Below are 120,693 nucleotides of genomic sequence, written 5' to 3' on the forward strand. Positions count from 1 at the left end.
GCATTCAGAGTTCTCATTTGAGTGTTATGTGCAAACCATTCCAAAACAGCAATTCCAGTATAATCAAATCTACGGGGCTCCAAATTGTACATATGGGCTACCAGACGTGGAATTTTCTCTTTATTCTAACTATGTCAGCTCTGAGTCAGAGATGAGTCCCACTCCCACACATACTCTAAACTGAGCAAAAACAAAGTTGCTGGAAAAGCTCAGCAGGTCTGGCAGCATCTGTGGAGGAGAAAACAGAGTTAACGTTTTGAATCTCGTGACCCTTCCTCAGAACCTTCCTTAGTTCTGAGGAAGGGTCACGAGACTCGAAACGTTAACTCTGTTTTCTCCTCCACATATGCTGCCAGACCTGCTGAGCTCTTCCAGCAACTTTGTTTTTGTTCCTGATTTACAGCATCCGCATTTCTTTTAGTTTTTATAATCTAAACTGAAATTTAGTAAATATCACAATGCCCATTCCTTGGAGTTTTATCTGCTACAAATCAGGCAAGAGGTATGTTGGTCAAAGTTCTGGCTGACACTAACTGGGTATAGTATACAAAAAGAACTGATAAGCAAAGTGACTTTTGGCTAATTCCTGGACATTTAAATCTCTACTAACCCAGTGATACAATCCTGGCAGCCCAATGGCATTAATGTAGGAGACAACACTGGTCAAAAGACCAAATCAACACTTGTGATTTGTTGTTCTTTCAGATGCAGCTTTTAGTTTGGAGCATCTAAACTTTTTTTATTTCTAGAAATCATACAAAATATACTGGAAGATCCATTAAAAAGGCCTATATTTAATATGTGTTAGTACTTTGCAGAGTACTATTAAAATAAATAACATAAAATCCTGCCTGGAATAGCAGCAATTGTTAACTACTATAAAAAGATAATAGATGACAGATCTATATGAGGTAAGCCAAATAATGAATCCGTCTACAAAGTCAGACTTGTTTTGGAGATGAGGGTTTTATATTGGAGATTTTTGTTTGTAAAATAGCACTTTATATGCCTTTTGGATATCCCTAGTCAAGCCTGTCTATTGACCATCTCAAACTGTAAAGCATGCAATTAATTCACTTGCAGGTCCTGTACTTGTAATTTATCTCAAAAAAATGAAAATCATTTAAATGACTTATCAACTTGCATGGAGTTGAATACTGCAGACAATTTGGTTCTTAGATATTGTGCAATGGAAATTGATCACATCGCTGCAGTAAAGCAAGTCCTAAAATATGTTTTAGTTTGTGGCTAACTAAATAACCTTTTAGTGAAACATGATCTGACAGAGCTGGGTGAGTTATTCAGCATGCCAATACAACACAAGTATCTTTTATACATGGTTTTACAATCAAATTGTTGTCAGAGTAATCAAAGCATTTCAATAGCCAACAGACAGTTTCGGTTACCAAAATATTAATTATAGTAAAGACTAATTTCAATCCGGTTCAAACGCAGAAAATCAAGTTTGTGATTCTATGTAGTCCGTCAATGCACATTTCTAATGACTCAGTGGTAAAATCCCAAAATCATGACATTTTACGGCACAATGAAGCCACAGTGATGTAATTCTATCAATAATCACCATCTCACAGAGATGTAAATATCACCTGCTAAATTAAAGGAGAAGGCATATCTAAAGAACGCGTAGGATTGACTGTCTATAACTGTATAACAACCAGCTAATGTAATATTGCTAGAACTGAATTGCACACATCAAACTCATTTATACCAAATATACAGAGAGGACTCCAAGTTTACAATTCTGTAGGATGGCACCATCCTAAAACCATCCATCAGCTTTTTGCCAAGGTTAATTGTATATATAGGAAATAAATGTATGAGAAATGTTACATGACCCCGAGTCTCTGCTTGCACAAAGCCAACTTACCGTTTAACTTACCAGCCCAAAAGCAGAAGAGAAGGTTAAATTTAGAAGAGGTAATTTTGGAACTTTGGCACGCAGCTTTGACACAACTTGACTGCGGACCCACTTCAGTGAATCCTGTTTTAACAAGTAGACCCAAGATGATGGATCAGAACATGAAAGTGAGTTCATGTCAGACTTGAGAATTTTCACTCGGGCAGTTAAAGAGTTGCTTTTTGCTTCCTTTTGCAGAATATTTGTAGTTGTTTTAGACCCATCTATAAAAAAATGACATACAGTTGTGTAGCAATGTGTTTTGGAGCATCATAGTTTTACTCATCCTCATTACCATAAAGGTCCTTTCTCACTCACAAAGTTCTTCAAAACGATCATAGCTGATGGAGGAAGGGTTCAGAACGGTTTTCATGCTCAGTACCTGTCTTTGACAGGACACCAGACATCATGGTAGAGGAGACAATGTATAGACTTGAATCTGCAGGAAAACAAGATGTGAAAATATAATTGAATTCAGACCATTCTATTTGTTTATTTAGAAAATATGAGTTGAAAGACAGAAGATACGGTGGAGCATACACCCAAATAGTTTGAAATGCTAGCCAACAGAAGTTCCTTCTGCATTCAAGTTTCCATGGCCAGTTGATCATAATTATGCCTAGCTTCAAGTGCTGATTTAGCACAAGGATAACTCCTTGTATCATCTTCCATTAAAACAATCTCAGTTCCATTTAATTTTTAAGTGATCTAACTATCCAGGTTTGATGTTATGCAAATATCAGAGCAGATCACAAGCATCCCCCTTTCATTTTACCTTTATTTAAAGTCACGGTACTAAAACATTTAAATCAGATATTTACAAGTTCATAAGGAAGAGCTACTATCAACATTAGGCAAGAATACTTTCATGTCAAAATTTATTTTTAAATTATTTCTGCAATGTATTACATTTAAAATATCTAGTTGTGTCACTTTATAGATTCATGGCATTTGTACTCAAAGCGATATTTTAAAATCAATTTGTTCAGACATTTTACAGCATATGTCTGGAGCAGATGAGTCTTGAATTATAAAAACCCCTAGGGTGTGGAAGCAGGCTCTTTGGCCCATCGAGTCCATGTCAGTCCACCAAAAAGCAACTCGCCCCTATACCCCATTCCTGTATCCCCATGGCCAATCCACCTAACCTGCACATCTTTGGATGTGGGAGGAAACTGGTACACCTGGAGGAAACCCCACAGACACTGGGAGAATGTGCAAACTCCACACACTCAGTCGCCCAAGGGTGGAATCGAACCCAGGCACTGGTTCTGTGAGGCAACAGTGCTAACCACTGAGCCACTGTGTCCTGAACCCAGGTCTCCTGGCGCAGAGCTAGGGACATTGCCAATGTGCAGAGCCATATTTGACTTAAGTATGCTTACAGCAAACTTTGAAATCCTATTGTATAAATAGCAGCTCTTATGTACACCAGTTGGTTGACTATAATTCATTTGTAGTACTGACAAATAATATGGTAGAATTGTCTCTAGAATGTAAAATTGAAAGATCAGTCACTGTACCTTGAAGGATCATCTGCCAAACTGAAAGGCCCTTGGACTCTCAGTACATTCCGTTTCGTTTCTGAACTTCCATAACTTAAGGTGACCTAAAATAATTGCATTGAATAGTTCAGTTACTACATTCAGGGACCTCAAAACCTGTTCACTATGATTGCAGCAAGAAAGCACACAAAATAAATAGTTTAGTTCTGAAATATATACTACTTAAGAGACAGCAATTCTTCAAATTGGCCACCATGTGGCCTCACTCCTGAGTATCTGGATTTGAGGCAGGGCGACCAGCTGTTAACTCTCATGAATGAGGAGGATAACCATCAAAATCAAAACGTGTGGCCAAATTTTCTGGTCTCTTGGATCATCAGAGAGCAGACATATGATCAAATACTCAGAAATTATAAAAGAACTGCGGATGCTAGAAATCAGAAACAAAAACAGAAATCACCAGAAATAGTCAGCACGTCTGGCAGCATCTACGGAGAGAAAACAGAGCAAAGTGAAGTGAGAACAAGTGATTCTGCTTTCTTTCCACAGGTGCTGCCAGACTTGCTAAGTTCTTCCAGCGATTTCTGTTTTGGTTTGTGATACAGTAGCTATGGAAGTGACAACACACTGGACTATGTAAGAATTGCTCAGGATGTTTCAACATCTCATGGATATTTCCCATTCTCTTTGGGACCTTCGTTAGAGACTTTGAACTGTTCTGCAGCATGTATTAGAGTAGTTACCCAGGAGATGTTAAACAGATTAAACCCAATTCATAAACTCCCCAAATCCATCCCAATCACAATCCTTGCCCCTCCCCACCACCACCACCCCAAGGCAACTATCCTCCAGCAACAACCAGACCCCAACAACTACGTCTGCGCACATCACCACTTCAAGAAATTCCTACAAATTGGTTAAACGTGATCTCCCTTCAACAAAACCATGCTGATTCTGCCCAATTCCTTCGTGCTTTTCTTAATGTCCAGTCACAATCTCTTTAGTGATCAAGTCTAACATATTTCCCATGTCAGAAATCAAGTTAATTGGCAAATAGTTTCTTGCTTTCTTCCTCCCTCCCTCACTTGAGTAAAGAGACTATTGTTGCAGAATAGAGGGTATTTTGGAAAATTAACACCAATGTATGCACTAACCCATTAGTCACCTCTTTAAAAAATTGGCCCATCTGGACCTGAAAACTGGTCAGTCTGATGTTCCACTTTGCTTAGTACCTCTTCCCTCGCCATTATAATTTCATGAAATTCCTTTCTCCTTTCCACCTCCTGGTTTGTAGTTATTACTGGAATGTGTTCTGTATCCTCTATTTGAAGTCAGAAGCAAAGTATTTGTTCACTTCATCCACTGTTTCCTCATCATCCATTATTAATTCCCCATTTTCTCTTTCTCGCGGGCTTTAATCCTTGGATTGTTGGAAGCTGAGGAATGACCTTATAGAAGTTCACAAAATCATGAGGGGCATGGGTAGGGCTGAATAGCCAAGGTCTTTTTCCTATGGCAGAGCAGTCAAAACTAGAGGGCATAGGTTTAAGGTGAGAGGAGAAAGATTTATGAAGGAGTTAAGGGGCAACATTTTCATGCATATATGGAATGAGTCTCCACAGGAAGTAGTGGAGGCAAGTACAATTACAATATTTAAAGTTATTTACTTTGGTTGCTTTAATTTACACATTTTATGAGCTTTAATTTGCACACTATGTTAAAACTTAAGAACAGAACAACCCTTAATCACTTAACAGAGACTAACCAAACAACTTGCTATTTTCCCTGTGGTAGAGAATGAACCAGTTCTAATCTCCGTTCCAAAGAATCTAGCTCCACCTCTGGCTACCTGTTTTGCCTGTTCCACTAGGTGATGCTGTCTGTCACTAGATCCCCACCCCAAGCAGGTCCTTACTCAAATTAGCAGTCAATAAATGGATTATTGTAACTGGGCTTGACCAATTATCACTGGTCTGGTTGACAAAGCACAAGACGGAACCAACATCCTAAAGAAACTAAGAACACCTATGAAGCTGATTTTTTTTTTTCTGTAAGCAAGTCTGGTTGGTTGTGCCAGGAATACATTTGCTGATGCTTCTACAGTGGTAACCCTGTGCTTGTGTCACTGGTGTCACATCTAAGTTTGATGGGCATAACTTCCTGTTGGATGCTGGTCAAAACAATGTGCATGAAACTAAGGTCTTCACCGTCCTGGGAGGTGTATATTCTTCATTATCCTTCTGAGTATATGCATCACATGCATGCACTAGGTCACAGAAACCAGAACGTCCAAGTTTGATTCCTGGACTGTATCAAGTTATCCGGAAGCAACAAGAAGTGGTGAAGAGAGGGCTGAGGCAAGTGGTCACTATCCCTAGATGTAATACATTTTGATCAGGGATAGCAGAAACAATGTCGATTATAACCTGTGGCCCTACTTTACTGAAAAAGCATGGATGCTGGTCAAGTAGGGATATCATTATCAGCTTGTGAGAAATCAAACAACCTGTTATCTTTGACAGTTGACACTCATGGGATAATTTAATGCAATGGAGGTGGTAATGGAATACTGCTGGTACAAGCTGAACTATTCCATCAGACAATTGGCTGCTTTTAGAGAAAAATGAAGGAAAAAAGAAGAAAAGTTCAGGTAATTCTGAAAGTCTGACCTGTCCAGGGATAATAGGTGGTGGGATCTGCTGCAGGTTCTCTAGGTGCGAGTGGAACAGATCACTGTGAATCATCTTCACTTCCAGCAGACCTTCAATGATATAGCCAATTGTACAATCATCAGGCAGACGGATCTTCTCTGCTGTACTTATAAAGTTTCCAAAACTGTTAAAAAAATTAAAAAGTGATATTTATACAAATGGGATATACAAAAGTGTACCATTCTTATAATGATATTTTACTTGAGAGAAGAGGTAATCTGATATAACATTGATCCTTCACTCAGCGTGGAGTTATTAAGCAGTATAAGAAGTACAATGCAAGGAGCAAGGCAAATTAATCAAGAGTAAGAAGAATGATATCTATTTCTGAGGCATAAAATTAACTTCCAGCAAAATGTAATCTTCTAGAATTTAAATCAAGCAAGCAAAATAAATAACAGGACCATAAAGAACTGAAGGATTAAGAGGGTGAAAAGAAACAAATACTGTAGCAAAGGATAGATTGGAAGGATTGAAAGGGTTGAAACAATCTGAGCACACAGATTGTAAACTACACCATAGCCCCATATTAAAAAAATCCATGCAGTGAAAAAAATGAAAAGTACAATAACACTTTAATTGCTATGGCGTAAGTTAAAGTATTAACTTAAAAATTCTGTCCAGGATGTTATAATACTGAACACAGAATGTGAAAAGATTAACAGCCTTCTAATATGTTTTGATTATTGGAGTGTTGTAATGAATTCAAGGTTGGGAATGCAACGTTGAAGAACAAGCCCTATACAAGGGTATCTACAAGAAATTAGTCTACCTACTTAAAATGGTATTAGGTGCTTCTATGGAAAAATAAAATATTTAGCTGAAGATATTAAAATTCAGAATAGCATTGAAAATAATACCAGGCAAAAATCCAGACTACAGAGCTTGCTCAGGGCTCAATGAAAGTTTGGTTTAGAAAGTAATAAAATTACAGTTCTCTGAAGGACAAAAGATATTGCACCTATTTTGACCCCAGACAGAATTGTGCTTTTAAATCAATGTCAGAAGCAGACTACTTAGGTTCTAGGAAGTCTCATTAAAGCTGACTCCACTTTGTCTACCAAAGTACTAAAAAGATGTCACATGTTGGTCATCTGAATATTAATAAGAAATTGTGACATCTTCAAGGAGAAAAGATAACTTCTATGGATCTCATGGTCTTTGGCCTCCTACTTTGCCCAATGATTACAATGATTATGGATAGAAACTGAGTGATTATGAGTGACTGAGAGATGCAGATTTTACAGGTAGCAGCAAATTAAATGCACTTTGCAGCTGAGCTTGAAGAAAGTTGTGCTCAAAGACCTAATGAATGAACAGACATTTTAACATGCTGCAACAATGATCTCAGCCTGCGATTAAGCAGCCTGTAACATCAAAGTATTCATACACAGCAAACAAGGAAGTTAAAAGCAATTAAAATTGTTACTGCTAATTAATAAATGAATGATTAATAATGAATAATTATTTGAGCTTCCACCATGAACCAAAGATGAAGGAAATGTTTATAAAAGTACATATTTTTAAACAATATGTGGAATTTATCATTGTTTTAAATCTGTGGAACGAAAGTTGCTCAATCAGCTTCTCCAGGCCATTGAGAGTGTTCAGCAGCACTTCTGAAGTTACTACACTGTTAAAATTCAGTCAGAATTCATTCAACAAGTGAACAATTTTCCAAACATTGTGACTGAGAGACAAACAGTAAAGAGTAGAAATTTTTGTCAATTTAATTAATTTTCCATTGATTGCAGTCTGGTTCAGATACCTCAACAGTGCAGCCTATGGGGAAAACACAGAATCACCGACAGCACCTTCTGTTTTTCCATGTTTCATACTCCTCACCAACAAAATATCTAGGACATGAAATGCTCACAGGGAGAATGAGTAGAATTTTCACACTTATCTTTTCTTGTTTAAAAGCAGACAGAGCAGTAAGATTTTTATAAAGTCAGCTGAATTGCACTGATTCACGATTCCATTTGTAAATAATTTAGACATAGTGGTTTACCATGTTCTGTTGTTAATTGTCTAAAAACTGGGTCACCTCCATCCCTGGGCAATAATAAACTTTTGAAGAAACAGCATGATTGACAGGAAATTCAGTTTGCTTGAGGTCAGCTGTTGGTCAGTCCGAGCAGCAACAGAACAAAGAACAGCAAACCTGGAGGTAAAGAGCAGGATAAATACCTGAGGAGCGGGGTCAGTTACCACGACCCTGAGGGTGAAGGGCAGGATAAATACCTGAGGAGCGGGGTCAATCAGAGCGAACCTCTGGCTGAGTCTAAGGGAGATGCACTCGAGGTTATGTCACAACTCAATATGTAATTTAGGTTTGGCTGCTCAGGAACCAGGTTTGCAGATTGAGTGAGTAGTGTAAGGAGAAAGATAAAGTATATGTATTTTGTAGTTGTAGTCCGTTATGAATAGAGAGGAGAGAGAGAGACCCAGCTGCTCAGGAACCAGGTTTGCAGATTGAGTGAGTAGTGTACGGAGAAAGATAAAGTATATGTATTTTGTAGTTGTAGTCCGTTATGAATAGAGAGGAGAGAGAGAGACCCAAGTTTGGTGACGAGTGGGTCAGGCTGAGCAATCAGCTCCTGGATTGTTGTGTGTTGAGGTGGAGTTAGTTGCTAAGATCGAAATGGTCCCACAGAATTCTCCTCCCGCAAAATGGAAACTTCCAGTCCCCATGGTGACCAGGTACACAGGAAATGTGTTCAGCTGCAGCTTCTCATTTGCCACATGGAGTGCCTGGAGTGGCAGATGGATTCACTATGGAGCACCCAAGAGGCTGAGAATATTGTGCATAGGATGGTTAGCAAGCTGGTCACATCACTAGTAAGGGCGACACAGACAGAGAAGACGAGTTAACGTGGGCAGGTAGTGCAGGAGTCCCTCGTGGCCATTCCCCTCTCAAATAGGTATACTGTTCTGGATACTGCTGGGGGAGATGACATCTCGGGAAAACAACAGCAACGGGTTGTGACAGGGGACTCTACAGCCATGGGCACAAATAGGTGTTTCTGTGACCTCAGGCAAGACTCCAGGACAGGGTATTGCCTCCCTGGTGCAAGGACCAAGGATGTCCCTGAGCAGACATCTTGAAGGGAGATGGTGAGTAGCCAGAGAGCGTGGTCTATATTGGTACTAATGACATAGGCAGAAAGAGAGAGAGGAGTTTTTTGCAAGTGAAGTTCAGGGAGTTAGGTAAAAAGTTGAAAAGCAGGACGTCTAGGGTTGTAATCTCAGGATTGCGCCCTCTGTCATGTGCCAGTGACTAGAAATGGGAAGATAGTACCGTTAAAGACCTAACTAATCAGCTGGTGTACGAGGGTGGGTTTCAGGTATAGAACATTACAGGGCAGTACAGGCCCTTTGGCCCTCGATGTTGCGCCAACCTGTGTAACCAATCTTAAGCCCATCTAACCTACACTATTCCATTATCATCCACATGTTTATCCAATGACCATTTAAATGCCCTTAAAGTTGGTGAGTCTACTACTGTTACAGGCAGGGCATTCCACGCCCTTACTACTCTCTGAGTAGAGAACCTACCTTACTGGAGAGGCTTCTTAGGGATAGGATTTACTCACATTTGTAAAAATATGGGCTTGTTAGTAATAGGCAAGATGGCTTTGGGCATGGAAGGTCATATCTCACAAACTTGAGTTGAGTTTTTTGGGAAGTGACAAGGATGATTGATGAGGGTAAGGCATTAGATGTTGTCCATATGGAATTTAGCAAGTCCTTTGACAAAGCCCCTCACGAGAAGCTGATAGAGAACATGAAGTCACATGGGATCCATAGTCACCTGATGAGACGGATACCGAACAGGCTTAATCATTGTAGGCAATCAATAGTGGTGAAAAAGTGTATTTCAGATTAGAGATCTGTCATTAGTGGTGTTCCACAGGGGTCAGTGTTGGGACTTTGACTATGTACAAATGATTTGGAAAAGAATGTAAGTGGTCTGATTAGTAAGTTTATAGACGCCACAAAGACTGGGGGAGCTGTAGATAGGTAGGAGGATTTCCAGATGATATAGATAGGTTAGAAAGTTGGGTGGAGAAGCAGCAGATGGAGTTTAATTCGGACAAACATGAGATGCTGCATTTTGGAAGATCTAATGCATTTTGGAAGATCTAATGCAGGAAGGAAGCGTACAGTAAATGGCAGAGCCCTTACTAGCATCAAGATACAGAGGGATCTCAGTATACGGGTTCACAGTTTCTTGAAACTAGCAATACAAGTGGATAAAGTGGTCAAGGACACATATGACATGCGTGCCTTCACTGGCCAGGGCGTAGAATATAAAAATTAACAGGTCATGTTGCAATCATATAGAACTTTAGATGGGCCACGTTTGGAATATGTCCAGTTTCAGAAAGATGTGAAGGCTTTGGGAAGGGTACAGAAAAGGCTCACTAGGATGTTGCCTGGTTTGGGGGATATTAGCTTTGAGGAGAGACTGAGAAAACTTGGTTTGTTTTCACGTGAATGTCCAAAGATGATGGGGAAACTTGACAGAAGTTTACAAATGAATAACAGGCATGGATAGAATGGATAGTCAGGGACTTTATTCCAGGGTAGAAATATCAATTATTAGGGGACATAGATTAAGGTAAACGGAAAGATCCTAAAGGAAATGGGAGAGGCATTTTTTTTAAACAACAAGGGTGGCTAAGTGCCTGGAATGTGCTACCAGAGAAGATGGAGGCAGTGATACAATAGCAGTGTTTTAGAGGTATCTTGACAGAGATATAAATAGGCAGGGATTAGTGGGATGTGAGCCACATATAGTCAAGAAGTTTTCAGTTTATAAAGTATGTAAAGGAGTAGCGTATCAGCACATACTCGTTGGCACTGTCCTGTGCTGCACTGTTCTTTGTAAATTAATTTAACTGCAAATATCGAAGTTTTGGGGAAAACAACCAGACAGTAACTGACCCACTTGAATGGGATGCAAACCAATAGTATAAAAACCTTTAAGAAATGTGGAGGAGCAAGGTTCAATGGTAGAGACCAAAAGAAATTCTTGGACACGGTAACCAGTTGCAACCTGCAAGGAAATAGCTGCAGCCAATAGGTTCTTTTGGGGGTGGGGGGAGTGGGAGGGGGTTGGAGATGACAGAAAGGCCTGGTGCAGTTTGCTTTAATAACACACACAGTCTAAAAGCTGAGTGAATGCAAACAAGCTGTGTATATGTGGGTGGCACTCGTCGGTTTATCAGTTTTCAGTGGCTTTGGTCTTACAAAGATTTTGGGCAGTTTGTGAATATGAACTCTCTATTCTACTAAGACCTCCTTTAGTTTTCTAAGGAGTGATTGAGGCAGGGTGTTTGATATAATTCAAGAAATACAAACAGAGACCAAATAGTAAGTAATGAGTAAGTGTTTACGGAAATTATTTACTGCATTCAAGATCCAAAAATGTTGGCCAATGTCAGTGATTTTCAATGTAATAATTGAACACACAGTAATTGAACTAAAGCAGACAGAGACCTTTCAAACAATTTTGTTAATTAATTTGTTTAAATTTTATCTTGATTTCCTGAGAAAGCCATATCCTAGGCCAAATTATCTTCAACTGCTTCAAAATCATCTCCTCCTTAATAAGATCAGAAGTGGGAATGTTTGGTGGTGACTATACCATTCAAAATTCTAGATATTGATCTGTGTCCATAATTAAACAAGACCTGGATAATATTTAAGTTTCATAGTATCCCTACATGAGGGAGCTGGCCATTCAGCCCATCGAGGCCAAACCAACCCTCTGAAGAACATTCCACCCAGACCCACCCCCCTTTCGCTATTCCTGTAACCCCGCATTTCCCATCACTAATCCACATAACCTTCACATTCCTGGACACTACAGGCAATTCCACTTAATCTGCATGTTTTTGGGCTGTGGGAGGAAACTGGAGCATCCAGAGGAAACTCACGTAGACACTGGGAGAATGTGCAGACTCCACACAGACAGTCGCCCGAGGTTGGAATCAAACACAAACCTGTGTCCTTGGTACTGTGGGGCAGCCGTGCTAACCACTGAGCCACCGTGCTGGCCGTGGTTTGGGTGGATAAGTAATTTTTTAAAAAATCTGTGCCACATGATCATCTCCCAAATACAATTTATCTAAGAATCTACCCTTGAAATTTACCTGTATTACAATCATTGAATCTCTCACTGAATCTCTCATCAGTGTCCTTGGGATTACTATTGACCAGAAATTTAACTGGATAAGCAACATAGTTGCTATGGCTACAAGGGAAAGTCAGAGGCTGGGAATTCTGCAGTGAATAACTCACATCCTGATCTCTTAAATCTACAAGCCACAAAACAGAAGTGCAGTGGAATACTCTTTACATTCTCACATCAGTGCGTATCTGAGAATGCTCAATCTCAGCACTCTCCAGGGCAAACATCCTGGTTAATTTGGTACACCATCCACCACATTAAATCATTGACACCAATCTCCACTGGTGTAGAGGCAATAATGTGTAAAATCACATAGGATTTGCAGGAAATTTCCTTCAACAGCAAATTACAAAACCATACAAAGGCAACGGCAATGGCAGTAGATAGATGGAAACACTACCAAGTCTGCTGTTGGGTAAAAATCCTGGAACATCCTGCCCTGTGGGTTTCCCTATGTCAATGGATTACAGTGGTACAAGAGAAGGTGACTCAGCATCTTCTCAAACACAGCTTTAAATGTATTATAAACACCAGTCCTACCAGCAACAGTCACATTCAATAAACAAGTGAAAAAGCTTGAAGCCTGTGCATGGAATATGTGGAAATTCAGTTGTCATAGTAACCAATTCCTATTGTGTGCACCTTGTACCCACCATCAACACAAATGCAATTTTATTCCCAGCAATTCTACAAAACCCTTGACAGAATGACAGGATTTAACACAAAGCACTTGAAGTAAATATACTGATGCCAGTGCTAGCTACAGAGTATGCCAGTGCTAGCTACAGAGTATATAAAACATCCGAGAATTCAAAAATGCTTTTCAGCCCATTAAGCTACTTCCATTCTGAAGACCAAGATTTAACTGTGTTTTAACCTACAGTGAATCACTCCTCCAGGACTGCTAAATGGATATGATCCAGAACAAATGTTCAAATTTTCATGTAGGCGTAGTTTTCAGCTTTAAAGCTGTGAGAGTGGCAACAACTGAGCCGACCAGACATGAACATCAGAGACCACAACCCTGGCACGGTAGACTTTGTCTGCTTCACCTGTCAACTAAGTAGGTATATTCCCTAAGGAGAATTTTCAAACACAAGTGAAGTATTCACCCAGACTGCGGAGAAGCATATCAGCAAAAGTATCAATCGGCAATCTACATCACTACAATAATCAACATCTATGAGAAAAAAAGTACCTGGCCCACGGACTCATCTTTAGCGCCAGTCCACGGCTGATACAGAACCCAGCTCCGCCAGTGGCGAACCAGAACTTCACGGTAGACTGAGGGACACAATGAGATCATTTTTCTACAGTGTTGTTGGTAATAAAAACAGGACTAAGCTGGTATAACTTGTCTAGTCAGTCAATTGTGTGTTACATTTCACTCTTGAGAACTTCATTTGTTTGGAGTCAAAATTCCAGGTGAAACAACGACCGAATTACCCCAGGTTGTCAGAACCCGTGGTCAGAAAATGACAAGCAGTAGTTGGACCATCTAGACACAGCAATACATAGTTTAATGTCTTACCACCAACAAAATGTAACAGTATAACTGACATTGACATATAGATTCTTCTGCTGAATCCTTACATTACATACATACTGCACTTACCGACCCATCACTCTTCACCCTCTCCACAGCCTCCACTGGATGATCAAGACTTGGTCTACCAATGTAAACATCTTGTGTGTGTGAGTATGCGGATAACAAGTAGACTAAGCTGCGAATATTTACATAATTATCGTCATCAACATGGCAAAACCATCTGGAAAACAATGTTAAAATAGAAAGGACTTGTAATTCAGACAATACATTGCTATAGCCATGCATTTCTGACAATAGGGAATATACTTTCTTCTTAATATATTAAGAAATAACTGGATATGTCTGTAAAATTTGAGGCCCAGATTGAGAAGGTAATGAGGATGCTAGCAAAACCTTCTGGTTGGTATGGGAGAAACGTGTTCAGTTTGTAGCTGGCTGCATTTTACTTTGAGTAATTCAAGTGTGTTAGGTGAGTTGTAATACGATTGTAAATTATACTCGCAGCAGATTTATGTGTGGCCATTAAGTTCTATTCAAGTTTATCAGAAAGAATGTACTTTTTGTAACTTATATTTTCTCTTTCAGTGTGAGAGGGAAATATTTAAAAGGGGTCCAAGGGGCAACTTTTTCATGCAAAGTGGTGCGTGTATGGCATGAGCTGCCAGAGTGGGTGGAGGAGGCTGGTACAATTACAACATTTAAAAGGCATCTGGACAGGTATATGAATAGGAAGGATTTAGATGGTTATGTGGCAAATGGCACTAAATTTATTTAGGATATCTGATTGGCATGGACGAGTCGGACCAAAGGGTCTGTTTCCATGCTGTACAGTTCTATGACTCCATTTTTGGCTTTTCCTGTGCCATGCACTATATCCTGGCTGAGAATGGCAGCAAGTGATTTGCCACTGAATCTCTGATACTGACTGTCAGCAAAAAATCGTTTTTAACCAATTAAGTAGATGACTTTGAAGGTGTAATGTGCACGACAGCCATGGGGAGCCAGATGACATACTGTGCTTGGATTTCAAGAAGGTATTTGACCAGGTGCCACTTCAAAAGAATATGTATGAAGTAGAAGTAAACGATGTAAATGGCAACATACTAGCAGAGAAAGAAGATTGGCTGGCTGGTAGAAAACAGACTGTGTGCATAAATGGGTCTTTTACTGATTGACAGCATGTGTAAAGTGCGATCCCACAGGGGTTTGTGCTGGGGCCTCAACATTTTACAATTTATATCATGACTGAAATGAGGTCAACAAAGGCATGTTAGTTAAATTTGCTGAAGACACAAAAATTGGAAGAAAACTACATTGTGAAGAAGACATCACGAGGTTGCAAACCATTTGGTAGGTTCGCTGAGTGGGCAAACATCTGGCAGATGGAATATAATGTGTATAAATGTAAAATTATTCCCCAAGGCATGAAGAGTACAAATGGAAAATGACAGCAGATTTCAGAGGTTCACAGGGATATAGTGTTCCAGTGCAAGAGTTACAAGAAGGTTGGTATGCACATACTCAAAGTTGTTACCCTTTATCCTGAGAAGAATTGAATATAAAAACAAGGGTGTTACGCTTTATTTATACAGGGCATGGGTGAGACCATTTTTTGATTACTTTGTGCAGTTTTGGTCTTAAGGGCGTGAATGCATCGAAAGTAGTTCAGCAGAGGTTTCCTCGAACAATACCCGGAATGAGCAGGTTGTCTTATTATGAAAGGTTGGACAGACTGGGCTTGTTTACCCTGGAGTTTAGAAAAATGAGGAGTGACTTGATTGAAGTATATAATACCTGAATGGTGTCATGTTTTAAAATCAGAGGTCACCCTTTTAGGACAGAGGGGGAGGAGAATTATTTTTCTCAGAGAGGTCTGTGAGATTTTAGAACCTTCCGCCTCAGAATGCAGTGGACGTGAGGTGTGGGGGGTCGGGGGGGGGGTGGGGGGTCGGGGGGGGGGGGGGGGGGGGCGTCATTGAATATTTTTAACGTGGAGATGGATAAGGTTTTCATTAAGTCATGGAATCAAAAGGTCATCAGGAATTGACGGGAATGTATCCCTGCATCCTCAGGAAATGATGAAGCTTGCTTCATAAAGGCTGCAATTGGTTATTCTTTGTGGGGTTGATACACGAAGAATAGCTTATTTCTAGAATCCATGTACACACTGGACCAAATAAGGACAATGAGTCTCCTTCACTACAGTGTGTTAGGTAATCAAGTGGAGTTGAGTTTTTACTAGAATTTAACAGCTTCAGTTATTATTCTTACTCATACCAGACTTTTCCATTAATTTCTCGGTGTCTTTTAAATTCTTAAATGGCCATAGTGCCATTCAAATTTGTGATCACCAGGTTATTAGTCCAAGGTCTGAGTAACATAGCCACTAAACTGACAATTTTTGGAAGGACTCCACTTTCTGATTTTTTTTTGTAGAATGGCATATTGTTGTTTCAAACATTGCACTTCTGTATCTCTTTGCTGAGGATTGTTAAATGAAAAAAAGGAACAGACTGGCTTTCCTAACTGAGTTATACCAAACTAACTTTGAGATTACCAGCCTTTAGAATGATTTTCTTTAAAAAAATAACTGACTCTCATCAACCATAATTCGATTATAGTTATTCCACAATAATCCACCTGAGCTAAGGAAAATCCTTAAAAAAAAATTGCTTGCAATTTTATTTCTGAAATTGGAAATTATTGGATTCCTAAAATTTGCACAATGCAGTTTCATGATCAAACAGCCTTTTCAGTTACTCCTTTCCAATGACAGAGCATTGTGCCACCGAGAAAGCCACCTAAATTTATTTCTTTAATGTTATTATTGTTATAAAAGCTTTCACTTCTGTAGAACAGATATACTTCATTCTGCCAATGATGGTTGATAAAAGATCCCCGAATAAAACATTAGTTTGTCTCAATTCTTTACAGCTAATTTAAGTAAGTCCAGAAAACATGTCATTGTGTCCACTCCACACTCCCCTCCAGCCCCACCACTCCCGGCATTTTTCCCTGCAACCGCAGGAACTGCTATACCTGTCCCTACACTTTTCCCCCTCTCCCCCAACCCAGGCCCCAAGAAGACTTCCCACATCAAACAGATGTTCATATGCACATCTGCTAATGTGGTATACTGTATCCACTGTTCCAGATGTGGCCTCCTCTACATCGGGGAACCAAGCAGAGGCTTGGGGACCGGTCTGCAGAACACCTATGCTAGATATGCAACAAACAATTGTACCTCCCAGTCGCGAACCATTTCCACTCCCCCTCCCATTCTTTAGATGACATGTCCATCCTGGGCCTCCTGCAGCGCCACAATGCTGCCACCCGAAGGTTGCAGGAACAGCAACTCATATTCTGCTTGGGAACCTGCAGCCCAATGGTATCAATGTGGACTTCACAAGCTTCAAAATCTCCTCTCCCACAACCGCATCCCAAAACCGACCCAGCTTGTCCCCGCCTCCCTAACCTGTCCTTCCTCCCACCTATCCACTCCTCCCACCTCAAGCCCCACCCCATCTCCTACCTACTAGCCTCATCCCACCTCTTTGACCTGTCTGTCCTCCCTGGGCTGACCCATCCCCTCCCTCACTCCCCATTTACACTCACTTTTACTGGCTCCAACCCCACCTCTTTGACCTAACTTCTCCTTTATCCATCTTCTATCTGCCTCCACTTCCCCTCCCCCATTTCTGAAGAAGGGTCTTGACCCGAAATATCGGCTTTCCTACTCCTCTGATGCTGCTTGGCCTGCTGTGCTCATCCAGCTCTACACCTTGTTATCTCTTACCTTATCCAGTTAAATAGCTTTAGACAGTCATAGCTCACAAACTGAACATGCATGTGAAACTCCCTCAGTCACTTTTTTTTTCATGAGCTTAGTTTGCAGGTATTTATTTCAGTGCTTTTCAAACCTTCCCTACTTCACAGCACAGGAAAATGTAGAGTGGAGGGGTGGCATTGGGGAAAAGGTGAACCAGTGGCACACTCCTGGAAGACCCCAACTTCAAACTGGATAAGTATCTGCTACTAAAAAAAAATGCAAGAAATGTTTTTGTTTATAAACATCTAGCAACAGACAAAAATATATCAGTGAAAATCACAGAGTGAAACAACAAAATCAAATACAGCTAAAGCCAGGGTCCCCTGGAAACTATGCACTCCAGCAGACAAACTGATAGTGTAGCCAATTGGACAGACACATTTTCTAAGTATGCTTACTTCTTTTTGGATTCAATAAATTTATCATATTCCACAGACATCTTACAACAAAGCGCTTGACGCGTATGTGCAGCAGAGCAATTGGTGTTAATCATGCGATCTCCTAAACAAAGAGAAAACATAAAGTGATTAGATCATAATTTGAACAATAGCCAAAATATTCAATTACTCTCATCTGGCTAAATCTCTTTTTAGTTGAACTCTTTGGATCAAATAAGACTTTCCCCTATTTCAAAAATAAATACTTAACATTTAGTCATATACCACGGCATATTTGTCTTTGAAAAATAAAAAACTTGCTTTTGGAAAACCAGCAGTGACTGTCTCTCCACAGATTTAAAGGTCTTCCCCTTCACTTCCAAGATTGTCTTGAACACAATGAATATTCCCCAGTCTAAAAGGTTCCAACACTCTATGACCTCTGATCCAAAACGCACATTCTTTAAGGTGTCTTTGGCTATAAAAAATTTACATTAAACTGCGTCGTCTTTTTACCTTTCAAAAGAACTCCAAAGATAGCTTTGCAAGAAAGAAAAAAAAACTTGCATTAATATAACGCTATTGCATCTACAGGCCAATCCTGAAGTGTTTACAGTCGAGAAAGCACATTGAAACATATTCATGGCTGTTACATACGCAGGGTCAAATATTTAAATTTGTATCAAATTTATGTTGAAAGCAAACTGCTTTTCTAAATATTGCAATATCAAAGAGCTCCTAGTACTGTGTATAATTTTATAGAGTAATCACATCTCAGCAAGTTCTCTGGTTGTTTTACCCCTTCATAAGATAATCTGCAATTTTCTCACACGAAGAACCTACATGGGTTAGTGTAAGTACAGTAATCAATTTCTCTATAGTTGCCACTAGTATCACAAATAATCACCGTGGTTGTTGAGTTATGGACCCAAAGTATTCATCTTTGGATCTTTTACTGACTATTCCATAGGATGAGACAAGACATGTTGAAACAGGAAGTTCCCTTCTTTGATGATGACTCTCAATGAGTTAACAAACACATAGAAACATAGTTTCTGATCACTGTCTTACTGTGTCTTTCTTTGTCGCTGTGTATTATATATCCAAATAATGCATTTAATTGTCTTTAACAGTCCAGTGATTTGGCTTGTTCCTTAGCAACCAGGAAGCAGAGGCACATTCACTTCATTGTGACTGCTTTGCGAGCATTTCTTTCTTTTGTAGCATTAAATTCAAAGAATCCCTACAGTGTGGAAATGGGCCAGTCAGTCCAACAAGTCCACACTGACCCTCCCAACCTATTCCCATAACCCTGCATTGCCTATGGCTAATCCACATAGCCTGCACATCCCTGGATAGTACAGTAATTTAGCATGGCCAATCCACCTAACCTACACATCTTTGGATTGTGGGAGGAAACTGGAGCACCCGGAGAACCCACGCAGACATGGAGACAATGTGCAAATGCCACACAGACAGACACCCGAGGCTGGAATTGAACCCGGGTCCCTGGGAGCTGTGAGGCAGCAGTGCTATCCACTGAGCAACCATGCATGGATTCCTCTCAGCAGTGTATTTGTATGTGCGGGTGCATGTTTGTGCCATGCACATGTGTGAGTGTGTGTGCGCGCACACGCACAGCATCAGGTGGACTGAATGAGATGTGTTTGGCTAGATGGGGATCCAGGTCTGCAAGTATTGAGTAAACAATTAATATCCCCATCCTCAAATATACACTTCAGCCATGAAGGACATCGCTCATGGCCTCTTGCTGAAATAAGGAAGTCCATCACTATGGAACTTGGGCATGAACGCCTGTTAAATTCAAAATTATGACTTACCAACATATCATGTGGAGATTTATTGATTTTGGAAAATCTGTTTGATGGTTATGAAGTCACTAATTCTCAGACTACTCCACAGTGCTCAGCAAGGAAAGATGTCTATGCTGAGGTATCACACAACTATCCAGTTAAAACTCCATAAGAGAACTGACCTTTGTCAGCTCTAATCAGAATAAATAAAATCACATGCAAAACACAGCTCCCTCTTCCCATCAGCAAAACAAAGAATGCAAGGATAATTAAACAAACAGTTTTAAAAAAGTAACATCTCTCCAAACTATTTTACAACCAGTGATTCTAGAAAGTTCTAGGATTTCTTTATATTATTTCAAAACGCAATTAGAACGTCTAATGCTTTCACATTGCCAGATATTTCATAAATGCTGACAGCAGATGTAATGGAAATTAATTTCTTATTTCTGCATCAGCAGCACTTGCAGGATGTAAAGTGTTTTTCTTTAGAGAGTTTCTGGAGAATTCCAACTTATCTGCGAAAAAAGAAGTCAATGCATGGCGCTACTGGAATACTCAGAAAACTAGGTTATACAGCTGAACAGTAGCCAATGAGCTTCCCAGTGGAGTGAGGACAGCAAGCTCCTTCTCCACTTGGTAAAGTTCCAGGATAAATTCTTGTCTCTATACTTACCAGCCTTAGCACGTAACTCTTTGTCCTCTCCATCTGTGAATATGAATGTCTAGAAAAGAGAGAAAAAAAAGTAACATTGGAAAAAACTATATGGTTTGAATTACTTAGCATTATCAAAGCCTATGTGATTTGAATGTTAGGAGTTAAACTCAAGATATGCCCATCACAAGTCAACTTCAATTACGGGTGAAAACTGAAAGAACTGCGGCTGCTGTAAATCAGTTCAGAGGAGGGTCTCCGGACCCGAAACGTTAACTCTGATTTCTCTTCACAGATGCTGCCAGACCTGCTGAGCTTTTCCAGTTTTTGTTTCAATTTAAGGGTATCAGTTTCTGTTAATGCAATTGATAGATCAAACTGCAACTGGAAGCAAGTCAAACCAAAAATATTGACAGGGAACTGTCACCACACATTGGCATTAATTCCTGAAACTGACCAAAACTTCAGCACAGAAATCCTGAAGATGCTGTCAATCACACAAGCCCACTTTGACCATACCGAGAAATAACTTACTCATGCGAGAGAACTTTTTTCATTCTCCTATGACTGTTAGAAGCTGTACAAATACTCAGACCTTGTTCAATCAAGTAACAATAGGTTTTAACAGTAACCAGCATTAAAACTGATCTGAACAACAAGTCTAACCCCAAAGTTATTATTTGTACAGTGCTATGTTTCACCAGTAAAATAAGTTACAAAATCTTAAAACCATTTTTTTGAAAGATTTTTCTCTGGCTGTTTCAGCTTCTACCTTTGCCCCCTTGCACGGCCCAATCTTTATCTTGTGGCATTTACAAATTTTATTTTAAAAGGTGAGTTAATTTTTGGATTTCCCTTTTGCTGTCAGTGACAATTTTTTAACGTTATTGGCTCCTTGGGCAATGGGATGACACCATTGCAGCTCCAAGCTGGTGACCCCAAGAAAGAACACCTCACCATGTAATGGATTACAAAGAGCTAAAATTTTCATCACAATAGATTGCTTGTCCCCCAGTGATGCTTTCTTTGAGGTCAGCATTAACAGGCTTTGCTTTGCAAAGCTGTATTATAGTTTTTCTTGCCTATCAATGTTAGCTATGATTTTGTGAAATAGATAATATAGAAGTTGATTTCCAGCTCTGATCAGCATATTTAAGGAACAGTGGAAACAGGATTGAGATGCTTTTTAACAAAGTAAATCTGATTGGCTTTGCACAACAATCGATTGTTTTCCAACAACAACTTCCCTTTCCTCCATCGTACCATGAGTAATAAAAGGAAACATTCTGAAGACCACCACTTGAACATTAACCTCTGGCAATTTAACTTTTGTCACCAAAAGAATTATTTTTCTTTTCTTCGATTTCACAATTACCAAATATTCATCTTAAAATGCATGCAATATCATATTGAAACATGGGTAGAAGCTATAACCAATTTCAGTTGGAAGACAACACATAGTTTTACACAACACACACTAAGTATCAATTACTGCATATTGCAAAACTTGCTGTAGATATAAATGGTAAAGTTTTTCATCCTTTTTACGGGAGGAACAACATTTTCCACCAATGCAGCTTCTCACCATCGTTCTAGTGTTTTGTTTCATATGAAGTAATGTTGCATTGCTCAGACAACAGGAGAGGTGTTTGGTATTTTTGGAATTAACTATTAAAAAGATCTAAGTTCTTCTTAAAAATAAATATCCTTGCAAATCTATGCAATCATACAAAGTTATTTTTAAGACATAGATTACCAGAAGTTCAGTGAGTGGCTACCCTTCGTAGTCTGTCTTTGCTAAACCTGAACCAATCTAATCCCCAATCTTAAGGGAGCTGAAAATTTATGAGTTACAGATAAATCAATTATGCATGTTATTCTTAAAAGAAAGATGTCTGGATTGGGAGCTATTGAGGACAAAACTTTTATTTTAAATGTGACTTCTAGTTATTTTTTAAATTTGGCAACCAACAAATCTTAACTTATAGAGTATTGTTTAAAGTTAAATCAGAGATACACAAGCTCTAAGCAGAGCTGTAGCTAATTAATCTGTGGTTGGCTTAAATAGTTTTCTAAAGCTTGAGTCAGCTTTCTTCAGGAAGCATAAATTGCACGCTGCTTTGATTGTGCAGGAGTATAAAATGAGATCTTTCTTCTTCTATCATTTTTCTGTAGTTGGCGCTTACTTCAGTTCAGCATAAGAAGGTGATTGGTGACGACTGTTCTAATAGTAATAAATAGATTTTAAGGTTGCAGAATGGCAGGCCAGCTTGGCCGGTTGGAGTGTACATTTGTAGTATGTGTGAACTGATGGACACATCATGTATCCCAGATGAACATATCTATGGGAATGGTCACTGCCTACATAAACTTGAACTCCGGGTTTCAGAACTGGAGCCATGGCTGGATCATGATTGTGCAAAGTAGGGGACCAAATGGACAGCTCATTTAGGAAAGTGATCACACTCCAGTTTAGAATCATGGAGGCAGAGAGGGAATGGGTCACTGTCAAGCAGTTTGAGAAAATGAAACAGGTATTGTAAGAAGCCTAAGTCTTATCTTACTTGCTAATGGATATTCCAACATGGATATTAGTGAGGGCAATCGTTCTTGGGGAAGATTTAAAATAGATTGACGGGAGGTTGGGATCCTTTGGGCAACTTCAAAGCAGGAAATAGAAGACAGAAATTCAGTGAGTGTCTCTGAAAGATAGAAAAAGACAGGTTAAAAAGTGCACAAAACAGGAATTTAACGATATTTAAAAAGGTAGAAATATAAACACAAGGATACAGCAGCTAAAGTTAGTGAGCGAGGGCAGAGACAGATACTTGGCAGCATGATATAAGTCCTGCAATTCAAGACTTGGTATAAAAAGGGGCAAGGACAGCAGCTCAATATCACTAGGTGTAGAGAAAGGGATAAAAACACACAGCCATAGCATTACTAGTGAAAGAATCGATTACAGCTGTGAGAAGAGATGATATACTAAATGAAACATCAATAAAAGGTCATGTGGGTGGACCTCAGAAACAAGGGCAGCCATATTGCTAGGCATAGACATTGACCCCAAATAATGGGCTATTATTAGAAAAACAAATATGTAGGCAAATTCCTAAGTGTAAAAGGAGGGCAATAATCTTTGGAGGCTTCGACAAATATCAACTGGGATACAAACAGTATCAACAGCATTGAAGGCGCAAAAATTCTTGAAACTGCATTCAAGAAAACTTTTTTAACCAAACACTGTGCGAGAGGCTGCAATTCCACATTTAGCCTTAGGAAATGAAACTAGGCAGTTAGTTAAAGGTGCAATGTGTGGTCATTTTAGAGATCATGATCATTATACAGTTAGATTTTGCATCATTGCGGAAAGGGACAAAGATAAAACAGGGCTAAAAAGTTCTAAATTGGGTGACAGTGAATTTTAGAAAAAACTGAGAAATAATCTGGCAAACCTGGGCATGATACAGCTACTTAAGGAAAGTCAGTGGTAAATCAGTGGGAGGCATTCAGAAGTTAAGTTCTGAGGTCACAATGCACACATGTCCCCACAAAAGGAAAGTAGTTCTCCCAAATCGCCAGTCATCCAGACATATACAAGTAAGATAAAGTTTAAAAACAAGGTCAATCTCACAAAAAATAATACTTTACAAAGCTTAGCAGAATATAGAAGTTACAGGAGGACGTGAAAATGGGAATCCGGAAGTAAAATGAGAGGATAAAAATTGTTGGCTGGTGAAATCTTGAAAAATCCAAATCATGTTTTGTATCACTGTATTGATAGAAAGACGATGAAGGAGGATAGGATCTATCAGAAATGCACGTGGTAACTTGCAGGTGGATGCAGAAGATGTGGGCAGTGTTCTTATGAGTACTTCATCTCTGTCCACACAAGTGAGAGGGATAGTGCAGATATTCCAGCTAAAGAGTGGGATCAGGCTGCTAAAGGAAGTTAGGGAGGAAATAGTAGATGCTCTGAGGATCATTTTCCAATCTTTACTAGATATAGGCAAGGTACCAGAGCATTGGTGTTCTGTAAATACCATGCCATTGTTCAAAAAGGGTGCAAAGGAAATGCCAAATAATTACAGATCGGTCAATCTGATCTCAGTGATGGACAAATTATGAGAATCAATACTGAAAGAGACAGCGATAGGATTAACTGTTCCTTAGAAAGGCACCGATTAAACAGGGATTAACAACATGGCTCTGTTAAGGAAGAGTCACGTTTTACAAACATAATTGAACTTTTTGAGGAAGTATCAAGGAAGGTAGTGCAGAGGACGGATTTTAGTACTTGGATCTCAGAAAGGCAATTGAAGCAGTGTCAATCTGGTCAGATAACATAGTTAATGGGAAACAGGCGAATAAAACGATTTGAATCCAAAATTAATTCCGTGACAGGAGACAAAGGGAAATGGCTGAGGGACGGTATTGCAAATAGAAAGTGGTTCCCAGTGGTGTTTCACAGTATTAGGTCCCTTGCAGTTTGTTATTTGTATTAATGACTTAAACTTTAATGGGGAAGGCATAGTTGTGTAATTAGCAGATGACAAAAATTGGCTGTGTAGCTGATGGCAAAGAGGATAGCTGTTGACTGCAGAATGGTACCTTTGGTTTGGTTAAGTAGGCAGAAAAATGGCAAATGGAATTCATCAACAGAAAATAAAAGTGCGTGGTAAGGGCATTTGGAGAGGGCAAAGAAAGCATCAGAATACATGGTAAAAATAATATTGAGAGGGAAAGAAGAAGTACAAAACCTGGAGTGCACATCCATAAGTCCCTGAAGGTGTAGGACAGAGGAAGAAGGCTTGTATAGGATGTTTTCCTTTATAGGGCTAGATAGTAAATGCAGATTGGGGCGGCATGGTGACTCAGCGGTTAGATTTGGTTACCTACAGTGTGGAAACAGGCCCTTCAGCCCAACAAGTCCACACTGCCCCTTGGAGCATCCCACCCAGACCCATCTCTCTATAACCCAAACACCCCTGAACACTACGGGCAATTTAATATGCCCGATCTACCTAGCCTGCACATCTTTGGACTGTGGGAGGAAACCGGAGCACCCGGAGGAAACCCACGCAGTCACGGGAAGAACATGCAAACTCCACACAGACAGTTACCGAAGGCTGGAATCGAATCCGGGTCCCTGGCGATGTGATGCTGCAGTGCTAACCACTGAGCCACCGTGCCGCCCTCACATTAGCATTCACATTGCCAGGGACCCAAGTTCAATTCCAGCCTCAGGCTGTGTGCAATTTGCACATTCTCCCTATGTCTGCAAGGATTTCCTCTGGGTGCTCCGGTTTTCTCCCACAGTCCAACAATATGCAGGCTATGTGGACTGGCCATGCTACATTGCCCATAGTGTCCAGAGATGCGCAGGCTAGGTAGATTAGCCATGGGAAAAACAGGGTTATTGGATTGGAGGGTGTGGGGTCTGGGTGGCATGGTCTTTAGAGGGTCAGAGTAGACTCAATTGGCCAAATGGCCTGTTTCCATACCGTAGTGATTCTGTAAAAATGAGTGAAGTAATGCTGGAACCATGTAAGACACTGGCTAAGCCACAGTTGGAGTTTTGCATGCAATACGTTACTGGATGAGGCTCTAGACAGTGTACGGAGAAGATTTCCAAGAATGTCGCCACAGCTTGAAATCTGCAGTGTTGAGGATAGATTACATAGTCTAGGGTCATTTTCTTTGCAACAGAGGTGGTGGTGGGGTGATTTAAAAGAATTGTACAAAATAACAATGGGCTTTAATAGTGGACAGGAAATACCTGTTTCAACTATTGCAGAAGTCTCTTAGCAGGTGCAGTGATTTAAAGTGATTGCTAGAAGCACAGGAGGAAAATCGTTTTTACCCAGAGAATGAGTGTCTGAAACCTACTGCCCACTTTGATAGTTAAAGTGGAAGCCCCCAACTCTTTCAAAAAGGAACTTGGTTCTGCGCCTGAAGCACTGTGACCTGCAAGGCTACAGACCAGTTGCTGAAAAATGGGATTAGAATCGACCGCTAGTTTATTCATCTGACACTGACACGGTAAGTTGAATGCTCTCTTTATCATAAAGTTTCAATGGTTTTAAAATGATTGCCCAAGACAACCCTGAACAGCAAATATTGAATTTAATGATATTAATACTCAGTCATACATCATTTGCTTCTTTATTTACCCCTCCTGCTGCTTTGGCCCCAAGTCAAATAATTAAAGTTTGAGGTTGGATGTAGGGACAGTATTGTATGTCTTCAACATTACACACTTAAAGGAACCCAACTTGGAATACAAGCCTGAAGGAAACATAAATCATTGTGATCAAATGCAGACGCTAAAGAATCATATTATACTGCACAACAGTTCCTCAGCACCATGCTATATAAAGATCAGTAATGGTCACACTCCCACAATACTTTGCACAGATAAATATTGTACTTGGCAGCAAAAAGCAAACATCTGCATCAAAAAGAGCATATCTGTGCCATGTTTTCACTTGCAAATTCTTAGCAGATGTAAAACAAGCTGCCCACTGGCTTCCACGTGGAGCACTGAACAAACAGTAACACATATTAACCCATGCTGACTTCTTTCGCAGCTCTAAAAGCTGCATGTTTGCTGAATGGTACAATGGCACAGGACAACTAATGCACCAACTCACAATGTTACAAAACAGCAGAGTGTGAGGCTTTATTTACTGTGATCTCCTGTTCTTTGCTGCTGTGGTCTGATATAGGCAGACGACAGTTAGAAAGGAAACGGGGGGATGTTTTCATCAGGTCATTTCTGTACAAATCCTGGCACTTGGTCTAGTGTACCACTGGCAAGGGCCTAGGAGGAAGTAATAGGCCTGTCTTAACTTGAAGATCGGTTGCCCAAGAGGTACCAAAGTAAAAGAATAATATTTAAGAAAACGTGATAAAAGCTCAAAAAAGTTATTTTCTTTTGAAAAAAATTTCAATTTGATTTAGAAACTCAGCTTTTAAATGTCTCTTCTAATAAGCTTGACCCTCACTGTTTTCCAGTCAAGCTTCTTGGAAGTATTCTGGTTTTTCTTTAATGGAATGTGGATATTGCTGTCTAGGCCAGAATTCATTATCCATCCCTAATTGCCCAGTGGGTTGTTACACATTGCTGTGCATTTGGAGTCATAGGTACGACAAACCAGGTACGCCCGGCATCTTTCCTTCCCAGAAGGATGTCAGTGGATCAGATAGGATTTTACAAAAATCAACAGTGGTTACAAGGCCACCATTCAGCTGGACTTTTATTCCAAATTTTTACTGAATTCAAATTTCATCATTTGCCATAGTCGAATTGAAACATATGTCCCAAAATATTGTACAAAAGGAAAAAGAAAGCAGATACTGGAAATTTGTAACAAACATAGAACATAGAACATTACAGCACAGTACAGACCCTCTGGCCCTCGATGTTGTGCCGACCTGTCATACCAATCTGAAGCCCATCTAACCTACACTATTCCATGTATGTCCATATGCTTGTCCAATGACAACTTAAATGTACCTAAAGTTGGCGAATCTACTACCGTTGCAGGCAAAGCGTTCCATACCCTTACTACTCTCTGAGTAAAGAAACTACCTCTGACATCTGTCCTATATCTCTCACCCCTCAATTTAAAGCTATGCCCCCTCGTGCTCGCTGTCACCATCCTAGGAAAAAGGCTCTCCCTATCCACCCTATCTAACCCTCTGATTATTTTATATGTCTCAATTAAGTCACCTCTCAACCTTCTTCTCTCTAACGAAAACAGCCTCAAGTCCCTCAGCCTTTCCTGGGAAGACCTTCCCTCCATACCAGGCAACATCCTAGTAAAGATAACAAAGTGTGGGGCTGGATGAACACAGCAGGCCAAGCAGCAACTCAGGAGCACAAAAGCTGACGTTTCAGGCCTAGACCCCTCCCTCTCCAAAGCTTCCACATCCTTCTTATGATGTGGTGACCACAACTGTACGCAATACTCCAAGTGCAGCCGCACCAGAGTTTTGTACAGCTATTAATAAAAGCTAAAACACTGTATGCCTTCTTAACAAGCCTGCACAGAATACTGGAGAAACTCAGTAGGTCTGAAGAAAAGACAAAATTTCTACTGTTTCTCTCTCCACAGATGCTACCAGACCCGCTGAATTTCTCCAGCATTCTGTGTTGTCCTGCCACACATTAGCCCAGTGTCTGGATTACTAGTCCAGTGACATTACAACTATGTCACCGTCGCCCCCAATCTTTATATGAACGTAAGCTGTCTTCTAAAATTCAGTGGAAAGAATCCCAACATTTCCTCTTTCAACTCAGTTTTATCTTATGCTAATTACATTTTCTGTTCATATTTTTGCTTACTTTCACTTGTGACACAATTTGGCCGTTTTATCCTATTTTTAAAGAGACCTCAGTGCACTCACTATGCAAAAGTTTGATTCCCTTAAGATGCATAGACTGAAAATCATGCCCGTACGTCCATTTATAATATATCATATCAATATTGTTTGGTTGATTAACTCAAATGTTATTCATTGTTTATTTCCCATTAGTAGGCATTGTAGCCAACATGATTCCATACAGTTCACATACAGTGCCCTCCTCATTAATAAGTGCTGATTTAATGAAGTACCACAGAGGATTGCAGATGCCTGTGTAATTATAACCGACATGAACCACCTGCCTCAAGGACAAGAGGAAATCAGCAGAAACAAAAAATAAAATCCAATGAGTTGTTCATAAAGCAGTCTAGTGTGCAGCCTGCATGCTCACTTGTTCGGCCAATTCAAAAACACACTGGGTCAGAAAGGAGCTTCCTGAATATTGCACAGTCTAACAGGCAGCCCTTAACAAGAATTTTCAGATTCTTTTCAAACCAAAATTGAGTTTAACAGGAGTGAGCCATCATTAGTTCTACAAATACACGAACGACCATGAAAGCAAACCTTTACGATGCATCCATATATTACATTTATATTCATATGGTAAAGACTGGTTTCACATTTTTCCTTCTGGTTTAACTCTTCTTTTTTTGTTTATTTAATGGGTTTACTGAATGTGGATAATAATCAGCAAGAGTAGTATGTGCTGACCATCCCTAATTGCCCTCAGGAAGATGGTGGTGAGCTGCTTTCTTGAACTACTCAGTCCATATGCATGGATACTCACAGTTTTGTTTCTAGGGGAGTTCTTGGATTTTGACCCATCTAGTTCACTAATGCCCTTTACGAAAGGAAACTGCTGTCCTTACCTGGTCTGGCCTACATGTGACTTCTGACCCACAGCAACATGAGTGACTTTTAATTGCCCTCCAGCCAATTAGGGATGAGCAATAAATGCTGCCTAACCAGCGACATGCTCATCCCATTGATGAATAAAAAAAAACTCGATGTTGAAACCTCTATCAGATCTCTTAGACTTATTTTCTCCAAAGGAAACAGGCCTAACCTTTTCAATCTACCCTCAAAACTGAAAAGTCCTCGTTCCTGGAACCATTCTTGTATACCACTTCTGCACTCCATCAATGCATTCATGTCCTTCCTATAACATGGCACACAGAACTGTACATAATACTCAAGCTGACGTCTTTGTTTTCCTTTGGCTTCATCTAAAATATTTCTGGTCTAGAAAACAAAAGGGAACTGCTTCGTAAAGGCAACATTGGTAATCCTGAATTGGCAGGTGCACTTGAGGCCAGAGAAGGCAATAAAGTTTAGAATGTCAATAGAAGGAGCAGAGTGTGGGTCATAGCCATTCAGCAAAAAGAAGATTGGAGTATTTTAGATTTTGTCTTGAAAATGTCCAATGAAGACACAGCGTAGAGATTCAGCCATGGCATTGCATAAACAATTGATAGAAAAGTCCTTGTTAGGATGGAATGTAGCGAGAAGGACACAAGAATCCTGTGAAAGCTCTATAAGTTAATGGAGAATAAGAGTATAATAATCAATAAATGAACACACACCTTCAGGATAGATAGATAGATAGACAGATAGATAGATAGATAGATCGATAAAACAAGGCAGCTGGACATAGTGGTCTAGAAGAAATGAGCAAGTCTGTGGAAGCAGTTTTGCAAGAACAGTAACTTATTCAGAAGTGCATAATAGCAGCCCCTGTTCAAACTCTTTGAACATGTCAGAAGTGAAGATATATGATTTCATAACATGAACCACAAAAATCATGAGGAGGAAAAAAGGGCAAGTATGATAAATATATTTATCTGATTACATGAACATTTTTGCAGCTCTGCCCAATTAAATCATCAAAAACAATTAGTCATTCAGATACAACTATCCCGTTGAAATAGGTGATTTGTCTTCATTAGTATTCCTGATCCGTCATTGTCAAGTCATATTTTTAATCTGAATATCCCCATTCACTGTTTCAAATGCATTACCATCGCAACTTATCCATCTGCTTCAAAAAGGCATCTTGCAAAACTGTACCAGATTCAATCTTGAATTCCACTCTGAATGTGGCAGAGCCCCACAGCGTACTGTTGGACACACTGGATTTTCAAGACTCCATCTTTCACAGTGCAGTTTGTTTTATTGGTTTGTTAATTTGCAATTACCTTGTGTCAATGAAAGTTGAGACATGCAAAGTTGATGACGATAGCAAATGCTTCCTTCCCAAAGGAGTGCACATTTCTTTTTCAGTACTTTTAACAAGACTTGTAGTTACTGAATTGACTTTGTATTACACTAGCAATAACTGCCAATAATGGATGACACTTGATCATAGTGACTCAAAAATAGTCCAGCTAACATAGTAAGATACTGAATGACTGTGAATTTGAAGCTTGTGATGAATACTAACTAAGGTACAGGTGAATACTATCATTTTCTTAAAATGACATGGATCATTTAACAACTCAGCAAGATGCATCAAGATGTAGTTATATTGGTGAGTACTGGGCTTAATGTACTTAAAGTTGGATTATTGTCCACTTTTACATGGCAATGAGTTGACACTTTCAGTAGATCCTGACATGAATTGTGAAGACAGGAACATGCAATCCAAAAAAATTTAACTCTGCTTAATTTATCCACTAGAAAAAGTCTGCTTAGTTTTGTTTTTGTATTTGGTTTATATTTTCCAGCAGTGGGCATATTGGCAATCCTAACTCTCCAAACTGCACTTCCTTGATATTTTCTTCATCAGTGATTGCTGTTGTGCTAAGGCAATGCAGACTCCTGTGGTTGCCCCAAGGACAGGAGAAAATTGGCAGAAAAGAAAACCCATCTCCTAAGTTACGCATAAAGAATCTGCTGTGCAGCCACAGTTCAGACTGAATTGCTCATTCCAAACAGTTCAGGTGGGAGACACTTTGACTATTGCAATTTATATCAAAATGTCAGACATGTAAGTTATTTAAATGTTTGCCAGTGAGAGTTAAGTGATTATTGCATGTTTAAAAGACATTTATTTCTAATTTTGACAGTTCAATTTTTATTCATGATGGCCCACTTGTATTGCTATTAACGCACACAGACATCAACACACACAGCAGCAGGGTCTTTGAGCCTCATTAAAAATCCTGACGTTTTGAATGAACAACCAAGAAGAAGATGCAAAAGAAACATTAAGAAAAAATGTACTAGTTGGTTGTTGGTTCAGAGTAAATATCTCAATCATCCTGTACAATAGAAGTCTACTTTTTCTCTTCCTCAATTTTTACTGGACAAAGAAGCACTCAAAATCTACTGGAAGACGAGACAATCTGCAGTATTCAGCCACGGAAATTCAGAAGTAAACAGTGAAGTGCGCTGATTTTGAAAATGGGTGAGAAAATAATCCAGAGGTTCATTTATAGGATAATTTTCTTTTGGCTAATTGATGCAAGTACTAGTATTGCTACTTGGATAGTTTAACATTAAATATGCCAGGTCCTCTGTTTCATAAACTTTACACATTCCAGACATGCCCAGAGAAACTCAGCTAAGCCTAATCAACCCAAGTACAAGCTGTGCAATACACAAAAAACAAATGAAGAGCAGCAACATATTTCACCAGAGGTTAAGATTTTGTACTTTTTCTGCGATGTCTCTTAAATTGCTATAGACACATAAAATATGCACCGTCCTTTCCTCTACTGATTTTTCTGATTCTCCAAGAAAGTTGGAGAGTTTCTCTTTTACAGTGGAAACAGGACCAACAGACCTTTCCTTTACGGTGTTACCCATGGTAGTCCCTGTGAGAGTTCTCGGATCAGACCATTTTTTTGGTGCTCATATATTTCTCTTCTCTCCCCTTCTCTCCATTGCATTCAAAAATAAGCAGTTCCAAAAATTGACTGAGCTGTCAAAGTTTGAGTGTAAAAATCCCTGTCAATTGTAATTTGTTGGTTAACCAAAAGTAGATGATTGGGTATGACTCTCTCCCAATGGTTCTCATTCGTTTCCACCTCAATTTCAATAAGCTATCATGATATATGCAGAGCATCAAGGACGAGGATCATGTCCTGTCACTCTGTGATGTAATGCACCGATATACCAATATGCTGCATCTCTGGCCTACACAGTGTTCAAAGTTCCGAAGAATAAATTCATAAAAACAATATAATTGAAAGGAAATTGTCTTTCACTCCAGTCATGGTTGGCTCAGGGATCATGAAAATGAGTTTTTTTTTGAGTTGTGGGGTTTTGGTTATGAAGTAAACTCTGGAAAAAAGAATATTTAAGTAGAGGTAACAAGGTATAGAACTGGATGAAGACAGCAAGCCAAGCATCATCAGAGGAGCAGGAAAGCTGACGTTTCGGGTTTAGACTGTTCTTCAGAAGGATCCAGACCTGAAACGTCACCTTTCCTTCTCCTCTAATGCTGCTTGGCCTGCAGTGTTCATCCAGCTCTACACCTTGTTATCTCAGATTCTCCAGCATCAGCAGTTCCTACTATCCCTGTAACATATTTAAGTAGAGAGTTTTTTTTCAAAGACCTGATGTACATTGATGTGATAAACTTACACTAAAAATATCTGCAATATATTCTGATAAGAGGTTTCTCAGTATCCGTCTCTCACCTTTTTTTGCTGTGTAACGAGTTAGATGCTAAAACAATGCCAGGAGAGGAAATAGTTCTTTCAAAATAAAAATTAATTCACAATACAGAAGGGGTCCATTTGACCTTGTACCAAATGGTTTGATTTCTGGTTTATCTCTAATGCATCACAGATATAAACTAGCACTCATGGTCAACTGCAGCTATCTTTTTATTCCAATTTCTCTCTTCTTTCACCACATCCTTTTAATATATTTTCCTAATTCCTTTTTGTACAAAGTTAGTAATTTCCTCAAAAGTCGCTTGTGTGAAAGTTCTATGTACTTTTTTTTACAACAACCTGGCAGCTCCATCATCAATTTTCTGGTGCTAGCACATGTTACTGATCTGAATTAATTTTCATGATTTACTATGATTGATTGATTTTATTGTCATCTGTACCAAAATACAGTGAAAAGCTTTGTTTATAAGTGGTACAGGCAGATCACAGCAAGAAAAGAATGTACAGATCAAAGAGACTAAGAGGCATGCAGGTTACAATACTTGAGGCTAGAGTCCATTCAACAGTCTGATAATGGCAGGAAAGAAGCAGTTCCCGATGAGTTTTAAACTCCTAAAGTTCTCGAATCATAAAATGGTTAGAGTACAAAAGGATAATTAGCCTGTTGTATTTGTGCTGCCTTTCTGAAGGAGCAATTTGCCATTTCCCCTAGCTCTCCACTCACTTCCTTTTCGAATAACAACCCAATATTCTTTTCAATGCATCAATTAAACTTGCCTCCATCACACTTTTGGAACACACATTTCAGATCCTCACCAATTGCTGTGTAAAAGATTTTTGTCATGTTACAAATGCTTCTTTTGCCAATTGCATAAATCTATGCCTTCTGCAACTTAATCTTTTACCAACGGTACCAGTTTCTTCTTATCTACTCTAACCAAACCCCTCACAATTCTGAATACCTCTATCAAATGTCCTCTCAACCAAGGCAAATGGTCCGAAACTTCTCAAGAGAAGCACAGAAAATAGGAGCAAGAAGAGGTAATTGGGCCATTTGAGCCTGCATTGCAATTCAATATGTTCATGGCTGATCATCCAATTCATCACTCTGTTCCTGCTTTCTCACCAAACCCTTTGACTCCCATTAGCCCCAAGAACTATCTCCAACTTTTTCTTGAAAACATTCAATATTTTGGCCCCTACCACATTCTGTGGAACAGAATTCCACAGGCTCACCACTCTTTTGGGTGAAGAAATTTCTCCTCATCTCATTCTTAAATGGTCTAGCCCATGTCCTTATGCTGCAATTCCTAGTCTGGATTCCCCAGACATCAGGAATATCATTCTATCCTTTACTCTATGCAATTGGGTTAGAATTTGATAGGTTTCTATGAGACCAACCCCATTCTTCCAAACCGCAGTTAATGTAGTCCAATCTGATCCAGTATCTCTTCATACATTAGTTCTGCCATCCTAGTAATCGATCTGGTAAACCTCTGCTGCACTTCCTCCATACGTAGAATCTCTCCTCAGTCTGTTTTCTTCTATATTAGCTTATGCATATCTATTGTATACTTGTTTAAATGTACTTTTTGCTCTTTGAACCAGCAAATAGTCGTCATCTATTTTGTTGGATTGAAACAGGTGCAGTGTGTATATCTGCTCTGTCTGCAAAGAACAGGGCTATGTGTACTAACATGCAGCTTCTACATATTCTACCGCAGACAGGTGCGCTGCACCGTGCTCCTGACTGACAACACTAAGTTGTTTTCCACTCTAAGTGCACTCAGGGTTATTTAGCAAGTGTTGTCCAATTGCATGATTATATCCAAGAATGATAGATGTCCAAAAGACTAGCAGATCACACCAAACAGCACATTTCTTCAGCTGTTTGCAATGAGATGGTACCTAACCAGCCTGTGTTTACGTTGTGATTATAAACTTCAGAACTTTAATAGCTGCTTGCGGATTGAAAAAAAAGCACAAAGGATAAACTGTTGTACACAAAAAAAGTCAGCAATAACACTGCCTGGAATAAAATTGCTAAGGGATGAAGACAAGCTGTTACATAGAGATTGAAAGCAATTAGCCATGTCTGGCTGAAGGAGTAGTCAAGGCCACATAAACAAAACTGTTTTGACATCTGCTTGATACCTGGCTGCTTTATGCCACAAGGGCAAATGATTGCTCTGCAAAAGAATTTAAAGAGTGAATATGAATATGAATATCCTTTATTGTCACTTGTACTCCAGTAAAGTAGGGGAATACAATGAAAAGTTTTTACAATGGCTGCCTTTTAAAAGGGCCACCTTGGGTACAAGTCTTAAAAAAAAGTATTATTGTACAAAAGAGGATTAAAAGGAAAGCAGTAGCATTACATAGTGTTCAAGAATAAGGTAGAAATGAGGTGGTTATAACATTGTGAACAGGATTTACATTACAATCCAGTAAAGAATTACCAACCACAGTCATAGGAAACTGTGTCTTCAAACAGACAGTTAAGGTCAAATGTAACAAAGAAGTCATGTCTGATGAGGAAGCAAGCTGCAGACTCAAGGGCTCCAGAAGAGAAATCATTATTTTGGATGAAAGAAATCGAAAAGATCATCAATAACATCACACCGTAGACCTGATGGATGAGCAACTATATAAGAATGCAACACCAGGCCTTTTCTTCAGCACAACCTCAAAAGAACAACACTGCATAAGGATCAAAATCTGGACATCTGAGTCAGACACTGTTGGTTGGAATCGTAGCTAAAGTCCACCATTAAACTGGGTAATGGCCAGGTTCCATTGTGAGGTTGCTGCATGCAATAAAATTCAAATCATTATTTCAGGACTTGGTTCTCTGAGAAATTTCTTAATTAGTAACCAAATAAAAGGTAGATTATGGTGAGTTACCCACAACAATGTCCAACATTACATATTACTTCATGATTTCTCAGGGCACTGCCTTCACCAAGTCTGAGTTAATATGCCCAGTTTAAAATTTAAACTGGCTTGGCAGTTAATGGTTAGACGTCATTAACTAGTGCATGGCAATGCCTCTACCAATGACTTGCCAACCAATCAGCACTCTCCTGCTACACAGTACTGATGTGGTTTTCCCTTTATACTGGTATTTCCTACTGAGTACAATTCTTGATGAGTACAAATAAAAAGCTTCAACAAAATGTCTTTTTTTCCTAGTGATGCACACTTTCTGTGCTACAAAATTAATAGTTTCATACCTCTTGATTTTCTGTTTAAATATATTCATTTTTTGATCTGCATCTTTTAGCAAGCAATTAAACTGGGTTAAGTCAGTTCTCATATGTTTGAAATTAATTACTTTTTTTGTATTTTAACAATTAACCTAATTGGGTTATGATCATAAGACAAAAACATAAGCTGCTGGTAACACTTAGCAGGTCTGGCAGTATTTATGGACCAACAGTTAACATTTTACATCCGCAACCTTTCATCAGAACTTTATGCTTCCATCCCTGCAAGGATATCAGCATCGGTTCTGTTGAAGTAAAATTCATCTAGTCTTGAAGTCTCAGCAACCCAAAATTTGTACAATGTCCTTGAAATCTGGAACATTCCTTTCTGCACTCTCTTTCCTGGAATGCATGATATAATCTACATGTTACCATGTGGTTAGGATGTGCCAGCAGGGGGCCATGCTTTTTAATCTAATATCCTACTCCTCAAAATCCTTTCATAAAATCAAAATCAATGCTCTTCTCTACATCATTGCTTCCAAAAGTAGAAAACAAAACTTTAATCTTTCATTTCAGTTTCTCAGGTAAAGAATATTGAGGACTCCTTGTCAATGTTGCAAAAAAGGCTTTTTATCTATTCTTCTACTTCTTGAAGATTTTATCATCGCTCCCACTTTCTCCAGGTTATTATGCGTTACATGATGCTTTATTTTACCCATGACTTTTCTGGAATCACAGCTGTAAAAGCTTCAAATTATGGGCAAAGCCAAATAACTTAATCGCACAACAGATTTTTCTTCAAGATCACTGCATAGGATTTAGATAGTGATACACAAAAATTGAAGAGCATATCAATTGATTTGATTTATTGTTGTCACATATACCAAGATACACAGTGAAAAGTGTTGTTTTGCATGCTAAGACAAGGCAGATCGTACCATGCAAAATGCATTAGGGCAGCAGAACAGAGCACAGAAAACAGTGTTTCAGCCACAGAAGGGGCCAAAGAGAGAGACAGGTAGAGAGAGGAGAGAGAGAGAGAGAGAGAGAGAGAGAGAGAGAGAAAGAGAGAGGAGAAAGAGAAAAGAGAGAAAGAGAAAGAGAGAGAGAGAGAGATCAAAATTAACATTTGAGAGGTTCATTTAAAAAAGTCTTACAATAGCGGGGAAGAAGCTGGTCCTGAATCTGTTCGTGTGTGTATTCAAACTTTTATATCTTCTGCCCGACAGAAGATGATGGAACAGTGTATAACCGGGATGGGGTGGGGTCCTAGATTATGTTGGTTGATTTCCCAAGACAGCAGGAAGGCCAGATAGAGTCAATGAATGGAAGGCTGGTTTGTGTGACAGACTGAGCTGTGTTCACGGCTCTCTGTTGTTTCTTGCAGTCTTGGGATGAGCAGTTGCCATATCACACTATGATGCATCCAGTTAGGATGCTTTCTACTATATGCATCTATAAAAATTGGTAAGAGTCTTTGTGCGTAACATTGCACATACAAATTCAAAACCAACCTAGGCTCTATTTGGAACAGTTATTTTCTCATTTCTGTTTGCAGTCACCATGATGCAATCTTTCCTTCTTGTTTTTGAAAATTTGGAAGTTCCACTGCATGCAATCAGAATACACCACCCAGCCATAAATTAGTGACTACTTATTGACTCTGTTCTTATGGATACCCAATGCTGGAAAGAGCATCTAGAGTGTTTTTCAGAACAAAAAACTTTACCCTGTGTGGATTGTCAAATTCAATGAACACACTTTTTCTGCTCGACATTAAACATGTTTCCTTTCTGGATTGGCGAACTAACAAAAACAAATTACAGGTTCAAAAATATTTCTTTTCTTTAGAAACGTTATTTGAACATTCAGACATGTGACAAATGCATCCACTCTCTTTCTGAAAGAGATTTGAAGGCATCTGATTAAATTAGGATGGTGTTCATCTTCCTGCAAGGATGAATCAATAGCTTGTGAGTACGTAGCTGCCTCATTGTGGTTATGAGGAAGATCTCACAGAAACGACACAAAAGTTTAATATGCCTCTTTATACAGAACTTGTGCAATCTGACAATTCTCAGCATTAACTAACATCTGGCATGCATTTAAAAAAAGGAAACAGCAGGGGAGAGGGAAAAAGGAGATAGAGGAAGGTATAGAAACTGAACAAAGAAAAACAAATTTAAAACAATGAGGCATTTTAAAAATCATTTCTCACACAGACTAAGACTTTAGATTAAGTTCAATAAAACAGTGAGTGATTGATAACAATCCAAGGGGCTCAGGAGGTTCCATATTAAAAATAATAGAGCACCTCCTGTGAAGCAACAGCTTTAATTTTATATGCATTTTATTCTCATTTATTGCCTGAGAGCACGGAACTATTTTAATTTCTTATTTTATTCTCCTTCTTTCGTTTGAGTACAATGATTGCTACATTTTGCTAATGCACCAATGGATTTTGATAAAAATCCAAATATATAATGCAACAGTTTATTTGATTTGGAGATATTTATAGAAAGCAAATAAAAATAAAACCAGAGAGTTGAGAGTACCTGAGAAAGAAGTAGCTCATTATTCAATTTACTACTGTTTACTTACACTGTAGGGAATCTAAAAAAAATCCAAAACATAACTAACCTTAAAACACTAGGGCATAAAACAATACCTGAAATCAATTGAACACTCAGGTTGAGTGATATTAAATCATCAGGCTATTCTTGCTCAAGAAGTGGCAAGATTAGTCCCAGTCGAAAATGAGAATTCTAATGGGTTATCCAGCCTTTAAGGCCAGTGCTAAACTGACTTTTGCTCCAAGTTGTGGCAGTGAGGGGCAATCCTGGCTGTCAGCTTGTGGCTGCTGTATATAAATGTTAACCTAATTATGTTCTAAAATATTGAATTGTATTTTCTCCCTATCTCCTTTATATTTCTACCAAGCTGCAAATAGATGGAGTCACCATGAGGTAACCTGAACATAAACAGACACTACATAAATACCATCATTTGTTCAATGTCGTTCATGCCTAAACACCATCAGATGGATCTGATCAAATTATCTTCTGAATATATTCTGGTTGCAAGTTATCCCCTTGATGATTAAATTACCAAACATTAAAAGGAAGAGGAGCTCCTTTTTCCTTGCTTAAAGTTTTTGACTAGTCAGCAACCAGTAACATTTCAGACCAAACACAGCAAGAGGCAGCTGCTGCCTATGATGTCAAGAATCCTGGCTCCAAGTCAGATCTTTAAAAAGCTGCTTAAAAGTCTTTATGAGAGTTGCACAGATTTTTAGTATCTGCAAATCACACGTTAGAGACTGCTTATTAAAATTGATCTTCTCACCAAGGGTGGAACAAATAGTTTCTGTCTCAGCCTTTAGGAAAACAAAATGAAACAAGTACAAAAAGCCAAGTGCCATAAAAATTAGGTGATCAGCTGACTGAAACCAAAATAAAAACACAGGAACAGGAATAGGCCATTCAGCCTCTTGAGCCTGTTCTGCCATTTAATGAGATCATGGTTGATTTGTGACCTAACTCCACATTCCTGCCTTTGGCCCACATCCCTTAAAACCTTAGATAAATTTTTGTTAAATAATCTCAGATTGAAGATTAACAACTGATTTAGCATCAACTGCCATTTCTGGAACAGACTTCCACCTTTTGTGTGTAGAAGTGCTACTTGACATCTCTCCTGAACGATCGGGCACTAATTTCTAGACTAAGTCCCCTAGTTCTAGAATCTCAAACTGGCAGAAATAATTTATGCTTAACTATTGAGTCTTTTCCTATTAATATCTTGAAGAATCCGGTCAGAATAACGCTTAACCTTATGAATTCTAGACAAAATAGACATAATTTGTGTAATCCCTTCATAACTAAACCTTCAAAGTCCATGTGTCACCCTTGTAAACCTATGCTGTACTCCTTCCAATACATCATTCCTAAGGTGTGTTGCCCAGATGAGCTCACAGTATTTCAAGTGGGATCTAACCAACTGGTATAACTGCAGCATAATTCTACATCCTTTCCCTACAATCCTCGAGATATAGGGGGCAGCATGGTGGCTCAGTGGTTAGCACTACAGCCTCACAGCACCAGGGACCTGGGTTCGATTCCAGCCTCGGATAACTGTCCGTGCAGAGTCTGCACATTCTCCCTGTGGGTTTCCTCCGGGTGCTCCGGTTTCCTCCCACAGTCCAAAGATGTGCGGACTAGATGGATTGGCCATGCTAAATTGCCCGTGGTGTTCAGGGGTGTGTAGGTTATAGGGGGATGGGTCTGGTTGGGATGTTTCAAGGGGTGGTGTGGACTTGTTGGGCCAAAGGGCCTGTTTCCACACTGTTGGGAATCTAATTTAATCTAAAGGCCAGCATTCCATTAGCCTTCTTGTGCAATGAATTAACTTATTGTTAAAGCAGTTAGTGTTTTTTTAAAAACCTGCTAATTGCTTCTTGCCAAAAACATTTTACACCATATAAATGTTTTGGCTAAGTCACAATATATAAACACCATGGTACAAATTTAGCATAGATGAACAATAGAGATTAGATTTAAGAGGTCCTATTTCAAGGATTTTGCTCATCTCATATCAAAAGCATTAAAACTGTCAATACTTCAGTTTTGTCCATTACCTTTCCTGAACAATGAAAATGTACTTTTAAAAAGTTCCTTACAAGCAATTACTTCCTGGAGAAAAACGGTGACACACTTAGGAAACAAACAGCATTACTAAAAAATTCCACAGTGCCAACTAAAATTGTCTTAGTAATTCTGAAAACAGAACAGACACCTCAACGGAGAGTGCATGCCAGTACGGACATATAAATGGGGTTAGAAGACAGGCAACGAAAGTTGATTTCCTATGAAAAAGAGACTATTTTCGAAGCACCTCTCTGTTCATTGGGCATGTCTTTTACAATCTGTAGAAGTGTTTGATTTAACAAGCAGTGGTAACTATAAAAGATCACAGTTTGCTAAAACAAACATTAAGATGGAGGTTAGAAGCAGAGGTTTTTGTATTTTACCCAATGGCATCGTGTAGGCTGCCAATTTCCTTCCAACTTGACACTGAAGTAAGATTTAACTATTCACTTTGACTTGACTGGATTAAATGGAAAGCTGCTGCAAACTGTATTTGAAATAAAGTTTCTTAACTTTCGCATGGAACAGAATGGACTTAAGGCTATAAGTCCAGGCTGATTTAGCAGAGGCAAACAAGGATGCCAGCGGAATAATGTTAAGTGGTCTCAGCATCCTCAAGCTGGGAAGAGAAAAACCAATGAGGATACCCACTTCGCCATTCAATGATTCCTGCTGGGATCTGTATGTATGGGGATATTGGATGTCGATCGGATCAGGGTCAACAATCCTGCACAAATACCTTGCTGGATTTCACAGTTTCGATCACATCAAAAAAAATTTAATGAGAAATGGAAAACCAGCACATCAGCAGCTTCAGGGTTTGGAGTTGGGCGGGGGGAGAGACTGGTGAGTTTTTGCAAAAAAAGTAAAATAAAACTTGAACTGTATCTGAGCAGTTTCGAAACAGCACTCACCTGTTCCTTTACTAGTGAGATCCAGGTCTGAAAAAGCAGATCCAGTCTGGCTTTGTGATACTTTCGAGTAGTTTTTACTGCAATAAAAATGTCACTGAGTTGCATTTTATGCTTGCTGTGCGGTGCGATGTCCCAGGGTAGCGCTGCAGCTTTCTCCCAGGGTCCAGGACCTCGCTGATCTTTCACTGTTGAGTTCTTCACAAAATCCTGCAGCCCTTTCGCTTTGGCGTAAGTCCGAAGAAGTTTTTCTGGTTTTGCAAATCGCTGGTAGTTGTGCTCTCTTTTAAATGCACTGCTGGAGTCGGTGATGGAGCTCCCCGATGAAGCGGCTCCTCTTCGTTTCTCCTGTTTAGAAAGGCTTCTGTCCAAGGTTGCATTTCCAAGTGTTTGGGGGGACTGCCTGAAGGGCTGCAGGGATCGAGAGAGCTGCAGATCCGAGGGTGCCCACTGCTGGAGTCCCATCAAGAGCAGCAGAGAGGCGCAGAGAGTCAGGGAGAGCAGGAAGCAGAGTTTACTGTTTGCGCTCCCCCGTAAACGCATCGTCTGTGCTCAGCCTCAGCCCCCAGGGGCAGAGGAGCTGCGCTGCTGGGGCCGGGGCACGTCCAGAATCGCTCCCATGTCTGATGGGTAGCCCGCAGGACCTTCTTACACTGGCAAGTGTCACAACGACACACTCTCCACCCAGTTCGTTTGTCTGCTGTGTTTGTTTCTAATTCCGAGGAACAACAAGCAGACAGTGAACATGAAAGAGCTCACTCCAGCTGAGCAACTCCTTTCCCTTTGAATTGGATCGCCACCTCACGTGGAGGACCACACTGCTACCAAATCTAACTTACACAGAATAAAGTTGGTCTTTCCCACAGTCCACGGCAGAACTTTGACTCACATTAGGCAGCTGTTCACCCCACCTCCTCCCCCTTGTGTTTCTGATCATAATTTTTTTAAAAATCGAAATGGACATATTGAAAAATTAAAAAGAAATGTTAAATTGTAGGGGGAAATCAGCTGCACCTATATCGGACTGATTTTTGTTCAGGGCTGATGGGAATACCATCAAGTAAGCAAGGTATTCCTAACAAAGTTGCTGAAAAAGTTCAGCAGGTCTGGCAGCATCTGTGAAGGGGTAAAAAACACAGTAAATGTTTCTGGTCCGGTGACGCTTCCTCAGAACCAGACTTAAAATGTTAAATGGACTTCACAAGTTTCAAAATCTCCCCATCCTCGACTGCATCCCAAAACCAGCCCAGTTCATTCCCCAGCCTCCTTAACCTGTCCATCCCTTCTCCCAACTCTCCACTCCTCCCACCGACCACTGACCACCAACCACTGACCATCTACCAGCCTCATCCCCACCTCATTGAACTGTCTGTCCTTCCTTGACTGACCAACCCCTACCCTAACTCCCAACCTATACTCACCTTTACCGGCTCCATCCCTGCCTCCTTGACCTGTCCGTCTTCTCTCCACCTATCTGCTCCTTTATCCATCTTCCATCCGCCTCCCCCTCTCTCCCTATTTATTTCAGAATTCCTTTCCCCTCCCCCATAGACTTTCCACATCAAGCTATGTTCACTTTCACATCCGCCAATGTGGTATACTGCACCCGCTGTACATGGTGTGGCCTCCTCTACATTGGAGAAACCAAGCAGAGGCTTGGGGACTGCTTTGCAGAAGACGTACGCTCGGTTCGCAGTAAACAACTGCACCTCCCAGTCGCGAACCATTTCAACTCCCCCTCCCATTCCTTAGATGACATGTCCATCCTGGGCCTCCTGCAGTGCCATAATGATGCCACCCATAGGTTGCAGGAACAGCAACTCATATTCCACTTGGGAACCCTGCAGCCCAATGGTATCAATGTGGATTTCACCAGCTTCAAAATCTCCCCTTCCCCCACTGCATCCCAAAACCAGCCCAGCTCGTCCCCACCTGCCTAACCTGTTCTTCTTCTCACCTATCCCCTCCTCCCATCTCAAGCTGCACCTCCATTTCCCACCTACTAACCTCATCCCGCCCCCTTGATCTGTCCGTCCTCCCCGGACTGACCTATCCCCTCCCTACTTCCTCACCTGTACTCTCCTCTGCACCTATCTTCTCCTCTATCTATCTTCAGTCCGCCTCCCCCTCTCTTTCCTATTTATTCCAGAACCCTCTCCCCATCCCCCTCTCTGATGAAGGGTCTCGGCCCGAAACCTCAGCTTTTGTCTCCTGAGATGCTGGTTGGCCTGCTGTGTCCATCCAGCTCCACACTTTGTTATCTTGGATTCTCCAGCATCTGCAGTTCCCATTGTTTCTAGACTCGAAACGTCAGCTTTCCTGCTCCTCTGATGCTGCTCGTCCTGCTGTGTTCATCCAGCTCCATACCTTGTTGTCTCGAAACGTTAACTGTTTTTTCCTTCATGGATGCTGCCAGACCTGCTGGGCTTTTCCAGCAACTTTGTTTTTGTTCCTGATTTACAGCATTTGCAATTTGTTCGGTTTTTATGAGGGTATTCTTAAGCTCATTAAAGAAAGAAAATGTCCAGAATAAAACGAATGTGATGAGTTCAGTCTTTAAGGTTGGTCCTATGAAGGTAATTTTTGCTTGGGAAGTACTCCTTGTGGTGTTGTTAATATTAAATCATGCCTCTAACAGTGTTGGAGCAGTTCTGCTTGGGAACCCTGCAGCTCAATGGTATCAATGTGGATTTCACAGGCTTCATATCTCCCCTCCCCTTACCATATCCCAAAACCAGCCCAGCTCATTCCCGCCTCCCTAACCTGTCCTTCCTCCCACCATCCCCTCCTCCCACCTCAGGTCCCACCCCCATCTCCTACCTACTAACCTCATCCTGCCACCTTTACCTATCCATCCTCCCTTTACTGGCTCCATCCCCACCTCTTTGACCAGTCTATCTCACCTCCACCTATCTTCTCCTTCATCCAATTTCTAGGCGCCTCCCCCTCTCTCCCTATTTATTTCAGAATCCCTTTCCCCTCCCCCATTTCTGAAGAAGGGTTTAAGCCCAAAATGTCAGCTTTCCTGCTCCTATGATGCTGCTTGGCCTGCTGTGTTTATCCAGCTCTACAACTTGTCACCTCAAAGTAAATTGAAGTAGTTCTTTCAAATTAATGTGTAACTTTATCTGCAAGACAGGGAATACACTTTTTAGCATTAATTTAAACGATTAATGTTTAATCTAAAAGAGATGATCTCTTGGTTACAATGGCTGTGGATTGATTTCTGGAAAACCTATATGAATGTAGCCTTCAGGGGTCAACAAATTGACGTACCATTACAAAACGTTTGAATGCAGTTTTCATGCAGGATACAGAGAATAACTCCACTAAAAGTCTGTAGCTGGCATACACTTACTGCTTTAAACTTGGAGTGTCTCTTTTTCCATATGTTAGTGTCACACCTTTTGGCATGCTATAAACACTTCTAAGCAACTGCAAACATAACTTTGACTGGTTGCTTTTTTTCCAGAATGATCTCAGTTCCTTTCAGCTATATTTTCACTGTAATGTTTTTATCAGCTGCATCTTCCCAGTTTTCAGTCAGGCATTTGTTTTACAGCTATAAGTTGACCTTGCCTCCAGGTCCAAAGAATGTTCACACAGTTTTCATTTGGCTGATCAAGCAGAACTTGCCCCTAGATCCCAGATCACAATTATGATTTTATGTCATGCTCATATTTCACATGTTTAGCACAGGTACGGAACCTTAAATATCAATTAGAATGAAAGTCATAACTGAATCCAAAGCATGATACTATCTCCTTTCGGCTATCTTATTGCAAAAGTACACATTTATTCAGGCATACTTTCCTCTTTATTTAACATTTCCCCCCGTGAAGGCCAAACAAAAACACATTAAATTGTATTGGCTTATATACCTGAATTTTTGCCCCCAGCCTACCTAATCTTGCAGTACATTTTACTTAATTAGTCATGCCTGGAGCTGCATCTGATGTGCTCTTTTGCACTCGTCATTGAGCAGGGTTGGTCCCCTTGTTTGTTACTGATGGTAGAATTGAGGTATGTGAGGCTGTGAAGTTACAGATTATTGTTAAAAACAATTTTGCTGCTGCTAAAGGCTGTCAAAACCTTGGATGTCCAATTTGAACAAGCAGTATCTATTCTGAATCTATCCGATTTAGCATGATGGTGGTACCACAAAGAACAATGCAGGATTTCCTTTGACTCCATAAGGACTGTAGGATGGTAACATTCCTCGTAGTCATACAAACATGAGTTAAGCCAGTCGAGAAATATCATTTTCAATTGTAAGCTAATACTGATTCCCAAAATCTTGCATGAAGTGATGTTGAACCATCATCACAGTGGTCAAATGGGCAGAGACTAAAGATTGGCATACAAATCTGGCACCAACAGGACATGCATCAATTGAAAAAATCCTGTGAGGAATGCCAGCTTTATCATTCTGAGCAGTATAGAGAACTAAAACAAGCACAGAGAATATTGGGGAAATTCAGCAGGTCTGGCAGCAGGTGTCAATTTCAAATCAAGCTAATGTTTTGTGTTTAGTATGGCTCTTTGTTAACACTTTTTTCTCTATCAACAAATGCTGCCACACCTGTTGGGTTTCTCCAACATTCTGTGTGTTTGTTACAGATATCCAGCATCCACAGCATTTTGCCATTATTTGAGGAGAAAAACGTATTTATGCTGTAGATTACCTCTAAACCATGGTACAAGGTTCAACAGACATACGTAAAAGTCTATGTATTACTGACAGATTTCCCAGTTTCCTTTCATCCAGCAAGTTAATATTACTACCAGTTCTACAGTTACTAATACATTAACAGCTGTCTTCCGCACATTTGGTGTCCTACAACACATATGTCAGACAACTATCCTCAATATGTTGCAAGCATTCCAGGACATGTAAAGCAAGTGAGGAATCCAGCATATTACATCCACTCCATACTATCCACAGGCAAATACATTATCTGTTCTTTTCGATTTGTGATCTTGAATATGTTTCTGATGGGGAATGTTATAATATTGTCTGTATCTATGATCAGACAAGCACATGTCTTTAAGAGATCTAAGTGATGATATTTGTGTGACATCATGCCATGTAATAGTCTTGTATAAAGGTACTAGCTCCATATTGAATAACTGCTACTGTCCTTTTAATGTGTCAGAAAAGTCAGTTAGTCAATCATCCTGCTAAGCAATAGAGCCCGGACCATATTGATATGTGTGGTAGAATTGTAATGGATATAGTTGCACAATGAATATATTTTCTGAAATTTGTTTTCAATGAGAACGCCGCTTCAATGTTCATTGTACAAGAGTTAGCATAATACTAGAGAACACATCACAAAACACTTGAAAAATGATTCATCTGCTGCAAAATGCTTTGATGTGGAGGTGCGGGTGTTGGACTGGCGTGGACAAGGTCAAAAATCACACAACACCAGGTTATAGTCCAACAGGTTTATTTTAAGACACAAGCTTTCGGAGGCTCACTCCTTCTTCAGACGTCGGTGAGAGAAGCGCTTTGAGACATCTCGATAGTTGTCCCGACTTCTTATAAATGTCAGTCAACCAAAGGAAAACCAGTTGTATTGTTGCAGAAATTGAAGTATAGGTCAAGAAATACAAAAATTAATTTAATGACAGATTGGAAGGCCTGATCATTCCAGTCTCCTTGGGATCGCCTCACATGCCCATATACAGTTTATATATTGATATGTAAATATATAATGTTAGTGAACGAAAAACCTTTCACAATTTGCAAACTGGTGAGATTTTTTTTAAAAAATCATTTTAAAATTATCGTGCAACTGTCTTATATACAAGATGCTGCGTCCGCTAAATTAAGGAAGCAGACTGACCAACCTGGAACACTGGACAGATTGAATGAATGGGGGGTTGTACCGCCACGTTTATGCGGGGCATCTTCCCAAATCCAAGCAAACGTTTCGGGCGCAGGTTACGTCACGACGCAGGACGTGGCTGCGCTGACCTTTCGCCCCAGTGATGAGAGTGCCCGGATGCGGAGCTGCTCTGTGGCTGCTGAGAGTTGCTGAATGAGGGAGAAGATGCCACTTCCCGTTCAAGTATTAAATTTTCAGGTAAAAAGTGCCGCTGGCGTCCGATTGAAGAGTAGGTGTACTGTGATGGGGATTGGAAAGGAGAATGTCCATGTGGAGTAATGAGAAGGGATTGACCGTGGCGAATGGAGCTGAACTGAGGAGAACATGACAGTTGGTTGCTGGTTGATGGAGCCAGAATGAACCTGTTACTAAGGCACCTCTTGCAGTTTCTGCGCTCTGGAAGCTCCTGGGTTTGCTCCGAGCCCCGAACTTCAGGGTTTCAGAATCCCAAAATTCAGCTTTAGTTTCTCTTCTCCAGATAGAGCCTGGGGAAACTGATACCTGAGAATGGGCCTAAAAGTACAGGCTTCCTGGCTGGGCTCCTGCCTTCTGGAATAGTGTTTTTAAGCTGCAGGATTTCTTGTCCACTGCTTTATATGACTTTAATGTTCGATTTAATTCAAGGAATAATGGGAGGGATAATGGAAATGACACTCCATTAGGAAACCAGAAGGTCAGGCTACTGCTCTGAGGGTAAGATTCAAATCCCACCAGTAAATTTGGTTAATAATGATTTAGGTTGAATAATAATATGGAATTGAATAAACAGTCTTTTAGGGAGACCATGAAACTATCACTGGTGTTAAAATCTACTTGGTGCATAAAGCTCCGATAAGGACAGTAATTTGCCATCTTGCCTGGTCTGGCCTATGTATTTGACTCTTATCTTCTCCAGCAGGCCACTCAGTTCAAGACTGTTAAGGATGGTTTGCTGTTTTTGCCAATGACACCCACATCACAAGAATGAATTTATAAAAAAAACTATTCCTATTCCTTATTTTCTCTGTTTAACTATCACTAACTGTGGTGGCTCATTTTATCGTATTGTTTGGTCTTCTGCCCTTATGAAAGCATGTCAATGCTGAAAATTTCATGTAATTTCAAAGCCTCCTTTCTTTTATAATGTGAATCATGTAGATTGTGGTCAATGTGAAATGCAAAAATTATTTTAGTTATGTATTTAAAATTTGAACAATGAATATTTTTATATTTAATGATACTGCCATATTTTTACCTAATTTTGGCTAAGTTAATAGCCTAGTTACCAAATTTAGTTTTCTTAAAGAAGGATAACCGCTTGCTTTGGTGTTGAATTTACAAAAGAGCAAGTGGGTAGTTGACAAAAGGATCTTGCTAGTCAGAATGAAGCAACCTATTCAAAGTTTGAATGTAACTTTTTAGTCAAGCTTCATGCTAACAATTTATTGTGAATATCCTGTTGTTCTGCTGAGAAGAAAACAAAGTTTATTTGTCTAGGTCTTGTTGGATAAATGGTTATTTCTGATGTTTAATCATTTGCACAGATTGGACAGTGCTGGAAGGAATTGTTTTTTTAAAATACGTTCTCTCTTGTCATATGTGTAGAAATAAAAGCAGCATTAAAGTATTGTGTAGGGATTGATAGCTGTTTTACATCTCATTATTTCTAATCGATTTCTGCCACTTCAATATGCTATTGTCTCTCAACACCATGTCCATTTCTGCCAAACTCCCCATCAAATGCTTCCTTGCCAAAGTCACCAATGATATCCTCAGTGACTGAGATACCTGTTCTTCAGGGTTAAAAATGCCGGCTTTAACATGTCTCAGATCTAGCTGCATAGAATTATCGTGGTTCAGTTCATATAAATCGAACTACTAGTCAATATGTTTCCAGCAAGCACCTTTCCTTCCACTTCTCTTTTTTTATGTCTGAGGGCTCCAAGGATCCATTTTTGCTTCTGTTTTCCTTATTTAAATTTCAGGCCTTGGAAATATCATCCATAGGCACGGTATCAGCTTTTTCATAGAGGTTTGATATTGGCAAGCTCTGTCTGTAGCTCACAACTTCTTCTTCTAGGCTATCTGACATCCTGGATGAATTGTTACCTCCTTTAACTCAATGTCCAGAAGATCTTTTGGCCTCCAATTCTACTTGTTTGCCATTGATTCCATCCCAGTCATGGTCACCTTCTCAGGCTATATTATCTGAAAAAGATGTGGGATTTTTTTCACATTAACAGGCTATTGTGGTTATTCAGATGCAAATTAAGTTAAAATTACAAAAGGAAAGCAGGGTATAAGGAAAGTATTCCAAAGCTTGGGACACAGATAACTGAAGGCATTGCCGTCAATGGTAGATTATAACTGGGAATGTTCAAGAAGCCAGCAGTAGAGCAGTGCAGACATCTTAGTAGGTTATGAGACCAGAGGAAATTAGAGGTAAAACGTGTGTGGTCTTGAAAGATTTGGAAATAAGTGCAGGAATTTTAAAATCGTGACACTGACCGGAAGCCACTGTGGGTCAGCAAGCACAGGGATGATTGGAGAACAGGGTTAGAGCTAAGACATGGGAAGGAGTTTTAGATGACCACTGTTTGTGAAGGACGAATTGGAGAAACTTGTAAGGAGTACATTAGAAAAGTCAAGTTTGGAAGTCATGAAATTTTGGAAGACTTTCAGTAGGAATTGAATTAAGACACGAGTGAATTTTGATCTATGCAAATAGAAGAGATGACACAATTATGATGTTGCAAGCTCATCTTGAGATCAAGGCAGTGAACAAACTGGTTTAATCTTGGATTGTTGTCAGGGAATCAGTGGAATGGTGTTTGGAGTGGGAGCTGAGAACAGTGGCTCCAATCATTCAATATTGTAGGAAGTTTCTACCTATAGAGCATTGTTTGATTTAACAATGGTGGAGAAAGGCTGTGAATATTTAAGGTTGAGCTTGTTGTGGTTATTGTGCATTTGAAAACTAACTCTGTCTTCAAATGATGCTTCATGGGACAGAATGTAAAGTAGAGATTATATTTGGTATTGAGGAAGATTTCATTCACTTCTAATTTAATTCTGGAGCATTTTTGTTTCCCTGATTGTTTGCGACTTGATGTCTTAATTAAACATTTCCTCCTTATCTCCATTGTAGTGTGATTGAAATTTGACCTTGATCTTTTTGATTATTTTGATAACTGTTAAATATTCAAATCGAGGGCTATGCTGACAGTTAACAGTTGAATGAATCTGGTTGTTTGGTGACCCCCATCTTTATAAATTGTTCATGCGATTTGTTGGACTTGTGTTGAAAATTCAGCAACAGCCAACAACTCTGGCAAATGTTCAGAGTTTAATAAACATGCAGGGTTTGAAAATAGTACTGGCCAATGAGACCAAGATCAAAATTTATTTAACATCAGACTAATGATTTTTTATTCTTGCTGAAAGTTTATTGTTTGCCAATGAATGGTTTGTATAAGAGGTACAATAAATACTTTTTAGCATTTTATTTCATTAGAAGAGCAAAATTGGAGAGATTTTTCACAATCTTTCTGCATTTTGTTTTGAAGCTCAAGGTTAGCCCATATTGAATAGAATAGTGGAACAGGATTGGACTGTAGTAAAAAATTCACTCTTGCTCTTACTTTGTGTTAGTTTTCTAGTGGTTCCCTGGGTTTTAAATTCCTACCCATTTACAGAGCTTGACGTCGAGGTTTCGTACATTGGTGTACATTATTATGGAGCTACAAACAATAGTGCAAGCTATGTTGAAATAGCAAGAGATTAGATTTTAAATCATTTTAATATGCAGTATAAGCAAAGGACAAAGGTCCCTGAATTTTTTTCTGTCAAGATGTGTAAGCTAATAAATTAAATAATATTATTACAAACATTGTGGTAAAATTGACACACTAATTTCTGAGTGACATTTAGCTAATGAATATTAGGTGCATCTTTGTCTATTTAAAGCATTATTGTTTAATATTTTTGCAAAACAATTTTTCAAATGTTACGTAGAACCAAATGACTCACTTATTTCTTATCAAATAGTTCACAAGTGCATAGCAGAATGGATCCGTTCAGTTTTGATATTCATGCTGCTGACTTCTGTTTTTTCTCCTGAATTTTTTTACAATATGATTGACAATTGCTTGAATATGTTCAATAGAAGTTAGTTATCTCCACTACTCACACCTTTTTGATCTTTTTTTAAAATAGATTTCATATTGTTTGAAGGCTAAATTGTTTTGTAGCAATAAAAATGTGATGGCAATAGTTACTTTGGGCCAGGATGACATTTGCACAAAGTGCATTCTGTATGCAAATTCTTAATACATTAATAAATGATGGATTTTATATGTAGTGAAAACACTAATTGCAATTGTATACATTGTAGCTTTAAATTGCTGGATAACTTGAATTTTGAATAATTATAGTTGGATTGTATCTTAACTCTAAGCACCAGCTTAGAAATGTAGTAACTGCTAATTTCATTCCTCTTTCCCAGGCAAGCACTGTTGCAGGGGCAGGGAATGCAGATAGTCAGGAAGGGTGTCGAGATAGCTCCACTCCCAGCTCAGCCACCTCTTCGCTCTCAGACCTTTATCTGACACCTCACAGCAGTAGATCAGACTTGTTTCTACATAGCACGGCAGGAGATTTCAGCCTTAGCGCCAGCTTGTCAGCCTGCACTCTGCTCTATGAGGTACCTCGATCACCAGGAAAGTTGATAAAGGAAGCACACAGCTCATGCGTGGTTTCATTTTAGTTTGCTATAGGAGAGCATACTGTCTAAATGAAAATGTTTGAGTGTCAATGTTGTTTATATTATTCGTCTGTTAATGCCAGAGAAGCAACTTATATGCTATTCTAATCTTTGGTAATTGATAAAGCTTTGGATCCCTTCTAAGATATAAGATGGCAGCAGTTCCTGATAATTATTGTCGGTTTGCCTCTCAGCATGCCGGAGGGAAGTGAGACAAGGTCCTAGAAGAAGCTGAAAACTTGAACAATGAAGATGAACAGAAATCCAGCCCGAACCTAAAATCCAGCTGTAAACCTTGGGACTCAAAGTTCAAATAACTTTGACAAAATGATTAAATATTAGTTTTAAAAATAGCAATTATATGATCAATACTCAATGTGGCATGAGTGTTATAAAAGGTGGAAGATCCTTGAAGCAGAATGTCCCAATGCTGTTAAAATTTTACTTAAGTTAAAATATCATTATCCGATGAATTCTTCTGTACACTGCCACTTATTTGTAATGTATTAACAATGTGCTTATTTATTTGCAGTGATACTGTTAGACTTTGTTAGTAGTTGAATTGGAATAGAGTTGAGAATAACCAAGTGAAGGGCTATTTAGGTCTAGAAAGAAACTTTGTCTAATAGATGAAGTGCAACTATTCATCCATTTTTCATTGGATACCAGTTTGAAATTATTGAAGTGTTGAAAATAGCCATCTAGAATTTATATGAGCTTTTTGCTAGCTCAAGGAAGCAATGCTTAAAATTCAGGAAAAATCCCTGAAAGTCGCAAAAATAAAAAAACCCTGTCGAAGCAAAGCTGATAAATTTGAATCCTAGAGAAAACTTTGGAATAGTAAAGTTACTTTTTTTTTAATCACTTTACAATGTGGGCTATATGAAGGAGACTTGAAGTGATCATTTACGAGAATACAATGAAAGTGAAATGCTGTGAATGCTGAAACTCAAATTAAAAATAGCTAATGCTGTAAAAACTGAATGGGTTTGATGGCGTCTCTGGAGAAGTATATTTTGAGTTTAAGGTGACTCCAGATAAAGTGGCATATTGAGATCAATGTTAGCCCTTCACTCGCTGTAGATGCTGCTGGACCTGCTGAGTTTTTCAAAGCTTCCTACTTTTATTTAGTAGGGTGCAGTCTTGGCAGATTAACAAGAACTTAATGATGCATCCCTTGTAATTCTGTTCCATAAAACTTTGAATGAAATCTCATTGATGACTTTGACTAATATAGTTGATCTAGTTACCTCATCTTTCTCTCTTTTTCTGGAATGATTAATGAACTCTTTGTAACATTTCTATCCAGTTAGTAAACCTTATTTGTGCCTTTAGCTGATGACAGAGTTAGTTTCATTTTTCCTCAGTACACTTGAATTGTGATCCGAGTCCTATTATAATTCTGGAAGTTGAAGGGCTGTTGAGCTACTAAAACATTTTTTGGTAACATTGTTCTGTGATGTGAATTTGCAGGATTTGGTTTGTTCCCCAAAATGAATTGCTTTTGTTAATGCCAAAATTACAGGAGTCAAATGGAAGCAGAGATGTATAGGTTTCAAAACTTTCTGATCACAGTATTACCCCAAATTGTTTACAATGATGTGATGAAACAATCCAGGCCAATAAAAATTTCAGGACATTTTTCTTTATAGGCAGCTTTTTGATAGAACTGATCATTTTGATCCAAAAGCATTCGTTTTCTCATGTAAATCTAACCAGTTTTTCTACTTTGCAGAGCAGCCAAAACAGTTAATGTGACTGTAGAGCTCTAACTGATGTTTACTAATTGTTCCAACATTCTTTCAAGAGGGCCTTCATGTCAAAATCAAGTAAACAATTGTTTGCTGACACCAAAAGGAACAGGGTGTTGTCTGCAAAATTGTGTGGGAAATATATTTTCCTTTGTAGTTGTAAGGTTTACATCCACGAGTGGAGTAAAACAAATACTTTACACGTATTGAGCATGTAGGTAGACTGTTTATACTTAAATTCTGGAATGGCTGTAATGCACTGTGCATTTTTAATCCTCCAAGGGACCTGTAAATAATTGTAATTTTGTTAATTATTTATTACCCTTGCTTTATGGAGCACAATTCTTGGAAACTTTTCAACAGCATGTATAAAAACATGCCGATTTGTTAAAATCATGCTTTTAGCAACCCTACTTGGATGGTGATAGGATGCTGAACTATAATTTTTTTTACTCAACTGCTCTAAAATTTCACTGTTGACAGTCTATGCACAATTAATCACTTATTTTGTTCATGTTTTCAAAGCCATAGCCAGGCTTCACTGAAACAGTGAATCCAGCAATAGGTAGCGTTAAATAAAGCAATTGTATAGGCAATGCTGATTTGTTTTTGGGGGTAATCGAATAAGTGACCATGAGTGCCTATTTGCATTCACTGAAATGGCAGCATGTGAGTTTTCTTCCCCGTCAAACGTTGCTATCCATTCAACTTTTGATATCTGTCTTGGGGTGCCCAGCATACACTTCACTTCAGTATCAAACAGCTTTGTCAACTACACCGATTTGTGTATGACCAATGTGTTGTCCTCCATGTCAATAAGAAGTTGACCATGTTTTTAAAAAATTCATGCTGGGGTACCTTGTTAAGTTTATTACCTTTACTATGATTAATGTTTTATAAAAGTGTGGTAGTTGACATGTCTTTTTTCTACAACAGTGGCAACCAGTTGAACTATTTAAAATGTAACTTTGTGTTGTTTTTATTTCCTGTATTCTGACATTTTGTTTTAATTTGTAAGTTAAGCACAATGACTTAAAAATTGATCAGCAAATTTTCTGGGACTAAAGTTGCTTTTCTGTCGTTTTGCCCAAGGGAGCGGTAGAACCAATGCAAATAGATGCTGACCCTCAGGATGATCAGCAGAATGCACCTGACACAAACTACGTAGTGGAGAATCCTACACTGGTATGTCAATACTTAAGATAATTCGTAAAAGAAGCGGGGAATGTAATTTATCCAACAAGTGTTATGATAGGGGAGGCAATGGCCTAGTGGTAATATCCTGGACTATTAATCCAGCGAGACCCAAATAACGTTCTGGTGACCCAGGTTCAAATCTCACTACGGCTTCAGTGAAATTTGAATTCAATTTTAAAAAAATCTGGAATTAAGAATCTCATGATGACCATAAACCCTTTGTCAATTATCGGAAAACCCACCTGATTCACTAATGTGCTTTAGGGAAGGAAACTGCCATCGTTACCTGGTCTGGCCTACATGTGACTCCAGACCCACAGCAATGTGGTTGACTCTGAAATGAATGCTGCCTAGCCAACAATGACCTCATCCTGTGAATGGATTTTTAAAAAATCTGGAACATAAGGATTGTGAAAGCAGAGATAATAGCTTTCAAAAGAGAATTAAATGTATGCTTAAAAAGAATGTGGAGCTGCGAAATCAGATAAGAAGAGTGTAACTAATTGAATAGTTGATGCAGGCAAAGTTTACCGAACTGCTTTCCTCTGTTGCAGTGTGATGTTATGATATCACCCATAGCACTTCATTATAATAGTCTTTGACTTAGACCATGTAACCCAAGAGTGAAAAAAAATATAAAAACCAAAATCTCTTCTCCATTTTTGTTATCACAGATGGTGTAATTCGCAAAGATGATTGTTATTCTCTTTAAAACTTTTTTTTTGCTTCCACCCTGCACAACCACCCACTTTATCGATGTTTTAGTTACCCCACCCATAATCCTACCCCTTCTCGTTCACCAACAGCCTCTCTCAGGCCACTGCCTGTTGTGTTTACTCTTTCTGTTTCTGTTGGAAGCATACAATGATTTGAGTTAGACTGTTTCCTTGACGCTTCTTATTGTTGCAATGTGTAACTTCTTCATGAAATGTATTTCAGCAAGGTGGATGTGGTCTAGTTAATTCATCCTCTGACTAAAACACTCACTTCTCTCAAATTGCTTTCCATAATGTTCAACACTAGTATAATTTGCTTTTTAATTCCTATGGGATTCCTATGAATGGTAGACCAGTAATTGTATACCACTAATTTTGAAGTGTTCAAAAATTTTCAATTTATGCAGAAATATCGGCTGGCCATCATAACTTTAATCAGTTTTGCTTAGTTGTCATGGTCTATTCTGAATCATCATTCTGGTTTCAAAGGCGTAGCTTGTCTAGAGTGCCACAAATTGCTGGAGAAACTTAGCAGGTCTGGTAGCATTTGTGGAAAGGAAGCAGAGACAAAGTGTCAGGTTCATTGTCCCTCTCTTCAGAAGAGTGTGTCAGAAATCTGTTTTTGTTTTAGATTTCCAGCATCCACCATTCTTTGTTTTGTTAAAGTTCAGAGTGCCTTTCCATTGTAATATATAAGAGGTAAAGTCCAGTCCATAAGGCTACTCTCTCATGAGAGAGATGACTGCTGGTGACTTAACATGAGGGTCACTAAGCCTTAGGCAAGGGGAAGAGTTTGAGAAGGAGAGTCCTTTTACGGTAATGTCAGCCAGCGCAGGAGTTGAATTCTCAATTTTGGCATCACTGCATCACAGAACAGCTAGCTGAGCCAACTGAACCCCTGCAATACATAGTAATTGTGTCACTCTTTGAATGAGATATCAAATCAATTATACTTTTGCTTGTTTTGGGATTCCTATAAATGGAAAACTCCCATGGCATTATTTAGAAAGGATCAGTGATTTTTTGTTTCATTGTTTCTGTGCTAAAATGTCATGGTCAATGTCACCTTAAAAACTAATATTGACCATTGATTACATGTCAGGAATGGTGCTGAAGCAGAATAGTTGGCTTGTTTCAGTAAAAGTAGTAAGTCTTTCAAAAATTAATTCATTATGTATGTGTGTTTTGATGCTCTTTTAAGCCATAAAAGAGGCTACATAAATACAATTACCTACTTATGACTGAACTAGTGAGAGAGTCACAAATAACTTTGCACTTCTATGCACTAAAGCTTTTGAGTAAGAGAACCTTTTTTTTATTTTTCCTCCTCTTTTTGCATAATTATGGTAAGGAACCCAAGTTTGCAGGTTAGCCATCTTCCTGTTTCTCATTTACAAACTTGACTTCAGCACCTTGCTTGTCCGACCCAAGCATGGTGATTCTCTTTTTATCTTCCGCCACCATTGGCAGGGATGTTTTTGGGTGTTTTGCTACGCTAAAGAGTAAACTCTGAGATCTGCACTTCTGTGTGAGCATCTTGTGTGATTAATTTTTCTGATACATGCTCTCATTTTGTTGGCCATGCAATTCTTAATTCAATTTTTAATTTGGTATTCATAATATAAGGTATAAAAATGGTGTTGCTGACTCTGTATGAGAGTGTTTTTGGCTCAGTTTCATTATGTACCTTGTGTTTTCATTAAACATGAAAACAGTGGGAATAATATTATTTCAGTAACATTTTAAATTTTGATTTAGGATTCTTGATGTGGTTTATATTAAGGAATTTATTGTGATGCTGTTAGATTTCCCATTAGCTGCAAGTCAAATGGGAAATTAAAATTTAAAGTGTTTTTAAAAGCAGATGAGACTATGATGTCTGAAACTATTCCACTTAAGTTCAAATTTACCTTTCATGTAAATGCATTAATCCTGTGTTATTGCATACCTTTTACAGGATCTGGAGCAATATGCAGCCAGTTACAGTGGTTTAATGAGAATTGAGAGGCTCCTGTTTATTGCAGAACACTGTCCACAACTACGCATTGAAGCCCTGAAGATGGCACTGTCCTTCGTTCAAAGAACATTTAATGTAGATATGTATGAGGAAATTCATCGCAAACTGACAGAGGCCACAAGGTAGAAATTTTCGCATCAAGCTGTTCAGACATGTCCTTATGCACCTCTGGAGCAGATGGGACTTGAAACAGGTCCTTCTGGCTCAGAGATAGGGACATTACCACTGCACCAGAAGAATCCAGGTCACGTGAATGAAACATGCTGTATAGTAGTCTAGGCGTATTGAGAGCATTTGAAGATTTATGTTTCTGACTATCTATTGATCTGGTATGCTAGCATTGCTTATTATTTGTGCATTCTCAGGCAGGTTCTTGAATGGGACATCAGTGATACAGAAGTTAAAGCCAATAAATGATGTAATTTTTTACAAGAGCCTACGTTGATGAAGTTTTGCAGTCCCATGCATCCTGTAATCTTCTGTCCAATCTGCTACTGTATGTGCTGCTTCTATGTTCATCAAAACACACTGGCTACTCAGTGAAATTCAGGCCTTCTTCCTTTGCAGGGAGAAAGACTGTTGTTAACTGCAATTAACTGTGAAATTTATTCGAGGCTTTTCAGTCAAACTGAGAGGCTGTTGATTATGGACCCTAGATATGCGAAGTTACCTGTCATTTCTTGCTGAAATCAACGCATGCGTCACAAAAGCTGCAGTTACATTGTACATCTGAGTACAAACTACGAAACGAAAGCAATGCAACCGAGGATACTAAATTACGAATCTACCAAGTCTGTGTTCTCGATGCTTCAACATCGATAGTGTCATTCTTTTAGGCATAGACAAGTTAAAGTCACCAACTCTTGGAACTCGGGGAGCTTGCTGATTCTGTCAGCATGTGCTTATTCTGTTACCTACACACTAGTTACTAAGCCAATGCTGTCCACACTGGCTTGGTCATATTTATCAAAGATGGTAAATTAACAATTGAGTCACAATCTCTTGGGTGTCTGCGCCTCCACTGCAAACGAAGTATAAAGGTGGAGAGTACTGCTACTGGGAATCAGTCATTGATGGGCTTAACCTCTAGAGGTTGACTATTGGCAAGATATTAAAGCAGTGAGCAGAAACCAATACACAGCAGCTTGAGAGTGCTTGGAAATACGAGCCTATCAAATCATGTATCTTCTCAGTCCCCAATTCTCTCTATGGAAAATACAGCAGAAACTACTATGCTGTAGTAGAATATTTGAGCTACACTAGACAGGTCGGAAACATTAGCTTTCTGTCTCTCCGTTGATGCTGCCTGACCCATTGTGATCTCCAGCATTTGTTGTTTTCAGTAAGATTCCAGCATCTGCAGTAATTTGCTCCTACATTGTTTTAATCAATTTTCACATCTCTTCGGGGAATGCTTACCCTGAAGAAGATTTGCTCTTCCTGCTCTGTTGAAGAGTCATCTAGACTTGTTAATAAAATGTGAGGCTGGACGAACACAGCAGGCCAAGCAGCATCTCAGGAGCACAAAAGCTGACGTTTCGGGCCTAGACCCTTCATCAGAGAGGGGGATGGGGGGAGGGAACTGGAATAAATAGGGAGAGAGGGGGAGGCGGACCGAAGATGGAGAGTAAAGAAGATAGGTGGAGAGAGTGTAGGTGGGGAGGTAGGGAGGGGATAGGTCAGTCCGGGGAAGACGGACAGGTCAAGGAGGTGGGATGAGGTTAGTAGGTAGCGGGGGGTGCGGCTTGGGGTGGGAGGAAGGGATGGGTGAGAGGAAGAACCGGTTAGGGAGGCAGAGACAGGTTGGACTGGTTTTGGGATGCAGTGGGTGGGGGGGAAGAGCTGGGCTGGTTGTGTGGTGCAGTGGGGGGAGGGGACGAACTGGGCTGGTTGAGGGATGCAGTAGGGGAAGGGGAGATTTTGAAACTGGTGAAGTCCACATTGATACCATATGGCTGCAGGGTTCCCAGGCGGAATATGAGTTGCTGTTCCTGCAACCTTCGGGTGGCATCATTGTGGCAGTGCAGGAGGCCCATGATGGACATGTCATCAAGAGAATGGGAGGGGGAGTGGAAATGGTTTGCGACTGGGAGGTGCAGTTGTTTTTTGCGAACTGAGCGGAGGTGTTCTAGACTTGTTGTTGGCTTGCTGCCTCTCCGTGAATGCTGCCTGACTCGCTGTCATCCCTAGCATTTGTTGTTTTCAATTCTATTTCCAAACCCGATTGGACTAAAATATGCACACCTTGTCTTTTACCTTCTGGCAGTAGAATCCCAAGAAAGTTTCAGTTTCCTTGACAATTCACATGGCGTCAGGTGAGTTGGGATTTCCAGATGATTCCAGCGTGCAACTCCAATCTATCCTGCAGAAATGACTATCTGGTTAGAATTTCTGGGCCATTAACTCTTGAGACGGAAAGCTACCAGAGAATGATGGTCCATATCCACCAGAAATAAGTCAGTTTTCTTATCTTGTACTCTTGATTGGGAGGTTTATTTGTCAGCGGCAAAAAAGCAGAAATTCAGAAATACATTGTACCTGCCTTTCCAACTAATCTAAATAGTTTAAAAATCATGACGTAATTGGATTCCCTTACGAGACATGTACAGTGTTATGAACAGTGCCCAGGTAACATTCTCCAATTTATTATGGTTACAGGTGGGATATCCCAAGTTTTTAAGCCCCTGGTTGATGAGGAATTTACTGGCTCCTCTCATTTATTTACTGGCTTCCTTTATTGGTCACAACAGTATTAATTTAGAAAGCGTTCCTTCCCTTGTGAATACTTTGCCCCTGGTCTTTTTTTTGTAAAAAGAGCCAATTTATGTCGGTTTCTTACATTTAAAAATAAGTGTACTTATTAGATACTAAATAAAGAAATAATAACACAATACATTGTAAGCAAATTAGGAATAAGAAGTGAGCCAAACGATAAGTAAATGTTAAAAATAGAGACAGAACAGATATTAGAATGTTGTGGCTGGTACATTGGATGGTATTGGTAGTGCTGACATTGGTAATTGAGTAGTTGATTTTGAGATTCTCAGCTTTGCAGGTTGATAGAAATTATTTTGTCCTGGTCCCTTTCAACTGTGGATAGCTGGTAGCACTAAGACTGAGTGTATCTTTTCCCTGTTTTTGTTACCTACAATGCAAGGCTTTTAATAGCTGTTCAAAACCACTGGACTTTGACAACACACAACTGCTCACACTAGTACATCAGACCACTAAAATATACCGATGAATGATGCAGTTGGTTTTTAGCCCCTCCTTTTGGGTAGCTCAGAAAAGTTAAAATGCAAATGTATCTGCAGGAGATAGAAGCTGATTACCAGGCTGCTTATCGCTTCTTTTTCTTTTTGAAGTTTCCCTGCAGAGGTGTGACTTTCCATGGATCCACACAAAACCCTGCCATGCTCCCATTAAATTTGCATCGGCTATCGTCCTTTGACCATTACAGTCCTTGATTTTTTTTTAAAAACTCATGTTGGAACGAGAAGCTTAATATGTCCAAAAGTACTTTGGCACTCTAGTCCATTGTCATGACCAATGCTAAGAAATTGTTTTATTTTTAACTTTGATCTTTTTCTTTTCACTGGAAATTTAAGACTGCCTTGTACACTTTCTGTAATTATAGCCAGTTGTGTTGGGTAGTACAGGGTAGAAATTGACTGCAAGTTAAGAAGATTGGCGACGGACGGCAGATGTACGCATTGAGTAAGGTGGGAGAGAATGGGGAGATTCTCATTGACTGCTCCAGAAAGCTGACAGATAGATAGAAGTACATTGCGAACAATATTACAACTGTCTTAGCAGCTTTCTAATTACTTTTTTTTTGACTGCATATTCTGATGCTCTAGATGGCTGATACCCAAAAGTAGCTTTTGCTGTTCATATAAAACTTAGTTCAAGTCCTGCAACCCTGAATTCATTCATAAGTATCTAAAAATGTCTTCCTGTAGGGAATCTCAGGGTGTGCCAGATGCAGTGCCAGAGGCAGGTCTGGAACCCCCAACACTGGACACTGCTTGGGCAGAGTCTACACGGAAGAAAGCTTTGCTGAAACTGGAGAAATTAGATACAGATCTAAAAAACTACAAGGGCAATTCAATAAAAGAGAGCATCAGGTAACATACCTCAAAATGTACAGATTTTGTCTTGCCTGCTTAATTTGAAAAACAATTTAATTTCAGGTCAGCAATGCCAGAACCAGGCCAGGTTTGCTAACCAAAAATTTGTTTCTTCTGTGTTGTCAGTTCTATGGAATCAACCCAAATTGATTGAGGTTTCCCTGAGTATTGATTTCATACAATGTTGTTTTTGCCAAATGTTTGAAACCAGTAGGATACGAGTGTGTTGTCAAACTAGGTTTCTAAAATTTTGTACTAATTAAAAGGACCAGCACACTCATACAGTGATTAACATGAATCACTGTTTACTGGTTAGCATTTAAATCCATTTATCATTACTAATTTATGTGCTCATATAGGAGCCTGACTTGTAATTGGTTGCTCCACTTTATTGCCCAAGGCAGCAGTTTAGTAGTAACTGTTGCCTAGAGGCTAGTGGCTGTGAACCAAGAATTGCCGGTGTGGTTCAGTCATTACACTACTTTTCAGTTAGATGGTCTTGAGTTCAAGCTGGAATTCAGGACTTAAGCAAAAGCCAACAGTGCAATACATTGCCAGAACTACTGTTTTTTTTTCAAGAGTGAGATATTTAAACAGGGAAGTAATGCCCTGATCACTTGTTCTGTGCAACTGTTCCAAAAGAAGCTGTGTCCTAGCCAAAATAGTTTAACTGGTTACTTACTTGATTGCTATGCACCATGGAGGTCATTGACAATTAAATTCAAAGAGTTTGGAAAACACACTGATAATTTGTTGTTGCCTGTCCTGTCATATCAACATAGCTTAATTTTGTCACAAATCAGCAGCTTCATGATAAAAATCTGACCGTGGAAATTACAATCAATGTCCTTAGGTAAGCAGGAGCGCATTGACAGAAGTAAAGTGCAGCCAAGGTGTGCTGCCTGGGTTCTCCACTACATAATTATTAGGCCTGTTGTACCAAGGACCCCTCATGAGATTTATGGAAGAATATATTTTAAGAACCCCACAGTGGTCTCTAAATAGTCCACGAAGAACAATTCCTCAGATTTCTTTAGCTAAAATTAAGCTTTGCTATGATGTTCTACAAGGAATTGGATGCTTCTGTTGCATTCCATACTACGTGAAATGATAGAGTTGGATTTACGGATTCTGACTTTTAGAAGATTGAAATTGAAATGTTATGTGAAGGACAAAATATTAGTCCTTGTCACACAAAAGTAAATAGTTTACATGATGTTCTTTGCTCCGTTTATTTCTGATCTTCATCTTTTTGTCTTTAATTACTGATGTGGTTGGTAACTGGTCAGTGGCAAACAGATGGTCTCTTTGGTACAAGTAATATTGTCATTTTATTTGGCAAAGAGTGAATAATTTTGAAATAATTGCATCATTTGATATTTTACTTAAAACTTTATCCTTAGGAGAGGGCACGATGACCTTGGTGATCACTACCTAGATTGTGGAGATCTTAGTAATGCACTGAAATGCTACTCACGAGCCAGAGACTATTGCACAAGTGCAAAGCACGTCATCAACATGTGTCTAAATGTCATCAAGGTATGTGAATGCAGGCCAATTAAATGGTAGCTGTATTATACAACTGTAATTGATAATACATGATAAATATAACTGGAAATATCGAAACTACATTGCCAACTTTGACTTTTAATCATTTATCAACTGCATCAAAGTTAAAAATATCATGTTTTATTGATCGTGTTGAATTTCAGCCAAAGTTTCCACATAGTATTAAGAATGATTTGTTTTGAGCCGAGAATAATTGCAGTAAACTTAGCATAGCAACTTCCTCTAAAAAGTTTTCTGTTAGTTATAATAGTTAACAAAGCAATTTTTGCTCAGGTTGTTTCCCTCCCCACTTCCGTCTCTTGCTGCAATACCCTTCACCTAATCGGCAAAGTAAGAACTGAAAATCCTCTTTCAGAATTAATGATGGCAGTTTCAGATATTTTCTAATCTCCCTGATCAGAGATGCAATTGCATATCTCTAGAACAAGTGTGACTTTAACTTGGGTCTCTTGGTCCGGAGAGAGGGACAGTACTACTATGCCTAGCCCCGAGGACAGTTTCAAGTATCAGATGATTATGCAATTAAAGGTAGAATTTTTTTGGGAGACCATTATTTAACTCTAGACTGTATGCCCCAAGATGGCTAAAATGGAACACTTTGCTACTTGGTAGATGGCAGTTTGTTTACTGCTTTTGTATTGATTTCCTCACCTTGGTCTTGAATGCTTTCAGTGCTATCAGTTTTGTTTAATAAACGTTCTGATCACATTTTCAACAAAGAAAGAAGCTCATGTTACGGCAGTCTGCAGTGAAACTATAGAATTTTCAATTCTGACCTTGATGGACTGCTCAGCCTCTACACTAGTAGTAAATTATTCAGAAGATAATTGAATGTAACTGATGTAGCATGTTTGTGGGTACAGTTAGCAAACTCAACTGTGGCTAAAACAAATGAGTTATAGGACTACTTCCTGGCATTAGCTCCAATGGTTTTGATTTGACACTTTACCCTAAATTCATCTAGTCTGCTTCGTGAGTCTCCATTTCCAGAAACTAGCTTGTTTCGTATCCATGTTCTATCGGCCTAATTTTTCTGTAAGCCACGTGATCAGCCTAATACAGGCTTTTCATTTTTACCATAATATAGTGCTTACATATGCTTGTCTTCCAGACCGGTTGCAACATGAAGATTTTAGCAAAAATAATTTTTAATGTGTTTAGTTTTATTTTCATCTCAGAAGCGCTCCTGCTTTCTCACCTTCCTGAGAATATTTTCCTCTCCAAGAGCTTTTTGAAACAGATAAGTGGTTGAACTAACTGAAATATGTTTGGGAAAAAAAAAGTTCTGTAAAGAATTGTAATCCACATCTCCAAAATTACAATTCCAATTATTCCCCGTCCACATTATTTTGTAATGCTGTTAGTAACAGTATGAAGACTGTTAAGTATTTTAAATTGCATATAATTCTGTGCTAGGTCAGTATCTACCTCCAAAACTGGTCCCACGTTCTCAGTTACGTAAGCAAAGCGGAGTCTACACCAGAGATTGCAGAGGTCAGTAAATTTCTAAACCAATGTTCACAATTGTTTTATTTAATGTGCAATAACTGATCTAGTAGCAAACAGCATGCAGCTTTATGAGCTCCCTCTTGTTTTTGAATCTGTGTGATATTTGTTGGACTCAGGATAAATAGAAGTTTTTAAACTGTTCTGAAATTAATTGCTGTATTAAATGTGATAAAGAATGAAACTAAAGTGGAAAAATTTGTACTTTGCAATATGTAGTGCATCAGCTTTCCAATCTGCAGCTCTGTTTGATTAGAAGATAGGATTTAATAGGATTGCTCTTTAAACAAATTGCTGGAAAATGTATTATTATTCCTGTATTCCTGGGTTCGAATGTTGTCATGGAAGCGGCTGGAATTTGAATTCAATAAATATCTGGAATTAAGAGTCTAATGATGACCGTGAATCCATTGTTAGTTGTCAGAATAACCCATCTGTTCACTAATGTCCTTTCGGGAAGAAAACTGACATCCTTACCCAGTCTGGCCTACATGTGTCTCCAGATCCACAGCAATATGGTTGACTCATAACTGCCCTCTGGGCAATTAGGGATTGGCAATAAATGCTGGCCTAGCTAATGATGCCCTCATCCAGTGAATGAATAAAAAAGTTGTAATATTTGTTGCATTTTGGATAATCAGTGTTATTGTTAGTATTATTTTTATAAACCATCAGACAAATTACAACATGTTGGCAAAACAGCCTGGATTGTAAATTATGAAGTGCAGGTAAAATTCAACTTGCCTTAATTTTTTTTTCAACCTATGGCCTTCTAGCATGTTGAACACTTCATTGTATAATTTCTTAGTACCTTCTTCAATTCTGTTCACCCACCTCGTGGTTTTCAACTTTCCATTGGGTTTTAGAGTGGTGTAAACTAAAAGTCAGCAATAGAATTGAGGAACAATGGCAATCGTAAAACAGATCCACGTGGGCATTCTTGTTAGTATTCTTTTCCCCTACTTAACAATTCTTCTGGGACGATGGCTTTTCGGCTTTCAGCCAAGTTCTTATCCATTTCTAACTGTTTTCTGAATTACCACAGATTTCAAGTAGGTTTTTGCGTAGAACGTTCCAAAAAATAAAGGTGCAGTGCTTTTTGGGGATTACCATGGATCACTTGGATCTCAACTCATCAAAGAAGCCAGAAAGCATTCATACTACCTCATGCTTTCTACAAAGCATTTGGGAGACTTGGGATCCAAATTTGCTTTCCTTTCAGTTTTTGCTTTCACATTTAGGTTTGCTATGAGCCTTGCGTAGAAGATGGGAGGAAAACAGGCAATTTATCTCCTGAGTTGCAGTAGTTGGAGCAATATTTGTAGGAGTTCCAATTATTTTAGTGCAGGATAAAAGGTAGAATTAGCTTTGGATGGAACAGTACAATTGTATGTGATGTGATTGCGACTTCAGTGCATAGGTCATTTAGTGACTGCAATAAACTTTGATTTCTAGACTAGCAAATGTAACAAGGTTTTTACTTCTGGGATGATTTTACGAGTACTGGAGATCAGATGGCTTGGTATTTTAACTTGAGTTGGGTTTTCAATGTTGCTTATTTTACTAATAGGCTGAGAAGGGACCTTCAGACGCACTCCATTTTCTGGCAATGGGGAGTGCTTCACTAAGCCTCTTTGTTCATTTTGGAGTTTTTCTGTAATGGTTAGAGACAGAATTACCATTTGGAAGCTGGCATCTTCTATGTGGGATGCCGCACTGTACTGTACTTGAATATTCCAGAAAGATGCAGCATTCTTGACGTTGTAAGTGCCAGTCACTTCCACAGTAATAATTGACACTATAAGCAGTGTATTTGGTTTGCCTTTATATGCAGAAAAGCTACATGAGTAATAGGTGAAACATGTATGTCCCATGTACTGAACTTAAGATTGAATAGATATATACTAATTAATTATCAGTGCCATTGATGACAATAGGTTGTTGAATACAAGCTTTTTTTTTAATATTTAAGAAATTAATAGCGTTGCAGGGGGAAAAGGTTTTTAAAAACTTGCACTTCAAAGCCATCTAGCTTTAAACACCTTCATCTTTGTCATCTCTTGGATCCTGGCAAAATTGAAAAGACAAATATTGATGTAGCAATTTGCAAAATATTGGAATTTATATTGATAAATGTTGACCAAAATATGGAATAACTAGAAATAAGATTTTTGAGCAGAAGCGTGTATGTTATGCAAAATCTTTATTTTGTGTTTATATCAATATGAAGTCATAAAAATTGCAATTCAGTCACCATTCCTTCATTGTTGCCTGTCAAATTTCTTACAATACTAAGTGTATATTTTACAACATTGACTGCAGCAGTTCAAGAAAGTGGCTCCCCACCACTTTCTCAGACGCACCTAGGTATGGGGAATAAATGCAGGCCCTGTAGAGATGACTACATCCCATGAATGAATAAAAAATATAAAGCTATGATGTTTCTATAGCACAATGTTTTTATGTACCTCTTTGTGGGGTACAGATGAGGTAGCCATTTGATCCATCCAAGCTCATTTGTCCAACAAGTCACCTCAGTTATTTTCCCATCAAGGCATCTAACTACCTTTAAAAATTACTTCAGGGATTTGTCTACACTTCCGTATCCCGATTACCAATTGTAAAGAAGAACTTTCTGCCATCAGTTCTAAATTAGCCTTTTCCTGGTTTTAGTCTTTGCTTTTGCTTTCTTGGTCTATCCTCATTATTTAGTTTGATGTTCTGGATCTACATTTTCTAAACCTACTGCTACTTTGTGTATAAGATCAGTTGGAAGGAGCTCCCTTTCAAGGCTGATAAACCTGCCTAACCAAAGGGGTCAGCCTTCTAGCTCTTTAAACAAACCTCAAGACTTCAGTGTGCTGTTTGTGAGCACAGTGATAGTGGCTGGGCTGCTATAATTTGAGCACATTATATTCTTGTATAAGCTCAACAATGTAGTCTAGGCACATTTTGTCTTTTGATGTGAAAGATGAAACCTTTTTAACAACAGCGTGACAAAATAGTGCATATTTCCTTTCCTGTTTGCTCAGGCAATATATTCTTTCTTTTACAGCAAAGAGGTGAGAGGGACAGTCAGAACCAGGCCGTGCTGACCAAGCTGAAATGTGCAGCAGGTTGGTAAAAATGCTGTCATTTTCCAACGACTTATCCCATGAGGAAGAAGGCAAGGGTTCTAGTTAGATAAGTGTTAGTCCTGATCAATATCTGAACTTTAAAATAGGTGTTTCCATCAAAAAATTATATTTCATATACCCAAAACTGCTCTGAACATTGTAGTTGGAGTAACCATTGTTGTTTCAGAAGTGAACATCTTGGAAAACTATCTTTTTCAGTTGTGAGAAAATCCCTTGCATAAATTGTGTCACTCTACTGGGACTTGATCATTTTGAAGGCTTTTAACTACATTACTACCAATTTGCAAACAAGTCTTTGTCAGGTTGTCTATATTTTTCATAAAACAAAACTAAATTCCATAATATTTGTTCAGTGCACTTATAACACAGCAGAGTTCAGCTGAATCATTGTAAATGAAATATATTTCACCGTAAGTTATTATTTTACATGAAATAAAATATGGTCAAAGTAGGATAATTAAGTATGGGGTTATGGATCAATTCAATAATTCCACACAATTTCTCTATGAAAATATTCAAAGATCATGTCCAAATGTTTGTAACTTAAGTAGAATTTTGCCAGTTGACCACCCGTGCCTTTGCACATGGAAATTCAAGATCAAGTGCCATTTTCAGGTGAAGCTTGATGTTAATCAAAGGTGTGAAGAAGTAATTCAGTCCGTGTTTTAAAGTCATACATTCTGCGACGATATAATAGTTTCAAGAGGTGTACCTTAGTCCTTTTTTTTAATGAAGAAAGGGTGAGACAGAGGTGATGAGTGGTCTAATCAAAGCCAATAAAGTAAACAGCTTGTGAGGCCTCAGGCATTTTTTTAAAAGTTGAAACATTAGCAGCAGAATGAATGGGTGGTGTCAAGCTCCTGCAGAGCCAGTTTTAGCTTTCAGGGTTTGTTGAGGTCTTGAAGCGGGATGTGGAAGCTCTTATTCCTGTCCCTGTTACAAATAAAAGCTGGGGTTCTCTTCTTGCTGCTAGAATGCCATCTCAGAGAATCTACTTTACTGTTTTACATTTGCCAATTGTGTGTTTATGGCTGTTGCTATACTAAAATAGTTAATTAGTAGCAGTTTTTTATATCTATATCAATTTTTTTGTTTTGTCTGTATTTTAGCTGTAGTGTACAAAATGTGACTTAAGATAGTTTGACCAATCAAATTGCATCTGGAATGCAATACCTTACACTTAGGCCCTAGCTTTTTGTTATTTTAAAGGTATCATCTTCATATGTTTTGAGGAGGTTTGGTCTGGTCCATAACATTTCTGTCCTAATTTATAATTGATTGATTGTTATTTAAAGTTAGGCCATAAAACATGGACACATTTGGGGATCAACAAATACAGTATGGTTGTTTAAACACAGCAGTTTCTCTGAAGTTGAGACTGAGGATAGGGAAGATACAGAGAATGAGTTGCCTCAGGTGTGGCCACAGGTACTAAATGGAATTACTATTAACAGGATTAACATCTGGAAGACAATCACTGGGCTAATCATATAAGTAGGAATAAAAGCATAATACTATGAATGCTGAAGACTGAATTAAAGGCACAATGTCCTGGTACAGTTCACCAGGTTTAGCAGAATCTGTGGAGCGAGAAATTTTTAGCATTTCTAGTCCAATATGGCTCTTCTTTGGAAGAGTAATTAGTTCCAAAAGCCACTCCTATTACATGTGAAGCATTAGCATATAAATATCATGTTTATTGGAGTAGCTGAGAGGCTAAGTATTTCACAGTAAATGGCTAATGCCCTAAGTTCCCAAAGAAGGTCTACAGCTAGATAGGCATTTTGGTAGTAGGCTGTAATATACATTAGTGTGCTGGATCGGTCCAACTTCACGAGCTCCCAAGAAGCTGAGGACTATCCAGGCCAAGGCAGACTGTCTTTGTCCTCCTCATTTTCTTCAAATTTTGTACATTTATTTCCTGTTAGTGTTCATGACACATCTTTATCTGATGCATTCTTGATTAGCTGCTTCCGATTTCTCCCTCACTACCTAGTTTCTTTACCAGTTTTCTACCTTTTTTTGTGTGTTGATATATAGATTCATTGACTCCTTATTGAGGTATAGTTTTGTCAATCTCAGTTATTGTCCAGTGCCTCACTGAAATGAGCATTCATAATATGTGCAGTTCCAGAAATGAGCTAGGTGATACAGAAAGAAGAACACCTTTTTTAACCCAACCTCAACGCATGTGCAAATCCAGAAGGGGTGCCTTTGTAACAATACTGGTCAATTTAACCATCCTTAAGCTAGGCTGCTGAGTTCAGTTTGGTTTAAACCAACTGACTCAGCAGAGACTCAGAATCAAACAAAGGAGTTTTCTTTTAATTTGTGTGGCTGAGCTATTCATTAGACCTTTTTCTCCAGGTAGCATCCTCAATTATTTGAAAGTCATCAAATCATGGTTTGTGCCATGATTTTTACCATGAGGCATGGCACGAGGCTCCATGAACAGAATGGAAATTCAACAGTATGTCATTAGTGTTTTTCTGAACCAAACACTAACTGAGCTAACCCCCTACTCATTTGTTAAACTAAAAGATTTTAGTCCCGGTGTTCTTTTCTTGACGTATCCATTGGCTTTGCAGTTTTTTTACGATTACAGTGTTACCGGTCATTGCTGGAGTTGTGAAAAATGCTATATAACTAGATGTTTATTTCTATATATCCTCATTCTTCTATGGTCGGTGTCCATCTTGAAAAGATAGTGGTTTGCGCTATGGCAGTCAATGCTGTGATAAAGGTTACTTGTTGTGACTCCAGAGCATCTCACTGGTGTGGCAGTCTACTTCATTTGCTGCAGAGGAAGGAAATACTATGAGCTAAGATGATGCGTGATTTGCTGACCTCTGTTTTCTCCTGGGCCCTCTTCCTTGATCAGCTGAACTTTTCACTTTTGTCTGCCTCTTCTAATACTGTTCTTCAAATGGTCAGCTTCTAGAGTTCAAAGCCATCAAAAACTATCTCCCAGTTTTCAGTGTCAGTGTGCACTTCTTTTTTTCTTGCTTGCAGCTATTCTTGTAGTGTAAATAAGGAGACCTAGGAAGTTTTGAAACCAGGCCAGTTTTATGCACAGAGGATCTTTGCATATATGACTGTCAATGAACCAATGCGGATGTTGTGGGCTTAGCAATGAGCGTATGCTGATGGAAGTGTGCATTCTGCAGGATCCCTGAATAGGTGACCTTGTCCTGCCCAAACAATCCATCTGAATATATATAATTTATGGTAACTTTGCAAAGATTTTCTTGGACTGAACAAGAAACGTAATTCAATTAGGTTTGTAGTGTTTTGAGTAGAACTTAAACTTCATTCTTTCCACTATTCAGTCCATCTTTAATACTCTAAATATAACCTAGAAAAGTATTTTTTAGCCAAAATATCTTGCTATGGAATAGTGCACAAGCTGAATTCAACACAGGGAAGGCAAGAAAGACATTCTTGGATAACGAGGTGTAGAGCTGGATGAACACAGCAGGCCAGGCAGCATCAGAGGAGCAGGAAGGCTGACATTTCGAGCCTAGACCCCGAAACATCAGCCTTCCTGCTCCTCTGATGCTGCTTGGCCTGCTGTGTTCATCCAGCTCTACACCTTGTTATCTCAGATTCTCCAGCATCTGCAGCTCCTACTATCTCTCAAAAGACATACTTGCATTTGTTTGGGACTATTCACATCCTTGGGAAATCCCAAAAGCAAAAAAAAATCACTTTTGAAATCCTGCTATGTGGTTTGATAGGCACTGCAGCAGTTACTTTGCCAAAAAAAAGTGTTGCATGCAGCTATGATGCAAATGGGTAGTTAGCCTTTTTCAGTGCTGGTTGAGGCATAAATAGTAACACAGAAGCTAGTAGTATACTCTACTATTTAAAACAAAGTGTTGAGATATTTTATATCACAAAATGTTAAAGCACAGAAGGAGATCATTTGGTCCAGTGTGACATCCCAACACTCCAAACTTGCATATTACCTAGTACCCAATCTCCTGCTTTTTCCCGTAACCCTAAACATTCACCCTTTTCAAATAACCATCTAATTTCCTTTTGAATGCCTTGATTGAACCTGTCACCACCACACTCGTTGGCAGTGCACTGAGTATTCACTGCGTGAAGAAATTTTTTCTCCTATCACTTTTACTCCTTTTACTAATAATATTACCTATTTATGCGAATATAAAGAAATCTCTTGTCTGAAAGAGGGATCCTCTGGCAATGCATCATTCTGGTATTGTAATGAGGCATCAAACTAGGTTATGTGTTCAAGGCCAAGACTGGGATTTATACGTATATCCTCCAGCTCACTCGAGTGACAAGAGTACTGCCATTGAACAGGCTGACGTTCTTGGTTTTTGTTGCAACCTTTGACAAAAAGTTAACGAGTGTGTTCTCATATTATGCCTGTTAGCATGTAGTAATCTTCTGAGGAAATATGTGCCAATGTCTCTTTCTTTTGAATTTTGTATTGTGCTGTATCTACAGGTCTGGCAGAATTAGCAACTCGAAAATACAAGCAAGCTGCCAAATGTTTTTTGTTGGCTTCTTTTGATCACTGTGACTTTCCTGAGGTAAGAGCCAATTCAATCACTGCAGTTGCAATTTTAACTTTGAAATTGCGCACACTGATGGAAATACACAGACAGACTGGTCACGAAGCCTGTATTTTAATTCTTAAACTCATAGGCTGTATTGTTACAGTTTAAGGAAGGGAAGTTTGATTAACCTAATGTTGCCGTTCACCTGTATTGACTTTGTTCTGGTTATTTGGGTGGATCATACCTCTCCTTGAATTTTTAGAACAAAAACAATGTATTTTCCTGTTTTTTTTTTGTATCCTTACCTTTCTAAGACCTCCCTTTCCCAGCTGAGAACGAAGAGGTGACAGTCTTCTATCTCATCACATCTTCCTTTATATTGCTGATTTTTAATGTGGAAGCAGCTCAAAGCCATGATATACATGGTCTGAGTTAATCCAAATCAAAATGAGGAAAAAAAAAATCAGAAAATGGAGAGAAAGAAGTTTCATGGGCAATGCAACTGAAAAAATTGCAATTAACTTGGAAAACCTTTAATAGTAATTAGAGAGCCAAGGAGGGAACTAGAGGTGAGTATTACTGCAGACACCAAAAATAAGACCTATTTATTTTTTCTGATTATCCACATGTTGGTGATAGAGGATTATCAGGAAATAAATTATAACCTGAAGATTTGTCAATGGGGAAATAAACTACGTATTGGGAGTATGTTAATCTACTCAAAGACAAACCTATATACTAAAGTACATCAGACTAACACACCCAGTTAATCCATTCCAACTTTGGACATTCAGTATTAGCAAAATGGGGTGTTCAAGGCACATTAGAAGTACTTGAAATAAAGATTTCCCTGGAAATTGTTGGTAACCATCCCAGAAGGTTAAAGAACATGAGGGAGGAATTTTGTGAAGTGCTGCTTGGCATTGCAATGGAGTTATTGTATGTTTTGCAAATCCTGAACGAACAGAAACTTAACAATTTTCCTTAATGTAATTACCTCAATTAGTCTTGTATCTAGTATGACAATAGACTTGGTCATTGAGACCAAAAGTACCAAACTTGAAGACTACCTTAAAAAATATTTAAGTAACAACTAAGTTGACCTTTAAACAGTAAGTCATATGCTAAATTGACAGTGAAAGCCCATGCAATGTGATACATTTACAAAAACCCTTTCCAAAAGCTTTCTGATGAGAGCTGAAACTGACAGTAGCTGTAATACGAGTTTTAAAATCTGGAAGTGGAAGGAATTGGCTGAAGGTGAAAAAGCAATAGATAGTTGTTGGGGTGCAGAGTGATACGGAGTTTGAGCAAATGCTGCATGTATTGCCTCAGGGATTGATCCTTGGGTCCATCTGCGCAGTTGCATTGTTTGTGGTAGTTTTGGTAATGGTGTCCATAGCACGGTCCTTTTTGGTGATGAAACCTCATCTCAGGCAAAGGGTGCCCTCCACTGTGTTGTGTGGCGCTGTACCATGAGGGTAAATGGGCTAGATTCAGATTCAGATTCAGATTCAGCAGCTCAAAACTGAGGTGCTATTATCCACTATCAACAGCTACAAAATTATAATCCACTGCCATCTATAACCTCATGGCCCAGCATATTCCTTATTCTAGCATTTACAGTCAGGGATCCAACCCTTATTGAAAAGGTATGCAGGATAGAATGCCAAGAACGACTTCAAACATACCTAACATGGAGGAGCTGACCTGGTGTATCCAGAAAGCAGATGCTATGCATGCCACAACCAGTTGTGAACGGTGGTGAACAATTAACCATTAATGTGAAGAGCCGGAGGCTCTGTGAACATCCTGTCATGAATGATGGTCAAGTCCACCAAATGATCACAAAAGAAAAGCTGAAGTATTTCCAACCACCTTCAACCATAAGTGCCCATTTCCCACCTTGATTAGCTCCTGAGGTCTCCACCATCAAAGAAGCCATTCTTGAACAAACTCGCTTCATGTCATATTATTTCAAGAAATAACTGTATGACGGACACAACAAAGTTAACCATTCCTGACAACAGTTTAGCTATAGTGCTGAGGACTTGTTCTCTTGAACCAGGTGTTCTAGTCAGTCATTCTAATATAGCTACAGCTTTGGCTCTTTCCAACCATGTGGAAGGTTGCGTGGGTATCACCTGTCAACAAAGGGAGGACAAATCCAATCCAACCAATTACTGTTAAACCACCAGCAAAGTGATAGAAGATGTGCTGACGGTACCATCAAGTAACATGTACTCATCAATTGCTCACTGCTGCTTGTTTAGGTTTTGTCAGAGTCACTTAAGTCCAGACATCATTATAACCCATGCTCAAACGTCAACAAAAGAATGAATTTCAGAGGTGAGAGTTATATCTGAATGGGTTTGGCAGAAAGAGATCCACCAATAGTGATGTTACTTGGATGGGAAAGGAGGATGCTGCAGAGAAACTCTACACTGCCAGGAGTCGCATCACTAGCACAGAAGAAGCTGATTGTGGTTGTTGGAAGCCAATCGTATCAGCTTCAGGGCATTGCTGCAGGAGTTTACCAGTGTAATGATCTAGACCCAAGCATCTAAAACTGCTTCATTAATGACCTTGTATCCATCATAAAGTCGTAATTAGGGATCTTCATTGATGATTGCATAGTGTTCAATTCAATTCACGATTCCTCAGATCACGAAGAAGTTCCTGTCCATGTGCAATAAGATGTAGACATCATTTGATCCTGGGCTGATAAATAGCAGGTAGCATTAGTGTCACACAATATGAAGTAATGGCCATCTCTGATAAGTGAAAGCTATGTAGCCACCCTCCTTCCTGATTTTGCCTCCTATTACGTACTAAGCACAAGTAAAGACTGTGGGGCGGACTGAAGAAGGAGAGAAAAGAAGATAGGTGGAGAGGAGAGTATAGGTGGGGAGGGAGGGAGGGGATAGGTCAGCCCAGGAGGACAGACAGGTCAAGGAGGCGGGATGAGGTTAGTAGGTAGGAAATGGAGGTGCAGCTTGGGGTGGGAGGAAGGGATAGGTGAGAGGAAGAACAGGTTAGAGAGGCGGGGACAAGCTGGGCTGGTTTTGGGATGCAGTGGGGGGAGGGGACGAGCTGGGCTGGTTTTGGAATGCAGTGGGGGTAGGGGAGATTTTGAAGCTTGTGAAGGCCACATTGATACCATTGGGCTGCAGGGTTCCCAAGCGGAATATGAGTTGCTGTTCCTGCAACCTTCGGGTGGCATCATTGTGGCACTGCAGGAGGCCCATGATGGACATGTCGTCTAACGAATGGGAGGGGGAGTTAAAATGGTTTGTGACTGGGAGGTGCAGTTGTTTATTGCGAACCGAGCGGAGGTGTCCTGCAAAGCGGTCCCCAAGCCTCCGCTTGGTTTCCCCAACGTAGAGGATTGTAGAGGAACAGCAACTCCTATTCTGCTTGGGAACCCTGCAGCCCAATGGTATCAATGTGGACTTCACAAGCTTCAAAATCTCCCCCTCCCCCACTGCATCCCAAAACCAGCCCAGCTTGTTCCCGCCTCCCTAACCTGTTCTTCCTCTCACCTATTCCCTCCCCCCCCCCCACCTCAAGCCGCACCTCCATTTCCTATTTACTAACCTCATCCTGCCTCCTTGACCTGTCCGTCCTCCCTGGACTGATCTATCCCCTCCCTACAACCCCACCTATACTCTCCTCTCTACCTATCTTCTTTTCTCTCCATCTTCAGTCCACCTCCCCCTCTCTCCCTATTTATTCCAGAACCCTCTCCCCATCCCCCTCTCTGATGAAGGGTCTAGGCCCGAAACGTCAGCTTTGGTGCTCCTGAGATGCTACTTGGCCTGCTGTGTTCATCCAGCTTCACACTTTATCTTGGATTTTCCAGCATCTGCAATTCCCATTATCTCTGATCACAAGTAAAGAGTGTGATTGAATAGTCTCCACTTGCCTGAATGTGTACAGCTCCAACATCATTCAAAAAGATTAACACTGTCCAGGACAAAACTAACCTCTTGATTGATGTCTTATCCACTACCTTAAACATTTTCTCACCAAAACTGTAGTCACTACAACCAGGAAGGGGAAAAGCCATTAGGTGCATAGGAAATCTATTGCATTCAAGCTCCCCTCAACTCTTCCTCACTGGGGTATATCTCCGCAGTGAGTCATGAACTATTTTCTTAAATTTCTGCCATGGTTCTTCACCTATCTTAGCTAACTCTACCGCCATTTGTCAACCTTTTATTAAGTTCAGCATAATTGTTTCCGATCCAAGTTTCTAAGTCTCAAACTGAATGATAAATTCGATCATGTAATGGTCAGTGTTTTCTAGGGGTATTTTTTTTTAAACTCTGAGATCACTTATTTAAACCCCCCTCATTAGACATCTCAAGATCCAAAATAGCCTAATCACTGGTTAGATCCACAGCATAACATATATTCTCGCTAGTAATCAGGCTATTTTGGATCTGGTGATGTGCAATGAGGTAGGTTTAATAAATGATCTGAATAAATTGCCCCAGGAAATTATCCCAAATGCGCTCCATTAATTCTTTCTCATGGCCACCTCTACCAATTTGATTTTTCCATTTTACGTGAAGATTTACGTCACCCATGATTAATGTATTGCCTTTTTTATATACTCTATTGTTATCTCCTGATTTATTCTTTGTCCTGCTGAACAGCTACTATTGAGGAGCCTATAGATTACTCCCACCAGTGTTGTCTTCCCTTGGCATTTTTTGCACCCACCCATATGGATTCTACATTATCCAATCAAAGATCATTTCTTGCTGTTGTACTCATTCCACCTCTCACAAACAAAACCTTTTTCTTCCCAATTACCGTTTAGGTACCCAACAATTACCCTTCCCTTCTTACTGTCATTTCAAAATGTCACATACCGTGAATGTTTATTTCCCAGCTTTGATTTCCTTGCAACTGTCTCCATAATGGCAATAAAATCATGCCTGTTAACTTCTATTTATGCATTAATTCATTTATTTTGCCCAGAAAACTATGCACATTTAAGTAAAGAGCCAATAGTTTTGTTCTTTAACCATTTTTTGCCCCTTTAATCTTTTTGGCTGCTTTTGTTGTGCTTATACACATTATCCTTCCCTGTCCATTTCTGGGATTATCAAAACAATTGTTTGCAATGCTCCAATATCCTTTAACTTTGCAAGCTGATGTCTCCCTCCTCCTGAACACATCGTCCCTCTAATTAGATTAAAGCACTCTTGACAATTCAAGTTATTCTGTTTGCCCAGATCCTGGCCCTAACAGGATTAAAGTGAAGCTAGTTCTACCAGAACAACTCTCTTCTGACCCAGTATTGGTACCGGTGCCAGTGCCCCAGGAACCAGAACCCATTTCTACCACACTAATCTTTAAGCCACACATTTAACTCTGAATTTATTTACACTATTCCAGTTAGCACATTGCTCGGGTAGTAATTCTGAGATTATTACCTTGGAGGTTCTGCTTTTTAGGTTTAGCTCCTGACTGTTCAAAATCTTTCAGCAAAACATCCTATTAGTTCTTCTATCAATGTCACTAGTAAAAATTAGGTCAACAGCACCTGGATTCCTCCCCTTCCAGTCGAGCAAGTCAGAGGCGAGGAATCTGTAGCAAGTAATTCATCTCCTGACTCCCCAAGACTGTCCAACATCTACAAGGTGCAAGTCAGGTGTGTGATGGAATACTGACCACTTGCCTGGATGGATGCAGCTCCAGCAACACTCAAGAAGCTTGCTACTATCCAGGACAAAGCAGCTTATTTGATTGGCACCACACCCACAAACATCCTCTTTCTCCACCACCAATGTTCTGTAACAACAGCGTGTACCATCTTCAAGGTGTACTGTAGAAATTCATCAAGGTTCTTAAGCAACACTTTTCAAAATCACAGTCACTGCCATCAAGAAGGACAAGGCAGCTAGCATTGTGAGTAAATCACCACCTGCAAGTTCCCCTCCAAACCATTCACCGTCATGACTTGGAATATATCGGCATTCCTTCAGTGTTGCTGGGTCAGAGTCCTGGAACGGTGTTCCTCCTGGATTTGAGAATTACCTACAGTTTACCACCAATTTCTCCAGGGCAGCTGGGGATGTGTAATAAATGCTGGCCCAGCCTGTGACACCCACATTCCATGAATAAATTTTAAAAAAATTTTTAACTCAGTGTTGTGAATCTTGGTCATTCTCTACCCCAGGAGTTGTGGATGCTGCATTATTTAATACTTTTAAGGTGAATTAGACAGATTTCTGAACGTTTGACAGGGCTATATCTGCTCCTATTTGTTGCGCACTTGCCCTTGTTTCATAGAGCTTGTGGCCAACTACCTGACTTCTGAGGCCCTTAGCCCAAACTGAACTTGTAGGTCTTTGGAATGCAACAAGGTATTAGACTAGAAGGACGGTTTTCAGATTTCAATCCTTCAAGCTAATATATTATGTTGTTGGGTGCAGCTATTGATTTTAAAAAAAATTAAGATCCTATAGGCTTATTTAATAATCAGTGTATTGGGACTACAACAATATTGATTTTCCAAATAATCTCTCATCCAGTTTACTTCAGTAAATCAATGTCCAATTTTGAGCAGTGTTTCTCTCAACGGTCAGAAGTTTTTAAAATTTACTTAATTGTAATAATTCTTGTATTTACCTCAAATAAAATTTTAAATTGAAATTTTGGCTTTCCATGATTTAGAAGTATTGGAAATGATAAATGCAGATTTGTTTATTTTTTAATATTAAATTTGAAAACTATTCACTTAGATATAAAGTCAACTTGGCGTATGATTTTTTTTTTCTCTTTCAGCTGCTGTCTCCCAGCAATGTAGCAGTTTATGGAGGATTTTGTGCACTGGCCACTTTTGATAGACAGGAACTGCAAAGGAATGTCATCTCCAGCAGGTTAGGATAATTTTTCTTTCTTCAGCAGTTGATCTAACAGTGTGGGCCGCACTTCAGTTTCAAAGAAATTATTGAAGAAACGTGCTTTAAGAAAAGTAACTGGATCACCTACAGCTGTATGGGCACATAAAATAGGAGAATTACCAGGATCTCTTCAAAATTTATCAGCTACATTTTTTTAAAAAAGTAAAGTCACTGGAGCAAGCAGTTTGGATTGATGTGATTGCTGAGAATGTGATTCGATTATGAAAATGGAAAAAAATCATCCAATGACTATAAGTCCGTTTGCTCGATGTATCTGGAATAATTAATGATCCATTTAACTAGCATAAATATCAATGTGTTTTGGCTTAATTTATTAGTTGTGGCGTGTATGATCTTTTTATTTAGATTAGCTTGATGTAAGTTTGATAATGTTATTCCTCAATGCATTGGTAACTGTTGCAATGGAGAAAGATGGTACTATATTAGTGGAATGAACTGCCCCCAACTAGACGAAAGAGGCAGCAAGTGTACGAGTAGTCTCAGAAAATGACTAAAAATAGCGTTGCCAAATTCAGGGACCTGGCAAGAGGTTCAGAATAAGCTAGGATACGTTAAAATAGGCATGGAAGCAGAAAAAATAAATACACTTACAAAGCAGCTGTACAGGAGATACACGCACACAAAGGGTAATTCACCTATTTATGCCAAACAAATTTGATTGTTCAGCAAAAAAAGGTGACGGTGGTTAAAACAGTAGGTATCATTTAAATCTATTCTTTGGCTATGAGTGTTGCTGGCAAGACCGTCACTTACTGCCAATTCCTATAAAGGGTGGTAGTAAGACAGCTTGTTGAAATGTACTTTCCATAGTGCTGTTTGATAGGGATTCCAAGATTTTGACTGAATGACAATGATGGAACAGTAGTATTACTTCAGAGCAGGATGCTGTGTTAATGGAGAGGAATATGAAAGTAGTGACATTTCCTCCACCTTGTTGTTCTTGGTGATAGAGTTTGGAGATTTGGTAAGTGTTGCTGAGGAAAACCTTACCAGCTGCTGTTATGCATCTTTGAGGTTGGTTGGGGGAGGGAATGAATTTTGGAGATGGTGGGTGATCTTCCAGTCAAGCAGTCTGCATTCTTTTAGACAGTCCCAAGCTGCTTGTTCTTGAGGTGTTGTTGACATTATAGTCATCCAGGCAAATCAAAAGTATTCCATCATACTCTTGAATTGGGCCTTCTAGAGGGTGGGAAGGCGAAGGTGAATTACTTCCCCTAGAATTCTCAACCTCTGACTTGATCTTCCTGCCATAGAATTGGTCTAATTGAATTTTGGGTCTGTCGGAAACCCCCAGGATATTAATGGTGTAGGATTCAACAGGGCAGTGCAGATATTTAGACTTTTATTGGGAATCGTCTTTGCTTGGCATTTAAATGACAAGTTGAATTCATACCATGAGCATTGGGTTGCTTAAATGTTATCCAGGGCTTACTAGCATGAAGGCACAGACTGCCTCATTGTCTGAGGAGTTCTAAATGAGCTGAATATTGAATTTCCCATCAAAAGTCCCTACTCTGACCTTATGAAAAAGGGAAGGTCATTAATGAAGCAGTCCAAAACATTTCTAAACACTTTGCAATAGTATGGCCGAACAACTAGCACAAAAGAAAGACAAAACATAGGAGGCATGTGCCTCTGCACAACCCATTAATCACTTGTACCACTACCATTGTACAACAGCATAATATAAATTCACTTTTACCACAGCTTACAGACTGATTCTTTCAGCAAAGAAAGTGGCCATTGTCTAAAAGGCAAACAAAGTGGCTGTCTTGTCTGATGCCCAACTCAAACTAACTGTAGTAATAACTTGTTCCTTCCTCTTCGAGTTGAAGATCATTGACAGTACTTCCAAGTCTTTGATCATGGATTCTTTGTTGAGTCTGAGCCACTTCATACACTCTTTATACAACTAAATAGTATAGTTTCACTTCATGAGTTAGAGGGTTGAAACCTAAAATAAAACTTAATTTCGTATTATAGAGTATAGCAAAAGTTTGCCTTAGATAATCTGAGCACATTTAGCCAACAAATTTAATCATACGTACTCTCTAACATGCGAGCCGCTCTTAGGTCCATGCAATCACACTTGACAAGATGAGGCCCTGTTACAAAATTATCAAAACATTCCAGTGTGTATTACAAGAGTAACAGGCTTGAATGTCTGCAAGACCTTGTTTACATTAGCAATGGTTTATTTGTGTGCACTAAAAGGCAGCCTAGATTTTTGCACATATCTTTGCCATTGGCTCAAAAGTCCAGAGACCAATCACCATTGATTCCTGTCATCTGTGAAATGGTGCGTGCCAGATGCAGCTTAAAAAAGGACAAAATAGAAGAAGGCAACTTGTCACAGAGCTGATATAGTTTAACTGTACTGAGTTAAAATAAATAAATGAGATCAAAATCTGAAAAGAAAAAAAATCACTATTCTCTTCCAGTAATATTGCAGTTTTTTTAAAATTGTCATTGGACATTGCATAGAATATCCTTTAAATCTTAACTTTTTTTATCTCTGCTGCAAGCTCTTTTAAGTTATTCCTTGAATTGGAGCCGCAAGTTCGAGACATCATCTTCAAGTTTTATGAATCAAAATATGCTTCCTGTTTGAAAATGTTAGATGAAATGAAGGTGAGTCAGAATCTGAATAAATCAGAAAATGTAACTTTTTCTTTCCAAAAACAGGGACATCCAAGAGTGTGTAATCTTATGATGATCTATTATACACAATCTCCCCACTGACGAGCGAACATGCACAGTTTCTTTCTTATCCATATATTACAAGGCCTGTGTATTGGCATGGTGTTCTGGTGATGTCACATGAACCATTCGTTGTTGATGAATAACGGGCAATCTTGTATGGAACTTGATGCATGGCAGTTCTTAATGAAAATGTTCTTAAAATGGAACATTTAATGTTACTATATTCTTGCTTCCAACGACATTAGTTCATTTTGAGAATATTATGTCTACATTTAGCTTGTCCTCTTATTGTAATGCAATATATTTTGCTTAAAATGTTCACTGGATCTAACAGGTATGAAGTGATATTTTCCATAATGCTTAGAGACTAGAAAATTGGAAGAAGTACTTGTATGTGTCGAGTACACAAATTACTTGAAGCTGGTGCACAGATACAATTTAAGTAAAAAGGTTAATGAAATGTTGACCTAGAGAAACTTTAATACAAAGAGGAGGTAGGTTATACTCCAGTTGTAAAAAAATTTCTTCCTACTTTCTGCAGGTGTGGAGCCCAGATAACGTTGACTGGGTGCAGAAAATGTACCAGGGCTTAAAGGGTCTTTTTGAGAGTTGATTGCATGAACTTGGTTTTTATTACCTCATGTAGAAAAGGTTGAGATTCAAAAGAAGTGTTTAAAATTATATAAGTGTTTAATAGAGTTGACACACAAGTTATTTCCTCCTGAAGGGATAGTCAGAACAAGGGACATGATGAAATTAAGGAATGAAATCAAGAAATATCTTTACATACAGAGGATAGTGGCAATATGGAGTTTTATTCTTTTAAAAAGTAGTAGTTGCTAGGTTAGTTGAAATTTTGAAGAGATTGACAGACTTTATTTTTATTAAATAAGTATGTCTCAGGTTATAGTGCAAAGTTAGTTTAAATGAGTTAAGGTATATCAGTCATGGCCTTGCTGATAAAACAGGCTTGAGGTGTTGAATGACTTACTCCTGTCCCAATGTTACTTCTAATCTTGCCCTCCGAATTGAATTTCAGAAGATGGTAACCAGTTGATTTCACAATTTAATTTTGTCTGCTTTAATATTCTCAAACTAACCCTCACTGAAAACCATCATATAATTGAAAGATGATCTGAACTCGGTGTTTGTCAACATCTGCATTCCCATTGATTTCATGGCATAAGAGAAGTTTTTATACACAGCAAGATGAACTGAATTGGGATCTGATCCTGATTGAAACTGATTCTCTAATCTAGTGGCTGTAACCTGCTGTTTTGCATAGCTGGTTAGTAAGGCTATTGCTGTGGATGCTTCTGTTTCACATTAGTGATTCACGAGTTACATCCATGCTTCCAATGAATTTTCTGAGAGAATCCCAAGGATAAGAAATGGAGTTTATAACTTTTGAAGTGCAAACTGTGACATTCGTGCTACATTTTCTAAAGTAATGAAGTGAAGAAAGTTCTGCACTTGACAGGAACCAAGACATCTTTTATGATTAAGGGAAATTCTTACTTAAATTGTTCCTGAAAATCACGACTTTAAGTGAAGCATTGATTTCCATAGGTTCCTACAGGTTATTTTTGCCTCAGGAAAAAATCAGAGTGCAGATTGAAATATTGTACATGTGCAGAACAGTTCTAACTGAAATAACTTGCAAAATAATTTAAACCATAAAATATAAAACAAACATTGTCGCATTAGATTGCTCAGGACTTTTCTCAACAAAAATACAACTTGAAAACATTCATTTGAAATGCTGTACATTTCTAAATGCCTATATTTATAAACAAAGTAGTCTTTAAAATAAAACTAATTTTGAAATCTGGAAGAAATAAAACATAAATGTAATTGTTATAAATGCTGAAAGTAAATTCTCTTCTCTTATGCAAGCTGAACTACTAGCACTGACCAATGCCTGTCACCAGGTGGCGCCCGTTACTTTACTGCCTGTCTGAAAGATGTTATAAATATTTTTTGAAAAGTTGTTTCATGAAGGGACCTTAAAGTAATAGTTAGTTATGGTTCAGAATGTAATCTCTTGAACAAACAGATTTCCCTTGTCTGTTTTTTAATGAGTCAATGTGGCTAGAAAAATGTTTAAATGCACAAATGTTTCACACAGCAGTGGTGACATGCTCAGCCGTTGAATGCACCTTTTGTTTCTTCCCTCGTGCACTCTCTTTCACAATCTCCTTCCTTCCCTCTGTTCTCACAGGACAACCTTCTACTGGACATGTACCTAGCTCCTCATGTCAAAACACTTTACACACAAATCAGGAACAGAGCCCTCATTCAGGTATGTAGAGAAGATAAGGTTGCATACCACAAAGCAGCAATGGTTGGTTGCCTTTCAGCTCCGGGATATTTTGCTTTTGTTGTCACTTCTTATGATGTCTAAATTATTTTCAATGAGACCAATGTTTGAATGCAGTTCCTTCCGACAACAAGAGCCTGATTTTAATTTTGGCCAACTGTTTGAATTGTGAATTGTAAATGTAAAAATTATTTACAAAATTAACTTGTTTATATTTGCCGTCATAAAATTATATAAACAATATAAATTAAGTTATAGTTAAGTGCACAGTTTCTCCAATATTCAGCCTTTTAAACTTTTCGCTGAAATACTACTGCCTGGTTAGCCTGATGACTTCAAGCCTTGGTGGCATCCTGTGCCACTGCCTATTGAACGTCATTCAGGATTTTCAAAAATAATAAAACCTTTCCTCACTTTTAATGTGAACAAAGAAACAACAGAATGGGAAGCAGACCATAATGCTACCAAGGTGTTTATCTTCTTCATTGTTTGGTTTAGTTTCAGATCAGAGCTTTTTTTTAAACTTTCAGGCTATTCTTGTGTTTTTAATGGCAATGTATGAGGTACCTACAAAATTTCTCAAAACATAATTCTGAAATCACAATTAATATTTTAAATAATTGTGGGACATGCTGAATCTTAAGTAGTAATAATATTTAAGTAATGGAGACTATACAACATCAAAATTCCAGTATCCTATTACACCTCTAAAACTATTAGCATTCTCTGGAGACTAAATATGTCTGCATAAAATCAAATGCAGAAAGCAGAAGTTGCTGTCAACGATATTATGCTTCCCCACAGTGCTTTTGAAGTCTTTCCAGATTCCTATTAAATAGAAATCACTGAAAGCACTCCTTTTATGCTGTTGTTCTGGCTGTTTTTAAAACAATCTTTTGAAAGGGTACACCTGCTGAGGTGTAGCTGCATTTTTCGACGGAGCATTAAATTCATTATTGCTGCTGGACATTCTCAGTGGCCTTAAAAAAATATATATAATTGTGAAATGCTAAATTTCTCCATTATAATAAAAAATTGTTTATGCTATTTCAACTTCTATCTTAACCCATGAGATTGCTGCATTCACTAATTTTGCTGTCTGTAAAGTTTTTAAAGTAAAATTTTGCTACATTTTAACGATATCTATGAGAGCCCTTCAATATAGTTGCCTGTTAACTGCTTGAAGACATCATTGTTGCTGGATGCCTGCAGATCTCCATGACTAGGCAACAAGTTCACAACGATGTTGAGTTTTTATTCATTCACGGGATGAGGACGTTGCTAGCTAGGTAGCATTTTTTTGCCCATCCCTAATTGCCCAGAGAGGGCACCTAAAAGTCACCCACATTGCTGTGGGTCTGGAGTCGCATGTAATCCAGAACAGGTAAGGGCGGCACTTTCCTTCCCTAAAGGACATTAGCAGAGCAGATGCGTTTTTCCAACAATGGGCAATGGAATCACGGTCATCATTAGAGAAAGGGAAATTCATGTCACAGAGCTTGCTACATTAAGTAAGCACAGTCACTTCACTGCTGACTGCACAGTTGTAGTAATGTTTAGGTATAAAGTTTTTAATAAATCTGTGATCTCAAAATGTTGAATTTTATTTTAGCCCAGACTGAAAGACTTTGTGTGTTTTTAGTATTTTAGCCCATATGTTTCTGCTGACATGAACAAGATGGCCATTTCTTTCAACACCACAGTGGGTGCACTGGAGGATGAATTGACGCATCTTATCCTGGAGGGATTAATCAATGGTAGAATTGATTCACATAGTAAAGTGAGTCTTTCCTGTCATTTCATTGTATAGTAAGCAAAGCTTGAAATGATTGCCTACCGCATAATAACTCTGAAGATCTTAAAGTGACAAATAATTGAAATGATTGCATAGCAAATTATACCTAACTATACGAATGAACATTTCCATTTCTTTTCTTTCCTTTTCTTTCTTTTCTTTTCTTTCCATTTTTGTAGTATAAAGAAGCCTGTTAAGATTCTGTCTTTTTATAAGAGAATGTTCCTAACCATCTTTTGAATAGAAGAGTGAGGCAAAAAACCAGAAGCATTAAAGAAATAGTTAGTTATAATTGTCCATGTGATATAATTGCCTATATGAGCTAACTTACCAGTAGTTATCCTGTGAAATAATCCTGCTTTAACTCCACTTGGTTTTTTTCCCCCACTTAATGCCTACACATATTTTCGCACTAACACTCTTCCAAAACAAACTCAGAAGTTCCATAAGTTGCCTGATAAAGCTCTTAGCAGTTGAGGTTACCAATCCCACTTTGCCAAGATGAAAGATTTGGAAATGTTCTTAGTTTTGAAGAATACTTTGGCTGACTCTAAGATGATTCCCTTAATTTAGGTAGCTGTTAATATCCTTCCTTCACACCCAACCTTCTCCTCTAGGTAATTTGTTGTGACAGAGTTAGGAGAGATAAATTGACTACTTTGTTTGTCCCACCTCTTAACTAGTCACACACAGTTCGAATTTAAAAGGAGATATTATATGTATATATTTAAATATTTGTACATATAGGTTTGTATATAGGTTAATATCAGAAACAGATCAGCCACGTTAAAATAACAGAGAACTACTTCCTTGCAAACAGAAGATTTAAACTGTACTAATATATCAAAGTATTTGAAAATTATCACAATCTCCAAATCTGGGGAAAAATATGGAAATTCTGCAGAATGTTATTTTAATGATTGTGGCCAAGTAACAGTTAAATTCAGGTTTAAAAAATTATTCATAGACTGTTTCAGATGTTGGTCTGCAACCAAGGGCATTTTCCACACAAGCTGTTGGTACTGAAATTTATTCTTTCATCAGTTGTGACTGGCTGAGTCTGCTTTTTCCGGGGACTATGGTGGTAGATTCTGAATTTAGGAACTCTTACAGTCAAGGTTTTCCAGTGGACTACTTATGGTTTTAAATTCATCTACAAATTCATCAACAAATGCAATGTTGATGATGTACAGATCGCAGAATAATGTCCTTGATTCAGAAACAAAAATGGATAAGAGGATATTTAAGCTAATTGCTATTTTTGTTGATTTATAGATTCTGTATGCCAGGGATGTAGATCAACGCAGCACAACATTTGAAAAGTCCTTGCAGATGGGCAAAGAGTTCCAAAGAAGAGCAAAAGCCATGATACTCCGAGCTGCTATTCTGCGCAATCAAATCCACGTTAAGGTACTTCTTTCTTAAGTGATAGCTGTATCAAAGTACTACAGAGTTTAGAATGTAAGTTTGATTTTAATGGAATTGCTATAATGCAAGCTAAATGGAACTATTAGCTATAAATATTAATTGCTTGTAAATAGTACAAGTCACCTTACTCATTCTGAGTTTCTGCTGAATTAAAGTTTGTAAAATTTATTCAGTTAATAATTCTTAAGCAGCCAGTGTTTAACTTTTGGACAAGGAGTTGGTATTCAAAAAAGTTAGTTGTTTTAATTCCTGTAGAGGTTACAAGATATCATGATGAAGTCTATTCTAAGTAATATGTTGGAATGAAATCTATGCATCTCTCGTTAGAATTAGAATACTTATGTTTGACTGCTGCTCATATGCTTAAAGTGTTGTAGGATTAAAATTCGAGAATATAAACTTAAAAGCTTTTAAAGCCATTTCAATAAATGCTTCTTTGCTGAATGAAAAAACTTTTCTCTGCTTGACAAAAATGTTTCATGCTGAAGATTCCAGGATTATAAGCCTAGATCCTACTAAATCTCTTATGTAATTGGTTTTCCATACCCGAGTAACGTCTGGCAATTACCTAACTTTGCAAATTTTCTTATTGTTGCAAGGACTGGACAGCGGGATGCCGGAGCTGTCTCACATAAACTAGAGTTGCTTGAAGAAAAGGTTCCTTAACTGCCACACACCAAGCTGCTTAAACTAAGTTCACATCCAACCTCTACAGCTGGTTTTCCCATTCGTTGTCAGTTTTAGCTTGCCATCCATGAAGTAATTGCAGTGGTGGGAAGTGTGGCTATCTGTTTGCTTCTTAAGGGCCTTAATTGGCACAAGGACAGGTGAACAGCCTAATGTCTTTCCCACTGCTCATAAAATTGTGATCAGGCAGATAAGGGAAAGCACCCATGCCATTCATCAGCCCCTCTACCTGCATATCTCCCTGCAGTTGAGTAAAATTCTGTCCACAGTGCATGCATGAATAGAGAGAAATGTCACGTAAATCAGGAAGTCAGATTTTCAGAGAAAAAAGACACACACCAGTCCAGACCCAGTGAGGATAAAAAAGAAATGTGTGTATGCCAATGAAATATTGTGAACAATACAAAGCAAACTTCCAGTTAGATCTCCCAATGCCCCATCTGAGCTCTCATCTTCAGTTTCTCTACCATTTCCCCATATTTCCTCTATGCACTCATAATTTCTCCACTAAATCTACTTCCTGCATCACTGACCACGATCTTGCAAAACTGATAGCTTCTCAATTTCTTTGTCTGCTCCCATGTTACCTCATGGATGGTTGCCTCTCGAGCTGTTATCCACCTCCCATTCAAATACGCAATCACCATCGCCATCTCGACAAACCCATCCTATGTCTCGCTATAGTCGCAAACTATTTCCCCTTCACCAACCTGTCTGTGATACTCCACTAGTTATGTCTTTCTAACCTGCAAAATACAGATTACTTCTGACTGTCTTGTATGTGTTAACCTATCCACTATCCATGCTAATACATTACCCATTATGCCAAGAGCTTCCATCTTGTGCAGTAACCTGTTGTCATTTTATTGCATGCCTTCTGGAAATCCAAATTCACCACATCTACTGGTTTTCCTTTTATTAATTCTGCTTGGTATATCTTAAGAGCTCCAGAAAAATTGACAATAATGATTTCCTTTTCTCAAAGCCATGTTGACTCCATTTGATTCCATTAAGCTTTTCTAAATGTCCATCCACTTTTTTCCATAATAATGGACCTTACATTGTCTCAAGGACAAATGTTGGGCTAATAGGCCGATTACAATCAAATTACTTCAGTTTTGTTCGTAGAATTATCAACTGCTTCTTGCATTCTTCACTGAACTAAACAGGCAATGTGATTTGAAGGATTTATTGCGGATTAAAGTACTACGTGGGTTGTAACATCTGAAAATATGTGGTGAACTGCTCTGTTATGTTCTGTCTAACTTCTGAGTATCAACATTTGGTTGTGATGCCAATTATGCCTGCAGATGGCACCATGATCAAGGTTCTCAATGTCATGTATCACTTACTGATAACTGCCAAAGTAGCAATTGACAATCAATATTGAAATAAATCGGAGAAGTATCCTCTTCAAGTTCCATTCTCTCAGGTAGCAGCTATATTGATTTTTAAAATTCCATTATTCCTTCACTACTCTGCTGACACTTGATTCTGCTCTGTCACTTTACTACTTTCAGACAGTGACTTAAGAAAAAATCATTCACTTGTTTGATAGACTGGATTACCCCAATTGCACCTGCCAACAGGTATTATTTTCTGACAGCCCATTCACCTGTGCTTAAAGTCTATTGCATCTTCTCTTCAAACTCTTTGCCTGCTAACCTTCCCACATGACTTCCATTATCTATTTTAGCCTACTGAATTCCAGCAGTGTCTGCAATTGTTGTGTCCATCTTCTATCAAGTGCTGCTTCTTTTTACAATTCATACAGATAACTCTGAGAATGCACATTTTAATCAGAATTGCTTCATATCTGGCGAGTTTTGTTATATTTGCCAGTTGAAGTAACACCCATGTATCAGTTTTGGGCTGGTGTGATGGGAGGGAACTGTTAAAGGTAGAACTGGATTGTATTTAAATCAATTATATCAAACTTTCAAAAACTGATTTCTGCTGCTTTATAGTTAAAGATTGATAAGTTGGAGACAAATTTTAGCAGTTTTGATTTGTGTAGTTATGTGCTGCTTTTGATTTGAAGTGTTAACAGGTAAGACATTACAGGCTGTTAATAATTTTGTCCAGTGAATGAGAAATGCTTAATGATGGAACAGGTTTGTAATGATAGACTAAAGAATTTCAGATCTCAATGTAAATGCATACCATTATTGAATTTTCCTGAATAAATGTGGCGTAATTTGTATGTCAATAAACATCATTTTTGTGGGAGACAATCTTGTTACACCACAGTAGCTATATGATGCTGTTGTCCTTTTATTGATCTCAATTAGTTATGATGCATAAATCTCCAGTTTCTTTCAACGTTTGCTTTGGAACTGATACTTGATGTTAAGAAAATAAATGGTATTCATAGATTAATTTAATAATATAAATATTCTGGTGGCAAATGTTATAAAAGTGAGATTCTAAGCTCTGATAATACAAGATACTATTGTTTAAGTGTAGCATTTTTAACTTGCTATTTGTGAATTTTAAAAATTGAGACATTTTGCTTTGTTAAAGCTCAATTCCGTTTATATTTAATCATGTTTTCCTATATGATAATTTATGGCCTCATAATTTGTTTACAGTTGTTTATTCAAGTTATGTGTTCCAAGTTGCTAGTCCTGAATCCAAAGCAAGCAAACCTGATAATAAAACCATTACTGTCCAAGATTATTGAATTTTTTTTTTCATTTCTCTGCAGTCCCCTCCACGAGAAGGAAGCCAAGGTGAATTAAATTCTGCAAACAGTCAAACTCGAATGAGCACCAATATGTAAAGAAATAAAGACCCTGTTAAAGAAAAACCAGCGCTGTGTGCTTTGCCTTCCACAGTTCTGTCAACAAAGAACTGCTTTTTGGCTTTAAAGAAATTGAAACAATTGTACAAGTGAACCTCTATCCTGCTGTTTTTGGGGGCACGACGAAAGTTTTGTTGTTTAAGTTGAACATAAGATCCTTTGGATTAAAGAGGAAGATGAACTCTGTACCACAGGATCCAAATATTTACTTAAAAACATTTTTAATTATTTTCAGGATCCTAGTTGTGATCTGTGGGAGAGAGCTCTGAACAGTCGAGTGGCAAGGTTTTAGTTTCTACAAAACTGTGAAAAGCGTGCTGGAATAATAAATGGAGGATTTTGTACCAGTGAATGCATTACTGTTAGTTCATGAGTAGTAAAGGCCCATGACTGTGGAATGGAGTGAAAATGAATGGGGTATGGGAGCCTCTCGCACAAGTAATGTAAAAGCAGTGACTATCATTGGTGCGATATTCTATTCATTCCAGAGGCATTGTTGAAAAGTAGTTTTAAAAGAATTGTTACAATGGTGTAAAGTAGTCATTATGTTGAATTTTACTAAGAAGCTCCATTGATTTTTTTCACCATTTTAAAATTACTTTCCACTGCACATTTTTATTTCCTTCTACCAAGGTGGGGGATGCAATTGTGTCATAAACTCTTGCAATTGATGTCAGTACTGTTTTAAATTGGTTGATGAAATGCATGATTCTCTGGGGAGACCTGGAGGTATGATTCCTCTTTTATTCCCCATTTGCCGAGCAGTGTTTTATAAGTGAGAATTGATGCAATTCTTTAATAAAAGATACAAAATTTGAAATTCAGTCAGGATAGAAATTCAAATATGCAACAATTCATTATTCCAGTAATCAACTGCTTAAAACATCAGGGCCATCCGAACCACCCATCTCAATTTTACTAATTATCAATTTGCAAAGTTTTTCAACAATGCCAATGGAATGAAAAGTTCCCTTTCATCTTTATTCTAAATGTTATTGACTGGTGTCTCAAATTTTCCCATGAAACTGTATGATGTCATAGTTGATAATCAGTAATTGGTTGTTAGATTGCTGCAGTAATTGTTGGCTCAATCTTACGAGTATTAAAAAAGAAATTACAAGATTAGTATGAATTCTCCATTAGTTTAAACTTTAATGCTCAATGTATGATACAAGTTCTTCAATTCTGGCATCACTCCCAAGCAACATTCAGAATAAAAGTATGGTTTATTTTATTTAATAAAAGGAAATTTAATTACAAATTTGCAGTAGTAGTAAAACACAAAAATAGAAATATAGAGAATATATAGAGAGGATGTCTTACCATTATCAGTGAATTACAGGGTCTTTTTAAACAAGTATGAAAGGTAGAAACACGGGAGTACAGATAGGACTTGTTACTTTAACACACGTGAACCCTTGGGACTCACTGTTATTGGTTGGAAACTTGGTTTCTTCTTTGGGTGTGCATTGCCTTGTGGAATTTCAAGTTCTTCAAAATGCACCTGAAGCACTACATTTGTGAGTTAGTTTTCAGTTTTGACCTCTGCAAATTATCTTTGGAACACACCCAAAGAATAAACACATCACCAGCAAAGAGGAAGGCTGTGTCTCTTGACCTTTTAACTGTTCTGTTTACGGGCAATACGGTAACTAGTTTCACATTTTTGTTCCTGTATGTTCCTTTTTAATTGTACAAACTATGTGATGAGGACTGACTTATTGTCATGTCAGAATAAAAGTGACATTTCTTGTTACAGCTGTAATACAAAACACATCAACAATACAATGTTTTCCATATCAATTTAGAGTCAAATTTTGTAATTGTATGAAAAGCATTACCTAGGCCTCCATAGCTATTTAATGTTTTAAGTGACTGAAGAAGTTATCCAAAGTTGAGCTTATTTGGCATTTAAAACTGGAAAAAGCACAAATAATTGCCATTCTTTTTATCTATTATCTTTGTGTCTACTCAGTTATCCTGTGCAGTTAATGTTCTTGGGACTAAGTGGCAGTCTACGTATTGTTTCACTTTCCTCCTTCATTGTTGGGGTGTAGTTTATGAAATCCTTATCAAGTGTCTGGGGAAAAATGGGTAGTGACATCCCACCTTTTGGACCTGGCTTTGACCCTATCTCAGATAAGAAATAAATTTGTCTTTTCTCATACTTTCTTTCAGCCAAATTGCAGCTATGTCAGGTTGCATGGTGCTGTGTAATGTAAATGGCATGAAGTAAATTGATAAAGTAGAATTTTAGCCCGTGCAACCCAAATTTTAATCTCTGCTTTTGCTTTGATTTGATCTTTGGCAGAAGAAATTGTTCACTGCACAGAGGTCAAACTAGTTGCTGTACACGTTGGCTTTTCAATGAATGGTTTGAAGAGATGAACAGAAAAATATTGCCAGAACTTATGATTGTTCCTTTTCAAGACGTGCTTTCTGGCAAATGTTAATTTTTGCTGACAACACAAACTTCTATTGGCAACTAATCAGGAAAGAACAGTGTTACTTAAGGCTTTTCTCATAGCTCCTGAAATCAGCCTTTTTGTGGAAACTTAACATAGGAACTTCCGGTGTTTGGTACGGTTTTGGTTATATTTCTTATACATTAGTGCACGGTGTTTAAAATGTATGAGTGTTTACAATGGGATTATTTTGATTTTGTTTTAAAAAGGATCAAACAAATATAAAGCCACATTTACCTCAATATCACGTGTTCATCCTTTGTCCCTGTTTTTCCATTATAAAAACCTATAGGTATTACAGTATACATGTTTTCCAGATTTGGACTCAGTCTTCCCTTTATGGAATGTAGTAGGGCATCCGTGTGCATGTGAAAACAATTTCAGTGAGCCATTCGCATAGAAGGGATAGGATTCACAATGATGACTACAGTTGAGTAAACACACAATCAGTAAAATCCAAAACATTGTTTTCTGGTTATAACAATCCTGCATATTTTTTATTTTGAAGTTGTAATTGTAAAATACCAACTCAAGTGATAAATATTGGTAGTCTTTGTTTTTTGTGACTATTGCAGAAAAGTTGAACTTTATCTTTCATTAAATTTCAGTGTAAAACAAAAAATTGTGCATTCTAAAATCTTGCAAAAATTTGACTGAAATTCCTGATCGATAATGATATGTGAATGAAAACATGGCAAATTGATATTTAATGGACTGACCAAATAAATATGGCTGGGAACTAATTGGCCCAGTTTAAAAACATGCTATCATCTTACACTAATTAATGACCCACCCTTCTAAAGGAATAAATCTCTCACTTTGTTGAGTCTGATTGTTTACAAGTCAAATAGGCTATAATGGTTAGAATTAATGCAGCTATATATGATGAAAAACTTTTTCACATAGCCAGTTGTTAAGGCCTAGAATGCGCTGTGTACGTGCCTAGTAAAGGCAGGTTCAATCAACACGAAATAGTTTTTTGCAAAGGAAGAATTTGCAGAAGGAAAGCAGGAGGATGACGGTAGGTGAGATGCTCATTTGAAGAGCTGTCATAGACACACTGAGCTGAATGGCCTCCATCTGCATATAACAGTTCTGTGATTCTGCATCCTATTAAGACTAATTCAGAACTATGTTCTTGCATTACATGACATCCCACTTGACTTTGTTTTCAAATCTTTACATGTTTTGCCATGTTTACTTTTTCATACTGTTATAGTTTTTATGTGACCTGTTTTTGGTGATATAGGGTAGGAAAACAACAAATACATAAACATTAATCACTAGTGAAGGGTGAATGGAAACTTCAGAACAGATTTCATTCTGGTACTATTGATGTTGCTTTTGGGAGTTGGATGAAATAAACAGAATTCTTCGTTAGGAAGAAACTAACAATAGATGCTTCAGAACTTTACAAAGTAGGAAGCTATGCAGTCTTCTGACTCCTTCTTGGTAGAGTGTCACATCCTTATCTTTTTCATTGTAGCTGTTATCTCCCAGTAAGAGTCCAAAAATGTCATCTACATCTTGGCTTCTATTGAAGTTTTCACATAGATGTAATTATTCCTTTACAGGAATGGTTTATCATTATTTCTGAAAATGCTATGTCACAGTTGATGACCGGCCATTTACATTTTTGAGTTCTTACTTTGTAAAATTAGTTATCAGTCTTGAGCCTACATTCCAAGTGAGATCAAAGTATTGTTACTTTTTAGTTGAGAGAGAAATTTGCAGGTTGTTGTCTTGACTCTGTCACAGAATTGCAATACAATACAGAACCAGCTGCCTTCAAGTCACCCAAGTAAACAATGGTTCCAAAGTTGTTCTAGCTGGCACTTTGGTTGACCATGTCAGCTAATGCAGGATACATTAGCAGACATGATGCCCCATTGGCATTCATGTTTGCCAAAAGACTTTTCATGTTTTGGTTCACACATGTACTATGACTGAATTAAAGTAGAAATAATAAAGGTTAGGAGTGATCCTGAAAACTCAGGTTCAATAGATTCTTTCAGCTAGGGCACTCCTAGATAATCTGGAGCTAGAATTTAAAGATAGGAAGCGTCGGGATTAGATCTCTCAGTTTAAACTAACAGAAGAATTGATACATTAAGATTATAATATCCTATATGAGAAACATGGGAGGCTGGCCAGTAGGTAATTGAAGTATATGTTGAAAATTTAGTGGCAGTGTGGGTGATGTACTTGCAGAGCTGGAAATGTACAGTTGGGTTGTTGGATAGAAAGTAGGATTTTAACTTTAATCCTAGGTTGAACAGATGTTGAGGAATTATAAGGACTAATTCAACATAGGCTAGTAGCTGTGGAAAGGGTTTGAATATGTAGCAAAGGAACAGAATTTGTAGAAGGAGCTAAAAATAACAGCTTGTTCTCCCAAATTTTCAGTTGAAGTAATTGTTGACGTTTGTGTATTATTGTTGGTTATGCAACCTTACAGTACAGAGGCAGTTGAGGGAATTTTATTGTCAACATAAATAAGGAAACCTGATACCATGCTTAGGATCTTGTCACCGAGTCACAGCAGGAATATAAACAGAGGATTATGCCAAATGTGGAACCTTAACAAATGCTGAAGATTATTTGGGGAAGTAAAAAGCTATTGCTGGAACTGTGCTGGATCAGGTAGGAATGGAGCAATGTTAGGGCCAGTTACATGCAGCTGATCAATGAGAAATGATGGAGGAGAATGTTATGATTAATCACAACCATCTCATTATATTGAAGTAAAGAACAATAGACAGTGCATTGCAATCTTGGTCATAGAACATGTAATTTGTGGCTTTAACTCAGAAGCCATCAATGCTGTCAATAGATCCAAAAGAACCAAATCGAAAGAGAATCAAATGGAGTTCTGAGTGGATGTGCATGCAGCAGGGTGGCCCCAACGATTTATTTCCTTTTTGTCTGACCATCAGTCTGTGATGCATTTTTAAACTTCTATGATGTTGTCCCTTTGCAATTTAACAGAAAGCTGGTATGTTCTTTTAACTGAGCCAGTTGACTTTTGAGTGACCGTCAGTCTTGATTTTTATTATGTGATTGTTCTGCATGACTTGCTTCTTATTGTTTTTCAGATTGCAGTCTTTGTAAGGATTTTGTTTCAAAAGTGCCACAACATGTTCCCATGGCAACAAAGATGCTCAACCTTTGCAGGATTAATGGTATGAGCAGGTTGCTTTTAAAAGGCTCGTCAACCTAATGTGTCTTTGGGCTTTCATGCTGATAAGAAGGAAGAGCATCGCACTGTGAATTATGTACCACAAAGCTGGCACACTGTCATTATAAAATACCAAGTGATAATTGAGGATGAATTTATCACAGCACAAATCCCAATATTATCTCTTTTATAGTATTCTATCTGCCTCATCTTGGAGTATCTGAGGCCATTTGAGTGCATTTTAACTTCCTTCTCTATGAACGCAGGTATTCTGGTATATCTGGTGAGTACAGAATTGAGCTCGATGTGATGCCCACAGTCAAAAAGCCTACTAACATTCTCTCTCTTGCACACGTGTGAAGAGCTATAGTTTGGGGCCATAATATACACTTCTAAGAATTTTTAAAATATTTGTAAATGATTAGTAAATGTAACAGTAGAATAAATGTTAATATTCACTGAAATTGTATGGGTTGATCTTTATTTAGGTTACCTGGCTTTCTTTGAGGCCTGGCATTCCTTCATTGCATTAGTAATCAGAGTTCATTCTTTACTTGGTTATTGAGAGTTTTTCATGAGCAAATTGCAATTGATTTGATTTTCAAGTAAGCTGATTTGTTGCCAATTTTGATCTTTTCTTTTTGTTTGTATATAATACTTCCCTACCTCAACTATTCAATTTTTGAGATCCGTTTTCCTTCTGTTTTTCAGCTGGTCAGAGTGCCTCAGATGGTTCTATTAGCATTGTATAATAAAACTAGGTTATTAAGATTTGTCAGCATTACTAACTTTTTTTCAATTTTTCATATAAATCAGTTGCCGGAATTAACACTAAAGGCTGGCCATTCACTGACGATCAAACAATTTCGTACTTGTAGTCATTTTGACAGCACAAACACTAAGTATTTCTGGGGGTTAAAAAAAAGAGTATTTTGAATCTTTTTGATTTCAAGATCATCAGGATAATTCATGAGAAATACCAATGTTTACCTAATGAGAGGAAAGTGCTGATTGATAGAGATGTTGCCACGGAGGGAAGGGGTAGTTAGGTGATGACGTAAAGTTAATTGCCAGCTTTATTTAAATTTTAAACTAGGTATTTTGACTCTGAATAGTCAAGGCATTTGTCTGAGAAATGAACCAGAGAATGGTTGTCACTTATTTTGTTGAGTTGAAATGTGTGCCATGTGTATGTGTTTTCTTTGTCTGCAAAGAATACGGCCCTACGCACTAACATACATAACTTCCAATACATGTAGATGCACCAGACTGTGTGAGCCCAACTGCCAGTCTTAAATTGGTAAAAACCAAAAGAACTGCAGATGCTGTAAATCAGGAACAAAAACAGCTGCTGGATAAGTTCAGCAGGCCTAGCAGCATCTGTGAAGAAAAAAAAAATCAGAGTTAACATTCTGGGTCTGGTGGCCCTTCGTAAGTAAGTCAAAACATTGGCCTGTATATTCATGGTAGTAGAGAAGATGCAACAAAGAAATTTGCAACTATTTCTAGAATTTGTTTTTGGACATCCACCCTCTTACTGATGATTTATATTTCTGGGTTCAGCTTCTTGGTCAATTGAATGCAGTAATGTGCTAACCACTGACATTTCTTAGTGTGTTTTTCATGACATTCTAACCTTCTAGCAGAAGGAAGTTCAGAATGTGTTTCCTGCAGGATGCTTTACGTTGTATGTAGTGGAGAAGATTTTATTGACCGATCAAAAGTGATGCTGGACGTTCAAAATAAAATATTTCTTCAGAATTAGGTTTGAGATTAATTAACAGATTTATTCAGTTTTTTAAAAGCCCGTTTATAATATGTATGTTTTGAGTAGATAGTATATAAATCTTGAATTTATGCTGTATTTTGTATATAATTTTCTAATACTAGAAAGTTACTGCCTGGAGACACTGACTCTAAGGATTGAAGCCTTTAAGTACCACAGTTAAAGTGTCAATACAGAAGAATGCAGTTGGTGAAGGAACTGTTGGCAAAATGATTGCTTGCAAGCTGCTTCTATTCAGCAGTTTGAAAGTAACAAGGAGTGATTCAGAAGCATTCATAAATTCATTGCTGCAACACTTGGAATTGTGCAACAACATTTTTGTATACCCTTCAGTTTTAATTACACGTACTCTGAACTAATACTCACACCATGAAAAGATGTAGTTCGCTTGCCAGATGGTTTCGTGCTGCAGTTTATGCTGCTGCTGAAAGTCGCCTTTTGCCTTTGGAATCAAGGATCAAACCATTGTAGACAGTCAGGAAAGAAAAGCCTTTCTCTTTATTGGTTAATAGGCTCATATTAATTAGCATTTGACCATCTTCCATCATTTTTGAATTCCACATCACAAAATGTACCACAATTTCAGGCACACTATTAGGCTAGAAATATTTATAGAATATTTTGTGGGTAAATGAAAATATGTCTGTGATATTCTGAACCTTTTATGTTATGATGTGAACAATACCGTGATCTGACCTTAAAATATATTTAATATAAATATGCAACTTTCTGATTCAGATTAATACCTACAAAAATATGTTGGAACAGGGGCTATCAGGATTGTCACTTCAGCAATTTCTTAACATGCATTGTATTCTTTAAAATTCTAGAGTTTTAAATGAAGAGAAGATGGAGTATCCTATATTTTTCCCAATAAAGTTTCTGATTTCTATTCCTTCTGTTATGTACATTGGTGATATCATAGCTAATTTAATGATATTTACATGTCTAATATGTCAAATTATTAATTTTAATACTATCGACTTCAAAGACGCACTGCTTGCCATGAGGCTGAACCTAATAGTCATTTCTGAAGAAGGGTCTCGACCCGAAACATCAACTTTCCTGCTCCTCTAATGTGGCTTGGCCTGCTGTGTTCATCCAGCTTCACATCGTGTTATCTCAGATTCTCCAGCATCGGTGGTTCCTACTATCTCTTATCTCAGTCACCTAGTTTTCCAGAAAAGTATTAGAGATTCTGTTTGTATTTTTTGAATGAGACTGAATTTTAATCAAATTCTGTGACTGATAGTAACTGAGGGGAAAAAAACAAGTGGTTCAGCTATTTATTCCTGTTGTATCTTTAAGTCATCTGCTTCAATATATGTCTGCTGTTTTTGGTACCTGTGTTGAATTAAGTCTCTATTAATAAGTAGTTACATTCTATCTTGAAAAAGAATTCCCAAGATAAAAATGCCCAGCAAAGCTTCAAGTTTGGTAATTGTGTAGCAATAACACTTGTCAAGTCTAGTGGACATGTACCCAACATTAGCAATAAAGTGGAAGGCAGACTTTCTTGGATGCCTTGGATCATTCATTTGTTGCATTCGAGGTGGATGATTGATTTTTATATACCAATCTTCAGTATCATTGAAATGGAAATCTGAATTTTGAATTGAATTGTACGACTGAAACAAATAGCTAAGAGTGTTATTTTATCTTTCAAATTAAATATGTGACATTCAATTGATTTCTTACAGTTTTTGGTCTGTTAGCTTTAATTCTCTTGCTGACCTGCCTTGCTTAAGTCGAATGAATGGAATAAAATCAGATCATGAAAACTCTCAAGCTGGCCAATGAGCGATTAACTAATTCAACCTTATTTGGCGCCGGTTGTTGCAAAACAAGTCAACTATTCAGTTGACCATTTAGTATAATTAACTTTTCAGGTCAACTTTTTAACTATTAGTTGATCTACAAATGAGAAATAATATATTACATGGCTTAACCAACACTTCAAAACGTCTGAAAATCTTGAGATAAGCAGATAGTCTCTTCAAACAAAGAATCTTTAACCCACATAGACTAAGATAATAAAATAGACTTTCCATTGGATAGGGCCCCATACCTTTAAACCTGAACAACCTGAGCTTTGTAGTTTAGACACAACTCCCAGACCTGAAATGTCAGCTTTCCTGCTCCTATGATGTTGCTTAGCCTGCTGTGATCATCCACTCTACACCTTGTTATCTCAGATTCTCCAGCATCTGCAGTTCCTACAAATCTGAGGTAATATGTAAGTTCAATTTTAAAGCTTCAAACGTTTAGTATTTCAACAGCTGAGTACCTTTTTAATATGATGCTTTACTGGACCATTATCAAAAAGTAATGTGGTATTAGGAAAGTTAAAACAAAGCTTGGTCAGAGAGAAGTTCTGAGAAAGATCGAGGATAGATGAAAAGGTTTAAGCATTGAATTTGTGACTATAAGGCTGAAAGTACAGTCATTAATGGTGAACAGAAAAATTTGGGGCACAGAAGGGACTGTGAATGGGAAATGCAAAATTCTCTGAACCTTATGGAGTTGGAAAAAGTTATGACATAAGATAAGGCAAGATCAAATCCTGGTATGAATTTCCAACAAAACAAAATTTAAAATTTTTAGTCATTTTAATGATGATAGGTGAACTGGACTCAGGAAGCATTAGGGTGCAAACAGCAGTTTTGTATGAGCTCAAGCTTATGCAGGATGTAAGGTGGAATAGATTTGTAGGAGTAATGAGTGTGGCAGCAAATAAGGTCAGGCCAGGGACCAGATGGGCAATGTTATGGAGCTGGAAGTATGTATTTTGATGCTAGAGAGACTAGGACCTGGGAGTTCAGATCAGTTAGGTTGTATTGATAGAGAATTCTCTTCTTCAGTCGGTCCAGGGAGTCGGTGCTAGAGTTTCTTGGACTGAGACAATTTCTTTTACTTCCCAATATATAACTAGGCGATATTCCAGGTTTTTTCAGCACTGAATGCCACATAAGCAGTGGGATAAATCAGAAACAATGCAGGAGTTTGAGAGAGAGTTTCAGGATGATCTAAAGGAAGGGGGAGTGTGTGAGTGAAAACAATGAGTTAAAATATGTTTGAGTACTACAGAGATAGTAGCGCAGAAGCAAGAAGATTGTAAATGATTCTCTCACTGAATGTATCAACAGAATTGAACTAGGCGGTGATCTCGGTCCATTGGATATTGGCGGAAAGGCGTTCATCAAAGACAGTGTGGTCACCTGTGATTAAGGCTGCAGATAAATTGAGAAAACTGAAAATGGATAGTTTATATTATCTCATACTCCTAAAATATAATTGGTGACTTTAAGGGCTATTTCATTGCTATGGCAGGGACAGAAAACTGAAATTGTTTAATTGCAAGAATGTCGAATATTGATTTGGGAGACAATGTTTAAAATCTCAGAAGGAAGGAAGATCCAAGATGCTGTGATAGTTTGCAAGGACAGAGGGTAAAGGCTATTTGTTTTTTTGAGGGAGTGGGTACAATGGCTGATTTGAATGACAAGGAAATTATCTGAGTTTCTGAAAAGAAGCTCCTGAAGAGGCTATCCTTGTGCACTGAAATATTGTTATATTTGCCAAAACTCAAAATACTGAAGATGTTTGAAATTCTCCATTTCATCAGGAATTATTTCTAAATTAAGGGTATCCCTGTACACATAAGCCATGAAGCCTCAATCACATCCTTATACTCTCTCAACAGGGCAATGCCAGGCCACTCGATGGGCAAGATGGAACAGAATTTCTAATATCATGAGCAGCACTAACTTCATGCTGATCAAAGTGAACAAAACCAAATTTTAAGCTGTCTATATAACTTATTGTATTCAAAGCAAGACAGCCAGAGAGAGATAATTTGGTGAAATCTCCCTCTCTTGTTACCAGTGATGCGTGGTGACTGGGCTTCCTAATCTATGCATGTTGGAAAGTTACCCATTGCACCAATAGTAAAGCTGAGGCATTTTTAACTTCCAAAGGATACTTGCTAATGCCAAGTGGGTGTTTTAAGTCCTCAACAGGTAAGGCCAAAGGATCACTCCTGTTCCTCCTGGCCCAACAAGGATGTTATTTTTAACTCACCATTTGAATCTTTTAGATTCAGTAAAACTCATCCATGAAACGTTCAGCTCCTCCACCCATCATTTTCTCCAGGTGGAGAAGCTGCAATGACTTTTCAATCAAAACTCAGTTAAACTTTCAGTCAGCCATAAATGAAAACTTTACATGGTACCCAACTTGAGTTGTGTGGAGTTAAATTTGTTAGTTAGTTTGTATACAAATTGACTTTATATTTCCATCTGAATTTTTTGAATCATTGTCAGAAATGTCATTTCATCACAACATGCAAATTGCTTTTCTTTACGAATAACGAATACTAACCTGAAACAAAAGTGTAAACGTCATTATGCTTCAAAGTTATTGTGTACTGAATTCATTTATAATTTTTGACTGCTTGATTTTATTATATTTTATGTTCAAAACCTCGTCAAATAATACATTGACTTAGCTTGTTTACTCTGGGGAGAGGGCGAATAATTCTGTAATAGTTTCTCATTTTTTCTTAAGTACAATCAAAATATGTTGTATAACAACCGTGCTTTTTGGATTGCTTTATTTATTAAAATCAGATGAGAATTAGATGTTTCATCCTAGGATGAAGACATAGGATGCAAAAATGGGGTGGAGGAAGGTTTGGATGTGTTAATTATCTGGTCTTCCTCATCCATTGACATCTTTGAAATATGAATTACTATTCATCCATTGATACATTTCTATCAAGATAATTCCAGTGGACCAAATCAGATCATTTTAACACTGAAGCAAAATCATGTGAACTAATTTACTTTTTATTTATGATTCCAAATTACATTCCATCATGATCATTACACAGAAATCAAATGTGAGTCAGAATCAAATCACTCCTGATTTATACTAAGCACAAAGAATTTATAATTCACAGAGCGTTATTTTTTTAAATTCGCCAGGAGGTGAAACTAGCTTCTGTGTGCTGTCTTGAACAAAACCGTTGTTTCAAAACATTTAAACTTTGGTCCTGATTTTCTTGTATCCCAGTGCAATTTGGGTGGCTCGCGGTTGTAGATGCTTGGTTTTTGATCTGTTTTCCATGCAGATTGTTCCCATGAGGTGAGTGAATAGCAAGTGTGAAAAACACTTCCTACTTGCTACTCTCCTTTTGGGGGACAGGCATTCATTACTTGTGGGATAATTGCTGTGTGCCACTGATGGTAAGTACCCAATGTATACCTTTTCCTTCCTTCCTTCCTTCCTTGGGAAAAAGCACATAAAAAAAGGAAGAGGATGTGAACAAGAAAAGCAGACAAACTGTATTTTTCGAGTTTTGAAGAGCTGTTTCTTCAAACAGAGTCTTGACTTTGAAGTGGAATTGGAGATGGGGTCATATGGATATCTTAGCTCCAGTTCAATGTTAGTGCTACTTATTTTTCCTTCAGTCACAATCTTCTTTGTCAGTCATCACTGAAGGAAGCCTGTACTGTATATAAAAGCTGCATGCAATCAAATCAAGGCAGGTTGGCTATACTTTTCCTTCCGTTGAGGCCGCGCAGAGGAAAATGAAGCAGGGCTAGCAACCAATGGCAATAGTGCACATAACATTACAATGTGTCATTCAAACTCACTTTGGCAGGCGGTTGTTCTGAAACTCCAGTATTTTAAAAGGCACATAGAGGACAAATAGGCAACATTAGATAGAGGTGGCTGGGAGGAACAGGAAGCAGTGCCTGATTTCTGGTGAAAATGGGAACTGCAGATGCTGGAGAATCCAAGCTAACAAAGTGTGAAGCTGGATGAACACAGCAGGCCAAGCAGCATCTCAGGAGCACAAAAGCTGTGTTCATCCAGCTTCACACTTTGTTGGCTTGGATTCTCCAGCATCTGCCGTTCCCATTATCACTGGATGAAGGGTCTAGGCCCGAAACATCAGCTTTTGTGCTCCTAAGATGCTGCTTGGCCTGCTGTGTTCATCCAGCTCCACGCTTTGTTATCCTGATTTCCGGTGCCTTTTTCTTCCCCAAACATTTATTCTTTTTAACCTATGGTTATTGGAAATGTTGACAAACTGTGTACAAATTTTATAACCTGGCAGCTTGTGTAGAAGTTTCCATAATTCACATGTGACGTTCTAATGCATTGTAATGGAAATGGCATAGTCGGTTGTTTTGATATTTGTACCCTAAGTTTCTGTGCATTCCTCGGTATATCAGTCTTGGCCTTGGGATGTGCCAGTACGCACCACATGGCCTTCCAGTGCAAAGCACTGTGTACAACCAGCAGCTTTTGGACAAGGCGAAGAATCCTATTTATTAGTGGATTGTGATCTGTGTTCCTGTATGTTGGTTATATTGTAGGGCATGTTTCTTCACCCAAGCAGAATAATCATGATGGTTTAGACCAGACGTTCTCAACCATTTTGCTCCTTAAATGCCCCACCAGCAATATTAAACATGCACACAAATTAATTCTTCTGTACAAAGATTAGTAATGCAACAAAGTTCTTGTTTTATGGAATGAAACATTATTGCTGGGGACCTAATTGAGGTTTGGCTGAGGGGTGTAGTGACAAGTTACAGCTGTGAACCAAATCATCTTTGTGTGAATGGCAACGTTCAGTCATAGGCCATTGGCTGAATCAAATTGTCATGACATCTGGTCATGTGTTAATGATTCATTAAAGCAGTAGGACAGAGGTAAATTGCACAAGGCTGACATTCTTCATAGCTCTAAGCTTAGTTATTTTCAATGAACCTTTTGCCATAGCAACACCCACTTCCACCACCCTGCCCCAACTGAGAAATCCTGCCTCATGTAATACACAAATGGCAAGTACTGAGAATTAGCAGCTAATACCATGATGCCACTTCTAGTAAATACGCTACAACTGGCAACTACGTGTATTTGCAGGAAAATCAGCAACTGTGGGCAAGACCCAGAAGAAAATGAAGCTTTTACCCCTGAAAATCCAGGAAATTTAACTTGTAAATTAAAAATATAAACAGAAAATGCTGGAAATTTTCATTGGGTTAGGCTGCATCTGTGTCGGGACAAGCATACCTATCACAATAACTCTGTTTCTCCCTCCACAGAGGCTGCCTGACCTGTTGAATATTTTCAGTATCTTCTGTTGTTATATCAGATTTCCAGCATCTGCTGTATTCTGTGTTTTCAATTTAAGTTTTCAGTTGTTGCCACTGTCTCTATGCAACCGTTCTCTATGTAGTCAGAAATCTCACAATGCCAGCTTATAGTCCAACAGGTTTATTTGAAAACACAAGCTTTCAGAGCCTCAGTCCTCCTTCAAGTGTTAGTGAGAGATAGTATCAGACACAGAATTTATAAGTAAAAGATCAAAGGTTCGCACCATTGATGAGGGTATACCAAACAAATCTAAGATGCTGTTAAATTTTTAATCAGTTAGAAGGTTTTAATTGATTAATATATACATGTAAATCCCTGAATTCCCTTCAAGTCACGGTCCTGAGAGAACTACAGATTTTAAGTCAGACAATGCATGCTGGGTATGGGACCTTGTTTCAAATCTATGTTTTGGTTTGGAGTCAGATTAGACTTGTTTCTAAATTAATAATTAATAAAACACCATATTGATTCACTGTCTATAAATTGTGTGCTTTTTGAGTGTGTGTGTGTGTGAGTGAGAGGAGGGGATTGAGAGTGGGTGTGCGCGGTTGGGGGTGAAGGGAGAGTGGGAGTGCATATATATTGTTGTGGGGTCACCTGTAGCACGATATGACCCAAGGTCCCAGTTGAGACCATCCTTATGGGTACCAGACTTGGCTATCAGCCTCTACTCAGTGACTCTGCATTGTTTTCAGTACTTGAACAAGTTAAAAGAAGTACTTTGTTTAATGGTACAGAACTTGAGTATTGCTGAAAAAGATACAATTTGTCAAAATGTTTCAAAATTCAGAGATTAGATGTGGAATTTTTGCTTTCTCTCAATCTCTACTGGGAAGGACTTTCTCTGCTTGCTGCCTAAGCCTGACAACCATGGAAAATAATTGCACATGGAATTATGCAGTAATTACAGAAGATGAAATCAGTCATGACAGTGCTAATCATTTGTAATTACACAGTATTTTATGATAATCAAATATGTTAGCATGTTATTATTTCATATAGAAACAATCAGGATTAATAAACTGTTATAAAATGTAGTTTCACAGATGTGCTAACATGCGGGCCCCCCAAATGACCTTCCCTAAATGTGATTGGAAAAAACAGAGTGCAAACGATTTAGAAGTTGTCATTTTGTGCCTTGTGTCAGTTGGTTTGAAGAGGTACTCAAACAGAGTTCGGTGCATGATAAGTTTCACATAATCATGGTGAGAGGACTAAGAAAGAAGGCACCAGTCTAGAATGAGTATCTGAAGAGACAGGTCTTAGACATTGCACTGGAGAATTATGCTTGAGAACCTACTATTGCAGATGTAAACATGGAAGTATACAGTATAGAAAGTATTGAAGAGGCTTGCCTTATGTTGAGGGGCCAGCAGCCTTGCAACAGTGCACGTGCTGACCACCTCCATCCCCTCTTCTCTCGCTCGCTCGCTCTCTCACTGCATTTCACTTCACTTCTCTCACTCACCCAGTCCCCAAGTCCCTCCCCCCGCCCCCCCCCCCCCCTCCATGCCCTGATATACTCTAACTCAATATCTCAATGTGCAGGTCACAACATAGTTTTAAAGCACAGTCACCCAGCTAAATTTTTGTTTTCTGCTTGCAGTTTAATAGGGATACTCAGTAACTTACCGATGGGGGAATTTAAGCGACTTGACATCATCAAAAGGTTTCTCTTTGGAACAATGTGAATTGATCTAAGCATCTGTACCCACAAGGAAAAACATGTAAACTGCAAGTAATTTACAAAATTGTTATCAGTGAAAATGAATGCCTCATTAAACTTAATTTCTAATATAAAAGCTTACTATGAGCACATTCCCACACACCTTCAATGTATATTTTTCAATAAATAAGTTCCAACCGACAAACCCATTCATTTTGAGAATCAGGATTTGTATTTTTTTACACAATATTCTCAACAAACTTTTTCAGTGTCACATTTATTCCATGAAAAAGCAGCTCCATCATATTTTACAGTGCAACTGTTGATTTCTGTGAAATTAAAATCACACAATAGTTTCTTAATCAACTAAAAGCAAGCTGCTGCTGATGCAGAAAGTCTGAAATTAACACAATGCTGGAGAACATGATCAGTTCTGGCAACATCTGTGGAGAGAGAAACAAAGTTACCATTTGAGGTCCAGCAGGACTCCTCCCTCAGAACTGAAAGGAGATGGTAAACAGTGGCCTTTATGCTGTAGACAGAGGGGGAAGAGGAATAATTGAAACAGATTGTGAGGATGCCCAGTGTGAAAGACGAAGGCAGTGACAATGGTGAAGGAGAGGTAGGCAGGTGTAAATAATATAAGATAACATAGTGTGGGGCTGGACGAACACAGCAGGCCAGGCAGCATCAGAGGAGCAGGAAAACTGATGTTTTGTGTCTAGACCCTTCCTCAAAGGTGTAAATGTTAGTTGTGAAAAGGAGAAAATGGGTCCATTCTGCTGAAAACAAATTTAACAAATCACAAATAAAACATCAACATCAGCTCCAATTAAAGATTGGGAAGATAGTAGCTATTGTCTTTGGTCAATAGACACTCTTTCCCCAGCAACAATATGATCCTGAACCCAACTATTCATAACTTTGTCATGTTTGTTCCCACAATACGCTTCTGAATACACATCCCTAGGACTGCCTGTTTCCACCTCTTTAATATCACCTGACTTGGTTCTTCTGCTACTGAAACCCTCTTCCAAGTCTTTGCTACATCTAAGTCTGATGACTTTGCACTCCAGACTGGCTTTCTTCATTTTATTTGCTGTAAGCCTAATGTCACTTAAAATATTAATGCCACATCCTCATTTGTACCAACTTTAGTTTACCTTTTATCCCTATGCTCACCGACCCAGACTGACTCCCTGATGAGCAAAGCCATAAATGTAAAGTTAAGTACTGTTTTGAAGGGCCTCCGTAGCCTCTCTCATCTCCAACTCTCTTGGCATTCTTCAGCCTCTCAAACATCCTACCCACCACCAGCCCGAAGATCGCTGTTCTCATCTAGTTCTGAACTCTCGATTTGTTTTGACGCCTCTATTTTTGATGGCTGTCCTTTCAGCTACCTGGGCCCTAACTTAAGGCATACATCCCTAATGTTTCTGCTGGCTACCTGCCTCTCCCAGTATAAAATATTTCTTAAAGATGCATGGAAAAATAATTGGTTTATTGAAAGATCATCATGGTGACATATGCTGAATTGTGGTAATGATACAAGTAAAGATAGTAGTTAAAATTCATAGTTATAGATATTCATTAAAACAACAAAAGTAGTTTACAATTATAAACATTTCAATGGACAAATACATTGCAAAATTATATATCCCCTTAATTTGCAGAACTGAAGGATCTACTGCACTTTGCGTTTGTAGGTAGATCATGTGTTATCAGGATGAGCTCATTATATATCAATCATTTATATATACAATTTGAGTTTCTTAGGGAGTTGGACTTCTTATCGTCTATTAATCCTGAGTTTTATTTACAGAATGATACCCTTTTCCTTAATTCCATTACACATTGGTCAAAGAGAGCAAACTAATCTGTTAGCCATCTGCTGTATTATCATTTTATGTGGTTGGATATCTAATTTCATTTTGTGATGCTCCTATGAAGTGCCTTGTGATTTTTATTAAAGGTTTTATGAATAAAAATTGTTCAGTAATTTTATTTTGATTAATTTTATTTTGGAGCATCAAGTTAATAAATTGTGGTCTTAAATATTTAATAATTAAGTTACAGGACGTTCTACATAATATCAAAGCAGGGTAAATTATAATGGTTATATTTTGTAATTGTATCACATTTGTTAGATCTGGAGTCACATACAAGCCAGACCAAGGGAGGATTAGTTCCCATTAGTAGGTTAGCTACTCTTTCACTGAGACTAGTTTTCAATTTCACATTCATTAATTGAATTTAAATTCCACCCAATACAATAGTGGAAATTTGACCTGTGGTCCTACAGTCTTGGCTTCTGGATTACTAATCCAATGACATTAATACTATTACACCATTTCTCTCTAAAGAGTTAGTTTAGAGTTAGCAGAGCTGTTTTCTTTATGAAATTTCAACTGTAATGATTTATTCCAATGTAAAGTTCATAGGTAGCTGTAAATTTGTTTGAGTCGTTCACTTTGGATTACAGGATAAACAAAGGGTCCAGGTACAGAAATGACTTTCTCTCAATTTAAAAAAAACATTTTAATGGAATTAACATGTAATATTGTATTTAATATTTAATATTGTATGAATCTTATTAATTCTGTATGTACTTCCACAGATCTATAATTCTTTATCATTCACTGTATTACATGAAAATATTTGAATGCTAATCCAATGTCATTAGAAATATGAGAAGTGTATTATCACCCTCAAACAGAAATTAGGAATCCGAGGAATTAAATTTTATCAAAATTCATATGTCACTACACTCAAGGTATAATTCCCTAAGGCAGCTTTTATTGGTATCTATCAGCACAACCACAGTGAGAACATTTTGAATGGATTGTTGTCAGAGCATACTGCCCACTGACAAATAAAGAATATAAATAACGTCTACTATCCAAAGAAGACTTCCATCTATCTTACATTATGAAATAGGTGGGAGCAGTTACATTTAAACCCGACATAATTTTTGAGACCATCACTATTTTACTTTTATTTTTGGTTTGAAACTGTAGGTTGAGTTGAGAATTGAACTTTGAACAGAAGCTTGTGTTAACAAAAAGGAGCACCTAAAAGACTGATGTTTGCTGTTGGGAGCTAGCCTTGAAAGGTAATTAATCATATGCTCCAAAAACACTAGACAATTTGGCACTGAGAGTTGGGTCTATAGCCAGCAGCTGATTGGATGTTGAATTGGTCAATCAAAGGAGGATTAAGGCTGACCAGCCAATCACAGAAATAATGTTGAAAAAGGAAGAGAAAGTAGAGTAAACGAGCTACTTTTAAGATGCTGCTTGGCCTGTTGTGTTCATCCAGCTCTACACTTTGTTATCTCGGTAAACTGGAGTTGCCTGGGTTTTGGAGAAGAGATTGTTTTGCTTTAGAAGCTACAGAAGTTGGAAGCTTTAATTTTGGTTTTGCTTATTTAAATTTATATCCAGTTATGAACTCATGGCAAGTTCTGAGAAAGGAACCCCATTCTAGAGGAAATAAGTCAACTCTCCAAAAGTCTGCAGAACCTGTTTGCATTGACCAGTGACTTCCGAATTCAAGCAAGGTAATCCGATGTATCTGTACTGTAACCGATTATTCAAGGATTTCTTGTAGGTCTGGTATACATTATTGAAATAGTTATTGAACTGTCAAATCATAATTCTTTTTACACTCCATTTTTTTAATCCCTTAGCTGTGTGCATGCCTGTGTCAGTGGGAGAGTGGAAGGTTTATTTCCAAAGAAGTTTGCACTTAGATCATAAATATTAAGCAGATTGTCTTGTTTATTTGCTTTCTGCTAAAGTTACATTGTTAATTTTTGTTTAAGTTATAAACTTGGTTTCCAAGATCAGTTACTTGTAAAGTCTGGTTAGGAACAAGTGAGCAATTTTGAGGATTGTTGATTGCTTTAAGATCACTGTGTTGTGAATCCAGTAATGGTGGCTGCTTTTGTTTGGGTTTTATTCCTGTATTGTAACATAATATACATGTGTTTTACATACAGGAATGTGAAAGACTCTGTGCATGATGTATTGTATGTGTTAACTTACTGCATATGATAATTCTGACTTTTGAAAAAGTTTTTTTTAAAAGCCCAATTTTACTAGTTTGTTACTTTACTTTCTTTCTTGATATTTACCATTTTTGTTGGACAGTAGGTTTATTTAATACCAGTATATTAAGAAAGATTTGCATTTTGAAACCTTCAGAAACATTTTGGAGAGGAATGTCTGACATGATTTGAAGTTCAGTTGCTGTTTTTCGGAACTGTGGAAATTTGCACTGCATAATACTATGCTTTGCTGTCATTCTGAGAATAGGAGCTGCAGTGAGGAAAAGTTGTATGTTGTGTCTCTAAGTACTTAAAATGACATGTATGAAACTGGCTCAAAGCAAAACCCTGTGGAATGTTTCAAAACAGGAAATGGATAATTGTAAATTCAGCTGTTCCTGGTAACTCTAGATACTCAACTGTAAATATCTCATTAATGTAAAGCATGAACACTCTTCAACAGAATAAGTGAAGTAACCTTTGTGGAAGAGCTCATGGAAATTGCCTGAGTATAGTGAGGGTAAAATTCAATGTTGAAATAGGCACAAAACTGGCTGTGGTAGCTCAATTGCTCGTTAAAGACTCCATTTGATTTTCTTACCATTGATTGAAATTGTGAAGAAACTATGACAAATCTTCAGTCACCACATTAATTTCTTCACCCTCTGCCAAAGTTGAATTTCTCATCTGGTGAACGTGAAATTTCTGTTTGCAGGGAAATGTGACCTCAAAGGTAATATAAGGGACAAGGAATAAACGTAAATAAGTCCAAACTCAATTTTTAAAAAAATGCTGAAAAGAATTTTGATTGAATGCTGTATGTACAGTGTGAAAGAAAGACTGAGGTCAAATCATAATTATCTCTATAATAAAAAGGGGTGATTTGTTTTCTGATGCTGTAAGTGGTTGGTGATTTACAATAATTTAAAATATCCAGAATCTTAAATGAAAATAACACAATTTTCACTTGAACTTCACTATCCCATTGGTAAATACCATAGATTCCCTGAAGTGCAACCAAGCTTGCTGTATGCAAAATGACCACTGCATTTTCTACAACAATGATTAAACTTAGTGCTTCGGGATGTGCTGAGATTGTGAGTGGCACTACATAAATACAAATCTATATTTCTTTTCTATCTCTGCAAACTTGCTGGCAAATTTATTTACTGTCTTCCGCAGGGAATGCATTTATTTGTGTAGACTAAATGATTTCTATAACTCAAAATATGAGGCAGACTGTAAGAAAATTCTAGTGTCAGGTATAACAGATACGCTCCGTGTTAACTGTATTATTGCTATTCATTATTATTAAGTAATTGAGGAATTCGCATGAAACTAATTGTCTTTCCTTATTTGAAAGTAAGAAAATAAATGGCAGTAAACACCAAAGCGAAAACATATTCTGAGTAATAACAGTAGCATATGTTATGAAGCATGTTCACTTCGTTTGTAATGATGTAACAAATTATTAATATGATAAATGAAACTTTACAGAATATATTAACTGAAACACAACTTAAAAGCATTCTGAGAAAGTACAAACCATTATGAAAATTGCCTTTCCTGTTGCTGTGTGGACTGGTAACAATCTGATGAGTTTCTGTAGAGCTTTTCTGCACTTAGGATTTTTCCAGTAGGAATCTGTATATTGTTAATGATTTAGCTTTTAAATGAGGTCTGAAAGTTCATTTCCAGTTACCCATTGCATAAAAATTGATTGATTTGTGTAATGTTTATGTGGCACTCTAATGTGATGATTTTGCTTTGAATGCTGTGGGGTTATGCATGGTTTGTATTAAACGGTATTAACTTTTCTCATTAGGATTTTGGTAATGGGTTTTTACAATACTAAGAGGCAAAGGTCAAGGAACTCAATTTTTCCCGAATAGGCTAAGCAGGAAGGCTGGAGAAACTAGCTTTGAGTAGCTTAGTTTCAACAGTGAATGGTATTAGTTCATAAATTGCACTTTAATTTCTTTTATACAGTGGTGAGACATAAGTAATTCATTGCTCTAACTGTAAATCACAGAATCATAAAATGACATGTTACAGACTGAGGCTATTCAGCCCTATGTCTATGTTTTTTTTCCCCATTTTGTGGGGTGTGTGCAAAGCTGGCTGGCCAGCATTTACTGCCTGTCCCTAGTTGCCTTTGAGAAGGTGGTGGTGAGCGGCCTTGTTGAGCCTCAGCAACCCACATGCTGTGGTTTAACTCTTAATGCTGTTACAGAGCAAATTCCAGGATATTGACCCAGGGACGGAGAAGGAGCAATAAGCATATTTCCAAGTCAGGATGGTGATTGGCTTGGAGGGGAACTTGCAGGTGACGATGGTCCCCTCTATAGACACCCTTGCCTGCCTAGGTGGACAAGGTCATGGGTTTACAAGGTGCTGTCTAAGGATCTTTGAATTTTTGCACCGCAACTTATCGATAGTACATAGTGCTGCTTCTGAGCGTCTGTGATGGAGGGAGTAATGTTTGTGGATATGGTGCCAATCAAGCGGGCTGCTTTGTCTTGGATGGTATCAAACTTCTTCAGTGTTGTTGGAGCTGCACCCAGTCAGACACGTGGGGAGTATTCCATCACACTCCTGACTTTTGCTTTGTGGAAGATGGACAAGCTTTGAGGAGCCAGGAAATGAGTTATTCACGACAGTATTCCTAGCCTCTGACCTACTCCTGTAGCATTATGCTTATGTGGCTAAACCAGTTGAGTTTCTGGTCAATTTTATGAAAGAATGGTCAAACCCCTCTCTGATTAATAGAACCCAAAACAGTTAGAGAAGCTCACCTTGCCTCGTAATCTATTATGGAGGGGATGGCTAAATGAAATGAGATCCCTGATACTCACTTTATAATCAACAAGTAACAATTTATTTATATAACTCTAGCAGTTAACAAATTTACAGAACTACTAACAATCTGAACAATCCCCCCTTTACTACTAGCTATACCCAAATAAAACACAATTCTAATGGTATGCTGTTCCAGTACATACTTGTTCCACTGTGTTCTGGAATGTTCTTTGCCAACTCTCCTGTGTTCCAGTCAGGAATATCTTCCTCTGTCGAATTCCTTTGTCAGGAATATTAGCTTCGAGGGCCATAGTACCTTTCTTTAGATGGTGCTTACTCTGAAATCTTAGAGATTTCTGTAAGAGCCAGTGATTTTTCTGTCTTTAGAGCTGATAGCTGTTGAGAGATGTTCTCTTAACAGATGGCAGTTTGCTCTCATCCGATTTTCAAATGCCCTCTTCTTTTATACCCTTGATGACCTATAAATTTCTTACAGTAGGATTTGTCCAACATTGCCAAAACCATTGGATTTAAATTCAATAATTTTAAGGCCTCAACTCTCCCATGTCCCAGCACCACCCCCCCCCCCCTCCACCAGGCCTTGTTACCACATAGCCTGCCATTACACACCACCTGTTATTAGTCACTAATAGCCCTTATTAACAACTATTCACATTCCCAGTCCGATCATTATCAACTCTTTGCCTGTCCAACTGCTCCTCTCTCTCTTTAGGCTCTATCCTATCCTTCACTCCCTACCCTGTTCCCCTCCCCTTTCTTCTATCATATAAACTGATGTTTTCCCAGTCACCGTCAGTTCTGAGGAATGGTCACCGGACCTGAAATGTTAACTCTGTTTTTTCCTTCACAGATGCTGCCAGACCTGCTGAGCTTTTCCAGCAACTTTGTTTTTGTTCCTGATTTGCAGCATCCACAGTTCTTTTAGTTTTTATAAAATAAATCACCTATTGGTTTGAAATTATGCCTGGCATTAATAGAGGAGAAAGCGTGTTCAATATTTCAGCACCATTTAAATAGAACAGAAGGACTCTTATTATAATCCTTGGGATGTTCAATTGTTTAGTTTAATAAAAGATTTACTCTGAATTTTAGGAGATTGGAGGATTGGGATTGGAAACAGTCAGCGATGTTAAAACTATAATAATATCTAGAGTAAAAATCGAAGTATTGTTTCAGTACTCAAAACTTTGCTAACTATGTGCAGTAATCTTCAAAATTGCACAATCAACCAACACTGTATCTAAAAACTATCTTTCACTTCAAATGGAATTGGTCACATTTCGTAATCCATATGCAATCACGACAGATTCACCCTTCAAATTGAGTTTCATATAAAGTGGGCTCATTGCCTGGATAAGCCACTAACTTTGATCTCTTGGGTGTTAGTATTATTAATATGGAATTGGAAATCCATAATTTTATCCCTATAAAGTCACAGTGCCCAACGCTAGTTGAGTTTAAATATGTGATAACAGGATTATTCTGCAGTCATTAGAATACTGAAACTGCGGACAAACTACATTTGTAATCCCTTAACACGCTGCTGTAATGTAGAAAATTTTATAAAGAAAAGAATTATGAGGTATTTATGGCAAAAGAAAATAAACAAAAAACCATGAGAGGGCCCATGTGTGGGCCAGAATAAATTAGAAGTAATGATCAAATTACTTATACAAAGTTTATACAGTCTCCAAATAAAAACAAGGTTTTTTCAGTTATGTTAACCATTGACGCCTCTGAAGTAGCGTGGTGATCAGTAGAAGCCCTGGCCAATCGTTGGCTTGACTGCAGAATTAGCTCATTAGAAACCTCCCCCAAGTGCAGTATTCAATGGTGCAATTAGGCAACTGATTAAATAAACTAAGCAATGTGTAAAAATGAAATTTATTAACAGAGATTGAGCTGCTGATTGCTAGCATTAGCAAAGTTATTTTGAAAGTGTTCCTTTATAGTTCACTTTAGTTTTTAATGAATCATGAATAATGTTGAACATAAACCTTGAGGTGCTGGAGCTTACACTTCAGATTGGGGGGTAAATTAGGCCTAAGAAATATACCCTGCAGATAAACCAACATTTTCCCAGCTACCATCAGTTCTGAGGAAGGCTCACTGGACCCGTAGCATTAACTCTGGATTTTTTTTTCTTCACAGATGCTGCTAAACCTGCTGAGCTTTTCCAGCAACTTCTGTTTTTGTTCCTAAGAAATATATACTTGGTACAAGATGACGGAAGTGAAAACAGCAAATGCTGGAAATGTTCCAAAGATCTAGTAACATCTGAAGAACCAGTTAACAGGTCTGTGGACCTTCCCAGAACGTTGATACCAGTTTAAAATTATTAGGCACCATATTAAAACATGAGTGATGGGGGGAAGAAAGCTTTCTGTGAGAGCACTTCTGGATAAGTTTTAAAACAATTAGAGATATCAGATGAATAAAGCATGAGAAAGAAACTGTTCAATCCATTAAAGTTCAGCTCTTAATTAACCTAATTCTTATGGGATTAAACCGCACCTGAAAATGTTTAATTTTTTTTGTCTCTAATGCCCTTTTCAGGATATTACTTAATACATTCTCAAATCTTTGAACAAAGGTCTTCCTTTAAAGTTACTCCATCAAGCTATTCAGGCATGTTTAAGACATTCATTTGGGAATTGAATTCATCTTCTGGCTCCGAGATAGGGTCACTACCACTGAGGTATAAGACTCTTAAAATTCAAAGTACATCATTTGCCATGGTGGGATTCAAACCCAAATTATTGGAGAATTTACTGGGTTTCCACATTTGTAGCCTAGCAAGAATGCCACCATGTCAACACTTTGTGATGATGCTGTCACTTTAAAAAGATTATTTTGTCCTGGGTTTTGATTTTTGAAGATAGGTTGTAAATGCAGAGGTATCAAAACGGCTACGAGAGACTGGCTGAGTCAACAATCAGAAGAGGCCTTTAGGTTTGTAATTAAATGGCTGTACAATGGAAGGGGAGTGGCCAGTTCTCCCAGTTTAGGCTTTCTAGTTTCTTTTAGCTGTCGCTGTCACTGGATGTTTGAGTCCAAAAGGGTTACAAGCTTCAGTAAATGATTCCCAACTGACTTTCACTGAAATCTCTCTGGATGTTATTCCCTTCTGCCTGTGAGATCTGTGTTCGAATTTAGCTTTCTTTGCCAAGGTGGTGTGTTCATGTGATGTTAGTATGTTGGAACAGTTAATTAGTTGTTACTGTATTGGGTGTCCGATTAAGGTTTCCAATAATTAAATTTTGCTTTCTTTTGTTTGTGTTTCAACTGTAGTGTTTAAATAAGTTGCGTTTTGCTTAAAGCTGAGTGGTTTGACCAGTTACATCATACCTGGAACCCCCACTTCACATCTACTTCTAAAATACGAAAACGTTAGGGTCTAAGCTATCTTCTTAAAATATTTTGGGGGTGCCTGGCCTGATCCAAAACAGACTGGGGGCTCACCAGGATAGTTCTGTAATTGCAATTTGGGTTTAGGGTCGTTGGACTCAAAAGCGGCAAGTGGTTGAGGTTAACGTCTTTTGTTTCAGGTGTTGAATTCAGTTGGTTTAAGTACTACTTAGTGACTGAAAGCGTCATTACTACACAAAGTGTTTTCTAAGGTTGGAAGAATTGATTTTGCGGGCTTTACAAAAGTAAGCAAGGCAAGGCTTTTGGAATTGGCAGACAAGCTAGAGTTGGGTTTGCCTTTGTCTGTGAGGGAAAGGGGTAATTACAGCAATAACTCAACATTTAAATTTGCTGGAAATGCCATCGGAATCTTTGGAAATGGCTAGAATCCAATTGTAGATGAAGCAGCTTCAATATGAAAAGGAACTGATTACGATTAGAAGCAGAGGAAAGAGGAAAGGAAAGGAAAGAATAGCCCTGGCAGAACAAATGGAAAAGGAAAAGGAGAGAAAGGCCCTAGCAGAAGAAAGGGAGAAAGAGAGAGTTTGAACTTCAGAAGTTGACAGGAAAGTCGACTGAAAGGAGTGAGATTAGGTAGGAGGCATGCTTAGTGAGGAGGAGAGTGATGGTGAGAAAACCCATTGTAGCCAAAGGCCTGGTGGGGATCTGTTTAAATCTGTCCAAGCTTTGCCTAAATTTGACGAGAAGAATGTAGAAGTCTTTTTCATCTCGTTTGACAAACTGATGAAACAAATGAAGTGGCAGGTGGCCATGTGGGTTTTGTTGATACAAACAAAATTGGTAGGTAGAGCTAGCTAGGTAGAGGTATTTGCTAAAATGGCTGCTGATTATGAGTTGGTTCTTTAATCTAAGTTTGGTTTCGGGCATCAATTTCAGTGATAGAATTTGGCGAAAAAGGAAATCCTCCGGAGGTAAGGAAAACGTAGATAGCTTACCACAAAGTAAAAAGAAACACATGAGGGGAAAGAGAAGTTTAAAAAGCTCCAGTATTTTTGCTACATCAAAGTAGGCCATGTGAAGTAACAGCGTTGGTGGCTTAGAAAACGTAATGGGATGTATGAAAACAGGATAAGTCGGTGAATTTTGTTAGAGTGGTAAAGGAAAGCACAGTGGGACCTAAAAAGCTGCACCAGAATATACAATCCGGTCAGGGGTTGGTTGAGAAGGAAGTGCCAGATCTTCTTAAACCATTTACTTATGAAGGTAAAATTTACTCACACAGGCCAGGAGGAGCAGGTAAAGAAGTAACAGTATTAAGAGATATGGGATCATGTTAATCTTTGATGTTGAGAGATGAGATGAGTAATTCAAAAGGACTATTGCCAGAAAAAATGCTAGTATATGGAATTCATGATGAGACAAGAAGTGTTCCATTATGTACGGTGAGGTTGGAACATCCAGTGAAAAGTGGAGAAGTGATGGTAGGAATACTGGAGAAACTCCCTACTCCTGAAATACAATTTGTCATTGGCATTGCTATAACTAGATCACAGGTAGGATTGCTGCCTCCTGCAATTGAAAAGTCAGTGGAAAATCTGTCAACTGAGGTATTATAGGAAGTATATCCAGGGATATTTCCTGACACTGTGATAACAAGGTCACAAAGCCACCAGTTGGAACAAAAGGAGAAATCCAAGAATACAGATATGGAAATTGGAGTAGAGTTATCAGATCCCATGTTTGATTGAATGGTTGAGAAAAAACAAGAACAGCTGGAGGACAAAGTGGATATTTTTAGTTCAGAGAAACTAACTGAGTTATAACAAAAGATGAAAATACTGAAGCAATTGTGTCAAAGTGTACACAGAAGAAGATTCTAAGTGTATTCCCAAATGTTGCTACCATAACAATGATGGATTGATGAGGAAATGGAGAACATCACATTTTCAGGCAGATGAGAAATGGGCAGAAGCTCATTGAGTTGTGTCACCAAAGAGCTATGGAAGGGA

The 120,693-nt window shown here is 38.4% G+C and overlaps 2 protein-coding genes and 1 long non-coding RNA gene across 7 annotated transcripts; 1 reads left to right on the top strand and 2 right to left on the bottom strand.

Moving 5' to 3' along the window:
* Positions 1-343: 343 nt before the first annotated feature.
* rfng (RFNG O-fucosylpeptide 3-beta-N-acetylglucosaminyltransferase) lies at positions 344-43,036 on the bottom strand. Of its 4 annotated transcripts, none has more exons than XR_007249880.2 (10): positions 42,319-43,036; positions 20,579-20,627; positions 18,605-18,628; positions 18,110-18,212; positions 13,949-14,102; positions 13,532-13,617; positions 6,093-6,258; positions 3,442-3,527; positions 2,237-2,357; positions 344-2,142 (listed from the first exon to the last, which is right to left on the bottom strand). XR_007249880.2 is itself a non-coding variant. In XM_048555173.2 (10 exons), the coding sequence occupies exons 1-10, from the start codon at positions 42,856-42,858 to the stop codon at positions 2,133-2,135; spliced, it is 1,275 nt and encodes a 424-aa protein (XP_048411130.1). In that variant the 5' UTR covers positions 42,859-43,036; the 3' UTR covers positions 344-2,132. The 4 variants fall into 4 exon arrangements, 3 of the variants coding, with proteins under 3 accessions (XP_048411130.1, XP_048411132.1, XP_048411133.1); XM_048555173.2 differs by having other exon boundaries at positions 2,301-2,357; XM_048555175.2 differs by lacking the exon at positions 18,605-18,628 and having other exon boundaries at positions 2,301-2,357.
* A 5,267-nt stretch (positions 43,037-48,303) lies between these two features.
* On the top strand, positions 48,304-95,358 carry gps1 (G protein pathway suppressor 1). Its single transcript, XM_048555195.1, has 14 exons — positions 48,304-48,407; positions 55,794-55,886; positions 58,572-58,753; positions 62,594-62,758; positions 64,165-64,300; positions 65,747-65,824; positions 68,892-68,952; positions 73,450-73,535; positions 80,304-80,398; positions 82,969-83,074; positions 85,368-85,448; positions 87,109-87,246; positions 88,537-88,671; positions 92,084-95,358. The coding sequence occupies exons 1-14, from the start codon at positions 48,363-48,365 to the stop codon at positions 92,156-92,158; spliced, it is 1,476 nt and encodes a 491-aa protein (XP_048411152.1). The 5' UTR covers positions 48,304-48,362; the 3' UTR covers positions 92,159-95,358.
* Positions 95,359-104,323: 8,965 nt separating this feature from the next.
* Positions 104,324-114,140, bottom strand: LOC125463593 (uncharacterized). Of its 2 annotated transcripts, none has more exons than XR_007249867.2 (3): positions 114,042-114,132; positions 108,414-108,513; positions 104,324-104,895 (listed from the first exon to the last, which is right to left on the bottom strand). It is a non-coding gene; the product is annotated as an uncharacterized LOC125463593 (long non-coding RNA). The 2 variants fall into 2 exon arrangements; XR_007249866.2 differs by having other exon boundaries at positions 104,329-104,895; positions 108,414-108,486; positions 114,042-114,140.
* Between the last annotated feature and the right edge of the window lie 6,553 nt (positions 114,141-120,693).

Source organism: Stegostoma tigrinum, chromosome 22, assembly GCF_030684315.1.
Source record: "Stegostoma tigrinum isolate sSteTig4 chromosome 22, sSteTig4.hap1, whole genome shotgun sequence".
NCBI classification, from domain to species: Eukaryota; Metazoa; Chordata; class Chondrichthyes; order Orectolobiformes; family Stegostomatidae; genus Stegostoma; species Stegostoma tigrinum.

Excerpts from the sequence above, each read along its gene's own strand:
- gps1 (XM_048555195.1), top strand. The coding sequence starts at position 48,363 with ATGAGGGAGAAGATGCCACTTCCCGTTCAAGTATTAAATTTTCAG. Across the intron at positions 58,754-62,593 it reads AAACTGACAGAGGCCACAAG|GGAATCTCAGGGTGTGCCAG; the intron begins GTAGAAATTTTC and ends GTCTTCCTGTAG. Across the intron at positions 87,247-88,536 it reads GAATTGATTCACATAGTAAA|ATTCTGTATGCCAGGGATGT; the intron begins GTGAGTCTTTCC and ends GTTGATTTATAG.
- rfng (XM_048555173.2), bottom strand. The coding sequence starts at position 42,858 with ATGCGTTTACGGGGGAGCGCAAACAGTAAACTCTGCTTCCTGCTCTCC. Across the intron at positions 14,103-18,109 it reads TTTATTGAATCCAAAAAGAA|ATGGTTTTGCCATGTTGATG; the intron begins GTAAGCATACTT and ends ATTGTTTTCCAG. Across the intron at positions 6,259-13,531 it reads AAGATGAGTCCGTGGGCCAG|TTTTGGAAACTTTATAAGTA; the intron begins GTACTTTTTTTC and ends TTTTTTTAACAG.